At 48.0% G+C, this 144,179-nt stretch overlaps 1 protein-coding gene across 11 annotated transcripts; it reads right to left on the minus strand.

Annotated features, from left to right (window-relative positions):
* Nucleotides 1-3,493: 3,493 nt before the first annotated feature.
* Nucleotides 3,494-113,081, minus strand: CAMK2G (calcium/calmodulin dependent protein kinase II gamma). 11 transcript variants are annotated; one of them, XM_082764745.1, is made up of 23 exons: nucleotides 112,801-113,081; nucleotides 110,976-111,070; nucleotides 64,468-64,527; nucleotides 50,478-50,532; nucleotides 49,852-49,917; nucleotides 47,425-47,497; nucleotides 44,128-44,230; nucleotides 43,158-43,241; nucleotides 42,222-42,316; nucleotides 39,592-39,714; nucleotides 37,227-37,310; nucleotides 36,547-36,589; nucleotides 31,340-31,380; nucleotides 23,589-23,621; nucleotides 19,671-19,739; nucleotides 18,047-18,091; nucleotides 17,319-17,367; nucleotides 15,161-15,286; nucleotides 13,488-13,613; nucleotides 11,221-11,296; nucleotides 10,607-10,701; nucleotides 9,246-9,491; nucleotides 3,494-6,261 (listed from the first exon to the last, which is right to left on the minus strand). In XM_082764745.1, exons 1-22 carry the CDS (start codon nucleotides 112,863-112,865, stop codon nucleotides 9,259-9,261), a joined length of 1,839 nt encoding a protein of 612 aa, XP_082620871.1. In that variant the 5' UTR covers nucleotides 112,866-113,081; the 3' UTR covers nucleotides 3,494-6,261; nucleotides 9,246-9,258. The 11 variants fall into 11 exon arrangements, with proteins under 11 accessions (XP_082620871.1, XP_082620869.1, XP_082620872.1 ...); XM_082764743.1 differs by lacking the exon at nucleotides 13,488-13,613 and having other exon boundaries at nucleotides 15,173-15,286; XM_082764746.1 differs by lacking the exons at nucleotides 13,488-13,613; nucleotides 23,589-23,621 and having other exon boundaries at nucleotides 15,173-15,286.
* Nucleotides 113,082-144,179: the final 31,098 nt, after the last annotated feature.

A 144,179-nucleotide genomic window follows, 5' to 3' on the forward strand; every position in this document is an offset into this window, starting at 1 on the left:
AACAAAAAAAAAACGCTATATTGAATATTCCTAATTTGCCCATTTCTACTGAAATTTTACTGTCAGGAAACCCATTTCTTTCTATAGGGAAGGTCAAAGCATAATGCTGTATAAAAGAAACATGTTACCACATGTCAAAACTCACAAGTTAATGAAGTATTTCTAATTGGTTTGAGAGACTTTTATTGATATTGCACATGTGTACGAGATCAGGTGTTCAAACTTGCTGACAATTAAAATAAAATCAGCATTAATACTACTGTGGGATGAACACAGGTGAAATCTGTTTATGACTCCTAAAAACATTTAGACTACCTCAAAGTTTGGGCCACTTAGATAGGAAAGACACGTTCTACTCATAAGCTGTTTGAAATCCATCTCTTTGGATTTACCATACTTTTCATTTCATTCCAAGAAAAATATGAGAAATCCAAAGAGATGGATTTTCCAGTATTAAAAAAACAAACAAACAAACAAACAATAAAAATACAATGGATCCAAAGAGATGAATTTCAAACAACATAGGTGAGCAGAACATGTCCTTATAATAGGTAAGGTTTGTGGGTTTTTTTTAGTTTAAAATAAACTTCCAAATATGTAAGAAGCAGCAAATTGGCAAATTGCTTTATACAACTGCACTGCCCTATCTACTAATACAGGCCATGAGAAGTTCCAGTGCAAGTAAGGCCTTGGAAGCACACCCAGCTCCTTTTTTCAGCCTCCCCTCTGTTGGTACAAACACTGCAGGTCGTGATGAGAGAGTATTTCATCCCAGCAAGAACTAGCCAAGTCCCAGCTCTGTCAATATACCGTGTTAGGGTAGATTATTTCTGTGAATAAAAGTCACCATGCCCAACCACTCATGGCTAATTATGATGAATAAAATTATGTAAATTGTCACAGATAAGGGCAAGCAACCTTTCTCCTCTTCCCCTATACCACTGTGCTTTAGATTACCCCTCCAAAGCACAAGGATGTTTCAGATTGAGACTGTATTTTGACTTAATTTTTTGCATCCTTCCACTGTGGTCAGGTTGCCATAAAAAACACAAGCATGTGTCTTTCTGTTTTCTATCTAAGGCTTCTTATAGCATAGAGGAAATTGCTTCCTTACAATTCTTTGTGGTACTACACGCCAGTAAATTCCTGTTCCTAACCAGCAGGCAGGCAGGCAAGGCATTCCTGCAGGTGAGGAGTTCTCAGGCACTCAGGGTCTCACGGGGAAGATTCATAACCCTCCACTCAAGCCACTTTAAGTGCCCCCAAGGACCACCTTTCCCAGCTCTAAAATAAATCCATTTCAACCCCAAATAAACAAGCATTCCAGGTGCATTACTCTGCAGCCCTAAACCTTTCCAGTTCTCAGGGAAAAAAAGAAAAAAAAAAAAAACAGTCTGTGATGTGTAGCAGCAATACCATCCAGCTGCTGTGCATCACTCTTCATCAGTCTGTTTCTAGTTGCTACAGAGGTCAGCCTTGTTATCAGCACGTACAAAGGGAAAGAGTGAAGCACACAGCACACAAGTGGGTTGTCTGCAGTCACCCTGCAGAACTGTAACACAAACCAGGAACAGATCATGCCTTCTGATCGCTAGTCAAATACTCCATCCCTTTGTCTACATTATCAGTTGTACATAAAGAAAAAGGTAATAGTTTTCATAATAAAATGGAAAGGATACAAACACTTGAGATCTAATGCTGTTCCTGCTTCTCCCCAGCTCTCACACATACTACAGCGTTAAAACATCCTGCCCAAATTTGTTCTGCTAGCCCATCAAGTGACAGTAGACCAGTCCTGGTTTAAAGGGAAATCAGATTTAGGCACAAATAAAAGCTACCATTAATCCAGTCCCCCAGAGCATAATCAGCCCACGTGTACCAGCGTTCATGTGCATATACTGGGAGGGAGAGGCACACTTGGGAGGCCACGCTCAGCCACTTCTCTTATGTAGGAAGATGGCAAATGCCATCCAACAGAATGAGCAAATTGTAACTACACAGGCACACTGGAAAATAAGTCTGTGAAAAAGTTGCAGCTTCAGATCTAATGTTAGAGGTATTGAGCTGCAGATCAATGCCATTCCCAATCCCTGCTGCCAGAGAAGAAAACAAGAGGCCTTTCTAGAGAAAATTTATCAGACTTACACATTTCTCAGAGCTCCTGTCCAAGACAGACTAACAGAGCAATTGTGAGTGGTGAAGGCACATAAAGAGCAACTTAAACCAACATCATCTTTTTTCAATTAACGTACTTAAATCTCACAAACACACACATGAACCCTCTGAAAGACCCCGTATATATAGTCCATAAATATTCCTGACAGAAGAATTAGCCTGCCTATTGTACTTCCAATAGCAGCATTTAAATGACTCTGGTTAAATGTGCTGGTTAAGAGAGCTACAACGAACACAGGTGACTAGCACTAACTTTATGGGCATCTTTTCCTCGTGAATATTGGATCGTACTGCCACATTTCTTCCAAGACCATTAAGGTATGGTTAGCTGCTTCATCAGAGAGCTTACCGACTGAATGACACTGCCTTGAATGCCAGCAGTAGCAGCAGCTCTCTTTGCTGCTGCAATAGCAGGAGCTACCTGCTGGCCACGAACAGGTCAGCTCAAGCAGGCTGTAAAACCCTTACTTTCTCCCTTTAAACTAAGGACAATTTTCCTGCTGTTTGATCAGGCAGGAAAAGCAGTCGCCTCCTCAAGCAGCACCAACTGACACCTACTTCCTAGGGAGCCGCAGAACTCCCCTAGGACAGGCCAAACACGGGGAGCAGCACAACCACACCACAGGCTGGGGAGCAGCAAGGGGTGGCTGTGGCATGGGCCTGCGTGCCACTGGCAGCCATGGGGCAGCTCTCGGCAGATAGCACCTGGCTGCCCTTTTGTGAGCGGCCTGAGTGGTACGAGGCTGGAAGTGAAAGGAAAATGCACGAGAGGAAAGAGAGCCTGCCAACAGGTGAAACAGAGCCAAACCACAGCCTTCTGGTTTGCAAAGCCATCACTCTGCTAGAGCGGGCAGCTCTGCACACACTGCTGGACACATCTGCGCCTCTGCAGGAGCATCCCCGTCCCATCTAGAACATGAAATAAATCTGCCAGCTAGCAGACCTAGGGGCTGCCCAACAGCTTGAGTTCAGCACGTATACATCAAGCAAACCTAAAGGCAAGACAGTTTATTCCACAGAAAAGCTTAAATACTGGTAAAGGCAACACAGCAAGCAAGGAGGTAACAGCATAGCTAGGCTAGACCACCAGGAACAGAACCAACCGTTTTCACAGGTTCTACTATCCCTTTGGTTTTTTATTTTTTTTTTTTCTTTCCATTAATGATACCACTTACCTTTTTATTTTTTCAAAATGTGGCTTTTTAATCACATGATATATTGAAATATAAAATAGCTTTGTGGAATGATTTTTATCCCAGAAGTGCCAATTACACATCGTCCCATGGTTTAAATGAAAAGTGTGACACTCAAAACTGTGCACTGTTTAAATGTTATTTTATTAAATATCTTCAGTTCAAGGTTTCATTGTAACAAAGCTATGAAGGTTCTACCAACATTCAGACCAAACAAACAAACACTAGCTAACTTTAATTATTTCTATATCATGCAAAAATTCTGCATCAAATGCCTTCCATTTCCTGTTTAAAATGTGATATTTATAATATATATTATATAGATGCTTATATTAGCCCCATAAGAGAACATTAAGAATGCTAAAGGTGTACAGCTGTGTTTGATAATGGCCATACCAAGCTAAGGTTCTCATTAACTTAAAAAGGAAACAAAACAAACAAACAAAAAAAAAGAGTTTGTCTCCAAGACTGTGCAAAACCAAAAAACCCAACAGTTCTTTTCCTTTTAATTTTTCTCTGAAAGATGCAGGTACGTAATACAGAGGGTTTTCGTTTTATGTATTAATCATCATCATCAGGTAAAGAGACAAGGAAGATCAGACCTAAAGAAGGCATGCATAATGTTTTGTATTTATCTTTTTTAAAATGGCATAATTGTAATCTCCTGTTTGCTCTCTCTTTGTGGCTTAGAAAAAAACAAAAAAAACAACAACTGAATAAAATATCAAGGCTTCTTGTTTTTCCACTTCACTCAGTGGCTTAGTGCTGTCTTTAAAATGTTTTGAAATAATATCATTTAGTGTTTGCCCCCTACAGGTTCAAGCCCCACAATTCCTCCCCAGGATGGTGGAGGGAGGAATAAAAGAGTATTTACTCTGACAAACCTGGGGCATGTAGATGGTCTTTTCCTTCCTCACGGGTTAGCTGATCTAATCCTGGTGTGGGTTAGCACCTCTCTGACAAAGGGAGCAGACAGCTATCCAGGGCAGACAGCCACACTTTGTGCAACAGCTTTTACTTTCTGCATGCTGTTAAATAAGGATTAAAATTTCAAATTAGCTTTCTTCTGTTCCGTAGTCTGTAAAAAGGTTGCCTCACATTTTGTATGCTGTCAACACAATCACATCAATTGCCTTGAAAGATACAAAAAATAATTAGGGGGTAGACAGAAATTCAGGTAAAAGCCCATCCCAGATGATATAAAGAATGAGTAACACTGTCCTTCCCCTTGGTCAAGACAAACCCTGTTACTGAAAGGGTCCACCAAAAAGGCAGTTTTCTGCTTGGGGCTAGGATCAGTTCTTGGTAAGGTCAACAAAACAATTCCATATTCCCCAACTAATGAATAAAGAAAATGGACTCCCTTTCCAGCAAAGAAAAGAAAGGAAGATGAATTGGCCCAAAGGACAAACATCAGATCACATGTGCTAATTCCCTTTCCCCTCTGCTTCATGAGGTATCCTCTAACACCCAGAGGCAACACCAGGAGGCGGCCTGGAGTCCTACAGCTACGGTTTGAGGTTCTGATCTGATAGTTTTCTGTGTTACAACATCACTGTAAAAAATAGAAAAATTACCCAAATAAACACTAGGAAACATGACACTTACAAACATCAGATGGGTTAGTGGTGGGGACAAGCACCTGGCTGGGGCTGCTGGCTCCCACTGCTTTTTTCATCGGAAATCGAACAAACCAAACAGGAGGCCAGGTAACCCCGTTATTTCTATGGTGCATATATTTCAGTATAAAAAACACACGCTATTTATGCCTCGTATAGGAGTGTATGTGCAAGTCTTCATGAAGAACATAACACTAAGTTTCTTGTCTGCTTCCTAAGGAACACGTGTTCTGCAGCACTGTGGATCCCAACTATGCTACTAGAAAGAAAAAAAATAGAAAATCCCATACATGTACCCTCTTCCTCTAAAATCTCTGCTCTTAATGCTGTTTTTAGCGCTTTTTCTTTTTTCTTTTTTTTTTTTTTTTAATTAAATAAGCTGGCTTCAAACATCCATGTTTGGCCAGGTAGTGGCTGTTTCTAAAACCTGTATCTTTGAAGAGCAAGCTTCTATTTAAGTTATATTCACTTAAACCCACTTTTTTTTAACCCTTACTTACACCATTAGTTTTATATCAACATCCCATTTTGTTTTTTCTTTTTTAAAAAAAAGTCTGTTTTGGGATCCAGCAGCTGAGCAACCAGCTTTCCATAACGTTTTTGCTGTGCAGAAATCGAAGAAGAAGCTCAGGCTGAAGTCAGTCTGCTGGGCAATAGGAAGAGAAGCGCCTCCTCACTCTTGCGCCCCAGTCTTCACACTGGCTCCTCTGGGGTCTCCTCGCCACCACTCACTGATTGAAGTCACAGCACAGCCTGAACGCGATGTTAACTTCCACCATGGCTTTGCGGAGCACAGTTCAGCCATCCGCTGCTCAAGCCGCCTCCTTTTTTTGCTCTCCCTCTCTCTCTCTCCTTCACTTTTGCTTTCCCCCTCACTTCATTTCCGAAAGATGTTCCAGCTGCTGCCATTTTCTTAGCCCTGGGGGAGGGGGCACGTTGGATAATCTGTCATTTATTTAGCATTACTCCTGTTTGTTTGTTTTTTTATTATTTTATACAAACAACATGTCTTTTTTTTTTTTTTTCTTTTTTTAGATTTAAAAACACCTTCGTACAGCAGAAACAGACACGATGGATCCATGGAAAACAACAGAAAGGCAGCGCCCGGAGCATCAGATGCATGCAGGGTTTCGTGCATTTGGCTGCTGCCTGTTTGTAATTTGTATTTTTTTTTTTTTAATGTCAAAACAGACATGACCGTTGCTGTCACTCAGGCACTCCAGAGCTGCGTGCTAAGAAGATATTGCCCTCCAGCTGAGTATCTCCACAAGTTGCTGCAGTCATGAAGAGGTAGCGTCCACCCAGATAGAAGAGAGAAGAGGGCAGAAGATGAAAGGAAATAAAGCCAAATGTTAGCTCAATTAATAAAACAAGTTTTTCTATGGGTAAGTATTTGGCGCAGGGAAAAACCCTTCCTAAATCAGACTGGAACTCATTAGCAGAGCCCTGAAGACATGAGGAACACACTTTCCCTTCCAGGTGGCTGAGTGTGCCAACAAAATTGAGCTACTTGCTCAAACGAATTACTTGCTTGATTGGAGCATATCTGGGTCCACTATCTAATAGCGGCATGTGCCAGAAGTTGAAGAAGTTTCCCCAAAGGGGTGATCAAAGAGTCTGGCCCTAACGAACAATTTCCACCTCACTGCCAATTGGCGTTTGCCTTGAATAGAAAGATCTATAACTATTATTTTAAAGTCTTCAGCATTTTCTGCTCTGGATGTTCTTAATATCTAAACAAATGTATGACCTTTTCTGCAGTTTTGCAAATTTGTAGCCTTAGTGATGGCTTTTAGCAAAGGGTCCTCCTGGCTGATCTCATTGCGTCAAACTACTGGATTTATTTTGATCAGTTAAGTTTGGTTGATTTTTTTTCATATTTATATATAGAAAGATGATTTTTGGCACAGCCAAAATCATCTTTCTACAATTTCTTACTTTGCTTATTTTTTTCCAACTCTCTTATTAGTTCTCTCCCTTCTTGGTTACTCTTCTCTCCTCATACAGAAGTCCTCTGATTATCCTCAAATTTCTTTTATAGCTGTTGTATCTTTTCATGGTGACTTACCCAAAACTGAACTCTGCCTTGCAGGTGAGAACAAACCATTGATTTCTATTTAAGCATTATTATTCACCTCATTCCTTCTTCATCCTTAACCTTCAATGCACATGGGCCAACACGGCTCACAAATGATTCCATGTGGTTCACTGGGGGCTGAACCACTCATAACTGCATGTGGTTACACTTCCTTCAGAACCCAGAAATGCATACAAATACTTCAACTTAATTTTATTTTTTAAATATTGTTTTAACCAACATTTTGTGGTTTGGAAATGGATTCTACTCTGCAGTTTTCAAAAGCTCTCCAGTACATACTTTTGGAAGAGGTGCAATGTTTCAGCAGCTGAGTCAAGGAAACACAACTCCTCTGTAGCAGCTACGACACTTCACTCCTAAGCTTTCTCAGAACTTCTAGGCATAGTCACCAAGCCATACCAGTCTTCAGTTTTTTAATTTGTTCTGCATCTTTTTTTGAGACTTCACAGCAGATTATGTTTAAGACGTAAGTCTCCCTCAACACTTCGATGATGAAGAACAATGAAAAGAAGTTATTTTTTGTTTCCCTCCAATGGCATTATCCTTCTCATTGCCTTACTCCCTGCTGAAAAAAAATCAGCTGATTGTCCAGCTCTCTTGAAAGCTCCCCTGGTTTTTAGGGCATCCTGACTGACTTCTGCTTCCCAAATTCCATTTGTGACCTCTGCAATCTGCTTGTGGTAGTTCACATTCCTTTCCATTGCCTTCACTAGGGCTCAATCCCTCACAATCCAAATGAACGCAAACTGCTTTTGGCTTAGTTCTTAGTAGTACACATGGTGCAGTAACTATACTCAAGTGGCTTGTTCTCAAATGAATACATTTTAAAAAGCTTGCCTCCCCGGTGTAGAAGTGTTGTTGTTTTTGTTTGAAATAGAGAATTATGAGTAAAAAGGTTTTAAGATTAGGAAGCTTAGATCTTTAAAATGAATATGTCATATACTTCAGTATACAACGAAAGGAAGCAGAAAGATTTTGTACATCTCAATAAGAGTAAAGTAATAAAGACACCAAAATGCCTAAAAAGCATACTTCAAAAAGTAAGTGGAACCATACTGTTCTCCTTCAAGAGCAAGAAACAATTGTTGCTTCAAGTCAAATTTTATAATTGAAGTTTCCTCCCATGCTGAATTGTGTCAAGCTAATTGGGGAATGTTTTAAAACCTCTAACATTATCATTTGTTTAGATTTCTTTTCCTCTGAGTTTTTCAACATTGTAAGCTAAATAGCTTCTGCTCATCAGCAAATTGGTAGTAAATTTTATAAAAATACATCGTTATTCTTATGGCATAGAAATTGTTCTCTACAGATTTTTTAACATACTCTTTAGAGTATGACATTCTCATTAAAAAGTTCTCTGAAATCACCAACATGTCATTCAAATTCTCCTAACTACTCTACCTGCTCTGTCCATTCCCTGATTCATAGACAAGGTATTAAACTAGCCTAAGAAGACAAGTAATTTCCCCAGGGTTTGGCAGTACGTTATACGAAAAGAACCTTTCACTGCCAGTTTTTCTCCCAAGCTTGCCTTTTTCTCCTTGTACACCAACACTTACAGCTTGTGCTCAAGGCTGGATTCACTCCTCTGTCTGACAGCCTGTATCTGCCCTTGCTGGTAGTTTTAATCACCTGTGCTGTTGGCATTATCAGAACAGGTCTGTTAGATCGAGGCATTTTTCGGCACCTGCTAACTGACCTCTTTGCTTTTGTCAAAGCTCAAGATTTTACCAGCTTTATCTGGCAATGCTACATTAACCAAAGAAGAATCCTTTCTGTAATGAAGTACAGGAAAGGTAGATCCCTGACAGCTGGGAAACAGCAAACCTGTGCACGTGCACACTATGAGATACTCTGCTCTGTGTGCTCTGTCTGAGCACAAAGCTAAATATACAGGAGCGAGTACTGCAGGTACAAGAGTATCTATGCTCAGGAGCAACCATCTGGCACATGGCTTTGGTTTGTCAGGAGTGTCAGATAATCCTCCAGAGACCAGAGGACAAGGCTGCAACAGACCAGTGGACATTTTTAGCCTGCAGACAACTAAAAATGGTTCTCTCACAGCTAAACACCCTTGAATAGTCTGGGAGTATGGCACTGAATTCCCACATACAGCAGCCTTGGATGTGTACGATATATTCTTTCCCAGTTAGTCCATACCCATGTATGATCCTCACTGGAGAGGTGCTGCAGGGGCTCCAGAGCAGTGGTAGTGGACGTTCAGCCACTTGCCATCTCGGCGGTGCCAGACGCGAGTCTCTTCAGACTGCGTGGTGCGGGGCCGGCCTTGGCCGTCAATGTACTGTGTCAGACGGATGTATGCGATGCAGGCAGCATCTTCACCGATGACATGGACGTGGGGGTTCAGGATGGTGGTGTGTATCGGCTTGCTGTTCTTCGACAGTACTGGCAGAACACACAAAACCATCAGCTTAATTTTACCACTACGAGAACAGCTCCCCCGCAGCCTCCAATTTTTGTAGTCTACTCACCTCCAGCTTGATTCTGGGATACAACAAAAATTGCTCCTGTAATTTCCAGGCAAATTCCAAGCCTATCTTTTCCCTATCACCTGTCTTTCAAAACTTAGCCCTTATTATTGCCTGGAACCCCCCGGTTTCTTTGTTCTCACTTATTTTGCAAAGGACACTTGCTACTCTTTCAACATCAGTACTGCCGTTTCCTTAGTTATAGGAAAAAATGTTTCAATTATCAGAAATGTAGCAAGAGTCAACAGTCAGGATATCTGTACAGCAGGCCTGCATTAAATACAAACAGGTCTCAGAGAAGCGTGAAACTTACTCCAGGACAGGCTTTTTAGAGAGACAAAGTCTCTGCATGGTTAGAGCACTAGTAATGGCCTATACTAAGGACCTTGACATATCCCCCAAAAATCAAAGAAATTGAACAGCTCAGGATTTAAATTTCAGTTACTTCATTCTGTGGAAACACGCAGGGAGGGAGGCAAATCCACTGGTATAAATGATAGCATTTTTCCCAACTCTTTTTCCTGCCCCAGACTGAAAAAGGTGACCCCCGTATCCTAATGAACTTAAGGGATTCATTCGGTGGTAGAGATCAGAAACCACCCAGGGAAACCTCCAAGTTCACACGTCAGCAGTTTGTGCATAATACACTTCACATCTGACCATTCAGTACATCTATCCCAAACATACAGGTTGTTTCCACGCGAATGTGTTCATTTTTTCCATTTCCATATCAGTAGGAAATCCGGTGCCTCAAACTTTTAGAGGTCCTGTTATCGACACTTACAAAACACTTGCATCAGGCAAATCATATGCGTACAGCGGAGGGATCAGGGGGTTAGAACTGAACTTGTTGCTGAAAAAGGCTTTTGAGAGAAAGAATGCTGTCTCTTATAAATGCATCACAACCCATGTACAACCAAGTTCTTGCTGGTTATGATAGGCAGTAAAAACAAGAGCAATTTTTCCCCAAAAAGGTGAAATAAATGAAGATTAGAGAAAAGACTGATGGTGTTACCAAATCTACCCACTCACAGTTCTCGAAGTAAAACTTATGGAAATCCATTCCTTCAACCAGGTTCCCCAGTGCTTCAGGTTCAAACGAGGTCAAACCAGGATCACAGATTTTTCTGCAAAGAAAAGCAATACAGCCTTACAGCCTGCATCTAAGTCCAAAGGCTCCTTACACAATGAAGTATTGGTATGGCATGGGACTTGCACTGTGTCCTAACCATTTCACTAGTCTGAGCAAGCTCTTAGAGGATGGGGTACTGCTGCAACCACAGGGTTGGTGGTAGTTGGCATTTCATGTCAAACAAGCCTCTGTGTTTCTGGTATACAACCTTTTATTCTTTATGCTCATCTCACTGTCTCTCCTCCTCCCCCCAAACACACACACAGCTTACAAAGCCAGGGCATTTTCCTTTTGCCACTCCTGTTGCTGTTTGATACCTGACTTCTACTTCAAGTTCATTTAAACAGCTCTACTGTATTCCTGACTACAAGTGAGAGAGGCTAAGAAGCACACCAATATTTATCATACCCAATTGTACGACTCTTACTCATACCCGGAAGCCACAACATAACTTGCACACGAACTGATTGGTGACCTGTCAGAAGGCATCTATGCACAAACCAACAGTACTTACGTATAAGCCTCAAAGTCTCCATTGTTGATGGCTTCTATCAGCTGCTCTGTTATCTTAATGATCTCCTGCTTACGCACTGCGAACAAGAAGAAAGAACAATTTAACTGCACGTAAGACTTCGATAGGAATATGGGGCTAGTGGGTGCTTCCTACAAGCAATTTGCAGAGCACCATTAGTGTAGCTCTCATAGGATGCTGCTCCCTGCATTTTGGAGATATGCAGTAACGACAGCCATCCATATGAGAATAGGGGGGCAGTGGTATGATAGGGGAATGGTGATCCCATAATGCAGGGAGAAATGAAATAAAGATGTCATATTCAATTTTTTTTTTTCCTTTTCTTCTAGAAAAGCCTGTCTCGTGCACTGGAGGTGTCTCCTGAATGACAGCTCTAGGTGCTTCCAGGGATTCTGACCAATGAATGTCAGTGAACCTGCCCATGTGAAGCATTTGTCTAGCAGCTTAAATTGTAGAAACCCTTCACCACAGTAGCCATGGGAAAATCGCCACCACACAGACCAAGCGAATTGGAAAAAATCTCCCAACAACTTGCCTATCACCATCACCAATACCTCAGCTATTATGAATGCTGCAAACAAGCAACTGGGACATGTAGGGATGACTTCCACAAGCTAGAAAGACAACCACAGCAGGATAGATGGGTTGGACGAACAGGCCCTAGGCATACACTAATATGCACTCTGTCCCTCAGGCAGATCCCTACGGCAGAGCCCTTACCAGCACTGCTGTTAACCCAGCCCCAGCACACTGGACTTCAGGACGAGTGAAGACAGCAGGCTAGCTGTCTACTGCTGATTCGACCTTGCTCTGGCCTGCACCTCTGCACTTTCTTCTCTTGGTTTACCACAGCTGATTGCCCATGCCCCATCCCCTTTGAAGCCTTCCATCACCCTTACTGATATCTGGAGTCCTTCACACTGACAGAGTTTGGCTCAGCTCTGTGAAGAAACACAAGTTAAGGTCTATGACTGTATGCACACCCAACAGATCTTCAGCCTTCCCCACAGTTTCCCTTGAGGTAGGATATGGTACACATCATACAAGCGTATAGGAGGTGCTCTATCATTATCTTCACCATCACCATTACCACATAATTTCTAATCCCTACCACCAGAACTGTAATTCATCTGCCCTTAGGCATCTGAAGTGTAGGTGTCTGAAATGGAACTAGTCACCAGTCTTCTCCTGTAGGCCCTGAAAGAAGTAAGCACCTCTGCAAGCCTCACCTGAGGTATTTCGGATGCCTATCATTAGGAGCACAGCCCTGAAACATAACCTAGCATCTTTAGGTGTCCAAGTCAGAAAAGCTGACTCCCACTCTAGACGCCAGAAGATGTTAGTGCGAACTCCCCTCCACCTTAAACTTTCATCCACATGCGTGTATCATCCCAGCACTGGGAAGTACAGCTGAAGAGCAACAAGGTGATAATCCCAGTGGCTCAGAAAGATGCCTGCACCCACTCTGGAAATCTATTAAGAGGATTATACTACCCAGTTAGCCACGGGAACATCTTGGTTAGGGAACAACTGGTCATGGTGGTAAGGGAGCTAGTTTTACCGCTCGGGCTGTATAAATTTCCACATACAAAGTGACATATAGAAGGAATGGATCAAAATGACATAGTGGGCTATGCCTATTATGAAGAACACTTTTACAAGCAAATCGCCTGGAACGGCTTCCCCACGAAGCATGGCTATACATTGGATCCCCCTCCCAAATGTGTGCCATGCCTGTAAAACGTGATCCATGGGAAAGGCGCCACTTGGGATGAGTGACAAATCTGCAGACCGCAGCCACCGCGTGCTGGCTCGTCTCAAGACCTGCACCCACCTCCCAAACATCACCACACAGCAGCGCTGACCCTACCCCTGCGACGCAAGTCCCCTCCACCAGACTGCGCTTGCCTTCTGGCTTCTCCTACATGTCCCGAGCCCGCAGTGACACACAGAAGGCGACCCGCGTTTTGCAGCGGGCAGTGTCCCCGGCCGGGGGCAGGAAGGCGTCCCCACCGGCTGTGCTGCACCCCCGAGGGGCCGCGCAGCGCGGGCCCGGCCCCGGGGCTCCCCCCGGCGGCCTCCGCCGCTCCCCGCAGCCGGCCCGGCCCGGCCCGGGAGCGCCGCCTGGGGGCGGCCCGAGGCCTGCGGCCCGCCCAGGGGGGTGAGGTGTTGGGGACAAGGGGAGCCCGGCGCCTAGGGGAGCTAGTCAGTCGCACTACTCGGCTACTGCTACCCAGCTGCTAACTTACACGGTGCACTGCTGTGCACAAAGGGAACTACTGGAGTGAGCAAGGGCTCCGACCGAGCACGCTCTAACTCCAGTGTCTGCCCTGGGCTGTCCCAGGCAAGAAGCTTCTCTTCACAAGACTGGGTAGCTGCAAAACAAATGTAAGCGTTAAAATAATAAACAAACAAACGTAAACCAGAAAGCAAAATAAAGACCAACACAGAAATACAAACACACGCAAGCCCCAACCCGTGGGCACACAGAGACGCCCCCATCCCAGCGAGCCGTCCCTGCTCTGCTCCGTGGCCTGTCCCACAGGGCACCCCTCGGAGCACGGCGAGGAGGGAGAGCTCACGCTGGCCAGGAGGGTGACAGAGCAGCACAAGGGCAAGTATGAGGTGGGAGAGAGGGGGGAAAGGAAGCAGGGCAGCCAAACCACTGCACACCAGCTAAGAGAGGAGCGGGGAGGGAGAACGCTGCCCCGCACTGCTCGCTGCCGCTCCTCGGGGCTCCAAGCAGGGCCTCACCAAGAACAAGAGGAACGAGGTAATAAGGAAGCGGTGATGGACAGTTCACAGCAAAACGGGCTCGAGATCATTTCCCTTCCATTCTGGCTAGACAAAACACCTTGCCCATTACGCCTCACAAACCAGCAGTTTGACATTCTTAGAGCTACTTCAGAAATATTAACACAGAGGCTCTGACTGCTGCATCACGAGGCACTGGCGCTGTGCGCAGGAAACCAGGAATAGATGACAGGAGGAGACAGAAGAGGGCATGCCTGCTCCTCTCTTCCCACCAGACTGCCCTGAGCAGAATCAAACACTTCAGGTGTTCCCAGCTCACATTAAGGATCATTCTGTCGCAGCATTAAGCAGTCAGACAACTAGTAAGGTACACGTATAGGGGGAAGGCTGAGACCCCACCTCAATCTTCTCTGACCTGCTAGCATTCTCACACCCCTTTTCAGAGGTGTTCAGCCACAGATTCCTCTATGGAGACAGCTGGTTCAGGAGGGATTGAGGCACCACAGTCGACAGACTAACCACGCTACCAGCAATTGAGCACAGCAGACATGCAAAGTAAAGCACAACAGAGAGAAAGATGCTCCTCAGAGCCAACATCATTCAAGGATTTTCACTAGGTGCATCTGATGGTGGATTCAGAAATGCTGGAGGGTCGTGCAGTAGTGACAGCCTCTCTCCAAAGCATCCTCACAAACAATTGCTTTTCATTTGTTCCGTACTTCCCAAGCACCATCAGCACCCAGGGAGCTCCTAAGTTCTTGCCAAGTGAGACTGAATTCAGCCTCACACATCCCCCTCCATCGCAGAACTGCACCACTGACCCCATTCACAGGAAGGGAACCTACAGAGATGCAGCAACTTGCCCAGGGAAACCCCAAGAGACATCTCTCCTAAGAAGCCCACACCTCACCCAGATGAAAGCAAAGGAATGAAATCGATCTGGATGAGATTCTGCCTTTTCAAAAGGGGAAGGAAAAGTTTGGAAGTTTTCAGTGTGCAAAGGAGGGTATTTTGCATGAAGGGAGATGATTTCTTTTTATTCTGGAGTACTAAAAATGAAAAAAAATCAACATTTTGGAAGGAAGTTGAGGAAAGGAAAAATCTGGGGGAAGGAGAAATGGGAAAGGTAGAGGGAGGAGTAGGAAAAAGATGCCGTGAAGCACTGCACCCCTGGACTTACTGGCTGAGAAACAGAGAGAAAGCTGGGACTGCATGGACTCAGTCTGTGTTTTGCTCTCACTGTGCCTCCGTCCTTCAAGCACTGAGCTGCCGTCCCCGGTGGAGAGAGGGGGAGCTAGCATGGCAGGGAATTAAAACACAAACACAAACAAAACACGCAAGTTCAGTAAATAAAAAAAGAGAAAGGAAATAGGAGAACATTAAAGAAACCACAATGCTGGGCACAAAACATGCAGGAGTATCCTCCAGGGCAAAGCCAAGTAGACAGCTCAACAACATGGATCTGCTGTGCAATTTATAGTGACACGGGGGGGCTGCTACCTTCAGCCCCACCACTCTGGAAACAACATAGCCCTGAGGCAACTGTCACTGATGTATCAAGATGATGTCTCCTACAACACAGAATAGATCTGCATAACCTGCGCCTATTGAAAGCAAGAGGTCAAAAACAGAGCTGCACAAGCACTTCCTTTTTCCCAGTGATGGTTAACCAGAACGCTGAGAACTCCAGTATCCCCAAACCCCGATCTATTTAGCCTTGCTTAAGTGCTTGCTTTACTTAAAACCAGAAGGGCCGGGAGCGGAAAAGAAGTAGTTATAAAGCAAAGCACTAAAATTACCAGATAGAGCTGGCCATAGCACAAACCAGTACTGTGTGAGCTCAACAAGTTTTCAAATGATCCCTTCTATTAAAATCATAACAAAATATTTTAACCTCTGAAGAAATCTCAGTTTTGATCTGCAACAATGCGGCCCTATATAATTCTGCACAGATTTAGTCCTGGCCAGCTGCCCTCCTTCCCCCACCATCTATCCCTGACCTAGCCTTCCTCTCTTCACAGCATTCATATTCTTGACTTGCAGGACACCCACTGGCTCAACTGGCTCAAGGCTGGGACCTCTCCTGAACAAAAGCTGCCAAATAAGACAAGGTTCTGGACAAGTAGCTATTCTGGACAGATAGCCAGCAGAGATGAGATAAATCAGTTTCATTACCACGCTACAAAAGTCATCCAGTTCCCTTCCCTCCAAACTGGGTTCTTAAATCCCAAATTATTCTCTGGCAAAAAGGTGAGAGCTGGAATACTACGCTGTAATGGGGCCAGGTCTAATCTAAAACAACCAGTACTGTGGAGAATTTCTGCTCCTTGCAACTCCTCATAAGAGAAGTCAGCAGCTTCTGATAAACCACAGGAAAAGCACTAGGAATTAGCCCAGCTGGCTGAGGTGACATTGCTGCTACACCACAGAGCCAGCATTGATTTTTCCCTGGCTACGTAACTCTGACTGACTGCAGGGAGAATGAGAATACCTCTGCCTCAAAATGTAAACTATTATCACATTTGCCTCTGAATGACAACTGCATTCACCCATCCTGGACCCGTTCAGGAAAAAATTTCCTACTTCAGGAAAATTTCTTTCTTCTCTTCCTTCTTTAGGGGATCAGGAAGAGGACAGCTGCTTGAACAACATGAGCAGACACAGGACTCAGAGCTCCTTCACCTAGAGAGTTTTACCAGCACAGAATATTTATGATGTGGTCACTGACAGGCACAAAATTGCTTCTCTTCTTAGCCTCTCCCTCTACCAACTTCTCTGTCAGGGACATGAGAAATCATTTCCAGTGACAGACAACAGGCTGAGAATCATCTGTCTTTGAAACCAAAATAGACCCAAAGGGGAGGGGTAGGGGAAAGAAAGGTGTGTGCACATCACCGAAGAGATTCCCAGAAAGAGGCAAGAAGAGAGACTGCTTCTTTTGCAAGTGAGCAACAACAGAGAGGTTTCAGCTCCCTGTAACCTGCAGAGAACCACAAAAAACACAGCCAGCTTCCAAACCTTGAGGGACTAGTAAAGATTTTCCATGTCTAGAAATGGACTGGAGATGAACAGATACTTGCAAGGAAAGAGTTCCAACTCTGAGACAAAAATTAGCTCAGGACAAACAGGGTTTATATACTGCAAAGGCCAAGTCAGCTGGTTCCCCAGCATATCATCCCACTGTGACAGGAATGACAGTGTCATGGCAAATTTATGAACTGAGTCACACACGGAAATCTGGGAGGCTAGATCAGGGCAGTTCTCAAGTCTTCAGGAACCCCTGCCTGCACTCTACACACATTAGAAGTTACAGGCAGAACACCTACCTTTCAGATCCTCATCTTCAGTAGTGGTGTTACAGCTCTCTGTGGAACCCTGCATGGCAGAACAGAGCATTACCAGGCATCAGCAGTCAGGAGTGTTAGTAAGTAGTTTGATATTTTATTTTAATTTTTTTTTTTTTTTTTTTTTTGTGAAGGAAGGTAGGGAAAGCATGAACACATGGGCAAGGGTGGCCAGGACAGGAGGACACAAATGAAGATTTGGATGACAGCAGGCCAGATATTGGCAGAACTTAATTGCGTCGCTGCTTAACTTCTGCATGTACAAGCAGTTCAAGCCATCCACACAGCGCTCTTACAAGACCAGAAGTAACCAAACCATCAAATCAAATGGGAGATCAAATGGGAGTTGCTTCTTTTTGGAAGAAGAATAGCCGCAAGAAGCTAAGGAAAGGCTTCTAACCTTTCTCGGAACAAGTTCTCCATTTCCAGAAGAAATAAGTGCACAAGCACCTGTACCTTCTCATCCACCCCAGATAAGAGAGTGGTGATTAAACACCACTGTAGAAAAGAGATACTTGAACTGTTGTCCCTACTCAGCCTCTTCTAGGGATCTAGATCCACACAACGCAGCCCTCCCAGTCCACTGCTGCCCACAGTGTTCAGGAGCATGCTACACACCAAACACCAGAAAGGCAGAAACTAAACTCAGACACACAGATGAGAATGACGAGAGAAGCAGAGGTTTCTCTGGCAACACTCCCATCCCTTACCTTTATGCCATCTGTAGCATTATGGACAACAGTTGTTTGAGGCTCCTAGGAAAGGATGGAAGAATCATTAAACTATAGTACCAAAGCATTCCCTCATTTGCTTTCACTCCCCAGCAAGTGGAGAAAAGGTGACTGACATAAAAATCAAACCACAAACTCCAAACAGCACACGTGTGCTTGCGTGCGCACGCACACACTTCCTGCACAGAAGGTTTCCTGAAGAGAGAGACTGCACTAAAAGCTACGGTTACAAGGAGACAAAGCCCCCAGGATCCCTGCAATCGCCCCTAATCCCCAGTTTGCCTCCAGAGAAGCAGGCTGGCACAAATGCCAGAGAGCACCACACTGGTCAGCCCCCGCTCCCTACAGCTGTTGATGAAGTAATGACTCCTCAGCAGCATCTTCACCGGAGAATGCTTTGGAAGGGAGAAAAGGATAATCCTGGGCTGGGGCCTTTGTCTCCCAGGTTTTTGGAAAGCTTGCCAGGTGTTTTTCCCTTATAATGGGACATTCATAATTTCCTTATTACAAGGGAGATAAGCCAGACTATCTCAATGGCTCTCCTGAGGAGCTGCTAAGGGAACTGGGCTGTAAAAAAAAAGGCTCATTTTTCTACAGGTCTCTAAAGTGGAGTCCAATTTCAATAATAACAATAATAAATAATTTAGAAAGGGTTCTTCAGTATCAAATCCTTAATGAATAAAGCTAGTGAAGGGAGAGCAGAAAATTATGAAGTGTCCCAAGAACCCTTCACTCTGCAACAAACACAGCAAGAACAAACTCTCTCCTTCCACCCCCCAAAAAATGCCAAATCCAACTCTCCAGTGACACAAAGAGCAGCTTCCAGGCCTAGGGCTGCTAACTAGCTCCTGCACTCATCCCTTTGTTACCGGGACAAGACTTCAGGGTCCTGCACCATTTCCTCCTGCTGCCATCTCTCTGGCGGGTGGCTGAGCAAGGCCACCAGGGACCATGATGGTGCTGTGAAGGGCTCACCCACCCGCCTCTGTCACCCATTTCCCTGCTGCCTGATCTTCCAAGCCTCCTGAAGCAGCCTACAGTGAGCTGTGCCACTACACTTACTCGGCACAGGGCACCCTATGGAGCCTGCTGCACGCAGCTTTGAAGCAGAAAACGCTAGCCCAGCAAGCCAGCGAGCTGCAGAGGGGCAAGCACACAAGTGAGCAGGCCAAATGGGCCACCTAAGGACTCCTCTGAAAACCCTTTCTTCTGTGGTGTCCTGAAGTCCATCCTCAGCTTCCCGGGTGTTGGAGAGCGGATGGAGCTGGCCACTCTCTTCTTCCAAACCAGCCTCCCCAAAGCCAGCAGGACCAGTTGAATGGGACACACAGAACTATACAGGGATGATGGCACAAGGGGAAGTTCAGGCAAGCTGCGATCCCCACATCCAACCACAGCTCTGCTCAGCACCCCCACCCCAAAGCCTGTGAGGCTGTGACCAGGCCCACAGCAGCACAGGGACACGGACAGAACGAAGCCAAAACACAAGCTGAAACAGAGCAGCACAAGCAGCACTCGGGGTGGGGGTAAGGAGAGAAGGGGTGAGGACAGAATCAAAATTAAACCAAACAGGAAAAAAAAAAACAGCGGTTGGGGAAGATACCATGGACGTCTGCACTGGGGGTGTTTCTTTTGCAGTGCTTACTATACTGGTTTTGTTGTTGCTCTGTGGCTGAGACAGAAAAACATGGTTTTAGTTCCCCTGCTGGGCAGAGGCAGCAAGAAAAAGACAGCATTGCTCCAACCCCAACCATCTCCTCAGACCCACCCCTCCCCACCAGCTCCATCAAGAAGGAGGAGGAAGGAGTGCTGTCCGGGTCGCTGGACATCATCCTTCCCTTAGAGGTATCAGAGGTTGTAAGGGAGGTACCAAAACCCAAATGTGCATGGACTGCTAGAGCTATAAGGAAGGAAAACAGAGGGGAAAAGGCAGCAGCCCAAAGGGATGGGGGAAAATCCTGGAATGAGCACCAGCAAAACTATTTGGTGAAGAAGAATGAGGGATGGCAGCGGTCCCAAGAGAAGGAGACTACAAAAGTGAGAGAGAGACAATAGCCATGGTGCCGTCCCAAACAAGGGACAAACAGGACTTGTGACTGAAAAGTCCCAAAGTGCACAGGAACAGTCATAGATAGGTGATGATGCTGAGGCTCCCAGAGAATTTACTGATGTAAGAGAACACATGGTCAACCCTAGAGGAGGCAGAGAAAAAGTGAGGCACGGTGTGTCGTGTCCCTGCTGTGACCTGAACAGAGCTGGCAGGACCGAAATATGGGAAGGGGAGGGGAGGGTGCCCGCAAGGAAGTCTGTGTAGTTCCCAAAGCAGCAAGTCCTCTGGACAGTAGTTTTTCCATCTTTTCTCTCTTCGGTTTCTTGTAGCTGTGGTTAAGAATAAAATTCCCATTTCCTGCATTCTCAGAGCACAAGTGTGAGGCAGTCACCACCCTGCTGCAAATGACCGTCCCACTGAGTCACAAGTGTCACTTGTCAGGAATGAGCAAACTGTTTGCGGGAAGACAAACCTGTGCCCACTAGTACACATGTCCTAGCCCCCCGATCCAGGCATTTGCTGGGGAAGGAGGCCCACGGTTCACCCTGCTGTGTAACCCCCCTCCAGGTGTACCGCTCTCCTGCTGTGCGCCAGCAGCAGTGTCAGAATCAGCTCTGCGGGAGCCTCACTCCGACTCCTTGGTTGACAGATGGGGATGACTGGAGCTGAGCTCACAGCAAGGTGACCTCACTGCAGCTGCTCTTGATTCCACCATTCTTGGTGAGAGCAAACTGACACTGCAAAACATCAGGCCCTCATCACCCAGTAACCAGCACGAAGAATGCAGGACTCAAATGCTGAGCTGGAAAACATCTGCCAAGTTTTAGTTATGTCAACCAGAGACAGATCCTGTGAGGCTGAAACTTCACACACACCCACAAATACTTCAGTTGTTCTTCACGAGCAGCATGCCTTGGCTTAGCTATCCCTTTTGGAGAGGGAGAGAAGGCAAAGAGAAGAGGAAGATGGGACAGGTGGAGAGGAGAGGAAGTAGGAGAGACAGACGGGAATGAATACTTTAAAAGTCCATGGAAAAGAAAAGAATATGTAACACACTTGTCCCCAAAGCTAAGAAATGAGAAAATGCACAAGTTACTGGTTATTGCCTCTTCCTACACATTGTCCTAAGACTTTGGCCTTCCAAGAGCTTTGCTTCCTGCAAGTTATTTCCAACCTGATAGCAGAAGAGATAACAGGCTGCTGTGGGTATAATAGGAGCATGTTGACCTGAAAACATGAATCCCAACTTATTTTGTGGCATACACAACCAGGCTTCTGGCAACGTTTGGATCTACCCATCCACACAGTACAAGGTTCCCATACATCTTCAGAAAGTGATCCTAATGCAGAGATCTTCCAAACCTCTTCCAGTGAGAAGAGCACAACTCATTTTTTCTTAGTCTACTGGAATAAGATGATAAAGTTACCATGAAAGAAGGTGTGCAAAAATGCTTTTGATTTTTTTTGAAAGGCATTGTAACTTGGGCCAAATGGGTAAAACACCCAGGAAACCACTGTTCTGGGAAAAAGTTGACAGCAGCTTCTTAGGTGTGGGATGTCGCCTTACTGTGCACAAATCCACGCACACCCAAAACACGCAGCCTACCCTCCGAGCTGCACTGAACACCCAGCCCACTCGTCATACTCCTGCCCATCCAGTGGGCAGGAGGCAGAGTACCATGTTTCCCAGCCTGGATTCACGCAGTATTTTACTCCAGGACAGAGTCTGAAGGAAACGTGAGGTAGAGGACTTGGTAGAGGACTTAGGCTAAACATTTTTCGTAGTTCTTCCTCTGATAAAGGTGCCTGATGTACTGAGTTTCCCACACAGATGTTTGTGTCTTCTGGCCACCTAACCCATTGCCCTTTGCTTGAAAGGCCTGGCGTGCCCATCCCCGAGCCCAGGGGCCACAGCCAGCCCTTACCCCTCCTTCCCCTCCTGCTCCCCGCCAGGCTGTGATTCACAGCAGTACAGCTCAAGTTAAAAGAGGCCGATTCACCTATAAAGGTGCCAGGCTGTTCTTCAGATCTATGTAACACGATTAGTTTTGGCACAGCACTTGGCAGTGCTTCCTGAGCTAGACAAGAGACAGACAGACAGGCACAAGCAACACAGAGGGTGCAAGAGAAAGAAAACAGACCAGTGATCATATCGCTAGGGACTCCCAATTCTAGCCAACTAAAAGCAAGCCAGTACCAACACACGGGCTGTCTCTGGTTATTGAGCCACCTTCGCTGCTTCTCTGTTTTCTGAGGCTGACACTTGCATGGTTTACATATCCCAACTGCTTTAAAACAACATGCAGAGGGATTGGCAGTGGGCAGAAAAGCAAGGCTAGAAAGGCACAAAGGACTCCTGCCCTCGAGTTTCGTAAAGGCAAGGCTGGTGAAAAGCGAGTCCCTTGCATCAGATTTTCCAAGCAGTACTTTGGGATTACTCGGTGTGTTTACATAGCTTTATGATGCCACTGAAGGAGGAAGAGGAGAAACATCTTCCAGACAGTAACATAGAAACAAATGATTCTGCTTTCTCGGTACTTACAACGCTCCCGTTCCTACCCACAATAGGGAGAAAAATATCCTGTTCTTTTTCTGTCTACAGGAGAAAATGCAATCACTAATTTTTGTACTTGAGTTACTGTTCATACCTCGGGTCAGAGGGACAGGCATTATCTAATGGGCTGTACATAACTCCTTACAATATGGCACTGGCCAATTTTCTCTTTGCTCCCTTGAGAGTGGATTTGACTCCTTTTTCTGACAAATTCTATGGAAGTCAAACATCTGGATGGATGAAAAAAGGAAATGAATAGGGCGGGGAGGCAGTTACTGGGTATTTGGTCATGCTGGGACACATAAATGAGATCAGGACAAAGGGAAGTTTTGGATTATAAAGGCTCTGACAAACCTTTTCAGTAAGAATGCTAAAAAAAGAGGTGACCGGCAGCTCTGAGCCGCCCGGCGGTGCTGTGCCCACACATTTCATCTGAACAGTGGAGCCCCATCAGCCTCTGCCACATTTGGAGCAACTCCCAGTTTGCTCTACACTGCAGGGCTCCCACCAAGGATGACGGCACCAACGCCAGGCAAAGCACCTGCTGCTCTTTTTGGCACCTCTGCAACAGAAGGACAAAGCCCCATGTCCAGGCAAGGCACACACCTGCCCTGCTGAGCCCAGGAGAACAACTGCCTTGCTTGTTTCACACTCAGACCAGACACCGATAGCAGGCAAGGTCAAACTGCGTTTCCAGCAGCTGATTTTCTGCACAAAATGGGACCTGCGTGGCTGGCCGGGGGCCAGACGATCACAGGGCCCTTTTAGTGAGGACATGGACCTTTCAGTGCACAACGAGCCCCCCGCACCGCCCCCCTGCACAGACATGCTATGTAGGGTGATGAGCACAAGCCGAGCGTGCATGGCATGAGAATGGCGGACGCACGAATCGCAGGCAGCTTACGGGAGGTGCTCACCATCAAATGCACACTGGAGCTCGACTTCCTTTTCTGGACACACCATTGAGAGAGGGAAAGAGAAGGGAAGAGAGGAGATGAGAAGAAAAGCACAGAAACTATTCACACATTAGTGTGCCAGCAAGGGCCCCCCTGCCAATAACGCTCCCCTAGGGCAGGTTTACGCAGCAGCAACAGAAATGCACAGACACGAGAAGGTGCGGACAGGTCCCTGCTACACAGCGGGGGACAGGGCAGGGCTGCAGGCCCCCATCCACTCAAACGTCGAGGTCAGAGCATAGGTGCCCCACACACTGATAGGAGAGGAGGAGAAGAGGGAGGAATATATAAATAGATATGCACAGGACAGAGGATACAAGGGGGCGTCTCTTTGTGCTTTCCCCCTTCAGACAACAGTGCAATTCCCCCAGGCCCACTGAAGAGGTAAGCAGCACACCCCCACGCATGCACACTTGGAGGAAGCACGGGTGGTTTTTTTGCAACTAGACTTGGAGGGTGGGGAGGAAGGCACAGCAGGAGAGGCGTCCCCAAGGGCTAAAGAAAAAGAGAGGGAACTGGTGTGCGTAGCACAGGAAGCAGAAAGCCTCCCTCGCACAGAAATGAGGGCTGAGTGAAGAGGCAAGATTCACCCATGCTCAGACACGGAGGAAAGGCAAGGAAGGCAAAAAGGCACTCCACAGCCAGAACACCCTGCGCTCTCAGATACTGGGAGAAGAACAAAAAGGGAGCAATGCTTAAGCTCTACCCATCTTTCCAGGAGTTTATTCTTGCTCAAAGACATCTTCAGTCACCTTCAAGGACACCTTCGCACCAAACTCCACTCTCCAGTGAGCCAGGCTCTGCACGCACGCCTCTGTTCTGTCACTGCACTCTCAGCGCCTCACCCTGTCCATGCTGCACTCAGCAGGTTTTCAGCACGACAATGGTACTTCTACACACACACACCCCCCTCTGCCCAACATTGCTGCATACTTTTACCACCTGCTCTTCTCCTTTGGTGCTATCTAGGCTCTGAAGCCCACTAATCTGTTCACCAATGTTTCTTTTCGTAAAGGCAAAACGGGGCTTGCCATTTTCTGTTTTACAGCCTTCTAATTCCTTTCATCTTCTTTTAAGACAGTATAGCTTTTCCACATGCTTTGCCTTAGGTTAGGGTAAAATGAGATGAATCACCAGTGCATGAATACGAAGCTCAGACCACCAACAACTCAGAGGAATCCTTGACTGGGAATAGAAGAAATCCACATCAGCTGAGGAACTGCTCCAACACTTGAGTTATTTTTAATGTATCCTTTAAGTGGTAGCAGAAGGAGACTACACAGATACTGTAGGGAAACTCCTCTCTAAGGAAGACAGAATCATTTGAAGTTTTGATGAGTTATCAAAAAACAAAAAGAGGAGTAGAAAATGTTGAGAGAACCGAAAGTTCAAGAGAACAAGGAGAGTCAACCAATCCATAAAGGAAAAAAATTTACCCTCCTATTTTTCTCCTTAGAAACTGCAGGCCCAATTAACACTGACAATAACGTTACAAGTGGAAAGAGAACCCTCTGCAGACCAGAATTTAATTAGAATACAACCTAAATTTAAAACACTGTTGGTGTATTAACATGACATGAGAGACTGGAAACCTCGGAAAGCACATCATTACTGGCTAGCATCATAACAGGGAAAAAACAACTAGCTAGGCAATGCGAAAAGGATGGGAACACAGTAAGTGTTAGAGCATCAAAACTTAAGTCAAAATATACACATGGAAATTACTAACAGCAAGCCAGTCTCTCAATCCCCTGATGTGTGGAAGTCAGGTGGTCACTTCAGAAAGAGGAGCAGATTCTCTGCAACTAAGCTTACAGAAGAATCTTGCTTTAGGTAATAATCAGAAGTCACCAGATGACAGAACACGCCCCGAAGAATCACTGTATCCTCAGCATAGCTGCAGTACTAGAAAGAGCAAGTGTAAACTACTCTGAGCACCTACAGAAAATGCAATATGTACTAGAAGAGGCTATAGGAAGTAGAGCGATTCCAGTCAACATCCCAGTGACAGTTCTAGGCATCTCACAGGGATACCTTTTTATAAAAGCCTTTTGCATTTCAGTTGTCTGCATGCAGTTCCTCAGTTTGTAAGAGAGTGTAAGCAAGTTAAAATCCCATACTTGCTGCAACTATCATTCCTATCTACACAGAGCAAAGTCACTTCAGGACTTTGCTTTAGTCCTTTTGTGTGATGCTGAGCAAATCATTTCACGTTTCTGAATCCTCCTTTTCTCTTGCCCTTTGTCAGCTTGTCTATTTAAATTGTAAGCTAAGAGGCAGGGATTTTCTGCTTAGGCACTGCCACAGTGCTAAGCACACTGGACCCTTGATCTCAGCTGCAGTTTCCATGCATTACAACAATACAGGGAAAAGCCTGAATGCATCAAAGGTGGGTAGAATACGTTACTGGATGTCAGCACTTACACAGATCTGAAGGGCTCCCTGAGCATCTTGAATAAAACAACTCAGCAAAAACTGTGGCATTCAGGTCCTCTTGGGTTCTCCTCATTTCACTTCAGCATAACCACCTTTAAACAGCGTAGCTTAAAGATCACGAGATGTCCACAGACAGAAATCGAAGCATTAACTTGTGTTGATCACTGCATGGATGTTACTTGACCCCTTACAGATTTCAGCACAGGTAATTTTCTGAGGATTCCCTGTTGGTTCACCTTGCTACTGTGCCTTCTGTCTAAAGCATGCTTTCTCGAGTTGCTTTCTGGGCAGCAATGCCAGCTTACAGAGCATTCCAGCCTTCCCCACGTGCTTTTTATTGGGCAAATGGTAGGCAGGCTGGTACCCACCAGGCATAAGATGTATGTTTACAGCAAAACTCTTTATGAGCAGCAGAACAAATGGTATTTGGTGCCTCTTTGAAGTTAAACGAGATGATGGGAAGGTTTTACAACATTACAGCATTAACCTTCTCACACCAAAATCGGGATTTTTACTCTTTCAGCTGTGTTCTCCTTTCAGCTGTGCTAGTCAGCTTTTACTGGACAAGAGAACTGTGTGCATGCAGCAGAGAGACAAGGTAAGAAGTCAACAAATTTAGTGGAGCATTGCAAATGAATGCTGTTAAACCTTTTTACATCCCATAGCATTCTACACAAGTTTCTATTTATATCAAGTATTACGCTGGGCCTGAAAAACATGATTAGTATCATTTTGTATCCTCAAACCAAAGTGCTCAGGGGAAAAAAAAAAAAAAAAAACACGGAAAGAAGACGAAACTGACAAAGAGCTTAGAGAAGATCTAATTTTAAAATACTTACAATTATATACTTAACTAAAAATAGCACTTTGTGCATTAATGTATTCTGATTACAAAGATGGAACTGACAGGCCCTCCTAGAACTAGAAACAAACTCATCCTCTCACACTAGCAGGAAGGGAAATTCCCCTTTAGAAGAAAAAGGAAAACAACTGTTTGAAGTGCTGCCCAGAGACAAAATCAACAGCAGGACTGTGACACCAACCACAGGGAGCCCAGACCTTGACAAGGTCAGAGAAAGGCCATTCATCAGAAGGAGTCAATCTTCACCCAGTTGTCTGCCCCAGCCCATCCCTTAACCCCTCCCTCACCTTGCAGGGAATGGCAAATCCAGATTACAGAGAGAAAGGGAACAAGGAAGCGAGTAGATTTTATATGAAACTAAGTAAAGTAACTTTTAAAATGGCAGCTGCACAATGTTGCCCATAAATTTAGAATCTTTAAAATACATAATTATATATACCTGGGACCTACAGTGCTGGCCACAAGATAGGTGGCATGTTAGGTGGCTCTGCAATTCGTCACCCAGTATCTTCTAGCCTCACTTTCTGGATTTGAAAGCAGAAAAGCATGTTCCTTGGGTATAAAACCTGGGCCTTCCTCTTGTTGCTACTCCATCAGCTTGGATCCAAATTCTGCCTGAAGAAAGTGAGTGCAGCACTACCAACAAAGGTTTGATGAGCAGGGACAATTTAAGATTCAAGGCAGTTTAAATCATTCATTGTTTAAGATAACGGAAAAGTTCTCAAGTACCAAGCTGATGAAATATCTACCAATTAGCAGAATTAGTACTTTAAATAGAAGCGGCAGAGCAAAATGAAAACCAGGAATGCCTCAAATAGACACACAAGGAATTAGCTAGAGGAGAAGGTCATCCATACAGAAATTCATCCAAATAATCCCACTGTGGGCACGCTTACATTGGAATAAAAATGTTTCCTTCCTGCCCTCACCTTCTGATTTTAGCCTCCCCCCCAACCCTTACCAAAAAAAGTCTGAGGCAAGTAAAATGTATGCATCCCCATCGCTTCAGCATCTTAGGCTTGCTTAAGCAAAGTATTAAAGTCAGTTCCTACAGAAACAAGTAAAACCTGTGTTTGGTTCTTACAGCTAACATCATATCAACACGCTGCTCTTATCAGCGCATGTGGCTGGTGTATCACTTCTCATTTGTGCTAAACCAGCAACAACCTCTTGCACCTTGCATCCTATATACACTAATGCACGTGTGCATGAAGTTCTTGGGAATAATAACCAAGAAAGATACACAGCCCTCACTCAAACTCAGTGAACACTATGCAGCATGAATTCCTACTGTATTTGTGAAATAATGTAGGACTCTAGCATAGATATTTCTGAATACCAGCTGAAGATAGGAAAAAATACCTTGAATAGAAAGCAAATTAAGACAAACCGATTGTGCTTTCTTCTCAATAAGCTGAAAGCCATTAATTTTTTACATTAGTATAATCATCGGTTCATGGCACAAATACTCTTTCCATTCCATCTACTGTGTGGATATCTCCAACAACACTCTTCTGGAGCACAGCCAGCCGGGACCAGATAAAATCAATGGAGAAACTGAAACATTTTCTTACAAATCTACACAATGAATTAATTTCTAAGAAGACTTCAAAAAAAAAGAAAAGCAGATGTCTCTATATCTAGTGGGAACATGAGAAACAGCCTAGCCACATGGCACGTGGTCAGTAGTACACTACAGCTGAAAATAGAGCAGGCAGTGCTTGTTCTAAGTCTGCATCCTATGTAAAATAATTTATGTAGGAAGTGGGAGGGAAAAGGATACCACAAAGCTGAGAGTGTATCTGCTGCTCAAGTCATGCTAGGTTCTGCATTATTGCAAAAGGCAACAACAACAAAAAAGATACTTCACTACAAACAATGCAAGATCAGATGATCTTAGCTGAACCCATCACTAGCACAAGTTTTTTCTCACCCTAGCTAGTTCTGACAAAATCAATGTGGTTAAGATAACGTTTCCTGCAAGAGAAACAATGCTTGAAAAGCAGGCTGGTCACAACAGCGAGGCCACCAACCAGAGACTGGCACAGGGACTGCTTCACAGCAGTCAAGCGTGGCAGTGCCACTCAGATGAGCAAATGGAGTGGTAAAAGGCTGTATTTCCATGGTATGGCTACTGGGAAACACCACCTTACAAGGAGGCAGCAAGGCAGAGGAAGGAGATACACTTGTAGTTGCAGAAGTCCTTCAATAGAAGTGCACAATGTAGTTACTACACACAGAGGCCACTACGTGCTGTCCTATCCAACCTGAGCACTGCAGCAAAGGGACCTGTACTTCTAAAAGGTCTCCATTTTTAAGCAACAGGGTTACTCAAAACACCAGCTTTAGAAGGAAATATATAGTTTCTTTCTGAGTTAGAAGGCTCACTGAAACAAGGACTCAAAAGCCCCACCTGAAGATAGATGCCATTTGGGGAAAAGGCAAAGCCCAAGATGAGCATGTGTGGTGCCAGGCGATGCCCTTCCCGGACACCACTCAGGTTCATACCTCAGAGCAGGACTGCTCTAACACGTAGGAGGAAATTTCTTGCATACACTTGACTGCAGGTCTCCACTGCCATGCAGAAGTAGAATGGAAGTAGAAGTGGTTCTCAGAGGACAACCCATTTCACTGTGTACTGAAAATGCTGTGCTCTCTAATCCAGCATCCAATTCATCAGAACTATTCCTTTATGTATAAGGAACAACGCACACCGTGAAGAGTTGAAGAATACTTCAAGTCAGCTGGAAAAGCAAATCCAGTTTTATTCCCTTCACAGAGGAAGTTGCTGTGTTCTACCCAAATCTCACAACACACTCTTCTTATGAACTGGAAGCCTCTTCCAATCATACAGGTCTCCTTGCGACTACATGACCAGGAAGCTGTGCCTCAACACCAGTGTGAATATTCTCTGTTTCTGGAAGATCTTTACCCAAGTAACGTCCCCTGAGAGCATATTAGAAATCAAGAATTCTAAGAAAGACTTATTTCTAATTAGGTGACAAAAAATATGTAGATGTGTTATCTGCTGCTCTTCCAGTTGCTTCTCACCTGTCACATTGGGATTTTGAAGCACTTATCTGTTGGTTCTTGGTTTACAAGATTTGCGATCACCCATTTTTACTCCACTGGGATTTTACTGTAATGTTTTCCAAACTGACAGATGTGACAGCTCAAACATACTCACTACATTATCGTGTGTGTTTGATACGTGTCTGTACAGAAGATGCAGGCATATGCAAAAAGGCACACTAACTCACCCTTGCAGACACATTTCAAAATATGAGTATGCTAGGGCAAAATTCACGTAGCTTTTTGGGCAAAAAATCCCAATGACTTGGGCAATGTTAGGGTACAACTTAGCAGAACTGCAGGAATGCAGGTTTTACCAGGGCAGTCCCCAAAATAAACACCAGTCTTCTGAAACCATCTCTTTTTTTTTCCAGTAGCCTCGTTATAATTGTGAGTCCTTTGGAAATAGTTTCATTACAAAGGAAACAGGCTGAGAGAGGAGAGAACAAGTGTGCTGGTCAACCCCCACAGCTGGGGCAGAAGGAAGACAACACAGAGCAAAACCAGATGACCTATTCCATTTAATAGCTGTAGAGAAAGGTTTTGGCTTCAAATGGAAATGCAAACAGGGAGAACAAACCCACTCTTACCACGTGGAGGACTGTTATTCTTTCAGGTAGGGGAAGATGGTACTCAAGTCCCTGTCTAATCCAGTAACAGATGGTAAAAATCCGCAGCCTACAATAACACAGCCTTGGGAATAGCCTGTCTGATCTCCAGGAACAAGAGGATGACCACGTGCACTGAGAGTGAAATTTAAGTGGGGAAAAAATAATTCCCCTCAGAAGGGAATGTGAGAGTGCCTGGACCTCAGGGATGTTGGCTGAACTCTAACACAAGGCTCTGGTTCCATTCTGTCCAAACAGGAACATCTGAAAGCTCTTCTTTCCCCACCCCAACGTTTGGTATCTGTCAAAGGGGAGAGACAAGGATTTCCATCGGATCAGCTGGGTATCATCAGCCACTGACAACTGCTCTTGGCAATGTTGATACCCAGAAGCATTCTGCACTGAAAAGAACAAGACTAGTCAGGCACGTGTCACACTTGAGCAAGTCCTTGATCTTCCTAAATCCATAGCATCAACCAGCTCTCCATACTTCAGAGAAAGGGGGAAAAGGAAATTTTTACCTAGCTGGTTGTGTTACATATATGGTAGGTGTGAGGAACATTTGAGGAACATTAAGATCCCACCTGGGGCTCCATAACCATACACTGATCAGAACAATTCAAGCCACAAGACAGGGCTGTGCTTTTACCCTATAAAGGGATGGGCACCAGAGAAGTGGCTGCCTTCTGTTCAGGTGGTGGGAGGGAAAGTGAAATGGGAAAGCAAGAACTTACCTTCACTCCATCTGATTTCTTGTTCAGAAGGCTTTTGGCAGCTGTGGAGAGAAGCAAAAGTGGGTCAGATTTTGTTTTCAAGACTCCTCTCTCCCCACTTTCCACAAAACTGCACAAGACTTCAGGAGCTAATTTAATTAGCATTCTGCTAATCCCTCTCTAACAGATAGAGTGCTGGAAGACCACACAAGTCAACCATGAAATTTATCCTGGTAGCAGAGGAACACCCATCCCATCTATTGCCCACCTAATTAGGCAAAAATGCTCCCACTATCAGAATCTCAGAAAGACCAACTCTGAAATGAGTCTTCAGAGCTCATCTGTTTCTACTTGCAAACTGTGACCCATCCAGGAGCATCAGCAGTTATAGGGGGAAAATCAAAAGAAATCTGACAGATCTCTGCAACAGGATAAAGTTTATCCTCAAGTACAGCCATTTACATAACAGACTTACAGGGTCAGGATGCTCTGAACATCCATTTTAGACCCTGGAGACTGAATGCTCCAGTCCATCCCAAATTCAAGAGCTGACAAAAACTACAAGAGCACCACCCTCACAGCATTACAAAATCTTTTCCTCACAAGCCAAGAAACGAAAGGGTAAAGGGCAAACACAACAAGAGAAGATATTCACAGAATTCTTGCGAACCTCAGGGAGAGGAGAATGGAAGTAAAGGGAATCATTTAAATCCATTTCTGATGATGCAGTACGCTCTCAGGCTATAATGATAAACACTTAAATGCAACATAAGATCCATGTGATTCTGGGAAGTTGCAAAACGTAAGTTTACTTATTGAAGTACATCACTTCAGCAGGCCCACACTGCAGTAGCTGTGCATCACTCTGAAATCCCTGCCTATTTCTTAGGCAATTTCACAGACAAAGAAAGAAGTGACTAAAGACAACTTAATTTTTCATTAAATGTGACCTCATCTTCTGCTTGGGAAATGTAGCTCCCATTGCTCTCGCACTCATTTACTCAAATGTCTCTGGAAATTTCTCGATAAACTGCTCCTCCATCTTTTCATCCTCGGAATTCACACCAAGAGGTTTGTGTTTACAGCAGTCAGGTATAAATAGGTGTATAAATTTCTGGTCCTGAATGCATATTTACCTAAGTAACACAACACAGCAGAAGCTGCAAATATATTACCTGCACAATTTTAAATATACTTGGATTAAAGGAAAGAGACCAAGCTTCTATCTGAGCATAAATATGTATGTACACACACTAGCAAAAACTTGGCCTTACAAACACTTCTGGTATAACAAGATAATGAAATATTTCAGTGCCACTTCATTAATTGTATTATTTCCTTCTTCTTGCTCTTTAGGCAGCTCAGAAACATCTCTGCACAGTTTACACCAGCCAGGCACAAGCATATTGAGCCCTTCTTTCCTTAGCTAGAAAGCACGGCTCCCTGCATCTGCCTCCAGCCTTTCTCAACCTCATCTAACTAGTTAAAAACCCAAAACTTCACATCGGAAAGTCAGTAAGGATCTACAGATACATGTAATGATTTCTAGTTATTGTCACAAGCTGCCTCACAAAATTATTGTCTTCAGCGAGCATTGACAATTCCCAGAAGAAGAAAAAAAAGACAAACCTCAGCATCAGTCAGAGGTTTCGGGCATAAGGCTTAATTACCGTGAACATCTGCCTTAGGCTTTGTTTTGAACATGGGGTAGCACACATGACTCATGCTGCAACATTTGAGACAAGTGAATTTCATGCAGCATGAAAGTTTGTGGAACAACTCCTCTCTAAACTAACAGTTGCAATCCAGAGTCCGGAAAATACTGCTAAGGATTTCATGCAGTCAGCTTTAAGTCTTACAGAGAAAAGCCATTTCTCAGCACTTCGTGAAGATGTGTGTTTCTAAAATGAAAACCAACATTTTCCAACCTTGAACTAGGTTTGGAGCAGGCTTTTAAAGAATTTCATCTACATAGATGAATCCAGGCTCCCCCAGAGACTACAGCTATCTGGGATCTCTGAAAACCTTGCCAGTTTTCTCCTGGCAATAAATTTATGTTTACTTCTCAGAAGATGATTTAGGAGTTACTTGCCTATGATCTAATCAATTGATTTATCGACTGTACTTTTGTATTCTGTAAGCAAATGCAGATCAGGTCACATCAATACTTGCTTGGATTGTCTGAACATCAGAAGTCACAAGTGATCACCCAAATCAGCATGTGCATACCCTGACGTGACTCCAAAGATCCCGTAATTGAAGTTCATTCTGCAACACTCTCACAGCAGAGCAAATACCCACCACAGAGCAGACAGGAGTTACAAACCTTATTAGAACCTCAGCTTCTTGACTTATATTCAAAGTAATGCAACTGTATCTACTTTTAATAAATAGCCTACAGCTGCTAAGAAACAATATTTTAAAAAGAACCACAAACAGCACATATTAATTGTTGAATATATTGTAACTGGGGAAAGGAGCCGGATCACATTCCTTTACCCTTTAGGAGCTGACCCCACAAAAGGAACCTAGCAAGCAACAGATTACTCACAGAACAGAAACTTCATTGTTCTGCAAAGGAAAGATATTTTGATGGAAAAAAAGTAGTGCTACAGACCCTTTAAGCACAAGTTAAAACTACACTGTCAAATGAATGAACTCCTAGGCACACGATGTTTGACAGAGGAGACAGGAGAAGCCCTCTTAAATCCTGTCATTGTTGCTATTTCCTGCAGATAGTACTACCTCACCTAATTAATCGATACCAGGGTCACATGAGCTTTCATTTTCCTCTTGGCTCAAAACATCTGTGAAGTTTTAGAAGATCTCATCCCCAGACAGGAAAAAGCTTCTCTTCATAGATCCAGGTCCCTGCCTACTGGGAATGCAGCTTTTAAGAGGCCCACAAAACAATGTCACTCTATTAGAGAAATCAAAACCCCTCAAGGTCTTTAGGGAAAGAATTAAGTACTGCTTCAGGACTTCTCAAGTGTAGTTGGATGACCTGTCATGATTGGAAGAGTCTGAGCTCTATCCCAAGCTCCCAGTTGGACGTTCTACCTTTTGACTTTGAGTTAGTGCCATTACTCTTCAGTTCCATCAGATGTATGTATTTCAACTGCAGCAATTAAGAAACCCAAGCAAAAAAAAAAAACACAAACAAAACAAACAAACAAACAAACAAAAAAAACACAATAATAATCAAGGTTATGTTACACACAGTCACGCAAAGAAAACAGTATTAAGCTGATCTCTCCACTTCCAAAAGGCATCAAGATATTAAGAATAGCTACTACCTACAAATGCTGTGAATGCTTTGCATCTAAATTCCTGTTTCTTTCTGGACAGTTTTTCAGAGCATCTCTACCTGGGATCAGAGCTAATACTCAAAGCAAAGCTCTCTCATACTGAGAACTCAGCAGGACTCACAACAGAACACCTAGGATTTCCTTTTCTTCTCTTCAGCTGTTAACTGAAGGGGATCCAACAGCTTCAGCCCCTGAGACAAAAGAATGAGCAAGGCAGAGCAAGCCTCTTCCTCCTTAATACTAGCTCAGGGAATAAGTGGCTGCATAGGTCACACACCATTAAGGAGAACCCTTCTCTCAGGCATTTCACGTACTCAAAATCTGGGCCACAGGAGATTTTCTTACCCAAGCACTTCTGCAGCTTCATTAGAAGTGACATTTCTAGACTAAAAATGAACCTAAAACTGCTGTTTAAAAAATAAACTATTTCAGAATCATCAAGTGAAGTAAAAACTAGCTAGCTGTGTGAACAGACCAGATTGATCATACCAGCAGTAAACCCAAAAGAATGTTTTCTAAGGTTCTGCTGAAGCCCTGCAGTTCTGCGTTCCCAGCTGTTCTTTCAAAATCCTTCTCAGAAAACAATGTATAATTTCCACGTCCTGTCATAACGTAATCCTGGGACAAGTGAACGGAGGAAGTGATTCTGTCCTTGCAATTGAAACAATCAGAAATACAGTGAAGGGGAAATGAATGACTGTAGTCACATTTACTTTTTGCAGTCTGTCCTAACATAGAAGTTAGGTAGGTTCAATTTCATATTGGTTCAATTTCAAGCAAGAAGCAAGGAAAAACAACTCTGAAGTTATTAAAGGCTCTTCCTTAATTGTACCTTGTTTTAACATTCTGTAGTTTAATTTGATAACCACCACTGAAATCACCTGAATCCATATAGGAGGTTAAAAACATTGCCTTGATTTCACAAAAGACTGCATGCATAAGTGTGCCCTGCGAATGCTGGAATGATGATTTCACAGAGGTTTTTATTCCACTTAGATATTTATTGTAATGTCACACAATGTAAGGATTGGTTTCCACCATCAGTAAACAGGCAAATGAAATTAATATGCTTCCTTTTCATTCAGCATCACTTATAATGCATAGAGCAGACTCGCACTTGAAAGTAACTGGAGTCAGGTGCAATAAAAATCTGACTCATGGATTCGGTGATCATCCTTTTTAAAAGAGAAAAAAATGGCAGTGAGGGCAAAGAAAGCAGACAACCCCATAAACCAAAAGCACTTGCAAATAAAGGTTTTCCACCCAAATGGAAATGAACACAGATAAGAGTGCACCACAAATGTGCTGAGCCAAGACAATCATCTTCCAAAAAGCACTGATTTGCATGTTGAGATTTGCGTCTTCGGTAAGTGCACTACGTAATGCAGTTGGGTGGAAGCCAGACTGCCAGTTATTAAGCTTGAAAGGATGAAAAACACTTCTGAGACTCCAGGAAGGAAAATTCTAATAGTTGGATGCTTCAGACCTGTTTTTGCCGAGTCAAAGTAATACAATACTCAAATAGCTTCTTCCCCCTCCCCCCCCCCAGCAACATTTCTACTTGTGCTGTCTCCCCACGTCAGGTCTAAAGAAATCATTACTACCGAGTCAGAGCTCCTGACTCCTGGTTTCAGACAGGAAAACTAACAAACACCAGCTAGAATTTTCCCCAAATTACAAAATATCATAACAGCTGACTTTGCTTCTCTCTCGTGCCAGACTACAGCTCCATGTGGTGCTCCTCAGAAATAAAACTCCCTTTTTCACACTGGTCACCAGCCAAGACAATGTGACCACCATTACACCATAACAAGTTTTGGGCATGTTTACTCCTCTCCTACTCAATCTCAGACCGGTTAAAACATGCCACGACTCACACAAAACAAAACCAGGGAAGGGATGGGAACAGTAAAATCTTACCTGAAAAATTCCGAGACACAAGCATCGTTGTGAGGATTGCGCCCTGTGAGGAAGAGAAAGCAGGGATAACAAACAGTGTCACTCACTGCAGGAAGGGGCTAGACTATCTGTGGAGAATGGAGAGAATTAGGTAACAAAGCAGAGGCATCCCAGTGCTGCCCTGGAAAGACCTAGCATACCCAGGTTGTGGCCATTAGACCCGTCATAGGACCTCTCAGAGTCCGGCCTGTCAAGAGGCCCAGAGGCTGGGCAGGATATCTTCTAAGACACATAAAATGGCACCAAGAATGGTGTTTAGAAACACCATTGCTTTCTAGTTTTCAAATAACAAATAGCTGCTCCATACACAATCCAGAGGCTTTCCAGTAGCTACATGTATCTGATAAACTAAGAGGAAGAGAGTAAGTGATCAGAACTCAAAATCCCCCAAATTTAAAAATTGTTCTCCTTCAATTCTCTTGCAGGGACATAGAAAAGGTGATTATACAGCAGAGGAGGCAGGGGAAACTTACAGCCTCAGAGAGAGAAACTACACAGCTCCTCAATACAGTTCTTTCATACCCAGTACTGGAGTACCACAAATGGTACTTCCCTAACGCCGGTGAGTTAATCATAAAAAAAACGCTGTTGCTAGGAATGCATTTAGCTCAAATTCAAAGAATTAAAACCAAAAGCCTTACCTTCAGCTTCCTTCTAGCATTGAACTTTCTCAAGCATTCCACAGTCTCCTGCCTGTGCATCATTGAAGCAACAGTAGATCGTTGCTGGAGGAAAAAAAAAAAAAAAAAAAAAAAAACACAGAACAAAATCAGCAGCTTCCCCTAACCAAATCAGCCAGGGGAGTTCTCTCCACCTGCACATAGCCAAAACATGCAAACTGACACGGCTGATGCTTCCACCACTGCAGGGCTGAAAAACACCGCAGCTAGTTCTTAACTTAGAAATATCACAAAAGAGCAAATAGTGTTAAAGCCAGCATGGTTATTACAAGCACAGATGTGTATCAGCACTCCCTGTCTCTCTGACACACGAACGGGTCAAAATACTGATATGGCAAGTCAAACCAACAGCATGTCTATGAGGGACTGAGGTGGAAGCTCTGCAGAAAAAGATACAGATTGTATTAGTAACAACCTTTAAGGGAAAATTCCAAGCAGTAAGTAAATAATAGTGAGTGGCAGCCATCCTGCCAGCTCCCTGAATCCAAGTGCTTGATTAGCAGAGGCCTCAGCATCTTTGCATCAGATTGGCATACAAAGATTTTCAGTGTTTAAGAGGAATAACAACATGGATCTATTGCACCAATGCCAAAACCTTAGCACAACCTCTGGCCAGTGATGCACACCTGTCACCCACAGTAGAGTGGGATCCCATCAGCAGCAAAAAGAGAACTTCCCAGAAGTGTTGTCAGTCATTTAGAGCACATGAGGAAACCAGAGACTGATGGTGCCAGGCATTTAGAGCACATGAAGAAACCAGAGACTAATGCCAAAGGAGCTGTTGCTCTTGCACAGAGCTGCAGGCCTGTATTCCCTTTACAAGGACAGTGGAAGAATGACTAACTTGGCAGATCAGACTGTTCAAACCAACCGTTACCTTTCTCCTGCTTGGAAGAAAACCTGCAGTACCCAAAAGAACTGTAAACAATGCCCAGATCAGCTAGTTCCATGGGAAATCTCTTCCATCCTGACATGGAAGCTAGTCACCTGCTGCAGCATGCACCTTAGTGTGGAGGGAGAAGGTAGCTAAACTGTCCCCTTTAACAACTTCAATGGTCACTGTTCATCCAGCCTCCTTTGGAGTGACATAGGTGCCCAGTTGTTCAACCCTGCCTTAAGAGAGTCAGCACACACACTTCAGAGATGCCAAGAAGCTCAGTGATTCAGATCAAATGTTAAGACTCGCCACCTCCTTTACTTCAGAGGAGCAGTACATCTCTGGTAAGAACATCTCTGTTGTGTATATGGAAGCTGCAGGGCACACAGAAACAGCAGACTTAACAGGCAGTTTGGGTGAGAGACTGGAATGGCTATGAAGTGAATTCAAACTCCCGGTAACTCAAGAGACAGAAAGCCTCTCTTAAACCATTATACATTACATTGCAATCAGGAGTGAGTTATAATACGTAGAGATTTGGTTACAGGCATTGGGACAAAAGTTAAATATAAAGAAACCACTATTAATTAAAAGCATGCACAGCAGGGAAAAAAACTCAGATGCACAAAGCCTCAGCTAGCGTACAGCATCAAGTTTTGACTTCCAAGTAACTCGCCACTTGACAGCTCACACTACACTACTGTTACACAGATGTTCACATAAATTAGGCTAAATTGCTAATTTGTTTTGTGGTGAGAGGAAAAAAATGCCACAATTTCTCAAGAACAAATGAGTTAAGCAACATAGACACATCCTAGAAAGCAGAAGTATGCTATGGTATTACAAGAGCATCTGGTTAGACTTAGGTGGAACTATTTCCTCCTGCAGAGATAAAAGAGTGCCGCTGCTGCCCTTCCCTACGCCTGCTCCCTGCTGCATTCTGGGATTTCCTCGCCAACTTTACAAAACAAGAAAAATACCCCTGCGTGGGGTCTGGCAATGCAAAGTCTATATGGGAAGAACAGCAAAAGAGGTTTTGCTGCTGTCAGGTTTACAGCCAGTTAAGCTGCATCACGGTGGAAACGTTCCAACACTGCAAAGATGCAATGCAATAAGCTGAAGTAGAGATGATGAAAATATTCCTAAAATATTCTGTCTGATGCCAAACTCCATCTGATGTTTTAGGATGATATGTATTGGAACAGAAGATGTGGAGAATAACAGAAACTGTAGATATTCACCAAACTTTTCAAAGGAGACGGCATTTTGTCTCCCTACAGTGGCAATAAAAGCACCACAGCATGACAAAGTTGGCTTACTGAAGGTCAGCATCTGAAAATCACAATCTGAACGATTTAAAATATTCTGGGCTCCTCTGCAGCTAAGTCTTCTTGGCATGTCAGTTCAGAGTAAACCACAAATCAATCTGTAATACAGAAAAACACTTACGCAGACCCATGGATGTTTGAGAGCCTGGTCAGCTGTGATGCGCTTTGCTGGGTTTATCGTCAGCATCTGGTTGATCAAATTCTTCGCTTCAGGAGTCACAGTGTCCCACTCAGGTGATGGGAACTAAAAGAGTAAGAAGGAAGAGATGATGAACTAAAAATATCTTCTCCTATAAGCAAAAGAAATTCTCCCTCCTACACAGCTGAAATCCAGCTTTTGCCCTTTTAATATCAGGGCTAACATCTTTACAGAAAACTATACATTTTGGGGAAAACCCACATTGAATAAAAATTATACATAATCCAGCAAATGAATGGTACTGGACAGCAGGACACACCTGTACCATTCACCAGAGACAGGCAGGAAAATTAACAGCTGAAAAAGCCTTTTAGGAACCACTCAACACCTTTGAACTTCTTTCATACTCAGCAGTCAAGGTAAATTCATAAATCTTTTAAACAGAGTTCTGACATAAACACAAGTACTACCTTTTACACCCGACCTTGCTTTTCCTCCACCATGCTCAGAAGCTATAACAGCATATGCAAAATCACAAACACTACAGCAAAACCTTGTGAAAGCAATAACCACTGACACAGGACTCCCATCAGGTATGCCTTCCCCTGCCACAAAACACAACATACTGGAACAATACCAGCCACCTAGGTGCAGCAATGCACCAGCAAGTTGTTTGCAAGCGTCTACTACACCAGAAAACATTACTTGGGGAGCAAGAGAGATGCAAGGGGGGAGGAGAGCACAGAAGCATGGAAACAAAGAAAAGAATCTCAAGTATTTCAGCTGCTGATCATCCACGAGGGGTTAACTGCTCTCTCCTGTAATTCCAGTAATGATGAGATACTTATGCCATCCTCCAGATGCTGGTATGTGGTACAGATGACAGCATGCCAATACTAAATGCAGCATGTCTCGCTGCTGTGAACCATCTGCACTATCACAGGTCAACTTAAGCCCACAAAGATGAATCTGCTGTTGGGTTAACAGTCCCGTCTTTACAAGGGGCGAAGACTGATCTGTCTTGAGAGTGCTTCCTTATAGTACTACAACACTGAGACAAAGTTTATCCCATCTCTTTTCTCCTGCACTTTGTACTTTGCTCCGTTGGGTCACGAAAACACAGCCATCATGTTCAGTCATCTCACTCCTGCGTCCTCAGACAGCAGCAAAGCATCATGCAATTTGTTCTGCAAACACTGAAGGAGGCTACTGAGAAATGACAATACTGAGCTTTCAGCCACAACGCTTCCCCCCAACACACGCTAACTTGGAAATGCCTTGCAAAAATCCCTATCCTACAGCACAAGGCCCAATACATGATTGTCACTTCCTCTGCGGGTAAGAGACAACACAAGAGTCCAGTGCTGGGGTAAGGACACCAGGGTCACGAGCATCAGTAAAACTTCAGCTGGTTTCTGACATGCAAACAGGGGAAGAACCTACTGTAATTAGCTCATTATAGATAAGAATCCAAAAGCAACAGGTAGATGAAGTATTGGAGGCACTGGGATCCAGCACTTCACTCCTCATGACTTACACAAAAAGCTGGCTATTTAACCCCTGAAGTGCTTTGAAAACCCCCATCAATATCATTAGTGCAAGAACACTTCAAACACGAACAAGCAACACAGAAAGAACACAGGAACGAGAGGGGCAGGAAGGCAAGAGAAGACCACAAGTCTATTTAAGGCTATCAAATACAAAGACACCACTTTTCTTTCACTCAGGAAGCCACTGAGCCAGGACACGGGGTCAGGCAGACCTTTGTTCTCACCAGTACAGCCATTCTCACGGTCTCAGGCAAAGAAGCTGGGAAGTAGCCCAGGTCCAGCAGAACCTCAACCCCTTCCCCCCACAAGCCCCAAAGCAGCCCACAAAATGAACTCCCCAGCTTCCACTGAACACACATCTACAGGCTGTGAGCTAAGATTTCCAGGAATTCCTTTTTCCCTCCCAAGCCTCTCTTCACTCAGAAGAACTCATGGCAGACTTTCAAGCTGCTCTACCTAGACCATACCCCGCATAACCTTTGCTCCCTAGCACCCATCTCCTTGCTACTCCCCTCATTCAGTCACCTCAGTTCTGCCATTCTCTGAGAGCTGTTTCAGGAAGTTTTTTCAGGAAGCGCTTGGTTTTTGACCAGAGCCTCCAACCCCCCACACCGACCCCACCACAGCCACTCCTCCCAAAGGCTCCCACCATGCGAAGCCGCCTCACTGGGCTCCACACTCTGCACTGCTAGAATAAGTTCTTCAGAACAGTTCCCAACAATTTTAATCAGGCTTTGATGAAGAGCCTTCTTCGTTCTACCTCCCCTCTGCTTCCCTTGAAGTGTTAGCATTGGCTATGCTTTCACTGCTTTGTGCCCACCATCTGCGTTTCCAGCTCTGCATTTCCCTAACCAACGTCTCAGTGCCCACTGTGATGCTGTCCACGGCTCCTCTCAGTAGTCCCCAACGGGACCGTATCCCAGGCTGTGAAGACGAGGTGTGTGAACACGCCAAACATCATTTTGCACAGCAGCTCAGGGCCTGCTGCTGGACGCCAAGACAAGGCCATGTTTTGGATGGCTTCTACACCCATGCAGGTACTCAGCAAGGAAGTGCCCTTACGTCATAGGCTCCGGCTTTGATCTGCTGATAGAGTTTGTGCTGATCTTCATCCCAAAAGGGAGGGTACCCCACTAGTAATATGTACAGAATCACTCCTGGGAGGGAGAGACACAGATACACTATGGTTAGGCTAATATGCCAAGTACTCCTTCAGCCCATCTACTTTCCCTCTTGACAGTCCCCAAGGCAATCACTGCTCTGTAGCATCTTTTGCCATCATATTTAGTTTTCTAAGGTACTAAAAGACAGTACAAAGCTCTCCTCTGCTGAACCTCATCTCAGCACTACATGTTCAGCTCTTAACCCCAGCTGCCAGGAGCTAGAACAAGGTACATCGTGTACTTCTACCCTCCTCCCCCGCCACCACGGCCGGTGAGCCTCAGCTCCCAGCTGCTCTCAGGATAAATGAAGGCACATCCCCTGGGGTCGCTGTGCAGCAAGGGACTTTTTAGGAAGGAATCAGTTTTTAGACACTTGCTGTGCATGGTCTTGGGACAAATGTCATTGACAAAACTAACACTCGCAGCCTGCAGAGAACCATTTATTCCATGTCAGGCAACACTGAACATATCTCTGAACTTATCTGTCTCAGATACATTTACAGCTCTTTTCAGTATTTCATTTTCTACACAGTTAGTGTAATAGGAAATTGCTGCAGTGGCCTAAACAACTGACTCTGCAAAGCACAGAAAGTGCTATCTCTTGCGTCTCACACAGCTGATGGATGGCCTAAGGAAAGAATTAGGAGCCAGAAATCAAATGAGTGCAGGCTCCAGTATTAACTCCACCTACACAAGGTGCTTATTCTCAAGCATCTTCACCTCTCCACCCAACAAGCAGCAGCACTGCACGCCCTCCCAGCAATATACTGTAAGGAGTTGCTCCTCTACATGAAAAGGTGTCAATTAAGAATAAAATGTTTTGACAGAATCTTACCACATGCCCATATATCCACCGGTTTTCCATACGGATCTTTTCTTAAGACTTCAGGGGAGAGGTAGCCTGGAGTGCCAGCAAACCCTGCCAGGGAAGGGATGACATGAAGTACAATCCTCAAGCTTAAGAGGTATCTTCCCGTATCACAAAATCAACTAATGGTAACCAAAAAATTTCAAAACCCACCATCCCTGCCCCATATTTCCTAAAGCTACATCTAGGTAGACCAACAGAAAGGGACAAAAAAGGGGAAAAAAAGTAAAGAAAAATAGATGAGGCTGAGTGTCTATGTATTGCAAGAAGAATGGAAAACAAGGAGGGACCGTGTCAGCCAGCTGGGCACAACCCTGTATGCTACACGTCTCTCTTGCTTCCTATCATTGTTACATTTACTGGATTGGAGTGTGAAAGTGCTAAAACACTGATGGAACACGCCCTGTTCCCAAACGGTGTGGGCAGACGGAGAGCAGCCACCATCTCGTCAGAATCTCTGCAGCACTGCAGAGTCTCAGAGCTAACATTAAGCCTGAGGTGGTCTCGTTTCTAATTATGTTTTACCTAAACATGGATACAGTCGGATCCAAACGTGCCTGAGAAAGTCAGTTCAAGTGCATTTCTGTAAAATGACCAAACAAAATTCCAGATCTCTATGCTTCTAAGTAGCAGGAAAGTTTGGATCAGGGTCTAAACTTAGCAACTGCATTCATCTCTGACACTAATATCTACTGAACACCGACAAGAAAAATGGAGGAATACACAGACCATTTTTTTCTGTCTTTATCATATTCTTTCCTGTATTGCACCTAAGTTCATGCCCAAGGACCTAGGGGCTGGGATGCTGGGAAAAGTAGCAACGCCAAATACATGCAAGCATGTTGGAAGAGCTGAGAGAAAACACTCAGTGAGGGGGTGATTCAACCAGTCTCCAGGAAGGGGGTGAGCAGAAGTGGGAAACCTCAAACGTTCTTACCAAACCAGGCCTGCTGCTCTCCCTGCACTTCTATAGCCAGTCCGAAGTCAGCCAGTTTGACAGCAGCACCTTTACATTTACTTGCCAGTAGCAAATTCTCAGGCTGGGAAGAAGAAGAAAAAAAAAAAAAAAAACGGGTAAGAATGAAAGACTGATATCCTCAAAGCCTCCCACCTCTGTATTCACATCATTAAAATCAATCTGCTGATAGGAGGCACATACTAAAGCTGTTCAGATGAAGACAAAACAACAGTAACAAATGGCCTTGACCTAGAGTTGCAGAAAACACCCAAGTCTAACAAAAATCCTTTATAGGAGCCAGAGTCTCTCCCAGCCCAGCCCATACATTACATGCTGACACCAGAGGGCACTGACAGTACAGTTCCTGCAACACAGGACCCAAAATTTGTTGTTGTCATCCTTGCAGAAAGTAATTTGAGGGGAGGAGGGAGGGGGGAGAATGGGATGCAGCAGATACAATCTACAGTGATGTTTCTCCCCATGAACATTACACAGTCCCCAAGGCACTGGAAAAGTAAATATGATGCTAATAAGGCCTGCCAAATACAGAGCTGTAATGTAGGAAGGCATCATCTAGCTAGGCGGTAGCTTTCATCCCTTACAGGAAAAAAACTCAGCCTCAAATTGGCAAAAGGAAAACAGCAGAATATTCTTGTAAGCTGTTTTTTTCATGCTACAAGTCCTTATTTACAGCAGTGTTGAATACGCTATCTTGCCACTGCCACCTATTATACAGGCCGCCTGACACTTCTCTCATATGCCAGGAATGGGAGACAGACGTGGGTCCCCCACCATGGAGCCAACTTGAATCATAACCGTGGAGTACCAGTGCAAGACTTGAGCAGAAGCCTCACCACATAGCCAAAAATTGTACTGCGACAGTCAGCAGCTTGCCCCGAAGCACCAGAGCAGCTCGTTACCACAGAGCCTTTGCAACCCCAGAGCTTTTAAGATGGTGGCTCTCACAGCTCAACAGGAAACCCAACTTGGAGACAAAGAAGGACAAATGGGACTTCTGATCCTATTCCCTTCTGATCACTTGTGCAATTCCTATCAACCTGAGCTTTTAACCTGGCCAGATGGAAGCCCAGAAATCCAGAAACAGGACTTCATGTCAGTTCCACAAACGCGGTGAAGGTCTTTCTTTGCACAGCCTGCTCACCATTTCATCCCTCGGCAACCCTCCCATCCTGTTCTGCCTGACAGGAACAAGAGGCTCTCCTCATTCACCTGCCCTGAAGTACTGGGCACGTGCTCTGCTTCTGCTCTGAAGGCAAGGCCAGCCTTGCCATAAGCAGCATGGAAGGAAGGGGAACTGGGTCTCAACACATTTTGATGCCACTGGCTTTTCACCATACGGAAAGTGGCAAAGATTGGGTTAAGCAAACCATGTTGATGAAAATTTGCCAGCGTAAACAAGTCCCTAAAGCTGAAGGCCAATGAAGTATTCTGGAAATCCCTTCCAACTTCAGATCACACCTGGGCTTGGCCTCAAACACTGCAATTTAGGTCAGGCTTATGCTAGCTAAGCACTATTTGCTTCTAAAATACAGCTACAAACACCTTAGGCTAAGGGTGCTTATCCATGCACATTTGCCAACATATGGATTGTCTCAGGTTTCAAGCACTTTTTGGTAAGGATGTGAATGCATTCCCCAATTTTTTTATGGTCCCCACGGGCAGCTCAATATTTGAAGTTCTTTAAGAGCATGACAGCCAAACAGCTTATGAGAGGGAGGTGCAAGAGACAACTTCACATGAAGCAAGCTCTGCAGTTATTACATGCTGATCCCAAAGGCCAAGCTTTTGGCAAAGAACTGGAATATTAAATAAAGAGCATGGGATCATTTATTGCTAAAAGGAATGGCTACTCCTCGAGCCTGGATAGCTTCAGTGAATTGGAGCAAGCAACAGAAAACATGTTAAGTACAGTGGGGAGTGTCCAGCAACTGCTAAGTTTAAACATGTTCACAACTTTCACACAAACAAAATCTGGGAAGCAAAACAGACCGTGTATCAGCGCGGGATGCGGAGGGAAACTTTTACCAGTCCCTAATGAAAACACGACCTATTTTCACAGAGGCCCTAACTTGGGGCATTAATGCCTCGTGGAGGTTGCCTTTCCCAGAGCAGGTGTCAGCTATAACTCACGGCAGCCATCCCGCAGATCACTTTCACCTTTCCACAGTGCTCCAAATCAAAAAGCCAACAGTGCTGCACGGGAGTTTGCCAGAACTGCTACAGGTTTACAGCTGTCTGCTAGATCAAAACACTGGGACAGTCACTGAACAGTTTGGGTTGGAAGGGACCCTAAAGATCACCTGCCATGGGCAGTGACACCTTTCTCCAGACCAGGCTGTGGGAGAACGCTGCCACTGAGCTCACAGCACGTTTCCACCTTGTTCTGGGCCAAGTATTTTTATACCTTTCTGTTATGCACAATCCCAAACCAACATAACTAGCAGGTGTCATCCTGCATTAATTTCACTGGGCCGCTGGTGGTCATCACCATGCCCACTTTGGACAGCGAGGGCCGCAGGGCAGGCAGACTTCCCACACAAAGCCCTCGTTCTGGAGCCTGCCCAGCTCCCAGTACAGCTGGCGCTGTGTGGGAAGGGAGTTTAAGCAACTCCACTGCGGGGGCTCTGGGTCTATAAATGTGTCAGAATGTGGCAAGTGGCCGATTCACGCAGGGTTTAACTGGCCAGCAGTTTGGGTTTTAGATTAAATGCTTTTACTGATGAGAGAAGAAAGATATGACATGAAAAATTCTTGTTGTGCATCTCTGTCCTAGCCCAATGGCATGTGGTTGGCAACAGTGCAGAATAAAAATATACATGCTCTGTGCAGACAAACTCATCCTGGCAGATTGAACAGAGAGTGCCCCAGGTCTCTAGAGATCTCTTCAACAGCCGACTAGGAAGTGTCCTTCATTATAATGAATCCTACCCAAATTTCTCTGAAAGCCTATTGCTCCCCAGAGATCACAACTACCCCATCCTGGAGATGCCTCGGAGAGGCTGAGAGCTGACAAAGTTCATGAAGACACAAAACTTGTTTGGGAATTCAGTACACCCTCTAGAAAAATCTGAAGGAATGAAAATTGTACTTGAGGAACTTCTGAGTCTGGTTCTAGTGGAGGGGGGATTAAAAAAAAAAAAAAAAAAAAGAGAGAGACAAGGCCCTGCCAGCTGGCAACACACTATTCCTGTCTTGCCTCTTCCAATGATCCCCTGGCTGCTCTCCTCAGCCTCTGTGGCACGGAGGAAATATTACCTTCAAGTCCCTGTGCACGATATCATGCTGGTGAATGTGATTCACACTCTCCAGTATCTGATGAATACAGTGGCTGCAAAAGAAAAGGAGAGATACACAGTTACACATGCACAGACCAACTTGGCATCTCATCCCTGACCATTTCCTTATCTTTTGTATTCGTACCTGGGAGACTTCAGGCCCCCAGGCTGAATCTCTTCATCACGCCCACTGGCTGCCACAGCTCGGCACTGTCACTGCTGGACCCCCACCGCCCCGCTCAGCAGCAGGGCGCTAAATATCCCAGCTGCAGCAGGACCACTGAGCCCCTCTCCTACCTCCCATCATCTCCTTTCTTTCCTCCCCACCACAGCACGCATCTCGCTTTTTTTCAGCCAGCACTGCCCACCCCACAGAGGATCAATGAGGCCCCCACGGATCTGCAAACAGCAGCCGAGACCAGGCAAGCACGGCCCAAGTGCTGCGGGGAGCATCCAGCGGGGCCAGGCCACGCAGAGTAAACTTTGGAGAGCAGCAGCCCGCTCCAGCAAGTTTGGGATGAAGGCTCCTGGGCGCTTGCCAGCTTGCAGAGCTTTCAGAGCAGCATCTCAAGCACTTCACATACACAGTGTGTGCACACACCCGCTTGCTGGGTGCCTTTTAAGTACAGGTCGCACTTAAGGGGTTAGTGATCTGAAAAGCAGGCTCAGCCCCTGTTGAGCGCAGTGCGTGGCGCTGCCCCGGCTCACAGCAAACTCCCGTCCCTGCCGCGCTCTGCTGTAACCCGCTGATGCACACCTGATGCGCTGGAACAGCACAGCGCGCCCCTGGGAGAGCTTTCTGGCTGAAACCAGCCATTCTGCCAAAATTTACTCAGCTCCTAGGTGAGTGGGAAAGGAGCAAGGGGCTGTGGCACCTCACACGGCTGGGCAGGAAGCACCCAGACGTGGGCAACTCAGCTGGCTCTGGGTTCGTGTCCGCGCTGCAGGACCAGTCCCTCATCAAATTCTGCTCCACAAAGGGGAACTGATTGGAAATATTTCAGGGAAGGGAAACTGGCTACTGGAAAAGATGGGAAGAGGGTGAGGGGAGAAAGAGGAAAGGAGGTGCAGCACTGTGTATTTGCTACCCCCGCCCCTCCAGAGCTGGCAGTACAGCCCTCAGGGTCGGAGTCCATGAATATCTCCCCGCTCCCAAAACAAAAATGTATAATTAGAACAGCCGAGTCTGAGCGAGAGAGATTTTCTGGCCAAAAATGGCAAAAGTGTGAGGTGTCCCAGGCGAGCCAAGCGCGGCGGATTGGCACAGAGCTCGCTCCCTCGCTCTCCCAGCCTGCTCTGGAATTCAGCTCCGCATGGGGAGAGAAAGGGAGGAGTTTCACTCCGTCATCCTGGGCACTGCGGGCCCTGGCCAGCTGCAACTCAGAGGGCTGAGCGCCCCCACGAAGGCTCGGACAGCTACAGACAGTTTGCCTTTTCCCCCAGCCTGGCCAAAATTTTCCTGAGAAGTGTCGGTCTCTGCCAGCTCCTCACCATTTCTGGGAACAGGCACTGGCAAGAGGGGCAAGGGGGAAGGCTGCTGCTGATAACCTCAGCACTTCCCATCCTCAAGGTGGGATGGGTTGAATGGTTGTCTCCCTGTTCCAGATACTGTGCCTGCAGCATCGCTGCACCCCAATGAAGACATCTACAGGGCTTCCAGACCTCTCTCTGCCCAACCCCAGGCCTGTTTCCAGGTGCTCCAGCAGACAGACGGGTCAGGGGCACCCTCAGCTGTGCTACACTGGTCACTCACTGAATTAATCGCACATAGACAAGCACAGCCCATTTCAGGAAGCTTACACATGGGAGAGAGGGGGCACAGAACAAGAAGGGCACAGCTTCAAGTCTTTTTACCACTGACACAGAAAGGCACACACGCTTTTTTCACTGTAACCATCAGCTCACCATCAGAGGGCTCTCACAGAACCATAGCCTTCGAAGCCTCCTTTCCCCTCCCACCCCATAAACCATTACCTAGACACAGACAAATTGACCAGCTCTGCCCAAAAGCAGCGGCACATCACTGGAAGCCCTGCTGCGGGAAGGCAGAGGCCAGGCAGCCGCCGCTCTCACACAGCCAGAGGACAGCTCTGCCCTGCATTTGCTCAGTAAGGACACGCTGTCGCCAGCCACCAGAAAGGTCAGAGGCACACAAAGCCGCTAGCAACAGGTCTCCCAGCAAAGAGCACGCCGAGACAGCAGCATCTGCAGGCAGCAAGGGCTAGGGCCGCAGTGAGTCAGGCTGAGCGGTGACAATAGTTTATGCTAATGGCAGAAAGAGGAATTGCTTTTTCCAGACAGGGAGCGAGAGTTTCAGAACAAAGCCATGCACAACAGCGGTCAGGAAACTCACCCCGCTTGCCAACACACATGGCACACGCACAGAAGGGTCTGGAAACAGTCTTACCTGGCATCTGCTTCACTGTAGTATTCTCTGGCAACGATATCTTCAAAGAGCTCCCCACCAGTAACCCTGCAGTGTAAAAGAAGGGACGTTACAGAGCCTGCCCGGGGCTGGCTGGGAGGCTGCATGGGATGGGCACTGCCTCCCTGCCCGTGCCCTTTCCCCAGGAGCCCTGCTGCAGCAGGCCCCGAGCAGCCCCAGCAGCAACCCGAGGCACTGGGGAGCCACAGCAGAGCCCCACAGCCAGCAGGGGCACAGCCACGCGACCCCCGGGCCATCACTGCACCAGCAGCGCACAGGGCACTGAGGATGCATCACACCCAAACTGCCCGCACCCTTCTACAGGGCTCTAAACACCAAGTCGGGGCAGAGGAGTCTTAGAGACAAAGGTCAGACGTAGCCACCCCGCACAGGATAGCTGCCCTTGACCATCCCACACCTGCTGCCAGGAGTGTTTTTTTCCCTGCCACACAGGAAATGGATTTTTGTCAAGTGGACTAGTTACGTGCAGGTCGTGGAAGAGAAAAGGAGAATTATATTAATTCAGGTGCTTTTTATTCCAACTCTTAGTCAACCATCTGCATGTCTGTGTCGTTGACGAAGCATCAAAGCCAAATAAAGACACTTACAGATCAAAGACGAGGTAATGGAAACCTTCTTCTGAAATACTGTCATGGAGCCGAACTGCAAAAACACAACCAAGAAATGGAGACGTACTGAGCGTGGAGCAAAAATGACACTTCACAAATCAAACCTAGCCACAGAACTAAGTTCTCCCTCAACCCGATCAGTCTATTAATCCTCCCTGTCCTTCACTTTGTGTGCTCACTTAGTGACCCATTTCCTTCTGTTATCTCAGAGGAACAGATGGGTGTCCTTCACATACACCCACCCCTCCCCAGCGTCAAAACAAACTCAGAGAAGAGCAAATGGTCAAAGGCATTGGAACGCTTCAGAGCCCTCCTTTCACATCTACCCACTCTTTCCTCCATGCACACATTTTGCAGTCTCTCCCCACCCATTCTTATTTCCCCACCTCCTTTTCAGAACCTCCAAATAGAAGAAATACCAAAAAAAAAAATAAAAAAATACCAGCCGAACCAAAATCCATTTCCAACCCTAGCTGCACGTCAGTGCTGTCCCTCTGCTTCTGCCCTTCATCCGCAAAGCTCACTGCATCCAGCACCTTCCCTTCACTTCCTTTTCCTGACTCCATTCTCACTGACACTCCAAACCCTTACCCCAAATGCAGACCTTCTGTCACCTATTTTTTCTGATGCACTTGTTACCACAGACATATCTGACCACAATCCCCTTCTTAAAACGCCAACCCCCCTCAGGTTCCTTACCCATCCCCTCCTAGTCCTGGCTCCCACTCCCCAATTTAACCGCTCTTTTCCCCTTGCTTGCCCCCTTCTCCACCAGGACTGAGCTGCCCCGTGAGGGGCTGCTGTCCGTGGGTGCTGGGGGGGCTCTCGGGCCCTGCCCTCCTCCCCCCGTTACAAGGAGGCACCAACAATAACTGCAGCTGTGCAGCCAGCAGAGACGCGTTGCTCCTCCAGTGTCATTTCCTCCTGTCTGAATCAAAAGCTCACTTTCTTTGATGTTTTTTGACTAATTCTAGCCTAATTCTAGGTACTAATTCCAACCTGAGAGGAAAAACAGCTCAGTTTCATATTGCTACCCCCTCTCCTCTTTGCTTTTCTCCCCTGCTGGCAAACATCACTGTTAGCCCTGCCATCAGAGTCCCGACCGAGCAATCCTATTTGACTCTGTCCCTGAAGCCTAGGCCAGGAGCTATTTACAGGACTCCACCTCCAGGATTTCCCTATGGATTCACACAAGTAGCTGAGCCTGGCCTGGGCTGGGTCTCAGCCCCCGCAGCACCCTGTAATTGACCATTGCCTGAAGTACATCGCTCTTCTCAGCTGTACAAGAGGGGTATCGTGCTCTGGCACTCTGACGGCACCTCGCATCCCTTCCTTGTCTTCCCTTCTTCCCCACATGAAGCACAGGTGACCTGTCCTGGCTTTCCCCAACACGGCGATGATCTCCCCGTCAGCACCAGGTCAGCCTGCCCCTCTTACGGCCCGTGACGTCTGCCACCAGCACCACCTTGGGACTGCTCCAAACCAGCACTTGGCACAGGCCCTCTCCTAAGGAACAACTTTTGCAGATGTTCTCAGCGCCCTCCTTTAATCCTCTTTGCAGCTCTCCTTTGCCAGGGCACACTTCCACATGCACAGACACATGGACTGAGCGTAGCACAGGGGGGCAGAGAGCACTTTGAGTACCTTCCCTAAAGGCAGGTCCTGCTTTCCTTAGTCCCCCCTCCTGTATGCTCCTGTTTTTCCCAGCCTTTATCTGCAAACTCTCTACTGGTCCCTTGGCCAAACTCCTCTCCTCAGCATTCCCTTTGCATCTAACCGGGGGGGTTTGGGAGCATCCCACGGGGTACGATGCTGCGAACAAGCATGCACAGCCAGAGAACAGTACGGCAGGGGTTCCAGGTACAACTGCTCCCACAGCAGGAAAACAGAGACAGGACCTTTAGGAATTCAGTTCCTTCCATAATTCTCAGCAAAACAGGTAACTAAAATAAACATCTCTACCACATAAGCAGTTTTGGTCTGCTTTGTAATGACTTCTTCACAACTCCGCTTTGTGTTTGTGCACAAACTCGCCTCCTGAGCCCTTGGCAGAGCCCGGCTGAGGTGGCTTTACACAGCTACGGGGTAGGAGGGTCCTCCCTGGGGGGAAAGATTGCCGGTCAGGGCAGAACAAGACACAACGCGGCTGAGACAAGCACTTGGATTTCCAGCACAGGGTAGGTTTTTCACCCGATCCCATGAGGTTTTCAGTGCAGTGCAGAAGGCTGTTTGATGTGCACACATGAGACAGCCACATCAGCAAGAGCTAGGGCCCGGGACACGGTCAGAAGTCTGCGAAGGAGCACTGTGAGAAGGGAATGGTGAACAGATGGTGAAACTTCAAGGAAAGCTGAATGTGCTCATAAGGTCACGTCAGGTGATGCTCAGCATGCAAGAAAGCGTTTGCCTCCCTCCGGCACCTGAAAGGTCAGCAAAGTGCTGCCAGAAAAGGCGAGTCTGGGGGGAGGCAGCACGGACAAAACCCTGCCAGAGGAGGAGGGCAGCCACCAGCGGGCCCAGAGCAGGGGCCGGGAACGAGGAGCAGCGAGCACGTCTGCAGGTAGGAGGGAGAGACAGTGAGCTATCAGCTCTGACACACAGACACAGACAGCAAGTGCCATCAGAAAATAACACAGAAAGGAGCTGATTGGTGCTACTTCTCTGTCCTGAGGAAATGGATTTTGTCAGACACGTTCTGAAAAAGGAAGGAAGGAAGCAGCAACTCAGCTGGCAAAGACTGGCAGAGGCAGCAGAAAGAGCCTTCAAGGTCAGCCAGGCTCTGTTTGTGTAGTTAGGTGCGGAACCGTGAGAGCAGGACGGAAAATTGCATTTATAGCCCCAGCACAGCACCCCACAGCCCCAGCACAGCACCCCACAGCCCCAGCACAGAGGAGCATGGGCCTTGGGGGCAGGAGGAGCCATTAAGTTAATGGGGGAGCTGCTTCCTCGCCACCGCCCCGAGCAGTGCTGAACAGAATCTGCCAGGATTTGATGTGCTGAGGTAACAAAGCTCGGGGGGTAATGGAAACAAGAAGAGCAATGGGAAAGATGGCAGCGGGCACCACCACCCTGCGGAGGAATAATTAACAACAGCTCAGAACACCAGGCTTTAACTGTGGAGGGGGAGTGGTGATGTGGGGGGTTGAGTAAGATTAAGACAAGGCTGAATATACCAAAACTTTCACTTGCAGCCCACACCTGCTTCACACTAGTGCTGATGGGGAGACACAGAAGCAATACCTGGTGGGGCATGGCAAGAGCAGACGGTGCCTTTCCACACTAGCTGACTATCCATAAGAAAAAGGGATCAATCAGAAATAAAACCTAACCCAGCTACTCTTTTCCTCCAAAATATCGCAGAGCCCTCCTCTCGCTCTCATCAGGGGCAGGGCTGCCTGTGCCCAGCATGCAGGCCTGACAAACGCACACCCTGTGTAACGCCTCGGGTCCCAGCAAGAGGGACGTTGTACAAAAGAAACGTGGGGGCTCCCGAAAGGCGACCAAGCTACAAAGCAGCCCGGTACTTACCAAAGGAACCTGACCTCGCTCTATTCACTAGAGGATGAAGCAGATTATTTCTACTAGCTGCTTCTGTCGCCCAGAAGCAGCAATTCAAACCGTGCTTCCTCCCCAGGCAAACACTGTTACCGCAGGAATTCGCACAGATGTAGGAAATCAGCCCCTGCCAGCACCAGGCGCGCTCGGGGTCACCTTATGACTGTTCCCATGTCAAAGGTCTCTGGTGGGAGAAAGAGCACTTACTCTGAAGGTTAGCAGGCACAAACAAGCAGAGAGGAGTAAGAAAGAAAACAGAAGCCAGTCCGACAGCGAGGCGCTAAATCAGTTACAGGATATGGTGAAAGACTTTGCCCAAGGTTTTAGTCAGAGCACAGAAACCAGCCCTATCTGCACCAAGCACAGAGGGCTCCTACCGTCCCCAAGCACATTATTAACTCTGTAAGGCTCGCGTCTTACTCATAACTTCAGAAATAATAAATAAAAACCACAGTGCTAGAAAGCAATGCCAGGACAGCTGCTAAGCCAAGGAGCAGAACGAGGAGCGGTACTCCCCCTATGCAACACAGCCTGCTGCATAACGCTGCCCCGCCGTTAGATGCACACCTGTAGCTGCCCTGGTAGAGAGCTGCCACACACCACTACACGCAAGGCACAGCCTCGCTGGCTGGTTTGAGCTTCATTTTCTTCTGTCTGCTCTCCAGCCTCAACACCAGCAAACTGCAGGTCTCGTCCTACGTGAATGGGTACCACCAGTACAGAAAGCATCACCCACAACGCTGGTTTCTTGGAAAAAGTAACTAACAACAGAAGAACTGGGAGACCAAGCCACCCCCTTTCTCAGAAACCCACATCTTCAACCCCGCCAAATGTAAGCTATGCAAATCATTTTCTCTGCCTTGTGTGGGTCTGTGTGGGTCTGATGCCCTAATGCACCCCAGAGCATTTCAAAGAGCCTGATCCCACAGCGAGGGGCTCAGGGGGACAAGCTACACTCACTGAACCTCCCAGCAGCTGGCACAAGGAGTTCAAGCACTTACTAAGAGCACACGCTGTGAATATTACTTCTCTGCCCTGTCTTCAGGGTCTCCCTGGAAATCTTGCCTCAAGAACAAAACTTCAAGCTGATACTATAAAGTACTTCAATATCCTCATGCACGTACACTTAAAACAAAACACATCAATAAGCAATGCTGTTAGCTACAGAAAGCCAAGCATTTTGGTGAGAAGCAGTTATACTATGTTTTGCAATCCCTTCCTGAATGAAGTGACCCTGTAGAGGCAGCCGCAGCTCCCGGGAGCCCCAGCACGCTGCAAAGCACCCGATGATCAGGGGAAAGGCTCCCTGAAAACAGAGGTGCCAGCCTGAGTCAAGTCGCTGCTGAGTCACGCAAAGCAAGACAGAGAATGCAAAAGTTGAAGCAAATCATGAAGAAATCAGAAGACAGCTTTCAATTTTTATTGAGGTTCACCTAAACAACAGGAACATAAGAATACACTGAAAGGCAACTGGCATCTTATTTTTAAAGGGTCACTTTTCAAGGGCCAATTAACATCGGGATCACAATCAGCTTATGGCTAGCCTCCATGTGACCCAGATCTTCCCTTTGCTCTGCCTGCTGTGCTGAATACGATCACCATTTACTCGTCTCCAGAACAGCAGGCCAGGAGCTCGGGCCTGCCTCCCCAGGCCCCAGGACGAGCTCTCCCCCGTAAGCCACGTCCAGACCCCAGCAAGGGGCGCAGCGGGGCTGCCGGGGGTTTGGCCTGCCACAGGCTCTCCTCGGGCACCCTGGTTTCTGGCAACCTGCTGCAAGTAAACTCTGCAAGCCAAGCAGTTACCCAAGTCATCACACAAGGCAAAAATACAAGGAGAAAAATAGTTTCATGGGGTGATTCCTGTTTTCTTCACAACTGTACATCTCTGCTTAGGAAAAGGTAATGTGGGCTGAAACACACTTGCTCCTTTATACCGATGGTCTTTCCCTGTCCTTAAGGACAGCTCTCCAGGATAGGATACGTTGACCTTGGAAGCTAAATCTAGGTTCACTAGTGATCCTAGAGTGTTAAGCATTTGGATGTCATTGGAAAATAAAGCACTCTATTGGCCAACCACCTCTGCACCACCAAAGAGTGCGTGCTGTGATTATGTAACAGCTCTCAAATTAAGGGGCTCTCAATTTAAGTCGCCTCCGTTGCAGTACCTGCAGCAGAGCCAATACAAGGCAACAGAGATTTCTGCTTGTCTCCTGGGCCGTGGTAATTGCAGTGCTCTAACTCTTTCACACGGCCTTAGTAGCGCAAACTTAAAAGTGCTCTGGGATCTGCCGGACTGAAGGATGCTATTAGAAGGTCAGCCACTCATTACAAACAGCCGCGGCTTCACTTCGCAGCAGCTCCCAGCCAGACATCTGCCTGTATCACAGAGAACGGAAGGAAGAAAGAGATACCACAAGGGGCATATTTCAAGAGACAGAGCATGCCAGTAGCAGAAAAAAATTGGAGGCTAAAAGCTGCCTGATGTCCTCTTCCAAAAGATCTTCTCCCTTGTGCCAGGAGATGCTGCAGCTACAGACACAAACCCACACGGCCCAGCAGGCTGCAAACGGAGCGCCGCCGCCTGTGGCAGCACAGGAGACGAGCGAGCTGGCGCAGATGGCAGCCACCCACAGCCCCGCGCCCCAGCTGCTCACCAGCCCGAGAGCCAGGCCGGGAAGTGCCCCACCGGCCCTGAGCCTGCCTTCCCGCATGGCTCGCATCGCTCGGGATCACACCGTCCCGCGAGGAGCTACCGCCAACCTGTGAGCGCCTGGGAGCCGGGTGCTCGGCTCCCGCCCCAGCTGTTGCTGTAATTACATTAAACACGCGGAATTCAGCTGCAGCTGCTCAGGCTGCTTCCGAAAGGACTCTCCTTTTAATTAAAAATTTGCTATTAAAGAGCATTAAATTGTGTAACGCAAATAATCCTCTCGAAATGATCTGTTCCGGCAGCTAATGACCAGCTTTGCTGCGGCGGTAACCAGCAGCAGCAGGACAGTTAGCTAACAGGACGGGGCGTGCTGCTGCTAACCAGTCCCTCAGGATCACCCATTCCTTCCTCCTCCCTCCGAATCTGCCACAGAGCAGTTAGAGGATGCTGGATATCCACCAGCTTGCTGCTAACTCCCCAGGCCCACAGCATTTCACACCAATTGCAGTTTTAAAGCTTTGGAAAATGGAAGAGAAGAAGGGCTTGTTAGCGCTGCTCCGCTCAGAAGGAACCAGGCTGCTGAACACTGCGAGGAAAGACAAGGAAGAGTCCTGCGGGAGCATGAAATGCCACACGTGCTGTTGTTTTTCTTTCCACATTGTTCACACTGAAACCTTTTTAACGCTCCGACCCTAAGTAATAAGGTCGAGGCAGTGCCCTTCCTGGGGGTGCGCAGCAATCCACAGCCCAGACAGAAGCTGTAGGGAGAGCAGTATCTTTCCTGCTGAGAAACCCGTCCTCCTGCACAGATAAAAAGTAAAAAAAGAGAACACATTCAAAGTGCCTTTAAACATTTCACTGCCAAATAAATATTATTTTTTTTTTTTCATTTTGCAAAGCCTGTAGTGCGAGGCTGAAGTTCAGTACATGATCCATAACATTCCCTGTGCCCTACACAAACATGACATGAGCCCAAGGAGCGCGTTAGCAGGAAGATTTCCTACTCTCCCGATAACAGGGCCATCGGGGCCATCCAGAGCTGTTGTTACTAACTTCCGATTATCAGCCTAGCAGATAAGCAAAGCACTTCTGATAACCACAAATATTATATTGAAGCATTTTCTAAATAAAATCAAGTAACAACAACAAGCCAACTTCAGTGCTATCTCAAAGAAAATACACAGAGAACATCCACTTCATTAGAATAAATAAAGTGTTTTAAAAAAGAAACCACAACAAATTTTAGGTCCCTCACAAGGCTCTGCATCTCTGCTACTCACGTGTCCATCATCAGGGCAAAACAGCTTGTGGGGAGCCACCTGTTTGGTGCTCAGGCAGGGACAGCCCCAAGGGAGGGTCCTTCCCTTGCCTCCGTGCTATTCCAGCCAGGGGAAAAAACAGCAGGGGAATCCTCCTCTGCCTTCTGCAGTATTGTTGAGTTTCAGCCCAATGAGCTGGCTGGCATCCCACTTCTTTTTTTTTTTTTAATTTTATTTTTTAAGGAATTGCTTGAGTATGGCTAAATCTCCCAGCTAGAGAGATGAATAATGCAACCCGAGCATCTCGCTAGCACAGACCACACAGACATACAGAATAAACACTTCCCTGGCAAGGAGGAAAACGCAATTGTCACTCCAGCCCCAAATTGAGCAGGATTATGAAGAAATGCTTCTTATAAACTACAGGCAAAATGACAGGCAGAGGATGCAGAAAGGAGAAAACAAAGGGTAAACAAGCAATAGCTAGTGAAAGAAATAAAAGGAAGGAGGAGAAATAAGAAGCTGGACTAATAAAAACCTGGAGTTTTGGGGAGCCTCCTCGCAGCTGGGTGAGCAGTGAATGGCAACCTGCAGCTCACAGGAGAGCAACTTAGAGGTGCCAAGCCAAGATCACCTTGGCTTGACCTGTGCTCCGTAGCTAAACAGCTAAGAAAGCCACAAACCAGAACTCTTCCACAAGGCCTCTTCCCCTCCACCATTCCCACTCCCCACTTGGGTTTCAGTGAGAACAGCAGCCCCCAGCGACTCAGAGCGCAGGCAGCAGTTGGACACGGCTGGCCAGGTCTGGGAGCACCCCACCTGGAACCACCGAGCTGCCACAAGGGAGCAAATGCAGCCAAACCACCGGGGAATGCCCGGCCTCTCAGCTACTCTTCGGGCACGGCATCCTTCCTGTCCCACTGGCAAAGGCAGCCTGGATGTCTGCAGCCAAATGAAAACAAGGAAATCTGCTGTTTACAGCAAAACACAGCCTACAGTTTTTTTCTTGCTCACTTAGGAAGCAATTCAAATCTCTCGTTTAAAAAAAAAAAAAAAAAAGGTGATAGGAAAACACCAGGAGGTGGGGAAAAGCGAGGGCCTGCTCAGTGAGAGGAGTTTGTCATGATGAGCAACTGAGGAACGAGGGAACCTTGGTGGCAGCTGACAGCATGAGGCCAGCACAACCGGTGCTGGCTCGGCAGGCCAGGCACCCCATTTACCACCCAGGCTACTTCTGAGTGGTGGGGGATTCTCCAAGGGGCTGCAGGCACAAGCACCAAATCTTTCCCGGTCCTTACAGCAACTTACACCTTGATCATAGCTATCACGTAAGCACACAGGGACTATAAGACTGGAAGCTTTTTTTTTTTTTAATTTTAAATAATTACCCATTAAAATCACTCCCACGAGACACAGGTACTAGGAGGACAGACTTGTCAACGGAAATAAAACTGAACTGGGTCAAAATAAATTCTGCTAATCCACACGAGATTTCTGGGCCATTTTCTCCCTACGTTAAATAAGGAATTATCCAAAATCACAGTTCATTATTTAAGAAGATGGAAGTTAAAATTACAAGAATTCAACTGCAAGTGTATTTTAGAGAAAAGCTCCGAAGCAGGAAAAACCTGAAAAAGCAATAATTCTGATAGATGCTGAGACAGCGTTTCACTGCTGCTATAAATTCCCTCAAAGAAATTAACTCTGAAGCAGTTCAGAAAAGGATATGGAGGCAGAAATCAGAACCAGAATTTGGCTCTGTCACTTGGCTACTATCAGCCTCTCTTAAATATGTTTTTGTTGTTACAGACTTAAGTGCACGCAGTTCCTCACAGCAAAGGCTGCAGTAAGCTGGGACACAATTACTGCCTTGAAGAAGGTCAAAATAATGAAGTGCTCGGTTTGAGCTATGAACAAAAGATATTCAAGAGCTACTTTTGTACAGCTGGGTTAAAAATACCCAAGAAAGAGGACAGATCATCTGGTGACAAGTCCAAAGAAGAGGGACATATTTAGACTAGCATAATAAAGAGAATTTAAAAGGAGAAGAGGAACACCTAAAAACACGGTGGACAAGCACAGTAATGCTAGAGAAAAGTTTTCCGAACTACGAATAAGAATTATCCAATTCTGCATTGTCATTGCTTTGAGAGCCCTAGAAGAGGAGAGCACTGCACGTTTCACATCTGGGCAGGAAGATACCGGGCTTCCCAGCTGCCACTGTTCTGGTATTTGATGGGTAGCAAGGGAAAAAAACTGAATTCTCCACCAGAGAATCCCTAGGTAGTGGCTGAATTACAGGACTTAAATCTAACACACAGGCTGATTGAAATAAAGTTTACAACTAAGCAGAAGACCAAAAGTAAGCAAGAGATGATACTCCAAACACTGCAAGTTTAGCTCTGCAACAAAAAGAAAGCAACGGTGAAGTTTATTTTATCTTGGCCATTGCTCAAGCTGCAGTAGCACAACTGGGAAAACACCTGCAAGTGAAGGGGCTGAGCTATGAGCCCGCTTACAGAAACCTGCCTCTTTCCTGCAAAGTGGGGACCAAGGGCAGGAAGTGCCATATCGTCCCCTTCTATTCTGTATGTTCCCAAACACACCCATGTCAAACGCCTGCAAGGTGCACAGGTACACGAACCACTAAAACGCCAGGTTGCTCATGGTGAAGCCATTCCCCAGGGAGCCACAACTCTTGCTGCTGACTTCCACAAGCATTTTGTCTGCTTCTGGACACGGAGGTTTCAGCAGTGCTGCTTTCTGCCTCGTTGTGAGGCTCCCGTATCCTCGGTAACTGCTGCATCCATCTTCCCTCTAAAACAGGCCGCTGATCTGTCCAATTTGGCGGTATTTGGTGAGCGTGTCTGGCAAGTGGTTTCTCTGAGCCTGAACAGTAAATATTAGAAAGCTGTCAGGAGTATTGAAAACACAAGTTGAAAGTCCAGGAAATCCCTCCTCTAGCGAAATCAAGTCTGATGTGACCACTCGTAATGGTGCTTTCAGATGGATGGTTCCCATTGAGAGCATGGTATGGATCCCAAAAGCCTTCGGCAGTCAGAGAATGGCCTCAGGTCAACTTTCTTCTGTCCAGAGACAGAAACGCTCTCTGGATCAAGGACTAACCACGCTGCAGCACTAAGCTCTTTGAAGGATTACTCCACTGTGATTACCTTCACCATAATGTGCATCTAAAGACAAGCAAAACACCCAATTACAGGGCAAGAGCCTATAATTAGGGCTGAGGTTTGATGAAGGCATGCGAGGATAACTCAGAGAGCAGTCATTTCACAAAGAGCAACAACAAATGGAAATGCCACTATTCCTTTTGCCCAAATAAACCTTTATTTTATCAGAGTAGGAGTGTTAGAGTCAGCATGCTGCAGCCTGGAATCACCACACTGGAATCAACTGCAAATGGGTGAGAAACAAATTCAATGGGTTTGCTTTATATCCCACGTGCAGGCAGAATGAGGAGAAAAGGGAGCACATCTCACAGGGCTGTAACTTGCGATCCTCTGCCCTGGACCCACTACAGGCTCGGGTCACTGCAGAGCAGCAGGACGTGCTGCAATGCAGTTTCCAACACAAATGGTAACAACAAAACTTTATTCCTCCATTAAAGTGAGTGCAAAATCTGCATAATCCTTCAGGATTGGTGCAGTGTTGCTAGCACAGCTCACACCGAGGCAACAAAGCAAGTATTCATCCAGAAGATGTTACAACAGGGAGCTGCAGTAACTAGGTGATTACTAACTGCCAATAGGACTCAAGGAAAAAACCCACCTCTATATCAGAACACCACAATTTCCCTCTGTGACAGCATAACAAGTGCAAGGAACATGGAAGCAGCAATGCACGTACTATCTGAACTCCAACGAGGCTTCTGACAGCATCTTACATGCTATTTCCATAAGTGATTTTGAAAATATGTGTATACGTGATTGTAAGCTAGCTCTGGATACAAGTCACTGAGAAGACATACCCAGAATTGTTACTGTCAAACTGGAACAACATATCGAGCGAGATCTTGAAATGTTTGTCCAGAGTCCAACAGTATTCAACAGCTTCATTAACCAGCTACATGACACAATATACAGCATTGTTATTGAAAATCATGTTACTGTGGGAGTCGCAAGCATATTTTAGTATCAGAAAGTAAGTCAAAATGGTCTTGACAAATTTGGGGAGAACCCACACAGTGTTTTGTTTTTTTTTTTTTTTTTTTAAAAACACTTCTTTTACTTTCATATTATAATGGGGACAAATGTAATGCCCACTTTGATAGGAATCCTCATCTATAAAAGTACAAGATGGAAAAATGATTTGCTTGCCAGAAGTTCTGCAGAAAGCAGTCAGAGACAATAATGTGTTGGAAAACAAATGTGCATCAACAATATGCTTAAACATCCATGACCTGCAAAACTTGCCAAAAGAAGAATAGCTTTGGTCTGACAGGTGAAGCAATTATCCCCCTATAGCTATTGCTAACACGGCCTTAAACTCCCACATACAGTTTTGGGCATCCCATTTCAAGATAGATATTAAGTCTCTGGACAGAATCCAAAGGAGAAAGGGAAAAAAAAAGACTAGAGCTAGAGGTCTAAAAACATGACGTATGAGAGCAGAATGAAAGAACTGGGTTTGTTTAGTCTGAAGAAAAAAGACTAAAAAGAGACATGATAACAGTCTTCAAATATGTAAAAGATAGTTACGCTAAAGAAAAACTACTTTCTACATATACACTGGATAGAAATAGAAACAGCAAGCTAAGACAGCAGCAAAGTATGTTTTTTCTAATGTCTGACAGAAGAATTAAACATTTGAGAGATTGCCGCTAGAGGCTGTGTTATTATTACATGGTTTTAAGAGCAAACATGCCTGAATGAGCTAGGTATAAAATTTTTTCACAGAACTGCTGAATGGACCACACAACTTCCTGAGGTCTTTTTCAACACACTTCAACTCTGTGTTGTAGGCAGAAGACACAATTCTGTTATTGCTATTTGCAACCACCCATTGAGTTTAGAATGACTCGTCTCTTTTCTCTTAAAATAAGAACTGTTCTTTCTAGGAAGACAAAAAATGCTCTGCAGAAAATGCAAGAACCACTGACATTCCCCCAAACGCTCTTCCAAACCACAATACAGCAGGAGACAAGCATCACTACATCACTACTCGCTGCAGATGAAGAACCAGCTGTAGAATTAACGAGGAACGTGACATGTTTCTGTTTCCAGTTGGGTTTACTTACAAAAGTGCTTATTCTCTTGGGTACAACATTTAATCTGTGAGAGGCCTGACAAGAAAAGACGTCAGAACTGATAAAAGTAAAGATGATGAAAGTTAAGTCCAGGCCAAAATATAAAGTGACATCACCTACTAAACTAAGGGCAACGAGCCTTATGGGGCAAATGAAGCTCAGTAACTAGCTAGTAGCAAGAGTTTTGTAATTCTAAACACTGTCAAGCACTAAGTTTACTGGCTGGTGTATTCATCACTTCAATCACTGCACATATTACTGTAGAAGGTGCTCACTGCTCCTCTCCTCATGCCAGAACTCCACAGTTGCACTCAGATCCAACAAGCTTTCTGCTGAAAAGCTGCCGCTAAGGTGGTTTGCATGTCGTGAAGTCCTACCCTAGTTGAAATTACTTCTTCATCACATGTGGAACAGCTTAAAGATACCGGTCCGTGAGGCATGCTGTAAGTAACTTTCCTCTTCCAGGTCGTTAGAGGATAGGAGCATACCATTAGGAAGCTGGAAGTGAGGAGACCACACAGATGCCCTAAAGTTACCTATGGTGACAGAGCTAAGCAAAAGGAAGACCATCCAACCACACTACAGGTTTCCCACATATTTAGCATTGGTTTTGTTGAAGGTGGCAACTTGGTGTATCTGAGTGTTTTGCCCCCAAAATGAAATTAAATTAGACCTTTGCTAGTGTCCTACAGGTTTTACCTAGAGCCTAAAAAAGGGAGGATAAATGGTGCAAATACCTTGCTCAAGGTAACTTCCAGCACCATAAAACATCACTAAAAGAAACCTTTAAGCAAAATATTCCATAGTGCTTTGGAACGATGTTAAATTCACGCCCTCTTTCTACAGTTCAGTACAAACTGTGTTTTTGGCTTGAAGATGTGTCTTATTTTTGCCTTCTTGTATTTCAAGATAAAACTATTCCCTTGATTGTTTTTTTTTGTTTGTTTGTTTTTTTAATTATTTTTTTAACCACATTGTGCATCACCTATAGAGCAGGAGAAGCTCTGCATGGGAAGTGGACACACACACACAGCACACTTGGGTGTGCTGCTGGGCCTGGATGCTAAAGGAACAGGACAGGGTCATATGCAGAATTTGTCAACGAGAAATTGAGGTGATGCCAACAGGCATGTTTGACAAGCTCTGGTGAACATTTGGAATCCATCTGCTCCCTTACTGCATGCTCCACGAGACGCTTTCCTCCTGTCTCACCCCTGACCCTCTGAACCCAGAGAAGCTTACCAATATTTGGATGCTTCAGAAGTCGGCAGATTCGAGCTTCACGTTCCAGTTTCTGGTGATCTGAAAGAGTAAGAAACAAGGTGTTCAGCTCCACAACTCTGAGCTCGACTCTTTTTCATATTCAACAAAGAAAGGGACACGGTGACCCAGCAGACATCCAGAGGCCCAGGTAAGACCGGGAATTGCTAGAACCGTCTCCCATAACCTCACACCTCTTCCAGACAAGGGTGGTGCAGGCACCTGCATTTGAGGCTGCAGAGGACCTCTGCTCCTGCTACAGAGTTAGTGCTGCACTGATATTCCTGCGTGGATTCAAAGTGAGCAGCAGCACGACACCACTCTTCCATCAGGCACACAAACACACAACACCGCTCCTAGTGAAGTCTCTTCTGAGACTTACCCCTTCCCCAAAGCTGGAGAAGAGGAAGAACAGCCTCTGAAGAAATAGCCCAGATGAAATGGAAAAGGACCTGCTGCCACCTCAGAGAAACAGTGGGGAAGAAAGGCAGAGCAGGAGGGAGAAATACACAGCTACTGCTCAGGCACAGCCGCCACACGATGCAGGGACCGCTGCCAGCTCCACCGAGCCGTAAAGGTAACCGTGCTGCAGCACCCATGGCCCGCGGCGCTGGGGAAATGCTGACCCAGCACTTCCAGACCTCCAGGCGAGAAGCCCTGCCCAAATGCTAAACATGCCCATTCCAGCCCAAAGGCAGTATCAGTTTAAGCAGGACAGTCAGCTGGATTAATGACAAACACATCAAGGAGAGCAGAAAATAGTTTCTCCTGCTTAGAAATGTAATATGCATGAGGGCAAGGAAAGGAGAGGGAGCTAGGGCAACTCTGCCCATCTCAGCCAAAAAGCAGAGGCCTGTTGGCTGCTGAGGCTCAGACAGGAGATTTGTACTCCATTAAAGCACAGTTTCACTGAGAGGAGCTGAGGGAGGCAAATGTTTGGGGCAGCCCCAGAAGCTGCTGAACTCTTAACCCCTGGGGATGCAGATGTGGAGAAAGAGGCAAGAGAAGAGGACTGCCCTCCCTCCCAGCCCAACCAGATAAAGAGAACAGCCAAGTAGGCTGCCAGATCTTGATGCTTCTCCTCCAGCAGATCTTCAGCACATAGGGTTGAAAACACACCTCTGCATCCCCTGGGCCACCCAAGTTTTTCCCCAGGAGTAAGCAGGGCCTTGGCTGCTTGGCAGATCCCTGGTAGAAGTGCAGCATCCTCTGATTTACACGAACCCCACTGGAGACCCACATCAACACTGCCCTGCCTGAGCACAGCCTGCACAGCTCCACGGTCTCTGCGTAGTCTTCCCTTCCCTCTGCACAGAGCAGCTTTGTGTAACCGTTCTCTTCCCCACGAGCAGAAGAGACAGACCACAGCAGACCGCAGCTCAGAACACCTCTCCCGAGCTGGGAATAGCAGCTCAGGGCACTGCAGGATTTCTGTCTTCTTTCCCACTGCTGAACTGTAGAAAATGTCCCAATTAATATTTTATATGGGCTGAGATGTGCTTACATCCTCATCTGCTGCTGTTCAGGGAGGGGGAAGGTAAATTACTCCTTTCATCTCTCCTTCCTTCTCAGTTCTGGAAATTATTGTTGTTGTTGCATATATTTTACAGCTCCGTGCCAGAACCACTCCAGCAAAGCAGCTGGCGGCAGGAGCCTGGAGAGGATCCACGCAGTGCACCAGGGCCCGGGGAGCCAGCGCTTCCTCGCCTGCATTGCCGGGGGCCCTGGCTCCCCTTTCAGCAGCACCTCACAACCCAAGTTTTGCAGATCAGCTGCAAGGCAGCAGCCTGCGCTAGCACCCCGCAGCCAGGCCACGCTCTCGCAGCAGGACCCTGGTTTCAGACGAGGTATTTGGAACCCGCGCGCACGCCCGGGACTCGCACATTCCCCGCTTACCCTCCCAGCTCCACTTGGAAGCCCTACAGGAGGGGATCCTTCGCCCACCCAGATCACGTTGCCTTCGTGCACAGTTACACTCGCAGGGAATCTGTTCCCGAGCACAAGGACACGGGGAAGCAGACGGCAAAAACAGCTGAGCAAAGGGGGAAGGAGAGGTAAGGCCTCATCACGTGCTCCTCAGCCACCGAGCCCTGACAGCCAGGACGGACAGCTGACGGAGCGAGGCTCAAACAAAATGACATAACCATCAAAATGCCACGGGAGATGTAAATCAAGAGCAATTGCTCCCCTGCAACCCTACACCCGCTTGCAGAGGGAGGGGAGCGGGCAGGGCCGGCAGCGATCACGGGCAGCAGGCGCGGCACAACTTGTGACAGGAGGTCAGCACCCCGCTCCCCGGCCCTCCAGCACCGCACGGCCTGGCCGCGCACCAGCAGAGGAGTACAGCGCCCCGGTCACAAGGTACAGGAAACTATTTCTGGTCGGGGGAAAGCATACCACACTGCTCTGTCTCCAGGGCAACAAAACAGGCCAACTCAAGCACAGCTCGTGGAGAGCAAGCACGCTCCCCGGCGCGCGGCCGCGCCAGCCCGGCAGCACCAGCGCAGCAGCGCCAGCCCCGCAGCGAAAGGTCAGCCTGGGCTGGGCTCCTCGCCTGCCTGCAGCATCACCCCTCCCAGGCAGCGCCGCATCACGGCCCAGCTCGGGACCTGCCCAACAGCCCCCATGGCCCAGGAGAGCCCCTGCATCCCCTGCGGAGCCTTCGGGGCAGCACGGGCACTGCGCTCCCCTTCCCAGCATCAGTGGCAGAGTCAAGGCAGTGCTTGGGGCAAGCAACCCGGTACCTACGTACTTGAGCAATAAGCAAGAGTTGGAGTCTTTCTTCTCTCTCTCTCTGCTCTGACAGCTGTTATTCACAATAGGAAACAGAAAAAACTGCCAGCCCAGTAGAGCCGAAGGTTGGGCTCGAGGACACATTCTGCAGAACCACAGCTCTCCTTGACTGCATTAGGAGAAGGATGAGGAGAAGATGCAGGTTCAGATCCCTGCCTCATCAAGAGCTTGCAAAGCTAGCCATTTCTCCTCCCTCTCCCCAAAAGACCAAGATGATTTCTGCAAGCCACCTGCGGAGCGAAGGTGGAAGCAGGTGAGCGCAGCGGCACACCCCGAGCCACCGCAGGATCCCCTGCCTGGGGCATCAGGCCCAGCTCCTGCTTCTCACCAACCACACAACTTCCACCAGCAACCTCCACACCTTGCCTAAAACATCCTTTAGAAAACAGAACCAAGACTTCAAGTGGTAAAAAAAAAAAGGCCATATATCCACAGGAGTTACTCCAAGCGTTAGTTACCCTTCCTGTCAAAACTCTGCGCTGCCGTTCCAAGTCTGAATTCACCCATCTCCTGTTTCCAAATATTGGATTTCATTAGGCTCTTTTCCTGCTAAGCTCCAGAGCCGTCTAGCCCTGAACAATAGCTGATGCTTAAAACTTAAGTACAGGATATTACAAGCACTCATCTAATATTCATTTCATGCTTTCCAGCCAAAAAAGAGGCTCCTGCTGTTTGGACAGCCCTTCTATCTGCATCTGAACCAGTGACTATCCACCTGCACAGAGGAGCGCAGTTTATGCAGGCTATCTTGTAGCAAAATTTAAAACATAAATGCTTCAGGAGATGGTGCTTAAAAGCAGCATGCACCAATGTGTCCCACGTTGGACACGCAAACTAAGGTGCGAATGTTTATGCCCGGTTATCAGGCCTTTGTAGGGGTAAGATTTCTGCATTTGTGTCCAACAGCTGGAACTACATGTAGCCGAGTATCTCACTTCATTGCTCTGCAAACACTGCTCTCCTATGTGCACCGTTACTCCAGCCCCATTCCAGTAACACCACAGTTCCTCAGAAGACACCTGATAAGAAACGAGCTGCTCAGAGAACCGGGATTTCTGAGGTTTGGGTTCCGACCTGTCTGGGGTTTGCTTGAACAGCGAACACGAATATTGTCTGCAGCCTTGGTCCAAGTGAAGGACCTGCAAAAGTGAAACCGCACCTTGTGATGTGAGCACGCAGCCCCTGCAGCTGCGCGGCCCCCACGCAGCAGCTGGGCAGCAGTGGCGGTGCTCAGCCCACGTCCCGGCTGTAACCATCACTAACAGAGCTGGGGAAATCCAAAACCCAGCCCGAGAGCAGGAGACACCAAACCCAAATCCCGGTAATTCAGCCCGTATAGTATAAATGCGTCAGACTTCAGCAGGAAAATAGGAAGTGATGTAAAACAGAGGTGCCCCAAACAGAAATGGAAAGCAAAAGGCAGGTGGCTTTCCCTCACAACAAACTGAGGATCTCCAGCAGGGCGGGGAGCATGACTGGTTGTGAAACAAAAGAGCGTTTCTGACTCTTCTGTAAGAAAATCCTTTCAGTGTCTGGCCACCTCGGTCTGTTACCACGAAGATGCTGTGGCAGAGATGGGTGGAGAACGAAAAACCCCAGCTTCTGGGCTCCATTCTACTCGAGGCAATCAGTTCTCAATTTTCTGCTCTAGCATCTGTCTACAAGCCCTGCTGCTCGGCACGTTTACTCCTCACCAGTTCCTTCTCCTCCAAGGGTAGCAGAGGCCTGGGGAAGAACATTTTCAGCCACACAGACGGGGCACAGGACACCTACAAATTGCCGCAGCCTAGAGCTGTCAAGTGAGAACATTTATATAACACCACCAGAAAAAAGATGAAGAAAAAGGTCACCGCGCTTCAGCAGCCTGTTAGGAAGCGGGGGGGGGGCTGCAGGGGAAGCAGAGGGAAACGCGCCTGCATGGAGCTGCGAGGCACTTACAGAAGGCTGGGTCCAGAAAAAGCCACCTGCAACCAAGCCAGGAGCGATACAAGTCCCAGGCAAGCAGGATTTGGGCTGAATGTGAGCTGGGGAAGGCAGCGAGGTGGCTGGTGCTGACGCTGCCACCCTGCACATGCTGCTAGCACAGGTCCCAGCATCACTGGGTGAAGCTCTGATGCCCTGACGCTCCCCAGAGCTGCAGAGGGGGATGGATGGATGGATGGATGGATGGATGGATGGATGGATGGATGGATGGATGTGTTTCGGCTGCGATACAAACACAGCACCCAGCCAGCCTCCTGCTGCAAGCTCCCCAAAGGAGCTGTGAGCAAAGAGTTTTAGGAGCCCTGCCTTTCGTTCACCCCTCCTGTCCTGGAGCAGCCTGGTTTGCTCCAGGAGCACACATCAGCAAAACTGTGCCTGTTTCAGGTCGCTCCTGCTCCTGGCAAGCAAAAGACAGCATTGAGAAGTACTTGAAAGAGCGGACAAAACAGTTACAGAAATAAAGCCAAACACCATGTTATCAGAGAAAACAATTTCACACCTACCCGAAAACATGGTGGAAAAAGTGAACTCTACCATCATTTCTTCAACCAGCACCACAACCAGCACTGCTCGGCGATGGCCCCAGATGCCGAGGAGCACACCCACTGCTCTATTTATTTGCTCACTTTACCCAACAACAACTACACCGAGGTCATGTGGCTAAAGCTTACCCTTTATTTAGCACACCTGCCTCAAAAGAGAAAAAGAAAGAAAGCAAAGGCGGTTTCTCAAGCTATCTAAAAGTTTAGGCACCCCAATGGGAGGGCAGATTCTTCCCCAAGCACAGGAAAAAGAAGAAAACTCACACTTAGATCTTCTGTATTTAATGAAAAACTGTGCTAGGAAGAAAACCCCTGCCTCTCTCTTTGCCAGGAGGTAACCTTGCTGCTCCCAACCGGCCCCCGTTGCGTGGGCTGCTCGGGAACACAGCCCACCTGCCCTCACCCCGCACCAGGACCTCGCTGTCCCCCTGCAGCCGAGGGAGGCCTGCAGACAGCATTCCTGCGGGAACGCGCTCCGGGGTGCATTTCTCAGAAGGGGAAGAGGCCGGAAGAGGAATCAAACCCAAGACAATAAATCCCGTTTGATTGCTGTCATCATGCCAATTCCGGGAGAGTCAATTGGTGCCAGCTGCTGTGGTATCTTGCAAGTCGCTTCAAGACAGAAATCAAATTTGCATCAGATGCTTTGTGTAGCACGAGACCAGCCTGAGCCCTCAGGTTGCTTCACGCTTCCGTGTGCTTGGCTAAGGTCGTGCTTCCCAAGACATTCCCAGCAGAAGGAGCGAGCTCCCTGTTCCCGGAGCTCAGGCCACAGGCTGAGCCCAGCCTCTGCCTTCCCCCAGCACCGCTGAGGGCTCAGCAGCGGGGTCAGGCAGGCAGGAGGCAGCGAGCCGTGCAGCACCGCCTGCCCAAACCCAAATACCAGCAGGTCTCCAGGCACCTCCATCCGCCCTTCTGAAAGAGCCGTGAGAAGGAAGCAGATGATACCAGCCCCTAAGAATGACCAGAGGCCTGTGTACACTCGGTGTATTCTTTCTGACAATTGCTAGCAGCAGCTGCCTAAAGAAAAATATAAGGAAAGCAAGCACGGAACAGCCCTTCCCAAACACTCGCCCTCCCTCCAGCTCTCTGCAGCTCAGGACTGCTCCATTTCCATGGTACTGCTGGGATCCCAGCTCACAGACCAGCTCTCAGGAATAAACCCATGGCAGCGCACTGCCCTCCTTCCAGACAACACTACTGAAATCCAAGGGCAGTTTTTACCCCCCCCAGTGCAGGAGGACCCCGGCAGCACCACATCCCAAGGGCATGGGCACCCAGCACCTCCCCGCTCCCACCGGGAAGCCCCGTGCTGCGGCAGCCCTGCAAGAGCCGCGAAAGAAGCAGAGAGCAAACACTAACACTGCTTCTCCACACAGCAGCAACTGGAAACCCCCCGGTACTGCTGTTCTGGGAAAACAAAGCAAGAAATGGAAGGAACAAATGGCATGAACTTGGACGTGCTACCACTTCTTTTTGCTCAAAGAACACAGCAATCAGGTTACCCACAGCACACAGCAGAAGACGCGATGGTTTAAGTCATCGTGGGCATCCCTGACCAGTGCCCTGAGGAGCGCCCAGGTAACCTCAGCCTCTTCTCCTGCATTCCTTTACATTGTACTTAGCAAAGAATTTGACTGAAGGCAGATAGGAGCATAGGTACAACAGTGGCAAAAGGAAAAAAATTAAACATATTAAAAATAGATGGATCTTTAATCAAAAAAGACAATCTCCATCCTTGTCATTGCAATGTCTCTGCTTGCTGTCCTTCAAGGTTTCCTTTCCTTTTCACACGCACGTTTTGCCGTTGATCAACACAGCCCATCCGACACAGGGATAACCTCGGGGTTATGCAGCAGGCGGACGGGTGGGCAGAGGAGTTCCCGTCCTCTGCTTCTCAGAGGAACGCTCCCCGGGCATGGGCTCCTGTCTGCCTCACAGAGCAAAGGCAGAGCAGCCCGGGGCGTGCAGCAGGAGGAAGTGGGGAGCTCGGTCACACACACACACAGCAACTTTCCAGGAACTTCACGAGTCGCAGGCGGCCCCGTCCCTGACTCAGCGCCGCGCCTACAGGCGAGTCGCCCCAGCCACTGCTGCTGAGGTGGCACCTCGGGGGGCAGGCCTGCCGTGCCACCCCTGCCTACCAAGGCGCAGATCAAGCCAAACTGCAATTGCACTGCCTCTCCCTCACGGGTCTGATCTGTATTGTTTGTCTCCTCCAGCGATTTTACCAGGTGATCCTTCACACATGCTCTGGCCAAGGGTTTCTGAGTGCTTCTGGGGCGTTTGTGGTTCAGCAGCACCCACCGCATGCCACGGCACCACAAACAGCTGCCAGCAGCCCTCCGGCTCCAGGGAGGCAGAGGGGACCTGTGTCTGACACCACCCACGGGCACCTCTAAATGGGCTACCCTGGAGAACTTGAAAATGGCATCAACAGAGCGAGCCCCCTTGGCGTGCTCTAACTCCCATCACTCAGCTGAAGTTGCTGCCTGCAGCAGATCCCATGGTGCCACCAACACCAGCACTGCCAAGCAACGTGAAGGCTGAACCTACTCGTGTGCACCAACATATAGAAAGGGAAGGGGCAAGCAGCCGAGTGATCCACTGTAGGTATAGCTCTGAGACTGACTCAGAACAACACAACCTGGGCAACGGAGCTGTTCCTGAGCTTGCTGCGGCACTCCGAGCAGGATTTTGGTTCCCAGCAGTTCACTGCTGAGGTTACCGTCCTGTGCCGAGTTACCAGCTCTGGCCGCAGAGGTCAGTACCCCAGCCCGCTGCTGTGCCCAGGAGTCCTACCACCAACCTGCCCTTACCATTCCACCTCCACCTGCACTGGCCCAAGAGCCACTTCGTGCTTCTGCAAGACGTCTCCTTGCAGAGAGACGCCTCCTTGCTTCCTCCTGCCTCGTCCTCCAGGATGAGATGGGAGGAAGGCCTGCCCTGCAGCGGGGTGCTCCGGGAGCCATCCTGCAGCAGCACATCCCAGCACCTCCCTGCAGCAGCGTGCCTCCAACACACAGCCACCTTCCTCCTGTCCTGCTGGGCCTGAGGTCAGAGCCCACAGGCACAGCCAGGCAGGTAAAAGCTCAGCAAAGGGCAGGAATTCTCTCATCTCCTTCCATCTGCCACAGCCTGAATGCAACTAGCAAAAGAAATGGAGTTTTCAGCCCAGAAGATGCTGAGCTCCACGGCCAGGCAAACAATTTCCCCCTTGCACCAACAGAGCAAAAATGAGTGCATGGTCACCTCCGACCCCATATCCCCCAAGGCCATCCCACATCCTTGGGCTCAGAGTGTGTCTAGCCCAGCTGTCGTAATGTGCCCCCCTCCACAGGCTGCCCCCCAGCGCTGCCCCAGACCCATCCCTTTCCCCCCGCCCCTCGCAGCGTGCCGTGGGGCTGCGGTTCAGCCGTTCCCCCGCGCTTTGCCTCCTGCAGCTCGCGCTTTCCTCTGCAGCCCCACATCCTGCAGCACGCGTTCCCCCAGCCCCACATCTCCGGGCACCCCCAGCTTCCCCTAACCCATGGGGCAGCCGTCCCCTCCCAGCCCCCAGAGCCAGCTGCACACAGGGCAGCCCCGGTCGAGCTCTCCCACCCCAGGTCCCCACCCGCAATGGCACCAGCTTCTTAAGCTGCATTTTGCAAGTAAATCACGTGCTCAGCCGCTAGTTTGGGTGCAGAGCCAAGAAACACTCCAGTGCATGGGGGAGGGGAGCTGGTGTAGTTTTTGTTTCATGTGCCCAGCTCCCCAGCAGCTTCGCTGAGAGCAAGAGCAGAACTTGGCCCTCACACTCCCTACCCCCCAGATGCTCTCTCTTGGTAGTAGGAGATAAAATCCAGTATTAAAGGTAGGACAGAGGGGAGGAACGTGCTCTGCTCCTCCACAAGTGCTGGGGTGGTTTCTCCTACCCGGCTGGAAGCTGGAGAGCCCCCTGAAATGATGCAGCACAAACCACGGCTGATGTCCCACCACGGCTCCTCCGGGCAAAGGGTCTGGGGCCATTTGTCCCCATGTCACGGCCCCGTGCCCAGCAGGAGGCAGAGACGGGGGCTTGAGGCCCAAGGAGGCAGGAGGCTGCAGCTGCACCACCAACTTGCACACGCCGAGCTACGTTTTTGGTCAGAAAGCTGGGGAGGCACTGCCTGAGAGCGGGCAGGCCGGCTGTACAGCACGTGGTTAAGCCAACGGCAACCCAACAGAGTTTTCTGCAGGGTTTGAGAAAGGAAAACTGCTTTGTGCGCTGAACAGATGATGCATTCGAGGAGTCCCGTGCACTTTCTGCAAGGAGCTGGGGAGCCGAACACACGCAGCAGCCTCTCGGCTCACACAGCACCAGGCAATGTTTTCCTTAGCTGCCCTTTGCAGCACTCTCCCATTGTCCCTAGGCCTACAGACCACAAGCAGAGATTTTGGGAAATTGAAGTTTCGATGAAGATCTGGAAGACAGATATTTACATGGGGGAAAAGTCATCTTGGGAAACAAGCGGACAAGAAGTTCCCATAGGAGACCAGCCACTTCTGGTCAGGGAACCTCCAGGCACGTACCATTTACCACGCAGCCCGACAAGCCCCGCAGCACAAGGGTTTTTCCCGTCTTTAAAGGGATGGAGGAAACCAAAGCAGAGGTACTGAAGCCAGAGCCCACGTCCCCACGTCAGCGACAAATCCGTGAACAAGCTCAGATCTTTGGAACTGCAGGCCCTCGCTACCAGATTTTTCACCCTTCTGCAGAAAGAGAGATGAGGACAGAACCAAGGCAGCTCACATCTCATGGATTTGGAGCCATTTCTCAGAGCACGAAGTGACAGGAGCAGCGTTACCACTGCTGCAATACCTCACCCCCTCTCCCCCCGGGAAGCACCAAACCCCACCTCACTGCCATACTAGGACCTAGCCAAGCGTTGTTACGAGGCCCGGTGCTCGGCAGAAGTGCAAATAATTAAATAAAGCCCAACATTTACCCTGTTTGGGTGGAACTGCCGCCCAACCAAGGCTGCTTCGTGCTGGGCAAGAGGGCCCTGGCATGGCACGGAGCGGGCTGGAAGGCATCACGCTGCGCGTCACCGTGCCTGCTTGCACATTTCCAGGGAAAGAGGCTCTTGACGCACCTCTTCTCCAAAAAAGCAGCTGCTGTGCTCCGCTTCTGATGTATTGCCTGGCTAAGTTAATTTCTTGCTGTGATGAATGTTTAATACTTCTGGCTAGAAGATTCGGATCTTGTTTGTCTGGGGGCATTTAACGCTGTGACTTTACTGTAATACTAATTGTACGGCCTCCTGCAGCTTCTTCCCCAAAAAGTCCTCTGCTGTCGTTAGGATCTCAGTTACGTGGTACGTTCTGGCACCCAATCCCACCGCACCACACCAAGACGACTGACACTGGCCAAACCTCAAGGGACGGATAAATTCTGCGACTGACAGACAGACAGCAGCCCATGAAGAGCTGTCCCCGCTGATGAAGTCCACCCCGCACATTGCCCAGCAGCACGGGCTGACTGAGGTCTTGGGGATGGGGCCACAGCTCTCGTGGGATCCCAAAGCACACAGATCTTATGTTGCTGCCTATCTCAACCAAAAAAAGAGAGGGGAAAAGGAAGGCGGAGTCAGGAGGAAAAAAGACAATGCTGTGAATCAATTACCCAAGTGCTAACATCAGTACTACACAGCTACTTCCTCTCCTGAGGCTGAGTTTTCATTTTGGGGGTGGCGCTAGGGACAAAGCTGAGCCAACACGTCTGAAGGCTAAATCCTCCTTTTTCTCCAGAACACACGAATGAGGAGTAGCAGAAAGCAAGCTGCTCCCACACTGCCCACCAGACAGCCTCAGCTCTCCCACCAGCAGAGCCCAAGCAGCCTTCCACAGCCCCACAGGTGCTGCAGGAGGCCAGGACCCAGCCCGCAGCACCCCTATTACAAGAGGCTCCCCAGCAGCCACCGCTTCCAGCGAGCAGCAAGGTGAAAGCAGCTCCTCGTGCTCCCTTTTTGCCACCTGCACCTGAGCAGACGAGGCTCGGGACCCTGCCCATCTCATCACCAACACCACCGTCCCCCTCCTTCAGCCTCTCCCCTCTTGGTCCCCTCTCCAGGCAGCGTCCCTGGCTGCTGGGGCCCGGCAGCAGGCAGCAGAGCAGCCTGAGTGCTGCGTGCCGTGCCCAGGGAGCGCTGCAGCCCCAGCACAGAGCATCCCCTGAGCTGCTTACATCTGATGAGCACGATCCGACAAGACAGCCGCCGAAGGGCAGGGAGGCCTAGAAAGCGTGTCCTCGGGGCGCTAGTAAATACCAGCAGGAGATGTGCCTCTGGAAGGCAAACATTAAGGGCACGCCGAGCCAGGAACATGGGCGGGAGGCAACGAGGAGGACTCAGGAGGTGTCTAAAGGGACGCCAAAGCCAGGAGAGAAAGAACAGAGCAGGGGAAGGAGAGAGCAGCGCACGGAAAACAGGATTACATGGGAAGAGAAAGCCCGGCTCAGATGAGATTTGCCAGCCTCGGCAAAGGGGAGCGGAGGGCAGCCCGGTGCCTGCCTGGGGAGGCCTTCCTCCTGCCCCGGCCCCGCTGACCGCGTCACCCACAGCTCCACAGAGAGCGAGCCTGGCAGCCTCTGCCGAGGGCACAACTGCTGTCACAGAGGGCCATCAGTTGTCCTTTTTAACCACTATTTCAAGGAGTTCCTGCACTGCTCGCTGCCCCCACACTCATCTTCCACCACGCCAGGAGATGTGTTTCTCTCGGTTCAGCTGGGGCAAAGCCATCCGAGCTGCCCATCACCACGGCCGAGGAGGTGCCCACAGAGGGAAATTCAGCCTCCAAGCAGCAGCCAACATCCAGAGCAGCGTCCGTGGTGTTGGCTGATCAGCTTAGGAAGTTTCTGCCTCCAGCCCATCTGCTTGTTCTCACCTCCTCAGCCGAGTGCAGTGCCAGATCAGCTGCTTGGGTGGCAGCCCTGGGAGCAGGGAGGGCAGAAAAGGCAAAAAAGAGGCAGAAAAGACAATTTTAAGTCTACCCTGAAGGCAGCTGAGCTTCGAAGGCAGCTGATAAAATTAACAGCCTTAACAGAAACTGCCCACTGCAAACAGCAACCAAATAAAGCTGCTAGTTCCCAAATGGCTGATGACCAAGCCACAGCTGTGCCGGGGGGAGGCGAGGGGGAGAGCGCGCATGAATCCTTGAATGAGTCACTCGCTCCCTGCATCCCTGCTGGCCTAGATAAGCGCCGCTGCCAGCCGGCGATGGGTGCCGCACACCAAGCCTTAAGCCCACAGCATCCCTGCTGCTCAGCCCCCGGCGGGCACGGAGCCCACCCTGAGCGCTGCAATCGCTGTGTGGGTGCATGAGCAGGAGAGGGGCTCACAGCAGGAGGGCTCCTGGCTCCCTTCGTGGTACCAGAGACCTCTCCTCGTCCTTTTGCCTGCTGGCAGATGTCCCCCTCAAGGGCTGGGGTCTGTGGCAGGTGGGGACGCACCATAAAGCTCCCTTTTAGAAGAGGAAAAGGCTGCAAAAACGTGAAAGCAAAGTAAAATTACAGTGATGAAGGCTCTGTGCACGAAGCTGCTGCCCATCCCTGCGCTGACACTGCTTTGTTTGCAGCACTGGCTGCCCACTTGCACCACCCGAGGAACGAGCTCTGATGGAGCACATCAGGGCTGCCCTGCCTCAGCGATGGGCTTCAGAAAGAGGGCAGCAGCAAGCCTGCGAACTACCCCAGAGCAGAAAATGCATGAGAATTAAGAGCAAATTTCCACTACAGACGCACCAAGGACAGGGAACGGGTTTGAAACTGCCAGTGCAGCTACTTACATCCCTGCAACACAAAAGCAAGCCTTAAGTGGTGAAATGCTGAGGCCCCACAGCTGTACGTCCCGCTGTAAAGTCACTTGGTGTTTTGAGAACAGAGGGTATTAAATAAGTGCATACTGCAGTCACCATGGGAAAGCTATTAAAAGTTAACTGTCCTCACCCACTGAATATGCCACAGATTGCCTTCCCCCAGTTTCACCGGTGTACAAACACACCAGGAGGAACAGGGGAGGGAAAAGGAAAGGAACCCTGAAAGCCCAGGAAGGTTTTGTTTGCTGGGTCTGCAACAGCAGCACACCGCTGGGCGCTGAGGACTGCAGCAGAAGCTGGCTGTGCTGAGAGTGACGGCAAAAAGAGAGGGTCAGGCCACAACGCTGGGTTTCAAGCTAACGGTGTGGCACACCAATTTGTAAAGTTTGCCTTTGACACCACCCAGGTCTGAAAAACTTCCCTCGCCCCTTAATTCATCTGGTCACGAAGTGACAAACCACAGGGGACCTGTGTAACATATGGCTGTGCTCACACTCGGTTATAACCGCCTGAGACACCTCTAACTCTTCCAGGCTGTATCAGAAGTATTTGGGGGAATGCAAAGAAACAAGCCAGCAGCTTCTCCTTCGCCTAACGCATCGATTTCTGTAGGGCTTTTCTGGGTTTGAATATTTACCTTACACCCTACCTCAAAAAAACAAAACAAAACAAACAAACAAAAACCATCACCACTTCAGATGCGAGTGCAAAGCTTCCTTGGTTACACGTTTTAGGACACGAGATACGCGGACGGATCGCAGCGCGCTGCCACACACGTCTAAAGGCATGGAGCACGCCCAAAGAGCCGCCCGAGGCAGAAGGCGAGGTGCTGCTCAGGGCACCTGGCTCAGCCACCCGAGCGGTGACAGCAAATCCCGCCGGACACACGGACACGCCAGGCAGGGTCACTGCTATGTTCAGGATCAAGGAATATCAACAGGGCAAGGCGAGGCAGCAGCGCTATGAGGGAAAGTCAACAGCTCGATACCACTTGTACGCTCCTCCCACAGCACCTTGGACAGGCAGCATTGCTCGAATGGTTTGAGAGCAGGCTTCCCTAAGGAAACAGGGGATCAAACACACCTGATCCCATGTACCATAATACTAAAATGCAAAGAGAGGAACATTTCTGCAGTGTTCAGGTCAACGTAGCTCCCACCAAGAAACGGAGGCCTCTGAAGTCTCCTGGAAAGCCAACACAAAGATGCCCTGCCTTACAAGGTCTGTCTCCTGCCCAGCTCCAGCAAACTCCCAAGCACAGCAAATCCCTGCCCTGAGATGTGGCCCAGGGACTCAGTGAGCTATGCAGAGCCAGAGGGCAAAAACTCCCGGTTCTGCTGCGCTCCAAAACAGCACGTGGAAACGCAGCAAGGGACAGCTCAACCACTGGCCTCAGAGACCTGGAAAAACGTCTTTATTTCCCTCGATGGGTCAACTTGGTCAATCCACCACTGCTGCAGTGTAATCTCTGCTTAACTTCCCCGAGCATCTGGCTGCTGAGCACTGAGCGCACGTCACACGCCCCCGCGCTCATACATCTGGGTTGGAGGCAGATTTCCATCAACTGGCTCTGGTCCTGCTCAGGCAATCGATCACCAGTTGTCGTATTTGAAGCATTTTGGCATCACTTTTGCCAAATGCTGGGAGCTGGGGCAAGGGAGTGCTCATCGAACTGCCTGGGAACACAGGAACAAAGCCAGAGGGGCTCCGGGAGAAAGCCGCTGGGTTGCAGCGCCCGCAGCACGGCTGCGTTGTCCTGGGGGGCTGATGCTGTTCTGCTACCAGCAGCTTATGCTAACAGAGGTGGTGAATGTTTCCCTTTTGGGACCAGAGCTTGATTTCACGTCTAATTCCAGTGCAGGTCTCGTGCCTCTGAGGTCCATTTCCCTCTCACGCTCCTCCCATCTCTACCTGCTTGGGGACTTTCCTACTTCGCACTGTGACTGATGGGCGTTCTTCCTAAATCAGCATCATTTCGAAGCAGATATAACTAATGGAAAAGGCCTACAGAAGAAAATGCACACTTCAGCTCTTGGTAATAAAGTCAGCAAGTAACTGCACACACCTCTCAATTCAGAAGGCACCCAAAAGACAGCTGAGAGCCACCGGTGGCCACAGAAGCGCTGCGGACACATGACACGGGGCTATGCACTGCGGCGGGCACCCAGCGGGCTCGTGAGGGCAAGCGGAGCAGGAGCCAGCAGAGCCCTGCCAGGGGAGCAGCAGCCAAGGGCAGCTCCGAGCTGGACATCCAGGGGGGAGAGCGGGGTGGAGAGCTGGGGTCACAGCAGGACAGCAGGGAACGTGATGGCAGCGACCGGGGCACCGCGTGGCTGGGGAGAAGGGCAGGACGGGGGGTGCAGAGCAGGGGACACAATGAGGCACGCTCCTGCCAACGGACTGGACAAATAAATAAATTAAAAAAAAGAATTTATTGAAAATTCCCTTTTGCAGCATCACGATGACACGTGAACTACTGCTCCAGCAGCCACAGAAATGGCAGGTGAATAAGACAGAGGTGGGTTTGCACAGAGAGGGAAGGAGGACGATGCACTTGGCATCCCCCAAGGAGGACGCAGGGCCCAAGCACTGCTCTGCTTCGCTCCCTTCAGCAGGTTCCACAAGGCAGAGCTGGAAGGACAGCACCCTTCTGCCCTTGCTGCCTTGAAAACAGCAACATTTGAGGGGCAGAACAAGCAGACCAGGCTTGCAAGCAGTATTCTAGATTTCTTTTCAGTAAAGGTCAATGTGACAAGCTCAGACAGGCTTTTAGGGAATCCGCTTGCCAGATCCAAGACAGCGCTCAAGAGCAGTCCTGCTCAGGTCTGCCACAGATCTGTCTCAGCCCATGATTAACCTTTGGGACCATGGAAACAGTTCACAGAGCAGGGCCTGGAGAACTTCTGCTACCAATTCCCAGTTTGATACACCATTTCCATCCAGAGCTCGGCTTCCTATTGAATTGCAAGGCCTGTTTCTTGATCGCACCCTTACCAACTCAGGACTATCTCCACACACGTCTCGGTGAATATTGTTTCAGGTTCTTCTGGGTGGCTTGTGACCATACTGCCTGCTTTGGGAGGGACAGGCAGCACAGCACCAGAAGCAGTAAGCTTTCTCCAAGAGCATTTAGCAAGCCTAAGTGCTTCCTCACCTGTGGGCTGGAGGCTGGCTATTGGTAGCACCAGGACAAAGAAGGCCTAAGAGGGATGCTCCTTCTCCTAGGACCAGACACACCGCCAGGAGAAGGCATCCTAAGCACGGCCCAACACGCAGGACTGCCAGCATGCTGACAGAAGTTTCACCTAACTCAATATTCAACGAAACAAGGTAGAGGGAGGTTTGGTTCTCCTACAGCACCTGGATCTGCAGCAACGACTCAGGTTCCAGTCTGAGAAGGAAACACCACCATATGGAAGAGAAGACCTCTCCAAGTGTGCTGTGACCCTAACAAAACAAATGCACAAATGACCATCTGGAATTACATTTCGCATAAGGAAAAGGGGCACCGCTACGAGTGAAATGAAACAAGAGCAAAGAGATGCCATCAGCAGCCTTGCTCTGAGCAACGGCTTTTATTTTAGTGAGACAGAAGGGGGTGGGGGAGGGAAAAAAAAAGCCTTCATTAGTCACTGATAGGATAAGTTGTATTTACAATGAGTGCATTAGTCATCCCCTGGTTTTGTTCCAGAGGGAGCAGAGGAGGGCTCTGTCTTCCTGGCTTGCACTGGAGACGAGGCCTCCGTGCCCAAAAGCGCAGCCGCTGCTCCTGCACGCTCTGCTCCAGAAAATGCAGGGCTGCAGCACGGGCTGGGCGCCCCGCAGCCAGCCCCTCCCTGCCTCCTGCTCCCTCACAGAGCTGCTGGAAGCACGGCCTCCTGCCTCCTGCCCCGCGGCGGCACGGCGAGCTGCGCTGGGAGGAAGGCGCAGGGAAACACTGAGGCTGCAGCGCTGCCAGAAGCTGTCACTGCCCACAGCAAAACTCATCCACAGAGGGAGGTGGGACTGCAAGGCAAGCGCTTAGAGGCACTGCAAGGACTGCTGCTCCTCTTGCCCTCCCTGAAGTCACAGCACGCTGCAGGAAGCCTAAAAACGCATGGAGATCCTACCCCGACCAGGCGGTTTGGTGTGCCTGGACTACACCCTACTTGACCCCAGTGGGGCTTCCCTGCATGCCCCAGCTCTCCAAACAGGCGTTACCCCCAGCACACCTCCCCCATGTGCCAGCTACGGGCATCCTGAAAGGAGGGGACAGGCAGGACTCGCTCCTCGGCACGCCGAGAGCACCAAGGAAACAGCAGCTGTGCTTGGACCAGCACCTGCAGAGAGGTTTGTGTGCTGGGGAGCTGGGGGCAGGCAGGCACAAGACAGCACAAAAATGCTGTCCCCACCAGTGCTCTGCCACGAGCTGCTGGGGAGCCTCTGACCGCGGGGAATCTCAGTTCAGCTCAGCCGGGAAACTCGAGAAGTTCTCCAGGCCCCGAGGGCTGCCAGCTTCACGCAGGTTTTACTGCTGCAGTCCTACACGGCTACTCATTCCTGTTCAAAAGCAAATCAGATCCAACCTGGAGCCACTCTCACGTCTGCTCTCTTCACAGCGATCCTGCTGCCTGTCCCCACCCCCAGCACCGCTCATTCATCTCCACGCAGACCAACCGTGGGATTACGCAGATGCTGCCTTGCCATCCCGACCTGCTTAACCTCTGCCAGCGCAGCGCCCAGGATGCTGTGTGCTCACCGGCCCCCATCCAGACGTCAGCGCCCAGCTCCCTCCTGGCCGCAGCCCCCGTCAGCAGCCAGGGGGATTCTCTCCTGCTGGGCAGCTTCACGGGCACACAGACAGAAGCAGGAGCAGCTCCCCTGCAGGACTGCAACACGGGCAGGGACACAATGGGAACCAAAGGCTCGGGGAGGAGGCCCCCAGAGGGGACAGAGCAGAGCGCTGGGAGATGTGCAGCTGTGGAGGAGTAAGGGGGAGAGGGGTCTGCACCACGAGGGATGGGACCCAGCGGGAGAAGCAGCTCAACTGGAGCCGATGCTGGAGCAAAGGAGCTGCATCAGTGTGCACACAGGCTGATCTCAGCTGCTGTGGAAGGTTCCCTTTGACCCGCAGAGAAAGGCTGCACGAGTGCTGCAAAACAGGTCAGCAAGAATGTCACTGACATCACTTGGCCACACCGTGGGGACAGGGCAGTCACACCCAGAGAGGACAGGCTGCTGTCCCTGCCCACCCCCTGCCGTCAGGGAGCCCGAGAACAGAGCTGCCGGGGGCAGCCTGGAGAGACCCAGAGTGCCCAGAGCTGGGGAACAAACCCTGTGGGGCTCAGAGCAACTGGGGAAACTGGGCGGCCACCCAGAAGGTGGGTGGTGAGGATTTACTGGGTCACTGAGGCCAACTGCTGCAATACCTCCACAGATCTCCTCTCAAGCTTGCTCCAAAACCAGAGGAAGGAGACTGCAGGCACAGAAGGTGGCAGGAGAAGGCTTCTGGCAGGGCCAGGAGGTAATTTCTGCACGGCCATCACGGCAGCCAGCCCTGCCGGGGAGCCCCGTGGCAGGAGCGGAGCAGCAGCGAGGCGCAGCTGTCAGCACCTGTCCGCCGTCAGCAGCAGGTATCTGTTACTGCTTCCAGGAATCAGACCAAAGGCGGTCCCGCGCTTGGCCCTGCCGTCCCCAGTCCTCCCCTAACCTCTGCAGGCTCCAGGGAGCCGCAGGGCCGGCCCATGCACAGGGCAGAGCAGTCTCCTTCCCAACAACCACGGCTCCGGAGAGTTGGAAAACCAGGACCTGCCCTAACCAACCCCCTGACAAAGCACCGGGCAGCTGCTGGGACTTGGAGACCAGCTTTGCTGCAGCTCCCCCGTTTCCTGCGGCGTGTCTGTGGGTAGGAACGCGCCCGCCCCAGCTGCACTGCTGCTGCTCTGGCAGCGATCGCGCATGGAGGAGCGAAGCACAGCCTGCTGCAGCACGCGGGGGTTACTGCGCTTTCACATCCTCTTTCCCCATGTTCCAGGAGCTGTGAAAGTCCCAGCAGCTCCCCACGCACACCAGCACCACAGCACTGATTTCCTTGACCCTCAGGGCACTGGGAACACAGGGTCCCTAACGCACCGCAGGCCACCAAGCCCCCAGGCCTGCCACTGCCCCCTCTCCGCTGCCCTGAAGGGATGCGCGGCTCCCCGCAGCACCTGCAGCCCGGCTGTCTCCTCACCCCTAAGAGAGGGGACAGAAATCACCGTCCCCATGGACCAACGATGACACATGCGGCACTGTGGGCAAGCTGTTGCCTGTAACACCTCGAGTGGTCACAGGGTTTTTTTCCCCTCCGTAGGGTTATGTGCTGGAAAAGTTCCAGGAGGCCGGGCTTGAGTGAACGAGACCCCGTGCAAGGGGATACCAGAAGCAGCTGTTCTCTGGGAAGCCAAGACCTCCACTTGAAAAGTGCAGCAGCAGAGAGAGCTGGAGTAAAAGCGAAGTGCTAAGCAAGCTGCCTAACAATTTCCTCTGGAGCTGGCACTCGCAAGCAGGAGACAGACACCCAGCTTCGGGTACTGCTCCTGCTGGGCACCTTCTGTCCTTGCAAGAGAGCCTCAAAGCTTTGTGGAGATGTCTACCCTGCAATCAAAGGTTTCATCGCAGCATGAACAGGCAAAGTCATGTTCGCACTGTACTCACTAGCAGGAGGAGTAATAGCGGGATTCAGGGACTCAAGCAGAAGTGGTACAGCCCTGCTGGGGACCTGCACAAGTGCCTGAGCTGCTAGCCCACACCACCGTGGCTTCAGTGCTGTCACCTCCACATTGCTGAGCATAAAGTTTGGGAGGTACAGCATTCGTGCTGCCAGCATGCTGCTGCACTGTCAGCACAGACACCGAGCTCTCTGGGCGTCAGCTTCAGGTGCTCAGTGCTTCCAGACTGGGAGAGGCTACGAGGAAGAGGGGAAAACCAGACACATACATGGGAACATTTCTGATTAAGCTTAGTTTGCCCAGGCCTGTACATCTTCCACTCAAACTCGTAACACATCCAGAAACACGTTCTACAGACGAAAAGTAACCAAACCAAGAGGCGTACGAAGAGGGAAAGCCATATGAAGAGCAGCTCCTGGTACCCACAGCACGCGTGGGTGAGGTGCTAACACCTCACATCTCAACTACGCTGCCTGCAGCCAACTCCATTCTCAGTGCACGGCTGAGCAGCGCTAGGTACCAACCCCCAGCTCGGCCAGTGCCCAGACTGATGAACCTGCTCGCAGCGTTTTGCATTGCAGCCGTCCCTGCACACGACTCCGGGCAGCCACAGGCACCTGCTCCAGCTCCGTGTTTCAAAACCGGCACTACAGGGGAGGAAGCAAACAGCAGCTTTAAAGCCAGCACCCTGGAGCAGAGCCAGGAACGCTCGGTCACACGCAGGACTCGCTTGCCTGGACCATGAAGCGGTCCCCTATCAGCACGCCAACAGGAGCACCAAAACCTGCAGCCACCTTCCAGCTGCATGCTCACAGCACACCGCCAGGCAGACAGGCTGATTCCCGCAGCCACTGGGATCAGCTCAGGCCTCAGCTCTCCACGTAGCAGAGAGCTAGGCAGAGCGAACCATCCCTCAGAGCCACCTTTCCAAATTCCACAAGAAAAGAGATGGTGAAGAAAAACAGGGGGCCTCCAGCACCCAGGACTTCATCTGTTCCCCTCCAAACTCAGGGTATCAGAAAGAGGTTTGCAAAAGTCAGCCTCTGAATTTTGTAGAGATTGGGCCACGCTAAAATATGCAGGAACAAGAACGAGGGCACAGAACTGCAGGATTTCAGCCAGAAAGGTCAGAAGAATGACCCCGGCTCAGCCGTAAGCAATGGCACTGAGCTCCGTCCGAGTGAAGCACGAGCTTGCTGTGCTGCCAGCACACTGCCAAGAGCTCAGGAGCCTGAGCATAACTCCAACCACGAGCTGTGCCTGGCTACCTGAGGCCACGGAGCCGAGGCCATGGAGAAGCAGATCAGTCACAATCACGTTGCTGCCAGCTTTGGACGTGTGGTTTGAGACTTCGGGAACAATGAGGGCAAACAAGGTTCACGAGGGCTCCAGCGTAATGCTGCCGGAAAAGCAAATCCCCATCATCCCCCAGATTATTAAGTCTTTCCTTCATTTCTCTTCCACAAACAAAACCTTAAAAATAAATAACCTCACAAGTAACCTCTCCTGTTACAAAAGTAGTGAACAGCTGATCACAGTCCTTTGTGCCTTTAAAATTCAAACGGTGTAAATCTGTGCAAAAAATCTCCATGAAATTGCAGGTGCATGTGCTAATAGAAACAGCAGAGAGCAAAGAGCTGCAGTCCTGGGACCTGTGAACAGTTCCCTCTCAGGACATGAGGTAGCTGGGAAATAGGGAACGAGAAGGAAGGGGCAGAAGAAAACATCCTGCTCAGCCAGCACTGCCACCAGCCCACCACCAGGCAAAGGAAAGCACGCAGCACTGCTCCCGTATTCACACCTTTGCCACACCAGGAAAGCAAAGCAATGAAACCAGGTGTAAGAGCGAATGCACAAACTGCTACTAGAGCCCTGCAGAATCCTCGAGAGAGGCCAGGGATCTTGCCTGTGAATTCAACAGGATGCTTTAAAAGCTCAAAGGGGGCACAGTGTCTCAATTGGAACAGAAAGCTCACAGAAAACAAAAACACATTAGGTTTTTATTTCAGGACTCTTCCTGAGGGAAGAGAGGGAAAGGCTGCATGGTGCCAGGACCTGTGGGAAGATCGGAAGCTTCCTGAGGTCCCGATGGCAAAGGTGCCAGGGTGGGAAGCAGCGGTGTGCCCAGCTTGCCTTCCTTGCAGGAAAAGCATGCTGCCCGTGTGTGCACGCACAGCCACGTGCACGGAGAGGCATTCCTCTCAGCTCCAGCACCCGGCAGTGGCAAGGTCCAAGTGACGTCCTGCCAGGGCACGCAGGGGACAGGGCCCCGGTGCTGGCCCAGGAAAAGCTGCGCCTTGAGATGCACAAAAGCACAGAGGCGGCAGCTGAGGGGGAAGGCCTAGGGAGATTAACGTGTTTATCTCCCCGCTTAAGTCTCTTACTGGCCAATGGCTTCAGCCTGATGGCAGCAACAGGACTAAAAATAAGAACTCAGGCATTACCAGTGACTCACCGTGTGGGCAATGACACCGCCGGGGATCACACACAAACCCGCTCCCACCCGGGAGCTTAGCCCTTCCTCCAGCCACAGGCAATGAGTCCCCAGAAAGACAAGGCAAGGGAGACACCGCTGAGATCTCCTCATTCGACTGTAAGACATCCTCCTCCACCACACGATGGCTTTCGATAGATAACCCGACCAGACTCAGCCCCAAACTTCAGGTTCGGTACCTGTGCCTCAGAGGAAAACTGAGGCTTGCATGAGAGGGGCGAGACAACACCGTGGCATTGAGTCCCCATTTCCAAACCTTGAAAACTCCCTGCTAGAGGCGATGCTAACTGCTGCTGGTCCTCCTTGCTGCCTGGATCACGCCTCCCAGAAGACACATTTCACAGGCACAGCAATTCCTGCACACCTCATCAGAACAGCTCTTTCAGCAAAGACAAGCACACAGCAGCAAAGCCAGCACCGCAACAAGACACCACAGACTGAAGAACCACCGAAGAGCCATCCTAGCCTTCAGACGCCGTTTCAGTAACTCAGCCATGCAGAAATGCACCGGCGCCTCCAGTTCCCAAGCCAGGCTGCTGGAACCAAGGATTTCAGCAGTGCAGCTGCATGAGCTGAACATCCCCCTCTTCTCCAAAAGGCCAGAGCTAAGACAAATCCTGTTGTTTGGGGTGGTGGTTTTTTTTGTTGTTGTTTTGTTATTTTATTTTTTTAATATCTCTGTTGAGAAAGGTCACTCCTCTGGCACTGCCCGTGGTGCAGATGAGTGCTCCAGCAGGTAGGTGCAGGAGGCTCCTGTGCTCTCACGCTGCCAGGCACTGCAGTGCCATCCTTCCCCTGCCCTTCTTCCTAAAGGCCCTGCATCCTCTTTGCTCCTGATGCTGTCGCAAGCATTTGTGCAGCAGAGCACTGAAGTGGAGAGCTGAACTGATCCATCATTAACCTGGTTCACCACGGAACTATATAAAGAATTTGTGCTGGTGCGAGGAGGGAACAACTGGCCAGGAGAAAGGCGGCCGCTTTCAGCAGCAGCACGCGGCTCTCACCGGCTGCAACTGCTCAGGCAACTATGGTGTGACTTCACTGTCCTCGCTACAACACTCCAATAATTAGTGCCCACAAGAGGCTTATGTCAGCCCATATGATGTTCTCGTCTTCTGACTGAAGTAACCTGCCTCTAATTTTCGATTCATCACAGGAGACGACTGTTCAGAGCTCCCTCAGCTTTCTCCCTTTGTAACTCTTGGCATTCAGGTAAGAGGTCATCGTTTTTATAGGAACAGAATGAAGATGGATCTTCACCATCCCCTCATCGCATACTGAAGAAAAATATCCAAGTTTGCAGATTAAAAACAGAAGTGAAAATAAAGCCAATCTATTTGAAAATCCCAAGGAGTCAGCAGTACAGCCTGGACTGCAACTCGAGCAACCCTAGAGATCCCACACCTAAAAGAAAGAAGCATAACTCAATAATGTAATGCCAGGAGATCCAGATTATAACAACACAAATACGACATGGCTATTGAGACAGCACTGCTTTAGCACTGGCTGTTCAGCAGCTAGTGAAACACGCTGAGTTCCCAAAAAGCAATTATGCAGCTGGCTATGGACAGGCAGAACCAAGGAGCTCACCAGGGAGAAAAACAGCCAGTGCCTCATACCCACCAGGGTGCTACTGCTCTTTAAGAGGCATAGCCAAAACCGGAGTACACCAACTCCCAGACGCAGTGAGCAGCATCCCCTCCTGCGTCTGTGATCACACACAGCAACTCCCTCTCCTGCTCTAGCTGGCAAGGGAGCCAGCAGGCAGGAGCACTGAAAAATTTGTGTGATCTGAAGTTGAAAGTGGAGACTGTTAAGGCTCCCAGTTTGCCCTACAAGGACAGAATGAAGACCACACGTAGAGAACGATTTGAGTATTGAAATGCTGGTACACTTGACTCTGTGACAAAAACTAATGGAAGCTTTAAGGGTACAAAAATGTGGTGAGTAGCAGATCTAGAAAAACACATTACTGTCTGCTCAAGGAAAGGACTTATTTACTACACAGTGTGGTAACTCCACAAAGAAAAAAATTGCAGAGATGGCACCAGAGGAACACAGAAAGTGAAGACAGGTCTGGGGAAGGCAATGCTCACACTGCCACAGTAAACATGGGAGGCAAGAGTTTGAGAAGAGAGATCCAGGAGACCAGAGCAAGACCCCAGGCTTGCAGGAGGCACTGCCAGCATCACGCTGGAGGCAGCCTGCAGTACCATGGACTAACACAGGCCAGGTTTGGCCTCTCTGGTCAGCAGCACAGCGAAGGCATTGCGAGCATTCAATCCAGAAAGGAAGAGCATCCAGATTATCGGGGAAAGACTCAGCCAGAGTTTGGAGGGGGTGGTTTTATTTTCCCAAATGAGCAGGTTCTCCATGTAGAAGGAGCTGGAGCAGATCATGGGAAGAAGAGGGCAGTGCCTCTCAGAAAACTCAAGAGCTGCAGCTCCAAGGTACTTCTGCAGTGCTGTCTGCTTCCTGCCAAGCTCCAATCTGCTTCACCCTGTCCAAGGCAGCTGTTCTGAGAGGCTGTCTTCAGGGACGTGCCTTCGTGATACTAAGATGCATTCTTGAGTCTTAACCACTGGGCAAAATCAGTTTGTAGCTCTGTGGTGATCAAATGCTCTCAGGAACATAATTTGGAAAAGAAACAATGAGTCATATTTGGGCAGAAATACAGCCTAGTAGAGACCCCAGATATTTATTTTGCATCTTCCTGTGTTCATCAGTGGAAGTTAAGCCCAGCCGATTCCCTTAGTTTCTCACACTATTAAAAGAGCAACAACAAAAAAGGAAGTTCTATTATTTCTCCTGATTTTATGCTGAAGCATCATATTCCCAACACGCTGACTGCCTCATGTCCGAGTCAGTCAATAGAAACCCTCAGGCTCAACTCCAACTTGAGAAACGCCCTCGGTCCATGATTCCCCACCCCCAGACCGCAATTCAGGGGTCCTGTTAGCGCAGTCACCTCGGGATGTTTGCTTTGAGAGCCCTCAACATATGAGATCTTATTACACAGATAAAATATTTGCTCCTGATTTAGTTCATAAGATTCCGGTTAGTAAAGCTCTGAGGGCATCATTAAGCTATTTCTAATCATCTACCTCAGTACACATTGGAATGACCAAAGCCTTGATAGCTTATTAGCAAATATTTTACACGTGCTATGGTAAAAAGACTTCCACTTTGCCCATAAATTGCTGAAGTCACCGTTTATCATAGAGTAAACGCACAACAGCACATAGACAAGTTATGACTAAGCATCAAAAAATGACTTGAAATGCCCTTCAGATAACACAGGTCCAGGTTGCTAGTACAGGCTGCAAGAACACCTAGCATTTCCCACACCCTACAGCACTGCATTTTCAAGTGCTTTTAATGGTAATTAATTTAGCTTAATAGAACCAGTAGCACAAAAGGGAGAATGTGCTGTTTTGCAGAAACACAGTCAGAAGCTCCAAATGGTCCACTTTAAGGCCCAACATCGCTCTGCTTTCCATAGCTGCTGCCTGCCCAGCAATCTGACACGCTTTGGTTAGACTTCGGCTACTTCTGAAAAGGGAATGGAGATACGAAAAGGGAAGAAAAAAAGAGGGTTTTTCTGTCCAAGCGTAACACCAAGGCTGAACAACCAGCTGAATGCAATTACTTGCTTATTGCCACACAAGCTGTGAGTAAGTCAGGATCAAACAATGTGTATCTCACCATCCACAACCCTCTTGCGAGGGAGAGGCTAATACTGCCTCAGATGCCTATTTGATACAGGCACTTCCAACAAAGGGCACTTTTTTCCTACAAATGGTACCTCCTCTTCAACACAAGCTACTCAGAAAGGGCTGACATCCACACTTGAAAGGCATCTTGAAGTGGCACCCAGCCATTTATGCTCTTATTGACCCATTCTGGTCAAAAGACGTTCCAGGCACCTCGTAAGACACCATTTGTCATACCCTGACATGTCTTCCCCAGGCTTTTCTACACACTTTTCAAGAGCCACAGTAAGAGAGAGAAAAAGGAGATGAAGTGGCAGCTACTGCAAAAGACATCATCCCTTAGTGAAGGATTCACAGAGGTAAAAGCCTTCCTTCTGCACCGGCCAACACAGTCAAGTCAGGAGTGTGAGTAATGCAACTCGGGGCTGCAGCACTGAATGAACAGGCAGAGGGAAAAAAAACAACATTTATCTAGGCGCTGTAGGCATAACACATGTAAAATAAAATTTTAAAAGTAATACTTCAGTTCTACACACAAAAGATGGCTTTGCAAAACACTTTAAGGAATAGCAGAATCAGTGTTGCCTATGCCAGCTGGCAGTGCCACCACCCCACTGATGTGATTACCAAACACACGATGCCATACCTGATTATGAGGGGTACCCACAGACTGGATGTTCAGCAACACTGGATATGCCAAGGTAAATCACACCCAGCAGGAGCATGGATGCTCAGCGCAGCCACCTCTAAAACAGGAGCTGAGGAGACTGAAGAGTGAGTGATATTCGCAAGGCCTGAGCTGCAGCACATGCTCACAGCACCAGGTTCAGTTTTGCGACTGCCTTTTCCCCTCCTTGTATCAATGCTGTGTTAGAGCACAGTGCAGCCTGGGGGAGCCTTCACGAGGTTGATTTCTCAGTAAGAACCCCCACCTTTGCCAACGCAGCAGGCTGAGCGAACGGGGCACGGCACCTCCTGCAGTTCTGGGTCCAACTCCCCAACCTTGGCCTTGCAGCAACCTACAGCAGCAGCAAGACCTGGAAGAGAAAACCCAGCCGAGCGGCACGGCCGCAAACCTGGCATCGCTGCGTGTTTCTGGCTGCCAGCCCACCAGGGGTTTTGCACCCAGAGCTGACTTCCCTCCCCTCGGAGCAGCGCTCGGACTGCCCCGCCAGCAGCCCGCTCCCCGCCACTTCCTGCACCAGGCGCCAGCCCCGCTTCCGCCGCACGAGCTCGCGGCCTCGCCGCTCCTTGGGGCGCACCGTCCTGTCCTCGGCTCTGCTCTAAGCCAGGCTGCTCACCAGCGCTCCCGCACGCCTCCGGTTTCCCCTTCCCCTGTGTGAACGGCCCCAGCCAGCAGCTTCCTTGCAAGCGGGTGAGCGTCTCCCGCGGAGAGCTCAGCAGTGCCCACGGTAGGGTTGGGGTGCTTTGCAGCAACCGTGCCAACCCCATCTTCTGCCAAGGGCAAGTGTGCAAGCAGGTAACGCACCCCGAAAAGTTCCACCAGCCCCCCCAGCCTCTCTACCTCCATGTGGATGATGCGGCTGCTAGAGACAAGGGCAAGGCGGTGTGAAATGCTTTTGTGACAGCCCAGAAAAGGCTGCTTGGGGAGCAAACCCTGCAAAGAGGGAACAGAGGAACCTGCACTGCGCTGCCCAGCGAGGACCACCGGACTCCAGGCACACGGTCCTGCCACAGAGGGTAGGTAAGAGGCCTTAAGGGTGTCTCACCAGAAGATGAAGTCCAATTAAAACGCTGAAGGGCCTGATACCCTTAGAGCAAGGTGGCAGCCAGGGGATAGAGGGAAGAAAGCATCTCTCTCTCTCCAACCTTCTCCAGCAAACCCTGCTGCCTCCAAAATGGGCGAAGAAATATCCCCTTCATATGAAACAATCCCTCCTCCACCATAAAACCCTTGCACTGCATGAAAATGCTCCCAAGATACACAATCCCTATAAATCCCAATCCTCCTGTTTCTTAAGGAGAACACGGCACAAAGAGGAGCGTAAGAGAACAAGCGGAGAAATCCTTTTCAATGAGGATGGACAAGCTGGTCCCATATTAGGGGAAGCTATTCCAAGCCTGCAGCGTGGCATGACAGGCTGCCCTATCTCAAAAGGAAATTATTAGCGTGGACGTGTGGCTATAGCACAGAGTGGGAGGATGCTAAGGCAAACAGATAAAGGGAGCTTCCACTTCTCCAGACTTGCCCTGTAATGTCTATTCATATGAATAAGCAGTAAGGCATCATCCACGCAGTCTTCTCATATCAGTTCCTACGCAGGAATGTGGTGGGGACTTGTTTTGTATTTTTAATCCAATATAGTCGCTGCCAGTCCTCCCGTTTCCTTAAGCAGAATTATTCACGCGCTGCAAAGCAATGCACATCCTTCCCAACTAAAACAGCACATGATGTGGAGGTGGCAACGCACTAAAACACAAACACAGCCCCATGAATAATTATGTGAAAACATCACTTTCCTACTCCACACAACAACTCCACGGTGCTGAGTCAGATCTGCTCCTTCCTAAGGCGAGAAGCCGGGTTTGCTGCTGCCAGCCCTGCCGAGGCTGGGGAAGGCGAAGGCCAGAGCACGCCAGGCTCGGCTCCTCGAGGAGCCCCAGCCCCACAAGTCCCCCGTGGGAGCTGCAGATCGCGGGCACATTTGTAGGAGAATAATTAGTTTCAGAGCCGAGACGGCGCTCCTCCCCCACCCTCTAAATTAAATAAGCCAAGAAAGAGTACGCAGCCATCCCGTCATTCTTGGGCAATCATTTTTCTGACTAGCTCTGCACTTTAAGGCTGCCATTTTTCATTATTGTTAATAGGCCTCATTAACAAGAAGCTCTTAAGCACAAGACCATTACTAAATGCAGTTTACATCGCACAACAGCAATACCTTTATTGTGGCAAGGGCGGGAGGGAAGGAAACGGTTTGCCTTTCCATCAACACCAATAATTCAAAACCAAGCACTATTCGCCCTTCATTTAGGTTCTCAGTTATTCCAAATGAGCTGATAGTTTAAGAGAGGGATGGCTTTAAGTTCTCCGGTTTGCAATTAAGGTACGCCTCGGGACTTAAAAATGAACAACACTTCATTTTGTAACACAACAACTCGAAACAAAATAAAACAACTCTTTTTTGCTTGAGACAAACTCTAACAGCTACTGGGGGTCAGCAAATGCTTTGTGGACTTACACAGATCTTCACCTCTGATATGCAACCACATCCTTAAATTACAGGCACACAGGCAACTAGAAAGAACAGTAAGTATCCCCCTCTCCAAAGAGCCAGACTCAGGATAGCGAACTTCAGCTGAAAGCCTCCATGTGCTCCTGGAAGGGAAGGGGAGGCTGCCCGAGCTGCCTTCCACTCCCCCGGAGCTGCAGAGCGGCTGAGCACAGGAGCTGGCACGCTCCTTGCTGGCACGCAGCCTAGACAGGAGTTCAAACCCACCCGCAAAGCCAGAGAGGGCCCTGCCCAATTTGTTCCCATGCCTCAGCTTGCTCCACAGAACCCGCAGAATCACCGGGGCTCCCGGTTCCTTGCACAGCCTGCATTCCTGAGCCTGGTGCACTGAATCAGCTAATTACCTGTAGCATCATTCGCCACAGAGAAGGTGTGAAGTTTTACTCTTCGTGCTTTCCATTCAAGTGCGGCTTACATCTCATTGTGAGCAGAAGCCCCTTTTAGGGGGCGACCAGTGTAACACCCCTGAGAAGCAGCACGATGTTCACAGCTCCAGAGCAAGAAGTTCTTCCCAAGCACTCGCCACATGCAGCAGCCCACAGGACTAAAAATAAATGAAAAAACAAACAAACACACTACTATCCCACTGAAAAGTTCCTTGTAACCTGGAGGCTAAGAGGTTACATGCAATAGTGTTAGCATGGGCGCGCACAGCAGCAGCAGCCCTCGGTAGCATTACGTTGCACTAACATGCTAAAGGTGCAGAAAACAGAGCTAAGATGCAAGCAAGGACAAAAACCATTTCAAAAAGCAGATGAAGTCAAACTGCAATGGTCAGCGCTGTGAGCTGTTGCGTTTAATATATACTCGGTGCCAGATCACCAGCTCGTTTTGTCTCGCATTCCCTGACCGACAGTGGCTGGAGCCTGCTCTCTCAGGTAGAGCAGAAACATTTCAGCCTACAACAGGCTGGAGTGTTAGGACAGCCAGATGGCAGAAAAGATCGACTGAAAAAGGCTGCTGCTGACTGGATGTCCTTCTTGATTTTCTTGTTTTCCTATCAAGCTGTGGGACAGATTGCTGTCAGTGCTGGAGTCAAACCTGCACCCCTCCCCTCACCTTGTGCTCCCCTGCTGCAGTGCCAGGAGAGGGGACATCTCCAGAGGGAGGCTGGAGACAGGGACAATCTTGTCTTCGTCTCTGAAGCTGGGGACAGAGCAACTGCAAATACCAGAGGCAGGGATCTGTGTTTCAGGGCTGTCCCAGTCACTTCACATAAAGGGGAAAAGGGATTAATCTCCCAGTGCCAAACACAAATAACCTGAAGAAATAAGTCCTTAAGCCCTTTCCTTCCTAAAAAGAATTCCTCTCCACATATGCTGACTTTAATTACACACAAGATCCTCATCCTTTTTTCCAATCTGTGATATGTGTCTCAAGGCAGCAAGTTTGAAATGAATTATTGAAAAGATAAATTTTCAATTTGTTGCATAACCAAATTTGTCTCTTATTACAGAAAGGGCACACACGAATATCTAACCAGTTTTTGCAGCACGCTTTAATTAACCTTTATCACATCCCACCCCTCCCTAGGATTTTCCTTGTCCCTCGGCTCCCCCCACATGGACACTCCTCCCCACACCTCTGCAGCAGGCCTGCTAACTGCCTTCTGAAGAAAACTCGAGTCCTGCTGTTGGAAAAGAGGGCATTATCCCTGGCACACGCATTATGAAGCACAGAATGGCTTTCCGGTCACTCCCTCCCATTTTTTATTCCCTACCCTGAACCAGTTTTCAATTAATGACAGCTCATCAGCTCTGTCCCATAACTTCTAATTATTCCTGCTGACGAGCTAACAGTAATCTTCTTAAACCCATCCAAGATTTTATTCCTCCCTGGGTGGCAAAGGATGTTCCACTCCTGAAGACTTCATACCAGCTTGACATTATCATATGATCAGGAGGGCTTGCAGCAGTATACCTTGTACATCCACAGCTGTTTCTTTTGGAAAGACTTCAAAATGCCTCAACCATACATTAGCTCAAATGTTTACAAGTTCTCCGCGAGGCAGGAAACCATTGCACACACTGATTCCTTAGCTGGGGACACGGTGAGTAGGGAAGGGGAACAGCATCCCATGATGTATGTTTTTGCAACTGCCTCAATGACTTAGATCCTGAATCGAAGCCAATTTGAGCGTTTATCTGAATTCTCATCCTAAGACTGATGTTATTTTCTCTCAGGTACAGCTGCTGGTTTCAGGTACAAGTTGTACATTTTGGGTAATGCAACTCCTCTGGATCCCTGGGCTCCACCTTCTCACCTTTGCCATCTTCCTTTTACCCTTTCAAAGAGCATCCCAGCACAAAAGTTACCGCCCCAGCTCCCGCAGCTGGCACCGACACAGTCACAAGGACACAGCTCTCTGCCTAGGTGCTTTCCTTGACTTTTCTGTTTGGTCTTCACAAACACATTCAGTCTACTGTCACCTGTAAAAGTCTCCTGTACAAAATGCAATTACCTCTAGCTTCCAAACTGACTCTTCTCACCTGGAAAAATAAGAGTGGTGGCGAATCCAAGCTCACTGGCATGGCCTGCCTGACACAACATACATCAGCATGTGTTCCATGAACAACAGGCAGATCAGAGGGAAAAGTAGCGCAGGGAACATGCCCAAAGTTTACTCCAATACCCAGCAGACTAGATGACAACTCCTCTTCACACTGTATGTTTTAGTTCACATTACTTCCTCCCAAATGCCCACAGTCCATTTTCTACCTATGCTCTGTGTATCACTGCTACAGCAAAGAATGGATCCTCTTCCTAACTCGTCATGGCTCATTGTCAAGTGTTCTGGAAAGCACCTTAAATTCTGCGTCGCCCTCAGTTTTTCCAAGTGCAACCCAGTGCTAACAGCTGCCTGCCCAACAGCGGGACGGGGAGGAAGAGGGTGTCAGATCACAAATCACTCAATGACAGCTACCGATTCATGAGGTCGATGGTGAGGGGAACAGCAGAGCAAGACTGGGGGTACATGGTAAAAGAAACAAAAAAAGCTTCAGGAACACTTCCCTAGTGGTGCAGAGGAGCACATCTGCATGCTCCTACCACGAGCATTAAGCAGAAAGCCTTCCCTCACTGCACGAGACATGGTGGGGCCCATGTCTGCGGGACTGCAAGCCGGCACCCATTGCTTCCCTTTCAGCCTTTCCAACCAGTGGGGAGAGGGAGGGACGCTGGAAATGATGCCTGGTTTGTACTGGAGGGACAGGAGCTAGAGGAGCCAACTAAACACGAAGCCCTCTTGAAGGCACAGCTGAGTGGCTCTGCACCCAAGCGCTGAGTGACTCCTCTCCAGAAGAGACAACACCTGTCCAACAGGCTCCTCTGGCAGCAAGAAGAAAAACCGCATCTCAGCGGATTAGAATAATTAAAGAAAAAGGCCAAGCCATCTATTTTAAGACTAAGTTCCCTTCCCGATGCTAGGATAATTTTAAATTCAGCAGAGAAAGCTGTAACTACAGAACAGGCTACCAAGAAACCTGAGTGAGAGAGGACTTGAAATGCATCCATGTGCCACATCAGTATCACGCATAGCTGAGCCCCCAGACACTTGTACCAAAGGGCGAAACGCACCACGTGTCAGTAAGCCCACCCAGCAGTCAGGAACATAGAGGGGGGGATAAAAAGAAAGCTGCCTGTGGCTCCTGAGGAGTCCAGAAACCTGTCCCTGCACACACAACGTGCACAGGTACTTCCAGCTGCTGCCCAGGAACGGGATAGCAAGAAGACTTCAACAGAAGAAGTTGCCACTGGGTAAAGCAAGTTTAAACGTAAGGATCACCTAAAAAAAAAACACACACAAAACCGTTTCTAAGCTCCACTAACTTGACAGGCGCCACCTTGTCAGGGAGCGGCATCCCCCAGCCCTTGTGCAGCCACGGCACAGTTGTCAGCTTGGGCTGGGCGCTGTAACGTGCCTGGCTCTGCCAGCTGCTGGGAGCTGCCATAAAACCCACTGCCTTCAGGGGCTGGAGCAGCAGGCCTGGGGCGGGAGGTGGGAGAGGTGCTTCAGAGGAAAAAGCACACACCTCCTCTGGTCCGGGCCAGGCATTTGGCAGTGCCCCAGTGCAACCTAATACAGCTGTACAAGGAGCAAACTGCCTGTTAGGGTCGGCCCTGTGCAGCCACACACGGCTCTGCAGCACTCACATCCCTATGTCCAAAATAATAATAACAAAAAAAAGCAGAAAAACTCCAGTGCATCCAAGGCAAGCCTTTTTGTGCTCTCTCTTTTTAATTTTTTCCCTTCTCTTTTTTTTTTTTTCCCCCTGGGTCAACTCAGTAGCAACACGCCCCCCTTACCGCGGGCGCTCAGTGTGCTTTTCACAGGGATCCGTGCCGCAGGGCCGCCGGGGCTGTGCCCTGGCCGCAGGTGATGCGGTGCGGGGGGACTCCTCTCCCCCACGAGCACCCTTACAACAGAAAGAGCAGGCATGCCAGCAATGAGCTGGGAGTCCTTTATGCGTCTCAGTGACATTTTCATCACCATAACTGGCCACGGGTAGAATATCCCAGGAAGCAAACCCTAAAAATAACTTCTTACAACAAGTCAGCCAGTCCCCCGGCAAAAGGGGAGGGCACATTGCTTATGCATGGTTAGCACAATTCAGTTATTACAACAGGGACAATGAATGTCCAAACAGCAGAGAGGGGAAACAAAGAGGAGAAAAAGCAGGTGGCGAGTTGTACAGCTATTTCTCCCGCATCACCAACGGCTGGAGCTGCTTTCCCAGGTGGAAATTAAGGAACCCAAGCAGAAAGCCATGGCAAAATCCACCCAGATTTTAAGCGCAGCAAAAGAGGGAGCCTTGGCTGCGAAGCACTGGCATTAGAAGCAGCAGGGATCTCCTGCTGCCTTCAGGGATGGGGCCAGGGGCACTTCCCAGCTCTGGCCCACGGGGCTCCAGGGAGGTCGCTGTGAAGACACCCTGCTTCCTGGCCACCTCGCTGCAGAAACCACAGAGGACTTGATCCACAGGAACATCCTCAGAAATTCACGGCCAGGGAGCCGCAGGCAACCCCACAGGCATTCCCCAGGCTCTCTTTACAGGGCCTTTGCACGCTGGGGAAGCCCAGGGCCAGGGGAGAAGCAGAAGAGCAAGCCCCCTGCTCCTCACCACGTGCTCAAAACCCCACAATGAGCCTGAGGGGCTGCAACCCCCAACACATGTGACCCTCTTGCAGCAGGGCTACCGCAGCACTTGGCCCTGCTCTTCCTCCTCCTCCCGGCGGGTCGCTCAGCCTGCCAGGGGCAGCAGCGCAGCCTCCCCGCAGGTGGGCAGCGAGCGGAGGAGAGCAGAGCAGCGCAGCCACGGCTGCCAGGCCCCTGCGCCTTGCGGAGTCACGTGCAGAACTCACCGGCTCGAAGGGTAACAGGACATCCTGTGTGAGAAGGGAGTGTGCAATAAAGCCCTCCGACAGGATCGGCCCTAAGCAAACACCTGGTTAGGCTCCGTGGCAAGGGAGCAAGGAGGCAAAAAGCAGGACAGGATTTTCCAGTTCCGGGGCTGCTGCCCATTGTGCTTGTTCACCTCTTCCAGCCCCTGAACAGGCAGGGACACGAGCAGGAGGGGCCCCTACATCTGCACCGTGCTGCTGCCGCCCCTTCCTCCTCCTGCAAGCCTTTCTCAGCAAGTTGCCCTGGGCTGTGAGCAGGACCCAGCCACAACTGCAGGCAGCGGGCTCGCCTGCGCTCACTGCCTCTTGATTTACACAACTTCCCCGCTAACAGCTGCATTGCAGATGAACCCTCTTAAAGTGGACATGCCGTGAGGGAGACAGGGGGCACGGAGCCGCTCCGGCCACACGGGTGCCCTCTCCAGAGGGTGACTGAGAGCTGCGTAGGAGCTCCAGCCCCTCTGCCTCCAGCCTGCCACGCAGAGGGTCCGAAAGCACACAGCTTAGCAAAGGGAAACCCCACCGAGGGAGCTCAGTTCTGGCCAGGAGCTCTTTTCTTCTCCCACCACCTGACCACATCGGGTGCCGGTGCCTTGGATGGAGCCGCTCGCTCAGTGCCAGTCCGACTGCAGCTGGTTGGCAGCCGAGGGCAGCAGGTCTCAGCAGCACCCGGTCACTGCAATGCAGGATCCAGGAATTCAGGGATGCGGGAGGGAGAATGCAAATTCCTCAGGCTCAATGGAGCTGCATACTTCCTTGCTCCCATTTCATCCCCCAGTGCCCCCTCAGATAAGGTAACTTCACAAGTTCTGTTTCCAATACGGAGAAGGAGTTTCAGGTGTTTTTCATGAGAAAAACTTCCACTATTAACACTTACATTTCACCAGGGAGGAGAGCAGGCTGCAAAGCCTGTGAAAGCCAAGAAACTTCTTGATCATTTGTAGGGTGGTGGGAGGGAAAGCTTTTATAGCTGTGCTCCAGGCCTCCTGAGGAAGCCAGGCATCCACAGCCACAAAGAGTTAAGGAGGCACAACGCTTGCTCAGAGCTGGGGAACCAGCTCTGCAGGAACACGAACTGCCAGCAGCAGCCAGAGTCACCAGCACTTGTCAGCAGTATTTGATAATGATTATCAAAATAGCAAACTACCTCGTTCCTCTTTTTTCATCCCTGATGCTGAACTCGACTGCCTGGAGAAGACAAGTGCGCCGAGAGCTTGGCTCCCAGGCTGCTGCCGTGGGAGTGCCCCCACACGCAGAGGCGCTGACCAACGCTTCGCTGCTCTTCCTCATCCGTGCTAAGTGCGAGACTAATGCAGACGCAGCGAGGGGGTGGATCATTGCTCAGCACTCATCAGGCAACACTGAAAATTGTAAACTGGGCAACTTCCTAACAAGCAGTAGGCGCAGCACAATATCCTCATCTGCAGAGTTGGCCAAATCCATCCCAGATGCCGGTCAAATCAGACAAAGATGGGCAGAGCTGGAAGCCACTTTCCAATGCTGCAGTCCAAAAAAGAGGAATATTTAAAGTAACACAAGATCTATGAATCACTACTTGGACTTGCACTGAAGAAGCACATCCATCACGCACCAGCTCTCTCTGCGCTGGCACTAGCTCTAAACCAAAGCCGTGCAGCTTCAACACGCGTAATCTCTCCGACACAATCGCAACAGGGGACATTTGATACCCAGGGCTTACATGGAAAGGCCCCGAGGCAGGCAAAATAAAACTTAACAGCATACCACCTCTTTGGGCAAAGAGCAGGAGGAAGCCCTGCTTGGCATCACCGGGCTGGACTCGGCATCGGCCTCCAAGAGCCCTCCAGCAAGTCCCTCTGGGTTACGGGGCACCGGAGACAGCTTCCCTCTTCCACAGCTATTTTTTCTCCAGCCATCCTGGGTGATCTCTTGGCCCACCACCCATGAAATGTTATACACTTCGATACAAGGGGAGTGGAAAAAAAAGAGAGACACGTACACATTTTCAGGATGGCAGCTGCACCACTACAGTAGAAATGCTAAGTATATTTGGCAGGCGCTGGGGACCGATACAAGACAAGGTCTAACAGGCTGGCTTCCCTGCAAGAGCTTCCAGGGCACCCATGCTATTTCACGTGTGCATCTAATGCGGGCGGCCCAGAGGAAGGGGCTGTCCCCTGGGAAGTCGCATTTCAAGGCAGGTGTATGACACCAGGCCCCCAGCAGCAAGCACTCCACCAAGTCCCACACACCTCCCAGAGCAGCAGGAGCTTCACACGCCGGCTGTATTCTGCTGGGAGACCCCCACCCAGAAGCAAGACCACAGAAGCAAGAAGCACACTGCTCCGAGACACCCGGCACACTTGGAGCAAAGCAGCAGTTTCAGGAAATTATCTGCTTCGAGAGAGAAGTTGCAGTGAAACTCACCCTCTGAGCTACCGTATGCGCTTCTCCTTCTCTCACTCTTCTCCTTCTTCTCCTTCCCTCACTGCTCCCCGGGGACTGAGAAAAGCCCACCCTTCAAAGGAGCCTTGTCTTCATCGCCAAGAAATGACAGCTCTCTCCTCACGGCTGTCACCTCCCAGCTGGCCCGCTGGAGGTGGTGCAGAAGACAAAGCCCCTCCAGATGCTGAGTTCCAGCACCAGGCAAGCTGCAGCCTACCCCAGCTAACTCACAAGCCTGCAAGAGAACTGCTAGCAAGGGAAGGGCAAAGCATCCCTTCCACAGGCCTTTGGGAGCCTTACATCCTCGCTCTCTCACAGCCCTAATTCACAAGGGCTTCAAAAACCCACTGACACCTGGGCTAGTGGGCAAGACCCATACAATTAATTTTGATAAAAAATAATTTCTTCTTTCATAAGCAAACATTTTAAGGTAAGCTGAAAAAGCCCTTCTGGAGAGAAACTAGCTTTCATTACTGCAATGCTGCAGGCAAACATTTTAGGCTTGTAAGAGTGACCAGAGGTTCATGGAGCAAGACCAGGTCGGTCTCTCCCAAAGCAGACTGCAGCAAGGCACCCCACTAATTTGCAGTATTGCCACCTACCACGCGGTACCACCTTCTGAGCCATGGGGCACTGAGATTTTGGGAGCCGTGGGCAGACACCCCCATCACCAGCTCCTTGCTCCCCAGCCAACCCTGACACGGCCAGGACCAGTCCGTACAGCGGTCACACAGCGCGGACAAGCCAGCATGTAGGGTCAAGAGCACGGCACTGACCGTGCTGACATGCTTTTGCACCACACACTTTCGGTGACAGCAGCCTTGCATTTCCAATACCACTCGTGCAGGCTTCACGTTCAATAGCCTGAAACCTGCAGGCAACAACAAAACCCGATGACTTGCACCAGCCCTGCTGCGGAAAAGCTCCGGGCACGAGGTAGGCAAACAGAGCTGTTTGTTAGTGCAAGGGAATGTGAAAAGAGGCTGATAAAAGAGAAAAAAAAAAGAAAAAAAAAAAAAAAAAAAAAAAAAAAGGCTTTTCCCACTTCTTACTTTTCATCTGCCAAAAGAATACAAATCCTGCCAATTCACCCAGTAAAGTAGGATGTGTTCACACCTGCTTCAACGAGGGAATCTGTCCGAGTAGCGTTACCCAGAGTTTAGCTGCACGCTCAGGGGCAGGGACTGCAGGAGCGGTGTCAGCACTCGTCCCCTCCCTGCCATCCCGGCGGCTGAGGGCAGCGAGCCTGGTATTTCTCACCAGGATGCTGTCCTTTGTTAATACTGCATCACCCGCCCTCCTCCCCTCCCTCCCCTCCTATGAGAAAGTTTAATCCTTTGGCTCACATGCATCTGGTGAATTTTTCAGTCCCTGTTTGCCACTGTCATCATGGCAACAGCCCCCAGAGATCCGGCAGCAGCTCTGCCCCAGCAGGCACACTGCCGCTCCCAGGCCTGGCTGCCACCGAGCGCCCGGCTCCGCGGGCCTGCCGAGGGCTCTGCCCGCTCCCAGCCTCATCTTTGCGGGCACCTTCCTTCCCCAGAGATGCATTTGCATTGTTTTTGTTTTTCTTTCAAATTAACTTCGTCTTCGTTCCCACAACGCCTGCTCCCTCTCAGCGCAATTTCTGGGCCTCTGACAGATTCCCGTCCACAACCGCATTTCCAAAGGAGAAGCTACCCCGGCAAAAAGGAGCACATGTTTAGCAGCCCAAGCACCTCTGGCTTCCAGCAGGAGAAGAGGTTGGCCTGCCCGTCTCAGGAGCACAACATGAACCCGGCCTCATCCCAGCATCCCCAGCCACGGGGCAGATAGGACAGCCCGGGGCAGCGGGTGCCTGGAAGGCGGCGAGCTCGAGGTGGGAGCTTGGGACGGAAGCAGCAGAGCAGCGGGTCAGCGCTCCCGAGCGATGTAACTCATGCTCAGGAACACAACGCGAAAGTGCTGAGAGCACGGTATCACATCCACACGCACCCGCGCGTTCTCAGAAAGGTCACTGTATTTACTCAACTCGTCTCACGGACGGGGAATTCTCCCCCTGCCTCTGCCAGAGCAGAGCGAGACAGCCTCCGACACACGGAGCAAAGGCACACGTCTCCTCCTCTCCTGACCCCGTGGTGAAAAGGCAAGGTGCAGCAACCAGCCCTGCTGACACCCCTCAGCTACCCTCGGATGTGCCAGGAACTCGCCACTTCCAGCAGCCAGCAGCTTCCCCCGTCCGCTGATCTAAAAGGTGAGAGCGACCAGGATCCTGCAGTATAAGCCGGGAGGGAAGGACGAGGAGAAAGCAGCATCACTGAAGGTGTGTCTCCAATCAAAGCCTCATGGATTGCCAGAACTACTGTTAATTGATCCCTGTCAGCAAACTGAGCATTCAAAGAAAGTGGAAAATTGAAACAGAAACGAAAAGAGAACTGGAGTGAACAGGTCGAAAAAGTTACTGAGAATCCAAATCTTCAAACTCCTTTTTCCCCAGAAGGCTAAACCTGCATCCCACTGATCTTCAGCTACCCTCAGTGGTGTGAATGTTGATTTCTAAGATGCTGCCAGCCCACTTCTTCAGTAGCATCCTGCCACTCTTCTCCAGAAATCCTGTAGGCAGCCACACCACAAGGCTTGGGCAGCCGTAGCAGCAGCACGTAGCGACATTTAAATAGACAGTAAATTTAAGAAGGTAAATAAAAGGAACCTGCCGGCAGCCTAGCTCGCAGGACCCCATGTTTTGGAGCATTAAGCTTATTGTCCTAAGGGTCAGCAGCAACAACAGTTGTTGATGTTACAGCTTGACATTTCCTCCATACATTAAAAAAAAACCCTGTGACACCTCAGAATTCAGTACCTATTAGCTCACCAGAAAGCAACCACCATGCCTGCACCTACCTCTGCTTCCCCCAAGATTGCTGCTCTAAGGACTGCTGGAGGTGAATATGGCTAAGTGAAGTACTCCCAATTTCTCTGACACTGGCAAATTAACATGGGTTTCGGTAAAGCCTGGCATCTTGGTGAAAACTGGGAGGTTTCAAGAACAGAGGAAAGGAAGGAAAAAAAAATCTGCCACATCTGGAACTCCAAAACAGGTGACATGCAGGTATTAACTAAAGGGGGGCGATGCCTGGGTTTTAAGGGTAGCAAGGCAAACAGATGGTGCTCAAAGAGTGGGGAGAGATTCCATGCTATATGAGCAAGCCTCCCTTTTAAAAATGGTCTTCACCCAATTTACAGGATCAAAAATAATTGTTGAAGGGGCTGCAATGGGACATGGTTGCCATAGTCCTCTCCTGAAAACAGCTGGGTAAATAGCCTGCCATTTTGTGGAGACGTAGGGGATAAAAAAGCAGCAATTTCTGTATGATCCATGGACGGGTCCTCTCTGGCGGCAATGGTTTTAGCACTGCCCAGAGAAGGATTCGGGGCGGCTGTGAGATTTCCATGCTATACTCCAAAGGCAATAACAACAACAATCTCTTGCACTGGGCCCTGCTTACAAGGGATTCAGGCAGCTCTCCCTGCCCCAAATTCCTCCGGTGCTTCAGCGCCCTGCTCTTCACTCACAGGACACCTGGAAATATTTCCATCATGGCTCGCTGAGCAGGATAAATGCTCTAGAGCCGAGGGCTTCGGGACACGTGCAGGACTTAGTCTAATCACTTCTCTGCCTCACGCAAATCCAGGTTATATTGGGAAAACAAGAAACCTGACTCTCTTGCCAAGCCCCTTTCCCCAACCTCGCTGCGGCTCTAGGAGCTCCTGCCCAATCTGGGTGCCCGCTGCCCCCCCCCCCTCATTGTTAATGCTGGAAATTTAATACTCAATGTGACCACACAGAAGACAGACACGAGCTGAAATCCTGTCTGCTCTGTTCCAGCTCCTTTATAAAATATACAGCGTAAACTGAGAGGCAACCTGGGGTAACCCCAGCCATCACTGAAATCCACAGAGGGAGGAAGCCAGCTTCTGGCCACAGTGAGCCCCAGCAAAAGCCCAGGTGCTCTCCCACACCGTTTGCCACGCTGGGGCAGGCGAGGAGCCAGGCAGACCCTCAGCGTCCCCCCGTTTCCAGCCCAAGGTCAGGGTCCCTCCTGTTCTCCAAGCACGCCTCAAGGGAAACGTCCCCCAGCGCCTGCTGCCTGAGCCCCTCTCCTCTCCCAGGCAGTGCTGCTCACTGCAGGGGGAGGTCCAGGGCTGCAGCTTACGACAGCAGCACGGCAGCCCCCTCCTCCCCGCTGCCAGCCTGCCGCCCCACGCATGTGTACTGCAGCTCCCAGCACGGCAGTTCGGCCGCCTGCTCTCCGTGCATCCCCCCAACGCAGCGATCACCCCTCGGCACCCCTCTCAGCAGCGCTCTGCCCCTTGCCCCCAGCTTCACACAGCCCCCATCGCAGGAGGCACCTCCACAAAAATTCCCATCCATCACAGCAGCTCCTCTGCTACCTGCTCCCCAAGCACAGCATCCCCCAGCCTGCTCGCAGGAGGAAGAGGAGCGGGGGCACAGCGAAGCACTGCCTGCTCGGTCTAAGGCCCCCCGTAGGAAGGGCAGCTCCCCTCCCATGCCGAATGACCAGACCTGATTTGGCTGCTCAGCAAGTACAGCGCAGAGGACACAGCTTGATTTGCTGCCCTCTGCAAGAAAGGGCGTTTGTCCCCAACCTACAAACAGGCACAGCCAGGGGACACCTCTCGCAGGACGCTTGCACCCGAGTTGGGATTTGTGCTCGGGCTGCCCATGATCACCGTGCCGGGCTCCCCACTGGGCTCCCCGCGCTGCCGCACGGAGCCGGCGTGGCAGCCTGCAGTGCAGCAGTGCTGTGGCCACAGGGGCTTGAAAGCTGCTGGTCACAGGAGCAGCCCCGGAGTCCTAACCCCAATGCAGGCAAGAGCATCTACAGAGCACATCAAAGCAGAGGCTGGCGACTGATGCTGCTCAACTTTCTTTGCAGCAGCAAGCTCAGTGTTTCAGCAGCCAGGGAAGCCACCACTGACATCTCCAACAAAACACACTACAAAGCCCAGGTCAACAACCACTCTGGGTCTGAAAGCCCAGGACAAGAGAGCTGCATGGGGAAAAAAAAAAAAAAAAAAAAAAAAAGGCTGAATTAAAGCTGTAAAGAGCACTTTTTCCTGGTGAGATTTGATATACAGAAGTAATTCCCTGCTCCTCCCACAATCCACATAATCTCCTAGAGGAACAACAAAAAATAACTGAGTAGACTGCAAATTTTGATCTCACTTACAAATTTGTAAAGACTTAAAGCAGGGCGAGATTCCACCCCTTTATTCCACAGGCAAGAGCAAAGACACAGCAGGGAGAAAGCAGGGAAGAGGTCTAACTTCCAGAGCAGCTGCTTTTAATTTTTTCTTCAAAAGGTATCACTTCCAGGAGTTGAAAGACACAGATTTTTAGTAGTGAAGAAAATTTAACAATTGAGGTAACACACCAAGAAGTCTCCCCCCACTTCCCACAAAAAGGGGCCACAAATGCTGTCACCCTACACCTGCTGTAGGCTCACTACGTGCAGTTTGGTATAAACACCGTCCTAGGAATTACCACAGGAGAGAACTCTGCCTACATCCTTCCAGTGCAGGACAATCCCATGAAATACATTCAGGATGCTTGCTCTCAACGTGAGTGATAACTGGGGTTTCCATCACCAACCCCAAGAAACTTCCTCCATACCCAAGACACTAACACTGGAGAGTCAGATCCCAGACATTTCCCAGCTGCTACTGAAGCTACTGCTCCTCTCTTCATCCTTCTTTTGACCATTGCAAGTACCTTTAGCTGATCTGAAGTTCATTGCTGCCCACAAACCGAAGCTTTGTTTGCTACAGATTTTCATTCTCAAAACTTCCAAAAAATTACTGATACTACTTCTGTCTGCCCACAGCTCTGGTGAAAGCCCGGGCGTTCAGTCCCGCAGGAATTTCAGATGACTGCGGCATTGTATTTCCCCCATGTGTAATAACCACTGCTCTTATACGTCAATTGAATGCTGACTAAGGTAAAGTCTGCTTCCTCTCCCTTTCCACAAGCATTTGGCCCCTATTTACTGTTAAAGTTCTTGGCATACTCTTCACCAGACAGTCTGAAGCATCAACACAGTAGGAATAATACCAAATACTTCATTAAAGCCCAAGTATGAATTTTAATCTAGACCAGCTCTGATTAACATGATTTAATAAAAGAGAGAACAGACATCCGAAAATCACTGACAAAAAAGAAATGAGAGATTCTCCTCTCAACATCTGACTTCGTGTTTTCCTACCTTACAAAAGCTTTTACTAGACTGAAGTCGTTAGAACCACCCCTCACAGAGAGGGGCACTGCATTCATCCTCCTTGCTTTCAGGCACATGCCCTGTAACAACACCAAGCCTCTTCAGCTCCTCACTGCTTTGAGGAACAGTGACAAACATGCTAGGTAATACAGAGCCCTCCAAATACACACAATTCATCCTCAAGTGTTCCTCTTCCTCCTTTTCAGCTACATGCACCAAGCTATTCAGCATTTCCCAGTCCGCTATTATTTCTTCACCAAGAGCCTTGAAAACTAAAGGTAACAAGTACTGTGAAAGGAGACGGAGGCTTTGTTACCATTTCCCTGGACAATCAAGAGAGGCATGGCAGTAGCAACACTTCCACGAGGCCACAACGGGCCGTACTCCTCAGCAGCAGCAAGGCTCTGGCCCTTGGAGCAGCAGTTACTACGTCAAGTAGGTTCAGTTTTTGCTAGAGAGGGCACAAAATCGTAGATTTAGCAATGCCTAAGTTGCAGAGGGACAGCGTCCCCCCACACAAGGGAATATTCTGGCGCCGTGACCAAACCCAGGAGAAAACCCTGCTGCGGAAGGCAGGTCGGGGGGTGGGTTAAGGCACGCAGCAGACAGGCTGGGCACGCAGGGAGCCCCGTGCGTGTGTCCTGCCAGGCAGAGACGGAGCCTCCCCGGGGAGAGGTGCCAGCTCTGGGAAAGGAAGCATCAGGCGACGTATAGCCAGGGTACTGCAGAATTAACGCCGTAATTCTCCCCGTGGCAGACAGCTTTCTAAAATGCCAGTCCTCGAGACTTTCATTTCCAGGCTGCTGAATCGAATCTCTCTAATCACTGATTTACAGCTGCAACGTCCAAACAGCACGCATTTTTCCATCAGTCCTTTAAAGCCCTACTCCAAGGTGAACTCACTAAGTTGCTATCAAAGCATTGGGTTCCTTCTTGTAGTAACCTCTCGTGGCATCAGTGAGCACAGCTGGAGTAAGTGAGGAAACCATACATTCACCCCAAGTCACCGGCCGCTTCTCATTGTAAACAGATTCTTTACTCCTCACTTAGACTTGAAGGAAACCTGATCAAATACTTCTTGTTTCTGACATTATTCTTCTGTATTACCAGAAACATCCAGTTCATTTCTTGGCTCGCCCCATGCCTGCACTCTAACTAACCAATACCTTCCTAAGGAAATCATTGCCAACTGCCTCAAGTTAAGAAGCTGAGGACCAAATTAGCATCCTCAATGTATTTCATTTACAGGAATGTATGAGATATAGAAAGCAAGTAGAAGATCAAAACATATTCTGTATTCATCCACACTTACTTTTCCTACTTCCTGGATCATAAAACTGTTATCAACTTACCACAAAAAAACAATCAGGATCTATATATTGCTCCCTCTGTAACTCTTTGGGTGCTCAAACACAAGTTTTCTCAATCAGTTCTGCTACTTTTGGGTTTGTGCTAGTACGTTTCTGAATTGTTTCAACTCTATTAAACCTGCAGCTTTCCACAGTTCTCTTATCTCCAGAGTTAGTTTCAACATCACCTCCTTTGCAGGAAAACAGCTTCTACTTTGCAATCAGTTTATCAAGCCACCAACAAAGCAAAACCACCCCCCAAAATTCCCCCAGACCAAGTTGAATTAATTCTGAGCTCAAAAGATGGGATATCCCACCTACGACAATAGTGGCTTCACCTGACCAGGAAGGGGACACCAATGCACATGGGATCTGCTGCTACTTCCTAAACGATCCACGGCTACACCGGTTGGATCCCAACATGACTTAATTCAGGCAACACACCGAAGACTGTCATGTATTTGTACCTCCACGAGTCACAGGGACGAGGGGTGGGAAAAAAAATCAGCTCTCTCATCACAGCACCCTGTACTCCTGACACTCCATGTAAATAGAGTAAACAAAAATTCTTCACCATTCTCCAAGCCATCTTACACTCTTATCATCACATTTCATATTCTGGCAAGAGGGAGAAGGCATATCCTATTTTTCTTCTTTTGTAGGGATCGAGCAAAATATTCTCCACTTCTATACCATTTATAAAGATCACTCGCCTCCTCCTCCTGCCTTATTTTCATTTCTCAGCCAACCCCCCAGATAATCCATCTATTCGGCTAGCAAGGCAGACAAGGCCTAACACATCAATTTTGTCAAATCTGAAAGGCCTCTAAGGACCGCAACCTTCTAGAAACAGTCTCCTCTGGCATCTCAACTTGTTGCACTCCGCTTTCAGCATCTTTCACTGCAATTCGATTTCTCTCATTCTCTCCATTAGGCTGCCTAGCCCCAAAGCAACTTTAACCCCTACAAAGGATTCCCTCCGCACTTGAAGACACACACTCCCTACACATTAGAGCATACAGTACCCTTTGCACATACGCATGTCCCCAGAAATCAGAGGTCCGACAGCTTGGGGAAAAAGATTTTTTCTCTCTTCTTAAAAATACAGTCAGCTTTTTCAGCTTTAGGAAACCCCGGCATTGAGGAAAGCAAGCAGTACTTGTTTTACTTCACTGAGAAGTCAAATTTGCAAGAAAAAATTGGCATTTACCCAGCCAGCCAAATTCTGCCTTTGAAGGCAAACTCGTTAATTCCCAAACCCACCACATTTAACTACAACATGACAGGAGCAAGCTACGTAGCATTCATAAAGAAAGAAAGAAAAAAAAAAAAAAAACAACCAACAAAACCACACATCTGTTCAGGTAAGACAGATCTCCTATGTAGAAAAAGCATCCAGCAAAATCACTCCAGAACACTTGTCTCTATCTCAAGTGATCAGAACACATGCACACCAAGATAAGCTTGCTATAAACCTACCTCTAGCCCAGCTTGCAGGAGAAAGATCCCCAAAAGAAAAGACAACGTGACTTCACAAAGTACCCACTTCCAGACACAGGAATTTTTCTATCCTCCTATGCTAACCTCCTTTTAATCTGGTATTTGCCACATAACTCAATTGCTTTGTAAGAAACAAACAGTGACCCAGACAAACAACTCCAGATCCCTTAAACTTATTACAGCTTCAACTGCAGCGAAGCATTTTCTATTAATAAAAAGAACAAGAGTAGATTTAGACACTAACCTCTGGCTGACAGCTTTTTGGTGTTGATGATTTTTGCAGCATATTCCTGTGACGAATTTTTCTTTACACATCTGCGGACCACAGAGAAGGCTCCCCTAAAAGAAAAATAAAGAGGATAGGCGCTATGAAACTGAAAATAAGAATGCAACAGCAGCAGTTTCTATCCCCAGAATGGACTAGATTAAGGACAGCACAGAAGACATACAGAGGAGGGAAATGACACACGGGAATCTGATGGACAGTGCATGCTGCCTGTTCAGCAAATAAACCCTCGTATATGCAGTACTCCAACGCCCACCTGAAGCCCCCTCAAGCCCCCTCATGGACAGACCAGCGGGAACAGGGAGGGGACCATACGGGCACAGAGACAGAACACGAGGGGACGGATGAACGGAAGACAAGCAGCCCAGAACGACGCCGCAAACACCAGCCGTGAGTCCATCTCCCAAAGACAGCATCCCCCGCGGGTACATCAGACAACTCGGACTCATCTCGCCCATGTTCAAGCGCTAGCTCTGCCACAAAATCCCTGCAACACTTGGCAGAAGTTACTACTCTTACAGCTGTCTACCCACTTGCAAAATGGGGATAAGCATGTACCTAGTAATGAAGTGAGTAGGAAGCTACGAGGCTTCGTACATTTTCTCAAGCTGGAACTATTGATATTATTACAACTACTCCAAAGAGCCACTCGGAGAAGAGGTCTGAGAGAGAGGGAAGAAGGATTTCTGTGAGGAAAAAAAGAGATAATACAACAGAGACCAAGGTGAAAAGATAGGGACTCAAAATCTACAGGATTAAACAGATGAGTGCTTGAAAGCGGTCCCTTCTTTCAAAAGAACATGAGAAAAAAAAAAAAAAAAAAAAAAAAAAAGGTGGGAAAAAGAGTAACAACTGGCTTTACAGGAAAGGCTTGGAATGGGGAAAAGGACAAATAAAAGACAGCCGGCAGAAAACTGCAAGTTCTTTTAGAACAGGAACGTGAGCCCACGTCCATGGACAAACGCACGTAGTGACACCGTGAGGAGCGGGCACTGAAGCTGCTCGCGGGCCCCAGAAGACAGCTCGCCCTACAGACCGCCTGCAATAGCTCGAGCCCTCCCGGCACTGCGGAGTCCTGCCTTTCTCTCCCCTTCCTCAACCTCTGCCTACAAACCAACAAGCGGCGCCGAGAGCACGGGGCCCGGGCTTGGCGACACACAGCTGCGGCAGCGTGGGGACGGATGGGGACACCGGGGAGCGGAGATGCAGCAGAGCCCGGCGCTTGGTGCAGGAAGGGGGGGGAGCGGCGGCACCCAGGGAGGCACCGTCCCCGTAATCCCAGCCTGGCGGCCGCTGCGCTGCTCTGCTGCCCCTCCGGGTCCCCCTGCAGAGCCCCGTCCGAGGGCGCAGCGGCTCTGCCAATGCAGAGACAAGTGCGGAGGGAGGAAGGGAGGGCGGAGGGAGGGCGAAGCGCTGTGCAGCAGCACCTGGTCCTTTCACAGGGACGAGGAAGTGGGGACCGAAGCATCGCGGAGCGGCAGCCGAGTACCGCGTCCCGGCCGAAGGGAAGGAAGGGCACCGTGCGGCGGAGGGGAGAGGCAGTAAGGGGAGGAGAAGGGGGCAGCCGGGCCCGGGGAGGGCGAGGGGGAAGAGAGGAAGTCCCGGGCTGCAACAGGAGCGCGCAGCCGGGGCAGGCTGCGGGGACACCTTCCCCTGCAGCCGGGGGGCTCGGGGAGCAGCAGCGGAGCTCGGCGGCTCATCCCCTTCCTCCTCCTCCTCCTCCTCCTCGTCCTCCTGCAGCCGGGACGCGGCCCCGGGGCCGGGCGCGCAGCGGGCTCCGTACTTGCCGAGCTCCTCGTAGAGCTGGTACTCGTCGGTGAAGCGGGTGCACGTTGCCGTGGTGGCCATGTTCGGGCTGCGGGAGGCTCAGCGCCGCTGGGGCATGGGGCAGGGCGGCCGGGCCGGGCCGTGCCGAGCCGTGCCGTGCCCGCCGCTCGGCAGCCCCCTGTCCCTGCCGGCCGTGCGGGGCGCCGCGGGCTCCCCCCGCTGCCGGCTGGGCGCTCCCCGCTCCGCCGTGCACAGTCACCGCTCGCCGGGGAGGGGAAGGAGGCTGAGCCTGGCCAGCACCGCGAGAACTGGCTCGGAGACACCCCGCGCCGGCCCCCTCCTTCCCTCCCTTCCCTTCCCTTCCCTCCGCCCCTCTCGGCCCCGGCCCCGGCCCCGGCCCCGGGGTGTGGCCGCCGGGGGCGCTCCGGGGCGGCACCGCCCGGCCGGGGGGAGCGGGGCTGGGGGGGGGCCCGGGGGCAGCCCCCTCCTCGCCCAGCCCCGGGGGGGCCGCGGCCGGGAAACTTGCTGCATGCGGCGGCAGGGCAGGGGTGCTGCTGCCTGCTGCAGGGAGGAGGAGGAGGAGAGGGAGGAAGGCAGCGCCGGGCAGCCCCAGGCCGCCCTTGCCCCCCGGGGGAAGGGGAAGCCGAAGGTCGAGGCCCGGGGGGCGGCCGGAGCGGGGTGGGGAGGGCGGCGGGACACACGGGGGCAGCCCCAAAGCTGCAGCCCGCAGCCGCGGCAGGGAGCCGAGCAGCCCCCGGGGCGCAGTGCTGCCCGCAGCGCCTTCCCGAGCAACTTTGTTTTCGCCTCTCGTTCGAGCGAGCCCGGCTCGGGCCGAACGCTCGCCAAATGTGCTTAACGTGCAGGTTTCTGTAGGGCAGCCGCCGAGCCAGGCGAGAGGGAAGGACGGCTCCGGCCTCCGCTGCGCCCCGGAGCGCAGGCTCTGCTCCGGGCAGGGGCAGATGAGCGTGCCGTAAGCCAGGAGCAGCATTAAACTGATCTGCAGATGAAAAGTACCGTGTAAGTGCCATGCATTACCGCTCTGCAACTGGACTGCGAAATCGTGTTACTCAATCACAAAAAGCGGCGGCGGCATCTGTCGGCATCGCCCCCCTCGCCCTCAGCCTGCAGGTTAAAGGCAAAGCCCGCACCTGAGCGATGCGGCGGGTCCAAACCCGAGCAGCCTGTGCAGAAAGGAGAGAGCACAAGTAGGGCAGTACAGCAGCAGTGCTACAACAAAGCACTTCCAGAAGGAGATTATGAAACAGGAGCGCTCTGTGTCTTACGCCATGCCGGCACTTAAACCTGGAAACCTGCTGACCCAGCAGAATAAGTCAGGGACCAACAAATGACCTAAGCAACAGGTGCCAACTGCTGGGTATAAATGTGCTGAGCTACAGCTGCTCCCACAGCCTCATTCAGTGGCCCACCAGTTTCTCAGAGAAGAGCTGCGGATGAGGAGGAAGGCAGTCTGACTCAGCCACACTCCTCTCCTTATGGGAGCAGTCAGCTGGAAGCACAAATCCCAAGTGGGAGATCCTACAGGCAGTGGTGGCGGCCAGTGTCGCTGATGCACAACCTGCAGCGCGCCTCCACTGCCCACAATTCAATTCTGTTTGCTGGGCAGGAAAGGAGAGCTGGTAAGTTTGTGATGTGGTTGCACCAAGCAATGTAGTCGGACATGCAACCAAGTCCCCGATGTAAAACTGTGTGGATGCGCCTGGAACAGGACTGTACTCCGCTCTTTGGCTATTCCTACCCACAGAAATTGAGGGGTGGACATTTAAGACCAGATTTTAGCACAGAGCAGCCGGAGGGAGAGAATGTAAGCTTTTGTGTATTTGTCCCGTGTTCCTACAAACTAAGGAAAGATGATGAAGATGGGAGGGGGCACAAGGCACCACAAAGAAGTACAGCAACAGGAGAAGTTTGCCTAAAGATATGCATGAACACAAGGGAGACTGGTAGTCCAAGCATACACTCTAAACAGTGCGGGCAGTAGGCAGGGAGGAAGACATTCACCACCAGAAAAGGCCGCATGTGTCTTGTTGACTCATGATGAAAGAAACGCATGGAAGCAGGAAGATTTGTAATTCTTAGGATTTAACTGGGACCTGCTAAAACAAATAGCAGATGAGGCGGTTACAATGGGAGACAAGAGGGGATGCATAACAGAAAAAATAAAAACCCAGGGTGGGTGGGACATGTAGAAACAGAAATAAAAAAGTGTTAGATGCTTAAGTTGCTTCAAAGAATGTTTCAGTGCCACCCACTGAAGGACTCTAAAGAAGTTTGACGACGTTATTATCTATGCAGTTTACCAGAGGCTCAGCTAAAGGCAGCTCCTGCCCTAGAGGACTCTTTGGGTATGATTTTGTTTTTAAACTTGAAAACTGTTTAACCAGACCCAAAGACTGTTCTGGGGAGAAGGCACCCCATGGTATTTAAGAAGACCCGAATGCAGAGGTCTCATAAAAACACGTAGAACACAAAAAGAAGGAGACAGAAGAGGAAGTCTCTAATCTTGAAGTGTTACGAGGAAAAGTGAAGTCTGGAGATAAGAAAGGGAACAGAGAAGCAAGAGTGGAAAGAAAAGCTAACCATGTGTTATGCATAGCAAGCGCTATAGAACAGATTGCTAACCGAGAAACTTGTGTGAAGCGAGAAGTGGGATATAAATTGAGTGACAGACTTGATTAAACCAAGTATTGAGTGGGAGACTAAATTACGGGAGTAGAGTTTTCAAAAGGAATGTAGACAAAATGAAGCAGGAGGAGGGATGGCAATATGGATGAGAGCGTATTGTGTCAACAGGAAGAAATATTGATGTTCTGGCTGACATAGCACTCTACTCATACTGAGAATAAAACTGCAAACGGGTGAATCTTCAATGGTGCCAGGGCAGAGCAACGTTGCAGAGACCAGGAAATATATATTTGAACAGCAAGAAACATTCTTGAGAGAGCCTCTGCGCTAGTAACAGGAGATTCAGCTAATGAATAGTAAGAGAGATTCTGACCTCAGTTATGCCGGAATGAAATCTGGAAGTAATGCCTTGCTTTTAGTGGGCCAGCTTCAGATTTCACATTAGTGGAATAGCGGTTTTGGTCTCTATCTTTTGAAGTAGCACTGCCTTGCTTATACAGTGCGCTGAACTGTCAGGGATATGTCAGAGATTAATCTGATTTTAATAACCGGAGCTGAGTAAGAGGCACTAAAGAAAGTAAGTAAAATACAAAGGATTTGATGCAAAGCTGATGGGCATAAATGGACATTTCCTCTGATGTTAATGGATTTTGGATCAGGCCCCATCTGTCCACGGAGCCTAAGGTCGGCTTTGGCATGTTAAAGACTGTCCGTGGGAAGGCAACAACACAAAAGCCTTGGTCTTCAGGGAAGCAGAGTGAAGGGCTACAAAATGAGTTCACAGAAGCTAACTGCAATTCAACCTGCTGTGGAAAATGGGAAGTACAACGTCGACCTGCTGGAGAAGCTGCACGATAGCGCCTTTCCAGCAACGCTAAATGAGCCAAAGGGCAGCTTGTATCAGCCAGCCAAGCGGAGCAGTGCTGACTGGTGCCAGATATGAAGAGAGGGCGTTAGCAAAAATAAAGGACCTGGGAAGGGTAAGAATGGGTGGAGTTAGAAAGAGTCTGGGAGACTGAAAGCAAGAAGGAAAAAAAAAACCAACAACAACAACTGGAATGAGTAGGCATATTTTTAAAACATGCATCCTCTGGTTTTCTGTCATTAACTGGGGGTCCCTCGAGGAATCAAGCCATTTCTAGTCCCTGTACCTCTGCTGTCCATTGAGAGCGAGTAATTCCAGGGTAGGTTTTATTGCTCACAGGGCACCTACAGGACATGCAACTCAACCTGCCCTGCTCTTACATGAGCTTCCTGGTGCTACTACGATATAGTAACAACTGAAAATACAAAACAAAACACCGACACCCCAAGAATTTTATAAAATATTGTATCATCTTAAAATGAGCGTTTTTAGCAGGTGAAAGGGAAAATAGTGCTAAAATTCATAACAACTAGTTTGCTTCTGACTCTACAGAATGCAGAGTGTTACCTCAATGAAACATAATATTACTGTGACTGACAATGGACTCACTGTCACATATACAGAAAAAAATAACTTATTTTTGTAGGTGATTATTAATGTTGGCTATACAATACAAGATCTCTCTCTCAAAATAAGCCCTGTCTTAAGCATTTGCTGAGTATCTTCCATAAAAAACAGGTTCCTTTAATGTGTCTGGTTGTTCTGTTCCTTCCTTCAAAATCAGGTTCATTTGCTGCCTCTGAAAAATCATGAATCAAATGAGTCCAAGTGGATTTGTAGGTGTAGCTGACAAAAAGTAGCACGCATAGAAGGAAGGATGGAAAGAGATGAACTTTTTAGCCAATGAATATAAAATTTATGTTTGAAACAAACATTAGATTCTAGAGTTCTGGAAAGATACAAACATTAAATTAGCCTATTAGTACAGACCATTCAGCCATTCATCTAGTTTAGTGTCTTGTCTTCAGCAGTGACCTATTCCAGATGATAAATGTGAGGGCTGGAGAACAGGAGGGGATGAGAGGAAGACAGAGAAGGAGAAGGGAAAGGAATCAAAACAAGCCAATAAAGAGATCGGTACGACCCACCTGCATACTGCACACTACTCAGAGCACGGCTCTCCTCCTGACCCCAAGCTGATGATCAAAATATGCCCTGAAGCTCAAGGATTGGTAGCCCTTGTAATTTTGATCCTAGCTTGTGTCAGTACATATGCTATTCTGTTTCGTGTCAATGCCTAATCCTTTTTGATTCTTACTAAGCTATTTAAGTCAATAATATCCCATGGCACTGAGTGTCGCATGTTAATTATATGGCTCATAAAACATATAACCTGATAGCACTGCGAATTTGTTCTGTTTTAATGTCACAGAGTGCTCTCTCCTGTTACGAGGCAGGGTCAGTAGGTATGTCCAAATGGCCACTGTGTTCTGCACATCTCCGCTCCTCCGTGCCACGGGCCTCTGCCCCCAGGGGGTTCAGGCAAAGGAGAGGGCAGCAGTAGGCTGGCAGGCTCTGTGTGTTGGGGTGCCCCCCAGCAGGCTGCATGTACCTGCTGGTGGCCTGCCTCTGGTCCCCCACCTCCCCCAGCAACTCATAGGGACACACACCTCTCATTAGGACTTTTGCAAGCCACCTAGACAAGCTGTTTTAGGTCTCAGCTTAAAGTACTTGACACTTTGGATTTCAAAAGCATGCTTTAGGTTTCCATCTATGAAAAGGAAGCATTCAGTATATGTACAGCTCTTTTATCTGCCGTAAGCTCACTCCACACAGTCTTGACTCTGGAGCCTTACCCTACCTTTGCTGAGGGATCAATGCCAAGTTTATTGGCCGATTTCACAGTCTGTTCTGGATTCCTGCACAAGGACACAGGACACCTGGGCAAAGCCTCATGGAGAAGAGCACACGTGGACAGTCTTGAAGACCTGAGTACTTCATCCACAGACCCATGCAGAAGGGGCAATAGCAGCCTCATTTTATGTTTCTCATGGAAGTCCAAGTCCATCCAATACTATTCCATCTACTACTCTATGTTAGAAAGCGTGAGCTACACAAGAGAAGCCTTTCCAGCCTCCTCTTTAAAGCTCCCTTTGCTAGAGAAACACTATAAAACCATGTCTGAATCCTGAGCTGCAGTGTCCACTGGCTGCTTTCTTAACTGATCGCTTTTACAAAATATTTATGCTTTTATCATTTTTAACTATTCTTTGAAATGTATGAAGAGAACTTTATAAAAAACTCCAGTGAGAATTACAGGACATTGTAATGACATATACAATATATACATAATACAATGTAAGGACATTGTAATGTCTAATGACAAATGTTCTGAGCAACAAGAATGATTTCCTCTACGTCTATCTACTGCAACATTAATAATGCTACATTGAAAGAATTTCAAGTTTTCATCCCTATCTTCTTTATACTGGCCAATGTCAATTGTTCATCAGGTGCAGAGCAGGATGCCCCACCATTTACATGGCAACACGGTCACGTTCTATGAATTGCTCTAATAATTATCAGTAACTGTAATGGTTAAAATCTCCCTCAGATGGCCTTAGCCTCAAAATGTTCCACGCCTGCTGTCTCCCTTGGTGAGCAGACGACAGAGAAGCAGATTTTGCTGCTTTATCAGAGCAAATGACCAGATCTGTGTTTCCAGTGCTCATTGTAGCTTAATACTGCCTAGAAGGCTCTGCTGTCACTGAAGGGTTACAGTGTTGGTATACGATAGTGGGGAAACATCTTGAACATTCATTTGAATATGGCCATCGCCATGGAATGTCCAGGGGCTATTTTAAGATTCACACTGTTTGTTTAAACAGGATTGCGTGACTCTTACGTAAAGGATGAACACGGATTCTCCCTATATCGCAGATATCTCCCCCAACTTAAAACACCGTATGGCATTATACATGTGACGTACTGAATGGCGCTGATTACTGAATGAATACTGGATACTAATGCCCTGTGCTGTGGTGGGATCTACCTCTTTTTTTTAAATAGTTATCTGTCCAGGGGGAGGGTAATCCTGCAAAAAAGATGATGGATGGACAGTCCTGATGAGCTGAATGCTGTCTTTCAGAGTGTTGAGAAGAATATGCACAAGCAACTCCCTCATTGCTGTGGGTCACCCATAACCAAAAGGAATGAGAAATGAGCAGTGTGGTTTCTGTGGGTCAGTCCATCATTACCTTCTATTGCTACTGCTAAAAGGCTTCCATTCAGTGCCAGCTACAACACATTTTGTTTCTTTGCTTTTTAAAACGGAGAGCAGATCACTGCAAAAACAACTTTCCATTTAACTCTCACCAGCAAAGTCATCATCCCACTTGGCCATTACTAGCTGTTTGAACTCAACTCAAAGATAAACTGCATATATCTCATACTATCAATCTTGTAATTCCTTCCTCTTGTCATCTCAGTTGTATTTATGGCACTGTCCTTGGGGAGATTCTAAATTTTTTCCATGAAATTCTCCATTAGGTCTGGATTTAAATGGCTCTAGATTATTGTCCTGGAATAAGAGTACTAGGAGAGGCCTCACAAGCAACTTTTAATCATCTGAGCCTCCTCGACCACTGTGAAGCACGAAGCAGTATACATCCACATCACAGACGTCACTGCTGAAATCAGCATGAACTGGCCCCTCCTGGCCCTCTCAGGAAGTCAACATTTAGAGAGTCTGCGCTTTCCTGTCATCACCAGGCAGAAGTCCTTTCAACTCAGGACTAAGGCAGGAAGGGTGTATGTTCATTAGCAATGTCTACGGTGTAAGCACAAATGAACAGATGCAGAAGCAGCCAGCCTCCAAAGTATTTCACCATCACTTTCACGAGCGCTACACTCTCAAGTAACACCTGTTAACATAAAATACTGGTTTTCGTTTTTTTTTTATCTCTGAATCCTCTTGGTCCAGTGCTTCATCTCCTCAGTTTAAACAGTAACTGTTTAAACATGACCTTGACATTTTTAAAGGAGCCTGTAAAGCCTCTCTGCTGTAAAACAGCCAGATTAGCATTTATGCATAGTTAAAAAAAATAAACACTTTAACCAAAATTGCTTGAATGTTTATGTGAGGGGAGAGATGGCTCACAGGACTCTTCAAAGAACATTGGCAGCAATTTCCTACCCTGAGTAAAGTAAATTAATTAACACACACATCCTGTTTAACATCAAAAGAAAATCTGGCTCCAAAGAACAATCCAAACGAGAGGGCCTGTGAGTGTTTACAAACACAGCCCGAGCCAACAAATGCAGCAAAAGGGTATCTGGGAACCGCAGCAAAGCCTCCACCCAGTAGCTGGCCTCTCCATTTTCTCCAAGGTTCAGATCTCCCTGTATGTTAGAAAGCATGCAGTGAGAAAGATGGGCCTGAGGTCCCAGCCAGAGCAACAGTAAGGCGGTGATTTACACTCCCCACTTACAGCCATGAAACCTGTGGGAATAAGCAAAGTAAATCACGTTTCACAAAGGGCGAAATGAGGCAGAGAGGGATGGTGCCTCTCGCGTGACCCCACAGGCATGCAGTGGCCGAGGGCAGGGCAGAACCCAGGGTGCTCCCCCAGCACGGACAGACACAGGCAGTTCCCAACCGATCTCAATTTTGGGCACCACTGTGAGTTAAATGTGCAGCTCTCACCAGATTTCTCCCCCAAACTATGCCTTCGGCATGGAGTGCCACTTACAATTAAAAACTCACTAAGCCTTTGTTATGCTCTTGTGACACTTTTATGTGGAGTGGCTGCAAATTTTATTGCTGCTGCTTCTGAGTGTACTTCACTCTTTGTATCTTGTTAATAAAAGTAAAATGAAAAAGAAAAAAAGATGGTTCTTGACAGGTTAAAAAAATACATCCACCATCTGTCAGTTTGGGTTGGGATCCCCATTAAGAATCCACCACCGTGAGGCTGCAGTGACACAGACTTCCTGCCTCTGAAGGGCAGAAGGCAAATACACCTGACTTTGTGGAAACACAAATATTTGCACATTCACAAGTCCTCAAAAACTTTAAGGAATTTCTGTGCTGCAGAGGAGGGGTTTATTCCCGTGTTTAATGTCCTCATGTTACATCACAAAAGTATGAGCAAACACCCATCACAGCAGCAGAATAAGATTCTGGTTTGTGGCTGTTTGTTTCCTGAATACTTGCAAATCCCAGCAGTGCGTGTGAATGCAGGAGGTAGAGCTGCATTTCCAGCCGTGACGATGTGGACAAGGTGACTCATGTTCGAGGTGTGCATGTGTACATGCAGCTGGATGGTGCACAGCCCCTGTGTACACATGCACTACAGCCCCTTAGCTGTTACCCCAAGCAAAGAATGACTGCAAACTGTGCAGAGACAGACAAAAGGCAATTTTACATACATATTCCCACACAAAAAATGTCAGAATGTGTGGAGGGCAAGGATCCAGAGACAACGGCAGTGAGCAGAGTCAGCTCCCTACAGCAAAGATAGACTGGGGGGTGGGTCAGAGAAAGAGTGACAAAGCATTATTTTATCTTCAAGTGAAAAGGTGACCAACTAGAGCACCGGTCCGTGGGGCACACATGACTGTCCAAACTCTGGTAACATCTGTTCCTTTCTGTACAGGAAACACTGTGATAGACACAGGTTTGAACTACGACTCCCGTATAGCTGATTTAGAGATGTAGACTTCTTACAGAAACCATGCAGTAAACTCATCTGTGCCCGTTTGTCTCAGTCCCTCTGCTAACAAGCAAACCTTGCGGGAAGTTACCTGGCTGCCAGAGATGAGGGTCTGGCCTTCTGCACCTCCCACTCCTTTCTCCCAGCCAAAACTTTGTCAGCTACAAGGCTTATAGACGGAACAGTAGCAAGTGAGGTAAGAAGTGAAGAGAAACACTTACATGGACTCCCCATGGCTGCTGGTTGCCAGGCATCTACCACCCCACCATCTCAGCATAACATTTATACGCAGCGCACAGCACCGGGTGCTGAGGCCTTATGGCTACACCAGTACAAGCACAAGGCCCAGCGACAGCAACATGCAGAATTCATGTTTCCAGTGTAACTTCTCCAAGGTGCCAGCACAGGCTGACTGGCAGCAACGCCCCCCCAACCCCGCACTGGACTTGTGTCCCACCCTGCCCACACAAGCTGATTCTGGAGCTGAGGAGCAGAGGACAGGCAACCTTCAGGACCTGTCTGCACCTTTCAGCATGGCTTGGAAGCACGTGCTGTTTGGGAAGGATTTAACAAGTAGCACTAAAAATATACAAGCTATCTGTAGTTAAAACAGACTGGTAACATCTAAGTGGAAGGTGGGGGAAGTGAAATAGTCAGTGCCTACAGGAACTGTCCTGCTACTACTGACTCAAAAAAAGAGGCCAGTAGGAGAAGTTGCAATTCACTGCCAATGAAACTTAGCATTTATAAAACAAGCATCAGCATTGCATGCTCTCTAGTCCTACAGACAGCACTAAAACAGATCATCATTGGAAGATCATAGTTTGCAAAATTATGACAGATGGTCCATCTGTTACTTATGTCAAGGAAGAACAAATCAGACAAAAAATTAGTGCAAACGAGGTTTGCTGTGGCTAAATTGCGTACCGGCCTGGCACAGTTTGGATCACCGGCTGACCATCTGAGATGCTCAGCAGTGCTCAAGAAAGCGTCGCCGAGAGCCATCTAGCGGCAGCAGCAAACCTTGCTGCAGAACCGCTGCAGAGCTTGAAAGTGAACGCCTACGGCAAACACTCACTGCAATATTTAGCTGATGTGCAACTCCGGCTAAAGCTGAATAACTGCACACATAAATCATTCCCAGGTGTAAAGACCCTGGCTGCCAAGATCTCTAGACTGCCAGAGGATTCAAACCACATCCACAATGATTATTTTACAGTATTTAACTCTGGGGTTTAATTAGCTAAGTAAATGCTTCCACTTTAAGGGTTTATGAATTACCCACATTGCAGAACTATATTCCTTTCAGTCAGCTTCAACTATGTGTGTGTCCTGCTCCTGACATTACAACTTCTGTGTTTGTTGTCCTCTCCGCTTGTAAAAAACCTCTTTGTGCTCATTTGCTTGCATGCCCTTGTTTAAATCTAACCTTACATTAGGAACTTGAAGCAGGTGACCCTGCCTTCTTATCATAAAGCATTTCCTCTGCTAACCTGCTATCTTGTCTTCTCTCAGGTCAACAGAGCCCTTTAGAGATGGGCTACTTATTTACAAAAGCCAGCAAGATTTTCCAGTGATGTATGGCAATAAAAGGAGAGGAAAAAGAGTTGCAATAATAAGTCATGTCCGGACGTCACTACAGAAACAGAACTAATCAAATTAAATAAATAAATAAACTTATTAGAGAAAAGACTGAGAAGAAATTGATCTTGCCCTTTTCTGTGTCATTTACCTCAATGGAGAAATCACAAATAATCATTTACATTCAGTTTTCTAAGCTTAAAGAGATTTTTGGCAGTTAGGAAATTATCTCAGCAGCTATGTATTTTTTAATTATTTGAAGGGAAATTGTCAGCTGGCAATGAAATGTTTGAGGAAAACAACAGATTTACACAAGATAACTAAATGCATATATTAAAATTCATTTCTAATCATCTATTTAAAACAGTCTTTTAATACTACACATAAAAAGGATGGTGGGAAATACAAAAGAAAATTGTTGAAGTACGTCCCATGATCCTATCAGAATTCATTTAAGGCATTTTTCTTGAAAATTAATGCAGGTCTAACATCAGGATGGGCCAGCTATGAGGTAATCATTCTTTTTCTGTGCATCTCAGAAACCTCCTACTGCAAAAAAAAAGTCTAAGCATCGGTATCTACTACAACAACTAACCATCTTATCTCAATTATTAATTGCTTGTGTTTTTCAGAAAATAATGATTCCATTCTCTGTTTGTATGTACACTGTAACAGGGCAGAAATCAAAGACCAGAAAGCATATATTTTAGCTCCCAGGAGCTAAATTAAGGTTTTCCAGGCTAAAGGTGCCACTTGCTTCTGTCATGTGTCACACTACGGGCAAGAGAACCTCTAACCACTGTTTTTAATAGTTTGCCTAGACAACTTGTGCTGAAAGCCTAACCTCCACTAAGAGCATCTCTATAGGGTCTCTTCAAATAGTTATCCACTAGCAGGAGTAATAAGGGAGAAGTAAGCATGCTTATATATTGAGACAAAAGAAAAAAAGATGACTCACAAGAAATCTACAGTAAAAGAGAGACAACTCTAGGAACTGGAGGTGGTGAGAGAAACATTTACTTAATTGTCTGAAGTAATGGCCCCACTGTTAATGAGTACAGGAGGTGTAAGGAACCAGATCACGTCTGACGGGGAGGTAGTTCCTGTATAAGGATTCTTGAAACAACAAACACACAGTCTGTGCTTGAGAAATAAAGCTTGGTATTTTTATTACACGAGTGCATACTGCCCCCAAAAGGCAGCATCTCACTCCTTTCCACTCTCATGTTTGCTTTTTTCTGCTGGTCTCTTTTGCCTGCACTAACTGTTACTGCAGATGTCAAGTGATGCTCATCAGGAAAAAAATCCCACCTTCATGTACAAAAGGATGGAATCTGAGCAGACCGTGACTATTCACAAGTAAGAAGGGCAACAAGGATGACCACAGGTAGGTAATGCTGAGGTATGAAGGAAGGCTAAGTGAACTGGGACTCTTCAGACTAGAAAGAAGACAACTGGACATGATGCTTGCACAGAAAATAACAAGAGGCCTCAAACATTTAAAATTAATATTTTAAATCCTTGCCCCAAAAGACACTTTGCTGTAAGCAGACCTTAGTGCTTTCTGAAATGTGTAGTCCAGTGGCAGCACACACGCTGTGATCAGAGGAGTGAAGAGGAGTGATCCAGGAGGAGGCCAGGTGCATGAGCAGGGTGCAATCCACACAGGAGAAGAGCCCAGGAATGGATGGCAGCGAAATGCCGTGCCTCAGTGCCTCAGTGCCTCAGTGCCTCAGCCCTGCAGGGACACCACCCGCTGCCAGGGCGCAGGCCCACATCTGTGAGGCAGCCAACACGGGGCTGCGGGCTCAGGGGGCTCTCTGTTACCTGAGAGAGAAGTGTTGGGAGCTGGGCTCTTCTCGCAGATAACTAGCGATAGGACTAGAGGCGATGGCCTCAGGTTACGCCAGGGGAGGTTTAGGTTGGCATTTAGGAGACTTTTCTCCTCAGAAACAGCGGTCAGGCGCGGGGTTGCCCAGGGAGGTGGTGGCATCACCGTCCCTGGGGGGGTCGGGGGAAGGTTCCTGGGGACGTGGTGGGGTGGGTGGCAGTGGCAGCAGGGGGGTGGCTGGGCCAGATGCTCTTGCAGGGCTTTTCCTACCTTAGCGGCCCTGTGGCTCTGGGCTCTGCCGACAAGCGGCAGCGGGCGGCCGCCAGGAGGAGCCCCCGGGCCGGGCCGGGCCGGGCCGGGCGGGAAGGGGCGGCTCGAGGGGGGGGCCCGGCCGAGCCCCTGCAGGGGAGCAGCTCCGAGCCTGCCAGGGGAGTGCTGCTCAGAGCGCTGTAGCTTTCAGACACGAGCTGTTTCTACTCGTTCGAAAGCTTACACCGGCTCCCATTCCACATACGACCGCTGGATTTACGCGCATTACGGTGGCTTTGCGTTTCCTGCCACTCGGGGCAGCCCTAAGAGCAGCTCAAGGTTCCCATATGTCTGAAATCCGCCCCGGCGCAGAGGTGAGGGGCCCCTGCCTTGGGGCCTGGGGCTGCCTCCAGTGTGTGGGGTGACAGCTGCGAGCTGCGTGCCTTGCCCTGCCACACGGTGCTCTGCACAGGCTAACTCCTCTGCCTCTGCAGGCAACAAACCCAGTCAGAGCTGGGAACCTTCTGCAGGGCACTTAATTGCAGATCCGAGTGAGAAGGAAGAATTGTTTAACAGGTATAATGCAACACGAGGAACGGCACATTTCTGTGACAATGTCCAGTTCAAACACAACAGCCCGTGAGAGCTTACTGTTCTTGAAAAGTCCTTTTCAGATAAGGCATCTGTTTGTGAGCTAGGGCACTTTGCAAGAGTTGCTTCAACACAACAAGACCGACACCACCAGGCAATTTACATTTGTAAATAGAGGTCTGCAACTGTCAGATGTTTAGTTGCTGGTTTTGCAGTGCCCTCAGACAAGCCCTACACTTCTTGCTTCTATCTCTTCATTTGCAGGATGTTGATGGCACTTCTAAGCCCTATAAATCATGGACAGAGCTATGACTGGCAACTGGTCCATAAAGAATGAAGACTTGTTAACAGTCAGTGAAGTGATGCCAACTAACAGCCCCCGCAAAATTGCTCTGTTCTTGCTGTGGGTGTATTCATTTAGGCAATGAATATCAGTGTGTGGGATTAACCAGACAAACCTGTAGCCAGTGAGAAATGAATACTATGTAGGGTGTGCATCACTCTCAGAAATCCATGATTAATACTTGCTTCTACCAAACTTTATGCTTTTCATAAATTCCAGAATACCAAGCTCTGGTTTGCTCAGGTGTCTTTCTTTTTCTAACTTCAACACACTGGAGGTTGTGGCTCCCCAGGTGATTTGCAAAGAACAAACAAGAAAAAAACTGGGATGGGGGGGGCACGAATTAGTTTTTGTGTCGAACTTTAATGTGCATCCCCACTGCAAGCAGAATTGCATTGCTGTTTGTGGTTTAAAGTCCCCAGGGCAGTTTGCCACAGCCAAAGGAAATGTTTACTACAGCTGTGAGATGTTACGTGCTGTTGATTTTAATTGCTTTTCAAAATGTGAAGACACCTGTGATATTTGGAAGAGATGGGTGAGCTGCACTAATAAGCTCTGTTTTGAAGCAGATCTAGTTCACACTGTGCCATTCAGGCTTCTCTACAAAACCTTGCCAGTACCCTGGGGAGTTGGGAAGGAAAGGAAGGATCTTAGACATGCCCTACCTGGCCAAAGAAGTGAACCTGGTTAACAGTTTATTTGGAACTGTATCAACAAAGGCCTGTGTCCTTTCTTGCAGGATTCTACAGCAAAAGCAGCAAGTGTTAACCACAGAGCTATGGAGATACTGCATTAACCCCCTATTTTGAGTAAAAGCAACGCTGAACATCAGATTTAGCAAGGGTTATTTGGTTCAAGTGGGAGCTGTCTTGAGAATTAGCAGTTTGATACTTATAGGAGAAATAGGGAGCCAGAAATGCACCTTGGCGGAGGGTTTTGAAGGGCTCCTCAGATCTTTGGGAACACTCCAGTTCCAGACTGATGTCCATCTGGAGGCTGTTCCCAAAAGGTTTTAGACCCTGTTTCCGGCTGGTGATGAATGAAGCAAATTAATTACTTCTGCTGGACAATCGGTATTCTGGGATTTTGACTCACCTAGAAGTGGGTCAGATGTGCAGTGTGGGTGCTGATGACAGCTGGGTGGTCTTGAGTGATGGGAAATGGTGCAACTCTCTTCATCCAGCCCCTGGTAATCCAAGTGCATAGGCCTCTTCCGGGGACTTGTGTAGAGTTTCATCCCCAAACATAGAGTGCTTTTCTCACCAGCATGAGCTGAGCCAAATAAGTGTCCTGTCAGATGGTCAGGAAGATTTGCTGCAGGAAAGCTGTACTCTGCAGACCCCACAGCCAGTTTTTTGTTTTGTTTTGTCTTCTTCAGCTGTGAGCAAACCTAGCAATAAAGTCAGACAAGACATAATCAAAGGAAACTAGTGGAAACTGGCAGATTCAAAAAGAGTAGCTGGAGCAAAGCTACTGCTATCATCCTGTCATTCCCAGATAACCAGCCGCTTTACGATAAAACAGGATGTAAATAGGATTTTTGATCGTGGCTCCCAGTTTCTAGTCCTCTATGACAGCTAGAAGTGACACCTTGTATGCAAGTTGCTCAGCTCAAGCTGGAGCACCTGGAGTTACATACCTACTTAGAAATACAAGATCTTCAGAAATGCTTAAGTAATTTCAAAGCAAGCTCCGGGTGTTCAGCATCTCTGGGGAAAAATATTAAAATAAAAATAGTCTGCTTTTATGTGCCAAATATTTCTTCTTGGATGGCTGATCTCACCCATTCCGGCTCACCTCTCCTTTGACCTCTCTGAGACCTATTTTCCTCCTCTAGATTATGAAAATAGTTATATCTTTCTCTGTAATTTGGCTGAACAATACAATGCAAATACTAGATATGATTAATTGTTATCATTGTCACACAACAGGAATAGGCAAATCATTAATTTCACCATTTCTAAAGATATTGGCTTTCAAGCTGTTTTAATGACAGGCTATATGAAAAAAATACAGCCACTTGCACATACCTACCTTGCAGAAATTACAGCCAAAGCCACAGTCTTACTAACACGGGCATTATCTGTTAATAAACAGGCATTTAGGATTTCTTTGCATAAACAATTACAGGCAGGTCTGAGCAAACAGAGGCAAGTCCATGCCAGCTGACTTCACCGCCCAGTCCCAGGTGCCCGTGAACAAGAAGGGACTGTTGGCAAATTCTACCTGCCCGGGCCCTGAGCGCACCTCCCCTGCCCCGGGGTTTGGCTGCCTGTGCACGAGGCCCAGACTCAGCAGTAACCTGGCTCAGACTGCTGCGAGAAAGAGCTGAGGAACCGGGGCCTGCCCTGCTTTTACTCGGGAAGTGCTGCAGCTGGAGCCCCCAGCCTTGGTCCTTGCCCAAGCTATGCTGAGTTGTGCCTGGTCTCACATCAGCCTCACCATCCTCCTGGCCTGACCTCAGCTGTGCCTGGCCACTGCAGGGCACCAGGCCAGCAGGACGTGAGGATGATGCTGGTGACGGTCACTGTGCCTGCCGGTGCTGGCACAGCCCCTCTTGCCTCATGGTGACTGGATCTGAGATGAAAGAAAAAGGATCCCAAAGTGTTTATCTTGAACAAATACATGTGTCTGACTACTTTGGGTGAGCAGAGGTCACTTCATACTTATATGCCAGTTATGGCTCAGCTTAAAGTTATATTGTGAATCTATGCACATATTTATGCTTAGATGGATGGGTCTCCCAGAAACTCTACCCTTACAAGACAGCTGCCTACCTGATCCTCACAGGTGAACTGTCCATGTCTGGCAAATACACACAGAAACTTTCCGTAATCTAAAATGGAGAGTGCTGAGTGCTTTCAGCACATGTATGCGACACCACCACAGAGCTAAGCTGGAGGGCTGCAAGGTCCACAGCGACGAAGTGACTACAACTCCCAACCCACTGAGTCCGAAACAAATTGGCCTTACCCATTCCACTGTGACAGCTCAGCATAATATACACACACCTTGGCTTTTGGGCCACATCCTCACCTTTGAATACTGGCCTGTCTTTACATTATGGACGGAGCGATGCTAAGTAACACCAACCAACATTCACCTGCTGTCATCCAACCACAGTTACACACCCTCAGGAGAGAAAGCAAAGTGTTAACTCCCTGTTGTGGCAATGCATTGTATACTACAGAAGGAAAGTGTCTCAATAACAAGACACTTGTCATTATACTGCATGGAGGTAAGACCCAAAACAATCTAACAACATCTAATAATTCAGATGTAGACACTTGGAAATGTTACTTCACTTAACTTGTACTTTCTGAGGGAGGGCAGGTCCTCCTTTTGTCTTATATTTGTACAGTAAATAGCACAACGGGGCTTTGATCTATTAGCAGTGCTCCTACTCCCTACAGCTATTCAGTAGTTAAGAGGTACTAGAAAATTGCTAATGCAACTGGCAGACAACCTCACTGGTTGTCACAGGGCACACTAAGGACTGTATAGGAAAAGATGAAAGCAGTGAAAGAAAGCAAGGTAGAGGTAGAAAGGACAGTTTCGTGCTCTGCCTACACCCTATGTAAGCTGAATAAAAAAGAAAGCTTATGAATAGTTGCTCTGTTTTAAAAGCCAGACATGAATTACCATGTTAACTTCTATTTTACCAAGTAATTGAACTTAAAACACAAGAAACAAACCAACAAAAACAACAACACGCACACAACAACATAAAACTAGTCTACCTCTTGGTAAATATAGTAATCCAGAATCACAACTGTACTGTATTAATAGAATAACCCGAAGCAAAATAAAAGTTATTTCAGGTCCATGAAATAGACTGAGATTATCTCAGCTAGTGCACGGTGATTCATTGCTGAGATTTTCAATATCATTAGTTTTACTCCAATTTACTCATTTTCTCTATGCATACTTTTATAACACATTTTGGTGTTTATGAGGCCAAACATTTTATTTCCAGTGTCTTCTTGAATTAGTCATAGTTGAACGATGTGACCATTAAAAATGGATTACACTGCGTGGGGTTATTTCCACTATGTCTTCAGCCTGTGCCTAATAGTGCTGTTTTTCTTACTACAAAATATTTTGGTTTCCTTGAAGAAGTCCAGTGACAGAGATGAAAACAAAGATTAAATTATCCAAACACAGATGCTTAAAAGCAAACATACGAGAAGTTCAATGTAAGGGTCCTTGGAAAAGCAATGCCTTAATCTGACGGTGAACAAATATTAAGAATATCAAGTTAAAGGGACAGTCTGCACCTCAGATTTGTCCCTGGTTGCTGCAGGAAGCCACTTCATAAAATCCTGTTTCTAAAATGATTAATTTTCAGTCTGAATCAGTGACATGCTTTCTGTTTCATTTCGTCATTTGGAAAGGTGCTCCAGACCATTAGCTATGACCATCAGAGAACGCCCTTCATTTCCAGTCCAAACACACAACCAGGATACAGGCTGTACAGACTGTTCCAGGGGTTCTCCTAAGTGACATTTCTTGCATGAACAGCACCTACCATGCAATGCAAATGGGCCATGTACATCTTTTCCATCCAGTCATCTTTGTGAAATAAATGGTTCTTCAAATCACTTAAAACTGCATGTTACTCTCCACTCCTTCAGCGCTCAGCTCCCTAGAAACTCACCTGTACATACCCTTGTTTACTACCTTTTATTTCCTGAGATCCTCTAGTTCTGTCTCTGTATTTTTAGCTTTTTGCCTGAGAAAGCAGTCATCCCCCATGCAGCGTTAGCAGATTGACCAACTGTTTTCAAAGGAAGAAAGCCTCCTTCCAGCCTTTAGGCGTGCACTGGGCCTCCATCCGCCTCTCTCACAGAGGAGTCTGCAGACAGCACAGCAAGTGAACAGAGTTCAGCTGGGGGAGAGGACTTCAGCTCCAGACTGACACTTGTTGAGCCTGACAAAAAGGGGAATTTATCGCTAACACTTCTGACTGTTAACAGAATTTGCATTTACCTGCATTAAAAGATCCTGTTAAAAAGATGATTCAGGAAGTTAATTTGAATAAATTTGGTTGTCACCGAAAGTAATGAATGTCTCTCCAAAACTTTGCAAGTATCTTAGGGATAGGCAAACCTTAAATTAGTGAGCCAGGAGCTTTAAATAATCTGACTGTAATAACGGTGCTAACAGCCAGCGTGTGAGTCAGTGGCAGAGATGGCAGTAAAATTGGGCTTTGCAACTCATTAATCAAGGGTCTCTCCAAGGCATGAAGTGGGCTTCTATAGCAAAGTAGCTTGTGTGTGTTAGCATGGTTGGAGAAGAGATGGGAAACCGTGCTGGTGACCTTTTGGTTACCTGTCAGGTCAAAAAGCAGGATGTCAGACTGGATAGATCAAACACTTTCACCTATGATAATGTTCCTATAAGCACATGAAATATATAGCTGCCTTAACAGATTCTGTAACAGACCAGACCTCTCATTACCTGGGCAACTCAAGTAGATGTGACGCTCATAACTAGGTATCTGTGAATTTCCCAGTTGATCAAAAGCAATCTCTTTTTTTTTTTTTTTTTTTTAATTAGCTCCTCAGTGTTCCCTTATTCTTGTCTTAACCTGAATTAAAGGAAAACCCCACTGACACATGAGAGCAGGAAAACAGGCACAACAGAAATCACAGCATTGCTTAATGAATTGGGAAAGGAATGAGAATACCCTGTCTTGTAGCTTGCTGTTTACAAGGTGCTTCCTTCAACACTACTTAGGGATGTGTACTTGCCCTGCTTTTCCAATTATCAGGCAAAAAGTAACCAGGGGGTAGATTCAAGCAGGAAGCTGATGAGAGCAATGTTAATGCCCACTGTGTGTATCTGGATAGGATTTGTGTCCCCTTGGTTTGTCTAATTATACGTTACATCGCCACTTACAGGTTATGTAAACCAGATTTAAAGAGACTGAATGTGTTTGCGCTTGAAATTGCAGCAGCTTCACTGAACAGGTTCAGCATTCAGCTAAGGCAACGCTTGCTCATTTTCTCCAGTACAGATATCCCACAATAAAGTAAAGCACCATAAATGTTAAAGGATTGAACACAGTGAGTGTTCTTTGCATACCCACCTCCTAGGGCACTTTCTGCCTTAGGAAGAGAAAAAAAAGAACTGAAAAATACCCTCACATTTCATTACACATTGAAGAATTTCAGTGACTCACTAGTGTTAAGAGCATGAGCCACAGGTGGTTGGACAAATGGCACGGTTGTTGGCATTCCTTCTCAAAGGCTGATACGCTATGAAAAATTACTTCTACTACAGTGGCTTCTGAATGCAATGCATGTTTCAGCAGCCTGTAACATGTCATTGGCTCTAAAGGAAGATCCTAACCCTCACCACAAATACAAGGTCTGGGGACAGGTGTAAGGATAAATTAGTTAAGTAAATAACATTTTAATTCAGCTGATCAGTTGAGCACAGAGATTGTGGTTTCTCTAGTCACTTACGCAAGCCACTGTCAGTAACAAAACTGGAATGCATGGCATGTGAATCAGCACAAACACATTCACCTTCACACTGACAGTTGTGTGGAAAGGTGTAAGCCTGCAGCCAGAGTTTCTAGTTCGCTGCAGACGAAAAGGAATTATCCATTGCATTTCTTATGAGGTTTCTTTCCCCGGTAACATTCAGGCCCAAATCTCAATTTCAGACAAAGCACAAGAAGCACTGATACGGCTGAGTCCCATTCCCTTACAATTTCATTAACAGTTTTCACAAACAAATCTGGGTCAGATTATCTGCAGCACCAGCTTCCTTTCCAGCAGAGCAGGAGTGGGAGCAGACCTGGTCTTCTGGTTGGCTTCCATCCACACAACAGATCAGAAGCTCCTAACATAGCTGGCATGTTACCAAGTGTTCAGCATATTACGATACGGTGCTATCTCTGTGTTCATGAAGCCCCAAACAAAATGCACTTGCAATATGCCTGTCTGTCCACCTTGAAGGTTAAATACTAGCTAGGGGAGGAAGGAGATAAGTCATCCTATAAAGGCTTCCTTTATAGGATGAGCAATAATTACAATGAAAGAAACATCATCCTGTTGAAAAGAATTGTGAAAGGAAACATGGAACCATTTCCTCCTACTCCTGCCACACACTCACCACGCTATTCATTCCCAGGGCAAGTATTTGGCTACAGCTCCTAGGAGGATACCATCAGTTACATGAAGAAGGGAGATCAGCTTCTACCGTTTTCTATGGAAATCATGCAAAAACTTGATAGAAACCAAACTGAAGGCAAAGAAAGATGTTTGCTAAGTCTGGACAGAGTTTCCAAAGATGTACCTGTGTGTTGGTGCTCTTTTTCCCAGCTCATGCTATAGGTACCAATGCCATAGACAGCAGAGATATACACAATCAAGGTATGGCAAGTTTTACCTATTATTTCTGTGATCAAGGCCAGAGAATTGAGCAGGAAATGTACTGAGAACTGGCTGGAGGAAAGGCCATCTTCACGATTAAATCAAATGCTTCCCACCCCAAACATTTTGTTCAAGAGCTTCATGGCTGCAGAGGTCAACTTGCCTCGGAGAGGGAAGGTCATCGAGTAACTCACGGTTTGGAAAATTTACCTCCTGCATGTTGCTGGTTGCCAGGAAAACTCATTCTGACTCAGCCACAGCCACATGTATTGTTCTATGAAAAGATATGAATGGGTGGCCCTTAAAATCAGTTACAATTTTCTTGCAGTTTAGTAGATTTCTATCCAGCCCTGAAGAATTGTTCCTCTTTGCAGAGGATGCCTCCTTAGGCTCCCTGAATGCCTCTTGACCAAAAAGCAATGTCGGGTGTCCTGCCTGGGAAAAAAAGCAGCAGAAACACAGAAGCGGAGGTGACCTGGTAATGTGTCAGCAAGGAGTGGCAGGCCTGAAAAAGACAGTACAGAGCCAAAACGGGATACAGGCATACAATCAACGGCTAGCTTGCTAAATCAGTTCTGCCCTGCAGAGCTCCTTTTTACATCCTGTGCGGCAGGAGCCCTCAGGAAACACCACTTGACCTTCCTGCTGCTGATGCTCTGTGACTGATAATGCTGTTGATAAAACCGTCAGGTTACTTCATCAGAAGATCTAAAGAGGTCCCTCAATTGCTAACTTAGTTCTTATTTATTTCAGAAAATAAATCTTCTGACTGAAGATCTCCAGAGGTCAAAACAATTTACAAATGGAACAAAAACAAGCCTTAGAAGTGTGGACATTCAGACTGTCAAAAACATCTTCAGCTTTGCACATCTAAAAGATCTTCAGTCTTGGACAGCTACATATTTTTAATGCAGCCATTAGTCAAACTACACAGCATGCCTAGGTAAGTAAGCAAGGTAAATAACTAAATGTTACTTATTTATATGCCCACTAAATGGATATGAGCAGTGAGAAATCAAAAATTTCTGGCTTACCTGAAGCAACAAACAAGATAGTAGCAAACAGTTGGTGTCTAGATGATAACACTTTGCTACTTTGCTTGGAGATACTCCTTTAAGTTAACTAGAGGAACTCTTCAACCATGTCTCCAAAACCCTTCGTGCCACGTGTGTGTGACCTTCCCATCCCACACTGGCCAGGCTGGAAGCCAGGGGCTTCTTGCCACTGAATAAATCAAACTCTGCTACATTTCAAAAAAGTTATCTGTACGTCACAAGTTTCTGTCTTCATTATCTTCATGCTTCAAATAAAATTTTAAAAATCACATCCAGTGCAGATAGGTCCCTTGCATCTAATAACTTATCACTTCCCCTGGAGTCCATGCTCCAGCTGTTGACATCTGTCTACAGACAGGCCTGAGCATGCTGACTGCATTGAAAAGGCAGATGAAATGGCCAAGACACACCATATTCCTAGGAGACAGGGCTGCAGCCCTGACTGCAGGCTAGTGGATAGCAGACGTCGAAGAGGTACCTGCAAAAGCTGGATCGGAGAAGAGACCTAGAGCCCTTCTCTCTTACTGGCATGGGCACCAGGGCAGGACTGCCCAGATTTGGAGCCCAGCACCATTCCTGCTCTTTAAAAGCAAAAGCACTCAGACAAGTTTTTTTGCTGAGAATTTGCAGCTTGTTTTAATGTCCCCACAAACTATTTGGCAGCAGCACAAAGGTTTCTTCAGACAGCTGTGGGGTATTACTGAGCACTTCATATTCCAAGCAATGCAGAAATTCCCTAACCACTATTTAATTATGGGCTTTATTGAGGTCCAGTGACATTTGTGTATTTGAAGTGCTGCACCTTGTTTCTTAGATCTGATTGACACGCACCAGGAAAAAAACAACTTCTAGCCAAAGTTTTATCTACAAAGGCAGATTCTTTAACAGTGCCTCATACTTCATGGGGCTTTAGTCCACCCCCAGCCTGTTCGTTTGCCAACCTGTGGAACATCCCCGTGCTCCAAATCTGCTTTTAGCTACAATTACAGCCCCGGCACTCAGTAAACTGGCTTGGCACTCTCAGAAGCAGAGCAGCTAAACATTAAGTCTTTTGTTCTCATCACCCAGTGAAAGAAAATGAAATTCCTGAGTGGATGATGTGATCTTATATGATCATCATTTATAATTTCTTCCTTTGTTTCCTGTCATGGATTTCCCTGGGAAAGAAACAAAGAAGCTTTCCCTGCCCGCTGTGTGATTTCCCTGCCCTTCTGCTGACAGGCCAGATTGCTGGTGCTGACTGGTGATAATATTACACTCCAAGCAAGAGGGAGAGGGGAAATGACCTGTCAGCACTCAAATAATAAAACTTGCGATGGCCACATTTCACTACCGATGACTTCTTTGTATTTCTGTCTTTACAAAGACATTTTCACACTGGAAAATCTTACTGAAATTTAAAAATACATGCAGGAATTAAAGGGTCTACCAACTTTTTGTTATGCAGGTGCTTCATGAAAGTATGCACTAAAATCACGGGATGACTCAGATGTCTGCAGAGACAAGCCCAGTTCTTCTCTTCTAAGTGGTAAGCACATTTACTGAGTACACCTTATGCATTAGCTGCAAGATAGGAGCTCTTCTATAAAACAGTTGTCAACTGATAACATTTTAAATAACCTGAGTGGCAAACATAGGTCTCTTTCAAATGCCCATTTTTTTCTGCTGCAAGTACCATTTCATGTTTCATGTCCCAGCAATGCAAAGATACAAGAACTACTTGAGAAGCTGCCGCAGTTTTCTGGTTCGGCACTATATGCCCCTTCATGTACAGGTATTTTAGAAGATTTCAGGAATTCTGCTCAAGTTTTATATATGCACACAGAAAGATGAAATATTGTCTAAAAGAATTCTAGGAATTTTCCCAAAATCTCCACATAGATAAAAATCAGGAAAAAGGAGAAAGATTTTGTTATCGGACTTCAGCGTATTAAGTAAAACTCGCAGTGCAGTATGTAACAGCCAAGCGATATTCTGGGCAAGTATGGGCATTACAACCTGCTGGTACAGTAGAAACTACAGACTGACTTTTCTACAGTGACTAAAACCCCTTGAGGCCTAATGTAACTTAACCTGCTTTTCTTAAGGAAGTATGTTCAACAGAGGTTTGGGCAATATTTTATTTTTCACACATGATGAATTAACCAGCAAAACATCCTGCCCTTTCTTACACAGATGAAAGGAACTGCATGATTTTCCATGTGAGATTTTCCTCTCAACAGAAGATAAAAAATAAATAAAAAAGAAAACAGAGCCAAACCCAATATAATCTCAGTTGAAAATATGATGTTTGGTAGAACACTCATCCTTACGGGAATTGAAATGAGATACCAACTTCTATCATTCTGGGGCAGTGAGACTTTGCATATCTGTTGTATCTGCAATTTATTTATTTTTTCATAACCCAAAATTCCGCAACTGACTAGGATAACTTAAAAAGTCACTCATGACTCCTCGTCTTTCTGGCCTATAAAGGACTTTGGTTAAGAAAGGCACATATCTGAGACTCATGGCATTCCTAGAAAACAGATGCCCTGCAAGACATCAGGCACAGCCAGTGTTAACCCACTGCAAAATCTAACTCTGGACTGGGCCTATGCCTCACCTTTCTGTCCATGAAATGAAGACTTTTTAGAACAGAAAGCCTTCAAGGCAGGGATGGTGACTTGGCAAATATGCATAAATTCCCAGGCAGATTGGAAGCTTGATTTCTGCAATGGCCTCCAGGCAAAATCTCAAAGGGTAATGCAAGAGATGATAAACTTCACTGCAGCTTTCCTGTAGAGAAGGATATGGGTGATGTCAGATCATTATCTGACTCTCTTGGCTGCTTGATGGCTACTACATTGCCTGCAAAGTGTTAAGTTAAATCTAATGATGGTACCTTCATATACCCACCTTAAAAAAAAAAAAAAAAAAAGGAAAATATTTCATATAACTGATAGTACAATAGATATCAAAGGCCTCTGAGCAAACCGATCTCTATCAGGACAGTGCCACAGGATACACATTTGTTAACAGAATTTTTAAAGATCTGTCCAGCAGAACAGAAAAGGGGATACAAGAGCTGAAATTTTGCCTCCCGATGAGTAGGGATGCTTGGGCCTGCTTCAGTACAAAGGAAAATGCTAAGCACCAGGATTAACCTGCATACTGGCCATTTATTGGTTTTGTTTGGCTGTTTGCTTTGGTTTGGTTTGTTTCTTATATGACTCCCATTCTCTAGATGCTTAAGTATTATTTAGTTTTCCAGTTCCTAGTATCATCAAAAGACCATAGCCTTTCCAAACAAGTCATTTAGAAGAAGCAGAGTGACGCTGGAAGAACAATGATTGCTTAAACTATAGGCTGGAGACCCCTTCAAAACACAGTTGTACCCAGAAAGAAGAAATGACTGGCAGACTGCCATTCAAATAACTAGATCTGGATAGGTCCAAAAGAAAGGGCCAGTCCTGAGTAACAACTACTCTAACATACATATTTGTCATACAAAAGGATTTCCTTTTATTTTCTATGACTGTAATACTGCTTCTTCTAAACACCCGAATGAGCAGGTGGAGTGATTCTGGTGTAAGGCAATGTATGGAAACTATTTTGGTGTTCCAGTTAAAAATAAATGTGCTATATTATTTTTAACTCCATGGATGTAAATAAAGCCTTCAAATTCTCACCTTCAAAACAGATACGGCATCCTCTTAAATACAAGGAATCAAGAACTGTTAAGCAGATAATGATCTGAACATGAATGTGCTCGTAGCAGCAAAACCAGTTTCTACAGGGAGATGGACATCTGTGGGTGCTGCCTTTGAATATTGTAACTTTCATGCAATTGCTAATATGGGAGCCTCCTCGCCCTCTGGTAGCTCCCTGAAAACAGATGTCATTGATATTCGGATACTTGGTTGATTTTTCATTTCTAGTTTAAGATATCTCCCCTTGTTCAAATCTGGGCTGAAAGATGATAGAAACCTTGTTCTGGGAGACTTCATTCTGACTGGGTATCATATCCACATACATGCCTCTGTTGCTGTTTCTGTTTCTTCTTAAGCTTTGAAAGTATTAATGAGAAGATGAAGTGCTGTGCCCTACCCAAGTGTACGCAAATCCCAAAGAGTTCACATTCTGAATAAGAAAACAAAAACAAAACAAAACAAAAGTAAAGTACTTTTAAAAAGTAAAGCAGAAGAAAGGACTGGCAGCTCAGTTTGATATATGAGAATCAAGTAGAAGAGACTAAAGGTCAGCCTATTTTCTTAATAACACCTTTTTGGTGTATATGCACAGCAAGATTTTCAGAGGTAGCCGGACTAGTTAAATTCCTCAAGTTCTCAGTGAAGGAGGATTATCTGCAGGCAGGGTCACGTTCCAACACAGTTCCTCTACATCCAGAACTGGAGGCCAGACCTCAGACAGGTTAAAATCAGGTGAGACCTCTTGTGCCTGTGACTACCAGGAGCTTAATACAGCAACCAGCTTCAGAGGCAACTGTGTGGTGCCGAGACTGGCTTATTCTATACAGCAAATACTTTGGCTGCACTAAACCAATACCCCTTGCAGGAGAGCACCCCTTTCTTCCTGGAGGAGACACAGCATCTCCCCTCCTCAGGCTTTGGTGACCTGCAGTTGTACAATCACAAAGCATTTGTCCCCCTGTGTGTTACAGCATTGTTGCTATAGGCTAGCTATTCAAATCAATATGCAGTCCAAAAGGGGACCAGCAGAAACAAAAATCTATTTTCTGGCTATTTTGATGCATGTTCAGTTCAAGCTGCAGTCGTCCCAGATTCACGAGGGAAAGTCCTTAGTACTCTAGAATCTCTTGAAACTCTTCAGCTTCCAAGTATCTGTCTTCTTTGTCACTTTATTTCTTGCATCTTCTTATCCCCAACCCTCTGCATAAACTGGGCATTAGTTCCAGCCACAGCTCTACAATTGTGGCTGAGCCTGACTGCCTTGACACCTTGCAAGAAGTCAGTGGGAGAGTCTGCCTGCCTCTTCTCAGCACGCTCAGCTCTCTGCACCACACCACCCATTAGCTCTGTTTCCCATTGACTAACTTGCCTTATATTTAGCAGCAGCACATCTCATGATGTTTCAGAATGTCCTCAGGTAAACTTACTAACTGTTCTGTCAAAGCCATGAGTCAAACCAGACAGCTTTAATTGTCTCACACAGCAAAACAAGTGTGATAACACACATCTAATACCTGTGTATTAGGTGAGACAGCCACACCCACCTTAACATAACTGCTTGTTTGTGCCTTTTTCAACCAAATAGCCAATAGTACTCCAAGAATCAGAAAAAAAAAAAAAAAAAAAGGAATTGATGTTTCCACTCCAAGCTGAAATACTCCATACTGCAAAGAGAAAGTGAATTACAAGGCCATTTATTTAATTACACCTCTGGACACAGGGCATACAGCCTAAAAGTCAGAATTAACTTCACATTGCTAGGGTCTTTTCCACAGACAGCATTGGCAGAAGAGCTGCAATCCCAACACGTTGCCATGATACATTAGGAGAGAAGCTGAGATTCCTGTCTGGTTTCCATTATGTTACCCTGGTCTCCTCTCCCCACAGCCCTGTAACCTCAGAAGAGCAGGTGTAAAACTGTAGGACATTACACAGAAGTACAGGAAGATGGACTGCCTCTTCTCTCCTGGATCTGGATCCCATCCCATTTTTTTCCCTGCACTAGACTTTACTTGTTTATGTGACTGAGAGAGGGGGGGGCTTCACAAAAGGCAGGACACATGGGGTGCAGTAGACTGGAGAAGCACAATGAAGTATCTGTGGGCCAAGATCAAGGATAAGGCCATTTCCCTCCTTGATGGATCAGTACCTCCTGCAACCTAGTTCCAGATAGTCCACAGGAAGCTGGCTGGTGTGTCTATATCCGAACTGAACTCTGTAAAAGACAGATTGAGTAGCTTTTTGCAAACCACTGTCTTGTTTCATGAATGTGTCAGTGAGCCCTGCTTTCACTGAAGCCCACTTTCAATCTTTCCAAAGATCTCTCCGTCCCTCCAGTCCCAAGAGAAGATGAGGGTGCACCCTACTTTGCTCAAGTTCTGGGGATGCCTCCAGATTCACAGTGCACACAGAGCCTTTGAGGAATCCTTCCTGAAAGCTCACACTAACTACCCAATCATTAACTCCTCTCACCTAGATGTGGGGCATATCTGCAGTAACATGTGTTCATTTATTTTTATGTCCTTTCCTGTTTTACTCATAACTTTCAAAAACGTTTCTGAAAGCTTTAGCATCTCCTTTCTGTGCCTACCTTAACGGAGACTGACGTGTGATGCTCAAACAGGAAAAAATCCCCTCCTAAGACCAAGGCATGTTTTCACAATCACTGTCTGCCTGACAGGGCTGTTGGGAAACATCTCGGCTACAGCATGCGCAATTGCTCTGTAAGACCTGGCTAAGCCCCTGCTTTCTCTAACGCGTTATTAAGTCTGCCATAACTGTAAAAGGGAAAAAGCTGAACAGGAAAGGCAGACATGACCAGTTCCTTCCTCAGACAGTCTCATCAGCTTCAGTTCTGCCACTCTGAGCCACCAATGGCAATGGGAAAGGGAACTGCGGGGAAGTAAGCTGGGGCAATGAGCTGTTTACTTACAACGTACATGTTGCAGAACAAGACATAGGCCCAGGCAAGTCAGAGCACCACTCAAGCCCATGAACAGCAAATGGGTGTAGCCAAAGCCCCAAAGCAGCAGCAGGCAGGTGACCACAGAATCACCTGCACAATGTGGAGTAAGGTTACAGATTACTTCCTAGCTCACATGATTTACCAGGACAGCCTATGCAGGCTGATTAGGACCAACTTCTGCTTCTCTTCTGTTGCTGCTTTTCATTACCTCCTTTGTCAGTAAGTGTAACAAGAAGTAATATTTCAAGTCCACTTTTATACTCATTTTTTTTCAAACTAGAAAGAAGTGTCTCATCTTTAACATGCCATGTCTCACTCTCAAGCAAAACTCAGAATGAGTCTAGAAAGCCACAGATAAGCTACAAAATTCTGCCCATCTATTGTTGCTCCTACCAACAGAGAATGGATGTGTTTCTGTAACTTCGTGTTGCTTTTTACCCAGCTGCAAGAGAACAGCTCTGTCCTCAGTAGCTCGCTACTGGGCACACACACTAACAGCGTTGTGAGTGCCTGAATTGATTCATAGGTAAAGAACATCTAACCCATAATTTCTAGCTTACACTATTACAGGACTCTCCTAAGACATATTTTCCATAGGCCATAATCTTAGAGTCATGGGACTACTGGGGAATTGGGCTGTATACTCCCGAGTTACTTGATACAGCTTTTCTTGCAAGTGTCCTTCGGCTTCCTTAGCATCCTCCTTTAAGAGTCTGGAATTAAAACACTCAGCTCCTGATTTCAGTTTTGCTTCCCTGTCTACCAGCGTGCTTCAGCACTTCCTGCACTTACCACATCAGGAAGAGGATTAGCTATGCAACGTGTGATGGCACATGTTATCAAGAGGATGAAGCAAACCTCTGTTCACATCAAAGCCTAGAGTTCTCCGGTCAGACACATCCCTAGCCCAGTTGCCTAAGATGACATATATCTCAGTACCTTCAGCAAGGGACCAAAGAAGCAGGGCAAGAAGATACAGAGCATGTGGTTATGAGAAGTTCAGCTTTTCTCATCTGATTCTTTCATCTCCAGCAGAAGCCACAGCAGTGGCTACAAATAACTTGTTTACTGTCAAAAGAAACAGCAATAATAACCTCAGCCGTCACCTCCCCAGCTTGATGGCAGTGTAAGAAATACTTCTATCAATGGTTCTGCTACCTTGAGAGGGAGTCAAAGAAGCTTCAGTACTGGGATGCTTTTCTGTTAGCTACAGTAAGAGATGCTGTTTGTCCTGGTAAAAAACAAACAAACAAAAAAACTTACCAAGTGAATTAACACACAAGGCAGCATTTTTTTTTTTCTCCACACAGATCACCTGACTTTGAAATAATCCGTAGATACTCCATAGAATGTTTTTACTAAGCAGGCCAATGTTAAGCTAAAACAAACCAGACTGAACTTGGAAATCCATTTTTTGCTTCTATTTTCTGCCATCTATTTGCTTGTTCACAGAAAGGAAAATATGAACAGGACTCCAGCGGTATCTGATGTGCTTCTGAAACCACTTGGTAATGACCACAAGTAGTCCAGCTGGTAACTCACAGAGTTCCCCTCCATTTCAAAGGACCTGAGTTTTAATGAACCAAAACACAGATCCAAAGACTGAGACTTGGATTTTGCTTTGACATACTCATATGTACAATGCATCCACCCGTAAAGGAAATTAATTTCATCCATATGTGCAAGCCTAGAAGAAAGCACCCTGCATAGTTTGCTTTGTTAGCTAATCCAGCCAGAGGAAAAACTTGCCTGGAGGACCATGCCAGCAGTTTGCTGAACAAAGACTGTATTCCAGGTAAGTCCACAGCATGATTCTGGTTAAACCCCTGACAAATACTCTACAGGGTAACTTCGATTCGTAAAATATGTTCTGACTACGATGGTTCATCATGAACCCAGTTCTTTGCTGGATTCCCAGCTCTATGTCAGAGCTGAGAACATCCAGTGCGTAACTGGACTTTCCTCTTCCAAAAGTTTGGTGTATTTTGGACCAGAAAATACTCATTAAAGGTCACTTTCATAAGCATGAGGAAAAATGCTTGAACCTTGTATAACTCCGGGTTATAAAACGGTTTTGTGGCTTGCAATCATAATGGTTATTTCTATTTTTGTTGCCACATGACAGATGCCAGTCCAGCTGGCCTGCTCTCCGTTCAGACACAGCCTCCCCTTGCTCAGTGCCAACAAGGGGACATGAGAAATACAGAGGAGCAGAATATTGTAGGAAATAAATCTGCTGTGAGCTGGATACTTTCGTCCCCCAGGTCTGCACAGCACTATGTGAATGAGAGAAATCCAGATAATGCCTTTATGCAAGGGAACATAAGCAGTGCAAAGTTGCAGAAGAGGCTCTGACCTCTTCTGCACTGGAATAATTTTTTTCTGTATATAAAAACAGTGAATGAGTCAGAAATGAGGAGAGAGAATATGGGAAAAAGGAGAGTCATGTTTCAGAGCAGGAAAAGGATAGGGAAGGAGCAA

Source organism: Aythya marila (genome assembly GCF_965140915.1).
Source record: "Aythya marila genome assembly, chromosome: 7".
Classification (NCBI taxonomy): domain Eukaryota; kingdom Metazoa; phylum Chordata; class Aves; order Anseriformes; family Anatidae; genus Aythya; species Aythya marila.

Excerpts from the sequence above, each read along its gene's own strand:
- CAMK2G (XM_082764745.1), bottom strand. The coding sequence starts at position 112,865 with ATGGCCACCACGGCAACGTGCACCCGCTTCACCGACGAGTACCAGCTC. Across the intron at positions 47,498-49,851 it reads TACAGTGAAGCAGATGCCAG|CCACTGTATTCATCAGATAC; the intron begins GTAAGACTGTTT and ends TTTCTTTTGCAG. Across the intron at positions 13,614-15,160 it reads CTCAGCCAGTAAGTCCAGGG|CTACCCAGTCTTGTGAAGAG; the intron begins GTGCAGTGCTTC and ends TTTGTTTTGCAG.